General features: G+C 46.4%; 1 protein-coding gene across 1 annotated transcript; it reads right to left on the minus strand.

The window, feature by feature from the left end:
* Positions 1–129,403: 129,403 nt before the first annotated feature.
* Positions 129,404–133,724, minus strand: LOC123042103 (uncharacterized). The gene is made up of 7 exons (XM_044464625.1): positions 133,377–133,724; positions 133,194–133,255; positions 131,154–132,540; positions 130,949–131,068; positions 130,728–130,823; positions 130,583–130,642; positions 129,404–129,637 (listed from the first exon to the last, which is right to left on the minus strand). The coding sequence occupies exons 3-7, from the start codon at positions 131,799–131,801 to the stop codon at positions 129,563–129,565; spliced, it is 999 nt and encodes a 332-aa protein (XP_044320560.1). The 5' UTR covers positions 131,802–132,540; positions 133,194–133,255; positions 133,377–133,724; the 3' UTR covers positions 129,404–129,562.
* Between the last annotated feature and the right edge of the window lie 10,455 nt (positions 133,725–144,179).

The raw sequence follows: 144,179 nt of genomic DNA on the forward strand, positions 1-144,179 counted from the left end.
CGTCGAAGATCAAGTCTCCGCAGACATCTCCCGTGTAGTTCAAGTTTCCGAACCTGATTTGGTGGCCAGGGGCGAAGCTGTCGATCTGCTCCAACTGGCCAAGCGAATTGGCCTGCAGTGCGAAGCCGCCGAACACAAATATCTGTCCGGGGAGAAAAGTCTCACCCTGGACCGTGTCATTGACGATTGAAGACGCGATCAAGCCTCGAGGCGGCGACACAGAGGAACTCTCAATGGAAGCACCAATGTCGGTATCAAAACCGGCGGATCTCGGGTAGGGGGTCCCGATCTGTGCGTCTTAGGCTGATGGTAACAGGAAGCAAGGGACACAATGTTTACCCAGGTTCGGGCCCTCTCGATGGAGGTAAAACCCTACTTCCTGCTTGATTAATATTGAAGATATGTATAGTACAAGAGTAGATCTACCACGAGATCGTAGAGGCTAAACCATAAGAGCTAGCATATGATGGTATGATTGTAATTGTGGTCGGCCTTCTAAGGACCATGCTCTCCGGTTTATATAGACACCGGAGAGCTAGGGTTTACATGGAGTCGGTTACAAGGAAGGAAACATAATATCCGGATTGCCAAGCTTGTCTTCCACGCAAAGGAGAGTCCCATCCGGACACGAGCCGAAGTCTTGAGTCCTGTATCTTGACGCTTCTATAGTCCGGACGATGAATACAGTCCGGCTATCCGGATACCCCCTTATCCAGTACTCCCTCACCTAGCCTCATGCTTTTCACGAGCGGCCTACTCCTTGGCCGCTTTCTTCTTGGCCTCGGCTAGCGCCTTCTTGAGAGCCTCGACCTCGATCACCCTCCTAATACATACCATGACATTTTTTTAAATAAGTTATTTATCCATATTGAATACAAACAAGGTTATTCCGTACCTTGGTTATCCTCTAGTTGCTTCTTTACATGGCCGAGCTCTTTCTCGACCCGCTCCAGACTCTGCTTCAGTTCGGAGACCTCCGCAGTATGAGATGTTGCAGCCAATAACGACGCCTGCTTGTTCACATAGATATTTCATAGTTGGTCTCCTACGAAAATTATTTGATCCTCTGTCCGGCTTTTCTTTTCGAACACCGAACAATGTATCAAGGGCTTCTGTCTATATTGTGATATTCTTTTATGTTTAAACTTCATTGCTTACCTCAAAGCCTGTTAGAAGTCTTGTGCAGGCTTCGGTCAGCCCGCTTTTTGCAGGCTGAATCTGCTCAATCACCGCACCCATATGGGTACGATGCTCTTCAACAATGGAAGCGCTTTGCAGCGCCTCCAACAAAGTATCCGGTGCCTCTGGCTGGACAGTGGTCGCCGGCGGAACAGGCGCACCCCCTTCTTTTGAAGAAGGTTGCTTGCCTGATTCCAAAGCCATACTGGTCTCCGGAACGGCGTTTGGCTGGGGGCTGAATTCGGGATGGCCCCCGCCGTCAGTGTCCATGGGGGTCTGCTCCCCCATGTGTCTGGCTACCGAGGTTTGACCCTCCGGCGCCGCATCGACGGTCTCCTGAGCCTCTCCTTGGCCTGGGTTCCTTTGGGACGACACCTCGGTGTTGTCCATGCCCTTGGGAGAGGAGGCCGTTGGGAGAGTCCCGTTGTCCATCACGTCCGGGTCCAGCGAGTCCTCCGATGAGGATCACTCCATGCTAGACCTGGCCGGACTGCAAAATGCGTGACTGGACATGTTAATACTATGCAATAGTGAGGCTGGATACATGAATGTGTCCGGATTTCTTGGTACTCACGATTTGGCCAGGGGATTGACCCTGGGTTCCCACTTCGGACTGATGTCAGTGGCCGCGGTCGATTCGTCTTGAAGGGAAGCTTTCCCCTTCTTAGACGTTTCGGCCTCCAAACGTGTGGAGGCCGTCCTCTTCTTTCTCCCCCTCGCAGGGCAGAATGACTTTCCTCTTCTTCTTCCTCCTCTTCCTCGTATTCTTCGGTGGAGGAGTGGGCCTCGGCGTCTTCAGACACCACGTCCGAAGTGCCCTTGGGATGAAGACCGCCCCTGGTCTCCTTGGCCTCCTTCTTGGCCTTCTTCTTCGGCGCCTTATAAGGCGCCGGGACCAACATCTTCTTCAGAAGCGGGTGAGGGAGTCCTGGATTAGGGGGTATCCAGAGAGCCGGACTATATACATCGTCCGGACTATTGAAGCGTGAAGATACAAGACACAAGACTCCGGCCCGTGTCCGGATGGGACTCTCCTTTGTGTGGAAGACAAGCTTGGCGATCTAGATATTATATTTCCTTCCTTGTAACCGACTCCATGTAAACCCTAGCCCTCTCCGGTGTCTATATAAACCGGAGAGGATGGTCCTTAGAAGGCCGATCACAATTACAATCATACCATCATAGGCTAGCTCTTAGGGTTTAGCCTCTACGATCTCGTGGTAGATCTACTCTTGTACTACACATATCTTCAATATTAATCAAGTAGGATGTAGGGTTTGCCTCCATCGAGAGGGCCCGAACCTGGGTAAACATTGTGTCCCTTGCTTCCTGTTACCATCAGCCTAAGACGCATAGATCGGGACCCCCTACCCGAGATTCACCGATTTTGACACCAACATTGGTGCTTTCATTGAGAGTTCCTCTGTGTCGTCGCTGCAAGGCTCGATGGCTCGTCTCGTTGTCAAGGACGACATCATCTCTGGAGGAGCACTGGCTGTAGGCTAGATTCTCCGACTTGGTGGCTTCATTATGGCCGCCTCATTGGCTGTCGCGCCAATGATGGCCTCTTGGGTCATCACGCATAACCTTCGCATCAATTCGGAGCTTGCCGAATAGATGGATCCAATAGAGCTCACCTCTCTTAATGAGCTCTTGGATCACATCGCCGCTTTTGGAGTCGCTACGGACTATGATCGGATTGGGCTTAAACCCGACCAGAGGGACATTAGATCCCCGCTGGCCACCCATGAGATAGCGGTAGTGGAGGAACCACACACGGGCCGCCCCTCATTTTTGAGTACGAATTATGCCCAGATCACCGAACTCAATAAGCCGAACACCTATTCAAAGGAAGACATGACCCGAGTCCCGGACTTAAGATCGGGCATCGGGCCGAAGAGATCGGGTGATACTCCGGACCCCGAACTGTCGGGCTCGGAACCTTCCGTGCCCCCGGGTATCAGATCGGATCAAAATCCGGATTCAACCAATGACACTCGCTCGGACTTAAACCGTCTCTCCCGCATTAGGAAAGAGCCCCAAGAGACGGTACACCATTACTGGGCCAGATTCCTCCTTGCGCTTAACAGGGTCGAGGACTGCCACAAGGAGGACGTAGTCTCACTTTTCTGCAAAAACTGCACGAACAAAGGACTCCTTAATGCTATAACTCGCCGTGACATAGTACACCTTGCGGACTTAGCAACAATAGTGCAGAAGTACTGTGCGATGGAAAGCGCCTGGAAGACCCAAACAGAATTTTGGGATAGTACGGCCCTCACCAGAACCGTTGTCCGAACTAAACGGCCGAACTCTCGTAAGTTGACCAATTCAATTCCCAAGAAACCAAAACCCGCCCCAGGGTGTGGAACCGTATTGGAAGGATGGCTCAACGGGCCATGTAAGGTTCACAGTACGCCGGATGCAACACCAACCCATAGCCTTAGGGCGTGTTGGATACTCCGGCAGGTAGCTAAAAGTGGCGAGGATCTCCTCGAAAGCCATAAAGCAGAACAACATCCCGCCAAGGAACACAATACGGTACTAACAGTCTTTGAGACTTTCGCCCCGAACAATAGGCTCAAGTGAGCTCATCGAAGCTCTGCTGAAATCTGCCATGTGGCAAAAGTAAATCCGTGGAACGACACTGCTATAACTTTCAACGCCAGTGGCGAACCTAAATTCCAGGCCATCCGGGCACCAGCCGCTCTGGTCCTTAGCCCAATAGTGGACGGCTTTCGTCTCACTAAAGTACTCATGGACGGTGGAAGCGGATTAAACCTGATCTACGAAGAAACACTCAAGTAGATGGAAATTGGTAAAAGCCGTATTGAACAAAGCGGCACAACCTTCAGGGGAATTATCCCCTGTCGGGAGGCACGGTGTGCGGGAAAAATAACACTCGATGTGGTATTCGGCACCCCAGAGAATTATAGGTCCGAAGAAATCACATTCCAAGTGGCTCCTTTCAGCAGCGGATACCACACCCTTCTAGGGCGGGACGCGTTTGCAAGCTTTCAAGCTATACCCGTTTACGGGTACATGAAGCTTAAAATGCCCAGACCCAATGGAATCATCACTCTAGCTAGTGATCCGGATGTCGCACTCCGTGCCGAAAACAAAACCGCGACACTAGCCTTGGAAGCACTGTCCGAAGCCCTAGCAGCTGAAGAATTAACAACGCTGCGCGCCACCATGGACAAGGACGACGTGATACTCGACAAACGATCCAAGTCCACCTCATTTAAACCCGCAGATGAGATAGTCAAATTCCAAGTCCACCCAACAGACCCCACGAAGACAATTTCCATCGGGACACAGTTGACCCCCGCTATGGACGCCACACTGCGAGACTTCTTATGCGAGAATTGGGACATTTTTGCTTGGCACCCATCGGACATGCCGGGCATCCCGCGCGAATTGGCCGAACACAGCCTTAACATACTAAAGGGATAAAAACCTGTCAAACAGACCCTAAAGCGATTTTCAGAGCCCAAACGGCAAGCCATGGGGGAGGAGCTAGCCAAGCTACTGCAGGCCGGATTCATCAGAGATATCAAACATCTAGATTGGCTGGCGAACTTGGTAATGGTACCAAAGAAGGACAAATCCTGGTGCCTGTGCGTCGACTTCAAAGACCTTAACAAGGCTTGCCCCAAGGATCCCTTTCCCCTCCCTCGCATCGATCAAATCATCGATGCCAGAGCAGGACACGACTCGCTGTGTTTCCTCGACGCATACTCTGGATACCATCAAATAAAGATGGCAGAGTCCGACCAAGCTGCAACAGCTTCCATAACACCATATGGCCCTTTCTGCTTCAACACTATGCCTTTCGGGTTTAAGAATGCCGGCGCAACCTACCAACGCATGATTCAAACATGCCTGGAAAAGCAAATCGGCAAAATAGTGGAGGCGTCCATGGACGACATAGTCATAAAAACAAGACACGTCGAAACCCTAATAGAAGACTTGAGGCTTACGTTCGACAACCTACGAACATACGACATCAAGCTGAATCCGGAGAAATGCGTTTTCGGCGTCCCCTCTGGAAAACTATTGGGCTTCATCGTTTCCAATAGAGGAATTGAAGCTAATCCAGCAAAAATCCGAGCTTTGTCGCAGTTGGCTATACCAACAGACCTCAAACACATGCAGAAACTAGCTGGATGCGTGGCTGCTTTGAGCCGCTTTATCTCCAGGTTAGGATAAAAGGCATTCTCTCTTTACCGGCTTCTTCGGCACACCGAGCACTTTGTGTGGACAGATGCAGCCGCGGCCGGACTCGATGAAATAAAGACCTTATTGGCCAGTAATCCAGTCCTAACAGCGCCAAATATCGGCGAACCTATGCTGCTGTACATAGCTGCAACACATCAAGTTGTAAGCGCAGTACTCGTTGTCGAATGAGAGGTTGACGGATACAAATTCCCGCTACAGAAGCCGGTTTATTACGTATCCATGGTCCTCACCCCATGCAAATCCCGATACCCACACTATCAAGAAATAGCATACGCGGTCTTCATGTCATCCCGAAAGCTACGACACTACTTTCAAGAGTGTTCGATTACGGTGGCCTCTGAAGTACCACTAAACGATATAATAAATAACCGTGATGCCACGGGCTGGATTGCTAAATGGGCCATCGAGCTCCTTCCGTTCGACATAACATACAAGCCTCGGCGGGCTATCAAGTCGCAAGTACTAGTTGACTTCGTCGCCGAATGGACGGAAGCCGAACTCCCTAAAGAGTTCGGCGCGTACTCTAACTAGATCATGCACTTCGACGGCTCTAAAATGCTGGCCGGATTGGGAGCAGGTGTAGTCCTTACGTCTCCCACCAGAGACATGGTCCAATACGTCCTCCAAATATTATACACAGACTCCAACAATGCAGCCGAATATGAGGCTCTATTGCACGATCTTCGGATGGCAATCTCTATGGGCATTCAACGCCTAGAGGTGCGCGGGGATTCAAACCTCGCAATATCACAAATAAACGGAGACTTTGATGCCAAGGATCCGAAAATGGCGGCCTACCATAATGCCATCCTTAAAATGTTAGCTCGGTTCGAGGGGCTCGAATTTCACCATGTGGCTCGAGAAAACAATCAAGCGGACGCACAGGACCTTGTCCAACATTGCGCCGGTTGCCAGCTCTTTGCCAATCAGAGTCATATGCCCCCTACCGCTCTCCAAACAATCCCCATAACTTGGCCTTTCGCGGTCTGGGGGCTGGATATGGTTGGACCCCTTAAAGGGGGAAGCCACAAGAAAAAATATTTATTGGTCATGGTAGACAAGTTCACCAAATGGATAGAAGCCAAACCAGTGAAAACGGCCGAATCCGGACCAGTAATAGACTTTATATCCGGGGTACACCGATATGGTGTCCCCCACAGCATCATCACCGATAATGGCTCAAATTTCACGGCTGATGAGGTGAAAGCTTGGTGCGGCAAAATGGGCATTAAGCTCGACTATGCTTCTCTCTACCATCCTCAAACAAATGGCCAGGTTGAACGGGCAAACAGTCTCATCATGAGCGGCATTAAACCCAGACTAGTGCAATCCTTGACAGAGTCGGATACTCATTGGGTCGAGGAGCTCGACTCCGTGCTCTGGGGGCTGCGGACCACGCCGAATCGCACCATCGGATACACACCATTCTTTATGGTGTATGGTGTGGAAGCAGTACTACCTTGCGACATAATACATGATTTGCCACGCGTACACATGTACGAAGAGAAGGAAGCCGAGTTAGATCAGCAGGATAACTTGGATGCCCTGGAGGAGGAGCGCGATGTCGCTAAGGCCCGTTCCACATTCTATCAGCAACAGGCTCGACGATACCAAATCAGAGAAGTGCGGGCCAAAACTTATAATATTGGCGAGCTCGTCCTACGCTTACCGGAGAAGAAGGACAAGCTCAAACCCAAGTGGGAAGGTCCCTTCGTCATTGACAAAGTTCTCATCGGAGGAGCGTACTGCCTATGTAATGTGTCCGATAACAGACTCAAACCGAACCCATGGAACGCGGCCAGACTCCGGAGATTCTACTCCTAGCGCCGAACTCAGTGTTCGTCTCCTTACCTCCCCCCTTTTTTTAATTATGCTCCCCCCTTTTTTCCTTTCTTAATCTTTTTCTCTTCACACAAAGTATTTAATACAGTGCGGACTCCCGGATTATTCCTGCCGCACTATGTGTGTAAGCAATACCTGGGGGCTTCCTATACGGAAGCTAAACATAAATTACTCTAAAAGGCTTTTTGCCCACCACACATGTATTTTCCATGTGTGCCTTTTCTTCACCATTATATGCATCAATATGACTTAAGACGTGGCCAAGCTGGGTTGCCTGGCTCCTGTGTTTATGCCCTACGTTCTCGTTAATTCGGCTAGGGCATAAGGGGAGCACCTCGGCGATTGTTACTGCCGGTTCAGCCGGATGTGTACCTCAGACTGGGTGAAGCCGAAAGCTAGTTTCCTTAAGAGAATATTCGGTCGGTGAACAAAAGATGTCTTCGTTTATTACAACATAAATCCCCAGAAGTTTTGTATCCTGCGCCATGGTTCGCAGTTCGGACATGTGCCTTGTCGCATGCTTACCCAGGGAAAGGAACCCTTAACAGAACTATTCTCCCTGGAAGATGTTTCTTACTATCCATGTAATATAACATAACTAGTTGGGTACTTGTCTGTTCAAGCACTTATGACCCCTACGCCTGGTTTCCACGCATACTCCGGTTTTGTATAACCGAGCGGGTATTCGGACACACCCCAGACTATAGGATCCGGGGGCTGAAGCGAAAAGGTCCGCAATGACAAATGATTTTTAATCTGGCTAGGGGCTACTTATGTCCATTGAATTACACAGTCACTTGGAGTGACTATATTCATCCTCTATACCATCCAACAGGCTATCTAGCTTACAATCCTGTTGAGAATACTTCCCGGCTAACGCCACCTGGTCATATACCAGACTAATGGGAATTTCTTGCCCATCTGGCCCCGTCGGTCCGACTTCGGCCATATGGTTCGGGTCCAACTTGGTGTAGCACGTTTTCACCATAGCCCATGCTTCCCTTGCACCCTGCCGGCAGGCTGACATCTTCCACAGTCGGAAGCGCCGCCGTGCTCCTTGAAGCATGTCCACAAGCTCTCCCATGCCATTCGGCAGGAGGCTTGACGGCCACAAGGCCTGCGCTACGCCCTGCATCGCCTGCCGAGCTCGCTCATGCAGCTATGAGAGGTCTTGTAGTAAATCGCCTGCAGATGCGGGCATCTCCTCCTCAGGGCGACCCATTGGCATTCCTACAAGAAAAACTCTATTAATACACTTCCCCACCGAACTATGCTACAGTTCATCTAGGCACTTACCATAAATGCCACGGCGAAGCCTTTTGTTCTCCTTCACGGAGTCCGCCAGCTGTGCACGGACGTCTTTCAATTCCACGTCCAGCCGAACATTGGCATCTTGGAGAGCATTCTTCTCCTGCTTAACTTGCGCAAGAATGCGCTCGCCGGCCTTTAGTTGCCTCTGGAGATGCGACTCGTCATCTCTCCCGCCCTCCGGATTTACTCCGGGGTTATCTACATAATTTTCTGTTAAATTTGTCATACCACCCAGTTGCTAACTGGTGCATTTTCGTACAATCGAGATAAATGTTACCATATGAGGCCTTCTGGGATTCCTCTAGCTTGGCAACTGTGGCCCTTAGTTGGGTCTTGCACTCCTCTAGCTCCCGAGACAATTGCTCATTATTATCTACAAGAACTTGCGCATAAATTGATACTTAAAACTGTTGTTCCAACCGTTTCAAGTCTCAGGGGCTACTGCTATACATGCTCATCAAACTTTCTTACCCGTATATCTTTGGTATACTGGACTGTTGCCCGGGCGAGCCCGCTTTGAGCAGCTCGGATGTACGCGTCTCCCAAATTGAAAGCATTAAATGCCTCTTCGGAAAAGATGTTGTTGCGAAGCACGGCCCGTCGATGCCGGTGATTCATGGAGCTCTCTACTTCGGAATTTGTGGCAGAGAGCATATCTGCGTCCTCTGTCGGAGGACTATGCGGCGGCGGCCCTATGTATGCCTCCTCTCTCGAAGTTGGTTCTGGAGCCCGACTGGTGGAGGCATGGTTGGCATGATCCCCCGATATAGTCCGGATGCTCCTCTTCCTACCAGAATGTAAAGGGCGTTGTTATACTTCAAATAACAATAATTACATGATGTTGGGGAACGTTGCAGAAAACAAATATTTTCCTACGGTTTCACCAAGATCAATCTATGAGTTCATCTACCAACGAGAGAGAGGAGTGCATCTACATACCCTTGTAGATCGAGCGGAAGCGTTCAAGAGAACGGGGTTGAGGGAGTCGTACTCGTCGTGATCCAAATCACCGGAGATCCTAGCGCCGAACGGACGACACCTCCGTGTTCAACACACGTACGGTCAACATGACGTCTCCTCCTTCTTGATCCAGCAAGGGGGAAGGATAGGTTGATGAAGATCCAGTAGCATGATGGCATGGTGGTGGATGCAGCAGGGATCCCGGCAGGGCTTTGCCAAGCGTCTGCGGGAGGGAGAGGTGTAGCAAGGGGAAAGGGAGGCGCCAAGGGCAAGGGTGCGGCTGCCCTCCCTCCCCCTCTATATATAGGGTCCCCAGGGGGGCGCCGGCCCTAGGGGATGTGATCTCCTAGGGGGGGCGGCGGCCAAGGGGGGTGCCTTGCCCCCAAGGCAAGTGGAGGCGCTCTCCCCTAGGGTTCCCAACCCTAGGCACAGGGGGCCCAAGGGGGGGTACACCAGCCCACCAGGTGCTGGTTCCCCTCCCACTTCATCCCATGGGGCCCTCCAGGATGGGTGGCCCCACCCGGTGGACCCCCGGGACCCTTCCGGTGGTCCCGGTACAATATCGATGACCCCCGAAACATTCCCGATGGCCGAAACTCGACTTCCCATATATAATTCTTTACCTTCGGACCATTTCAGAACTCCTCGTGATGTCCGGGATCTCATCCGGGACTCCGAACAACTTTCGGTTTGCTGCATACTAATATCTCTACAACCCTAGCGTCACCGAACCTTAAGTGTGTAGACCCTACGGGTTCGGGAGACACGTAGACATGACCGAGACGGCTCTTCGGTCAATAACCAACAACGGGATCTGGATACCCATGTTGGCTCCCACATGCTCCTCGATGATCTCATCGGATGAACCACGATGTCAAGGATTCAAGCAACCCGTATACAATTCCCTTTGTCAATCGGTATGTTACTTGCCCGAGATTCGATCGTCGGTATGCCAATACCTCGTTCAATCTCGTTACCGGCAAGTCACTTTACTCGTACCGTAATGCATGATCCCGTGACCAGACACTTGGTCACTTTGAGCTCATTATGATGATGCTTTACCGAGTGGGCCCAGAGATACCTCTTCGTCATATGGAGTGACAAATCCCAGTCTCGATCCATGTCAACCCAACAGACACTTTCGGAGATACCCGTAGTATACCTTTATAGTCACCCAGTTACGTTGTGACGTTTGGTACACCCAAAGCACTCCTACGGTATCCGGGAGTTACACGATCTCATGGTCTAAGGAAAAGATACTTGACATTGGAGAAGCTCTAGCAAACGAACTACACGGTCTTGTGCTATGCTTAGGATTGGGTCTTGTCCATCACATCATTCACCTAATGATGTGATCCCGTTATCAATGACATCCAATGTCCATAGTCAGGAAACCATGACTATCTGTTGATCAACGGGCTAGTCAACTAGAGGCTCACTAGGGACATATTGTGGTCTATGTATTCACACATGTATTACGATTTCCGGATTACACAAATATAGCATGAATAAAAGACAATTATCATGAACAAGGAAATATAATAATAATCCTTTTATTATTGTCTCTAGGGCATATTTCCAACAGTCTCCCACTTGCACTAGAGTCAATAATCTAGTTACATTGTGATGAATCGAACACCCATAGAGTTCTGGTGTTGATCATGTTTTGCTCGTGGAAGAGGTTTAGTCAACGGATCTGCGACATTCAGATCCGTATGTACTTTGCAAATATCTATGTCTCCATCTTGAACATTTTCATGGATGGAGTTGAAACGACGCTTGATGTGCCCGGTCTTCTTGTGAAACCTGGGCTCCTTGGCAAGGGCAATAGCTCCAGTGTTGTCACAGAAGAGAGTGATCGGCCCCAACGCATTGGGTATGACTCCTAGGTCGGTGATGAACTCCTTCATCCATATTGCTTCATGTGCTGCCTCTGAGGCTTCCATGTACTCCGCTTCACATGTAGATCCCGCCACGACGTTCTGCTTGCAACTGCACCAGCTTACTGCTCCACGATTCAACATATACACGTATCCGGTTTGTGACTTAGAGTCATCCAGATGTGTGTCGAAGCTAGCGTCGACGTAACCCTTTACGACGAGCTCTTCGTCACCTCCATAGACGAGAAACATGTCCTTTGTCCTTTTGAGGTACTTCAGGATATTCTTGACCGCTGTCCAGTGTTCCTTGCCGGGATTACTTTGGTACCTTCCTACCAAACTTACGGCAAGGTTTACATCAGGTCTGTAACACAACATGGCATACATAGTAGATCCTATGGCTGAGGCATAGGGCATGACACTCATCTCTTCTTTATCTTCTACTGTGGTCGGGCATTGAGCCGAGCTCAATCTCACACCTTGCAATACAGGCAAGAACCCTTTCTTGGACTGATCCATATTGAACTTCTTCAATATCTTATCAAGGTATGTGCTTTGTGAAAGACCTATGAGGCGTCTCGATCTATCCCTATAGATCTTGATGCCTAATATGTAAGCAGCTTCTCCAAGGTCCTTCACTGAAAACACTTATTCAAGTAGGCCTTAATGCTGTCCAAAAGTTCTATATCATTTCCCATCAGAAGTATGTCATCTACATATAATATGAGAAATGCTACAGAGCTCCCACTCACTTTCTTGTAAACGCAGGCTTCTCCATAAGTCTGCATAAACCCAAACGCTTTGATCATCTCATCAAAGCGAATGTTCCAACTCCGAGATGCTTGCACCAGCCCATAAATGAATCACTGGAGCTTGCATACCTTGTTAGCATTCTTAGGGTCGACAAAACCTTCCGGCTGCATCATATACAGTTCTTCCTTAAGATAGCCGTTAAGGAATGCCGTTTTGACGTCTATCTGCCATATCTCATAATCATAGTATGCGGCAATTGCTAACATGGTTCGGACGGACTTCAGCTTCACTACGGGAGAGAAAGTCTCATCGTAGTCAACCCCTTGAACTTGCCGATAACCCTTAGCGACAAGTCGAGCTTTATAGATGGTAACATTACCATCCGCGTCCGTCTTCTTCTTAAAGATCCATTTGTTTTCTATTGCTCGCCGATCATCGGGCAAGTCTGTCAAAGTCCATACTTTGTTTTCATACATGGATTCTCTCTCGGATTGCATGGCTTCAAGCCATTTGTTGGAATCTGGGCCCGCCATCGCTTCTTCATAGTTCGAAGGTTCACCGTTGTCTAACAACATGATTTCCAGGACAGGGTTGCCATACCACTCTGGTATGGAACATGTCCTTGTGGACCTAAAAAGTTCAGTAGCAACTTGATCCAAAGTACCTTGATCATCATCATTAATTTCCTCTCCAGTCGGTGTAGGCACCACAGGAACATTTTCCTGAGCTGCACTACTTTCCGGTTCAATAGGTAGTACTTCATCGAGTTCTACTTTCCTCCCACTTACTCCTTTCGAGAGAAACTCTTTTTACAGAAAGGATCCGTTCTTGGCAACAAAGATCTTGCCTTCGAATCTAAGGTAGAAGGTATACCAAATGGTTTCCTTAGGGTATCCTATGAAGACGCATTTTTCTGACTTGGATTCGAGCTTTTCAGGTTGAAGTTTCTTGACATAAGCATCGCATCCCCAAACTTTTAGAAATGACAACTTAGGTTTCTTCCCAAACCATAATTCATACGGTGTCGTCTCAACGGATTTAGACGGAGCCCTATTTAAAGTGAATGTAGCTGTCTCTAGAGTGTATCCCCAAAATGATAGCGGTAAATCGGTAAGAGACATCATAGATCGCACCATATCCAATAGAGTGCGATTACGACGTTCGGACACACTGTTACGCTGATGTGTTCCAGGCGGCATGAGTTGTGAAATTATTCCACATTTTCTTAAGTGCGTACCAAATTCGTGACTTAAATATTCTCCTCCACGATCTGATCGCAAGAACTTTATCTTTCGGTCACGTTGATTCTCTACCTCATTCTGAAATTCCTTGAACTTTTCAAATGTCTCAGACTTGTGTTTCATCAAGTAGACATACCCATATCTACTTAAGTCATCAGTGAGAGTGAGAACATAACGATATCCTCCGCGAGCCTCAATGCTCATTGGACCGCACACATCAGTATGTATGATTTCCAATAAGTTGGTTGCTCGCTCCATTGTTTTGGAGAACGGAGTCTTGGTTATTTTGCCCATGAGGCATGGCTCGCATGTGTCAAATGATTCATAATCGAGAGACTCTAAAAGTCCATCAGCATGGAGCTTCTTCATGCGCTTGACACCAATGTGACCAAGCCGGCAGTGCCACAAGTATGTGGGACTAACGTTATCAACCTTACATCTTTTGGTATTCACATTATGAATATGTGTAACATTATATTCGAGATTCACTAAGAATAAACCATTGACCAGTGGGGCATGACCATAAAACATATCTCTCATATAAATAGAACAACCATTATTCTCGGATTTAAATGAGTAGCCATCTCGCATTAAACGAGATCCAGATACAATGTTCATGCTCAAAGCTAGCACTAAATAACAATTTTTGAGGTTTAAAACTAATCCTGTGTGTAAATGTAGAGGTAGCGTGCCGACGGCGATCACATCAACCTTGGAACCATTCCCAACGCGCATCATCACCTCGTCCTTCGCCAGTCTCTGCTTATTCCGCAGCTCCTGCTTTGAGTTACAAATATGAGCAATGGCACCGGTATCAAATACCCAGGAGCTACTACGAGCACTGGTAAGGTACACATCAATTACATGTATATCATATATACCTTTAGTGTTGCCGGCCTTCTTGTCCACTAAGTATTTGGGGCAGTTCCGCTTCCAGTGACCCTTCCCTTTGCAATAAAAGCATTCAGTCTCAGGCTTGGGTCCATTCTTTGACTTTTTCCCAGCAACTGGCTTACCGGGCGTGGCAACATCCTTGCCGTCCTTCTTGAAGTTCTTCTTACCCTTGCCTTTCTTGAACTTAGTGGTTTTATTGACCATCAACACTTGATGTTCCTTTTTGATTTCTACCTCTGCTGACTTCAGCATTGAAAATAGTTTAGGAATAGTTTTCACCATCCCCTGCATATTGTAGTTCATCACAAAGCTCTTGTAGCTCGGTGGGAGTGACTGAAGGATTCTGTCAATGACCGCCTCGTCTGTGAGGTTAATGTCCAGCTGGGACAGGCGGTTGTGCAACCCAGACATTTTGAGTATGTGCTCACTGACATAACTATTTTCCTCCATCTTACAACTATAGAACTTGTCAAAGACTTCATATCTCTCGACCCGGGCATGAGCTTGGAAAACCAATTTCAGCTCCTCGAACATCTCATATGCTCTGTGTTGCTCAAAATGCTTTTGGAGCCCCGGTTCTAAGCTGTAAAGCATGCCGCACTGAACGAGGGAGTAATCATCAGCACGTGACTGCCAAGCGTTCATAACGTATTGGTTCTCTGGGATGGGTGCTTCACCTAGCGGTCCTTCCAAGACATTTGCTTTCTTGGCAGCTATGAGGATGATCCTCATGTTCCGGACCCAGTCCGTATAGTTGCTGCCATCATCTTTCAGCTTGGTTTTCTCTAGGAACGCGTTGAAGTTCATGTTGACATGAGCGTTGGCCATTTGATCTACAAGACATTTTTTTTGCAAAGATTTTAGACTAAGTTCATGATAATTAAGCTCATCTAATCAAATTATTTAATGAACTCCCACTCAGATTAGACATCCCTCTAGTCATCTAAGTGTTACATGATCCAAGTCGACTAGGCCGTGTCCGATCATCACGTGAGACGGACTAGTAATCATCGATGAACATCTCCATGTTGATCGTATCTTCCATACGACTCATGTTCGACCTTTAGGTCTCTGTGTTCCGAAGCCATGTCTGTACATGCTAGGCTCGTCAAGTTAACCTAAGTGTTTTGCATGTGTAAATCTGTCTTACACCCGTTGTATGTGAACGTTAGAATCTATGACTCCCGATCATCACGTGGTGCTTCGAAACAACGAACTGTCGCAACGGCGCACAGTTAGGGGGAACACTTTCTTGAAATTATTATGAGGGATCATCTTATTTAATACCGTCGCTCTAAGTAAACAAGATGCAAAAACATGATAAACATCACATGCAATCAAATAGTAGTGACATGATATGGCCAATATCATATAGCTCCTTTGATCTCCATCTTCGGGGCTCCATGATCATCTTCGTCACCGGCATGACACCATGATCTCCATCATCATGGTCTCCATCATCATGTCTCCATGAAGTTGCTCGCCAACTATTACTTCTACTACTATAGCTAACGATTTAGCAATAAAGTAAATTAATTACATGGCGTTAAATCATTGACACGCATGTCATACAATAATTAAGACAACTCCTATGGCTCTTGCGGGTTGTCATACTCATCGACATGCAAGTCGTGATTCCTATTACAAGAACATGATATCATACATCACAATATATCATTCATCATTCATCACAACTTTTGGCCATATCACATCACAAAGCAATTGCTGCAAAAACAAGTTAGACGTCCTCTAATTGTTGTTGCATCTTTTACGTGGCTGCAATAGGGTTCTAGCAAGAACATTTTCTTACCTACGAAAAAGCCACAATGTGATTTATCAACTTCTATTTACCCTTCATAAGAACCCTTTTCATCGAATCCGCTCCAACTAAAGTGGGAGAGACAGACACCCGCTAGCCACCTTATGCAACTAGTGCATGTCAGTCGGTGGAACCTGTCTCACATAAGCATACGTGTAAGGTCGGTCCGGGCCGCTTCATCCCACAATACCACTGAAGCAAAATAAGACTAGTAGTGGCAAGAAAGTTGACAACATCTACGCCCACAACAGATTTGTGTTCTACTCGTGCAAAGAGAACTATGCATAGACCTAGCTCTGATCCACTGTTGGGGAACGTTGTAGAAAACAAAAAATTTCCAACAGTTTCACCAAGATCAATCTATGAGTTCATCTAGAAACGAGAGAGAGGAGTGCATCTACTTACCCTTGTAGATCGAGCGGAAGCGTTCAAGAGAACGGGGTTGAGGGAGTCGTACTCGTCATGATCCAAATCACCGGAGATCCTAGCGCCGAACGGACAACACCTCCGCGTTCAACACATGTACGGTCAGCGTGACATCTCCTCCTTCTTGATCCAACAAGGGGGAAGGAGAGGTTGATGAAGATCCAGCAGCACGATGGCGTGGTGGTGGATGCAAGAGGGATCCCGGCAGGGCTTCGCCAAGCGTCTGCGGGAGGGAGAGGTGTAGCAAGGGGAAAGGGAGGCGCCAAGTGCAAGGGTGCGGATGCCCTCCCTCCCCCCTCTATATATAGGGTCCCCAGGGGGCGCCGGCCCTAGGAGATGGGATCTCCTAGGGGGGGCGCCGGCCAAGGGGGGTGCCTTGCCCCCCAAGGCAAGTGGAGGCGCCCCCTCCCCTAGGGTTCCCAACCCTAGGCGCATGGGGGGCCCAACGGGGGAGCACCAGCCCACCATGGGCTGGTTCCCCTCCCACTTCAGCCCATGAGGCCCTCCGGGATGGGTGGCCCCACCCGGTGGTCCCGGTACAATACCGGTGACCCCCAAAACTTTCCCGATGGCCGAAACTCGACTTCCCATATAAAATTATTTACCTCCGGACCATTGTGGAACTCCTCGTGACGTCCGGGATCTCATCCGGGACTCCGAACAACTTTCAGTTTGCTGCATACTAATATCTCTACAACCCTAGTGTCACCGAACCTTAAGTGTGTAGACCCTACGGGTTCGGGAGACACGTAGACATGACCGAGACGGCTCTCCGGTCAATAACCAACAGCGGGATCTGGATACCCATGTTGGCTCCCAAATGCTCCTCGATGATCTCATCGGATGAACCACGATGTCAAGGATTCAAGCAACCCCGTATACAATCCCCTTTGTCAATCGGCATGTTACTTGCCCGAGATTCGATCGTTGGTATCCCAATACCTCGTTCAACCTCGTTACCGGCAAGTCACTTTACTCATACCGTAATGCATGATCTCTTTACCAGACACTTGGTCACTTTGAGCTCATTATGATGATGCATTACCGAGTGGGCCCAGAGATACCTCTCCGTCATACGGAGTGACAAACCCCAGTCTCGATCCGTGTCAACCCAACAGACACTTTCAGAGATACCCGTAGTATACCTTTATAGTCACCCAGTTACGTTGTGACGTTTGGTACACCCAAAGCACTCCTACGGTATCCGGGAGTTACACGATCTCATGGTCTAAGGAAAAAAATACTTGACATTGGAAAAGCTCTAGCAAACGAACTACACGATGTTGTGCTATGCTTAGGATTGGGTCTTGTCCATCACATCATTCACCTAATGATGTGATCCCGTTATCAATGACATCCAATGTCCATAGTCAGGAAACCATGACTATCTGTTGATCAACGGGCTAGTCAACTAGAGGCTCACTAGGGACATATTGTGGTCTATGTATTCGCACATGTATTACGATTTGCGGATAACACAATTATAGCATGAATAAAAGACAATTATCATGAACAAGGAAATATAATAATATTCCTTTTATTATTGCCTCTAGGGCATATTTCCAACACATGACAGGTTGTTTCCTTACCTCTGTAGAGGCGTGTTGGCCCTAACCGCCTTCCTCTTGAGCCTACCCAATCCGGACGCCTGTGGCTGACGGGTCCCTAGGGGCCCGGCCCTGTGCTCCGAACGTTGCTTCTGCAAAAACACGACGCATCAGGGATAAGGCGTGACATCAGGAAAAAGTCCTCTTTGGAGGATGGAGTCTTCGGCTTGGCTTACACGCGACGAAGGTAGCAGTCCAGGATAATCAATAGTAATAGCCACTGAGGGGCCGTCATGGCTCACCCGATAAAATATCCCATCGACAAGCTCCACGGCCGCATTAGGGTCTTCTTTGAGTCCTGGATCCAGGGCCCTTTCAGGGTCCTCTAGCTACGGGGAAGGGCTGGAGATTCCTTCTACGGCCCTCCTCAGTTCCTGCTCGGAAATATCGAGGCAGGTAACCTTAGCAAAGAATGCCACGATAAGTGAAGTGAGGAAATAAATGATGACTTACCCAGTTTGGGGGATTGTACATGGAGAATCCTTCTTGCGGTTTGATATGAAGGAAGTCTTCCTCTTCTCCTTTGTATAGATCGGACAATATCCTTGGCAGGGAAGTGGCGGAGTCCAGACCCTTACGGCCACAGCGGGTGGCATCGTCTGTCCCGTTGTAATGCCACATGGGATTGCCCCAATATTGAAGCGGCTGCACTCCCCGCATTATGCATATTGCCATGACCTCGACTATCGCCAGTCTGGATTTGGCCAATAACTTTATCCTGCTCATCAGGAAATGTACTTCCCTGGTATCCTCTTCTTGGGGGCCTCAGGGGCGCCAGCTTGGGCGTGCCCTCGGCGGGGCGTTACTGAACTTGGGGAGTCTTGTCCGGACTGGATCCGAAAGAGGGACATCGTCAATATAAAACCACTCTGAAGCCCAGTTCTCTGGTGCCTTCTTGGGAGTGCCGGATAGGTATCCGGTCTCGGTGATACGCCATACTTCAGCCCCGCCCACTTGACATAGGGACTCTCCTTGGTTGCGGGGGACAAGACAGAATAGCTTCTTCCACAAACCAAAATGAGCCTCGCAGCCTAGAAATAGCTCACAAAGAGCGACGTATCCTGCTATAAGTAGTACGGAGGCTGGGGTAAAGTTGTGCAACTGGAGGCCGTAGAACTCCAGGAGCCCACGAAGGAATGGATGAATAGGGAACCTGACGCCCCTTAACAGATGCGGAATGAGGCATATTCGCTCCTCTGGAGATGGATTAGGGGATCTCTCCGCTTGTTCTCCGCCGTTCTAGGTGGCTATTCCGGCTCGGACGGGGACCGCGAACGCTGGTGGGAGAAGCCCTTGGGTTTGTAACTTTACCAAACAGCTATGAGGAACTGAACACTCTCCCCAGTCCCCCGGCTTGGGGAAAGGGGAGCGAGTAGAAGAGTTGTGATGACTGGCCATGTTGGAATGGTTTTTTCGGGGCGCTCTGTTGGATGCTTGCTCTAGGAGGGAGAGTGAGGTTTGGATCTGGGAATCCCCGTGTCTTCAAATAGAGGGTTAGCCCAAAGGATCGAGGGTGGAAAATGCAAAAATGCCTCGACTCCTCGCATTCGCTCGACACGTGGAAATGGTCATTATTGAAGCACTGAAGCCGAGGAGTACAACATTGATGAGATGCCAGACACTGTTCATCGTGATGGGTACATCGGAGTATTCGGAGAGGGAACCCGCCTTGCAATGCCGAAAACAAGACTGCGTGCCCGACTCATCGTCATTGAAGCCTGGTTCAGGGGCTACTGAGGGAGTCGTGGATTAGGGGTATCCAGAGAGTCGGACTATATACATCGTCCGGACTATTGAAGCGTGAAGATACAAGACACAAGACTCCGGCTCGTGTGCGGATGGGACTCTCCTTTGCGTGGAAGACAAGCTTGGTGATCTGGATATTATATTTCCTTCCTTGTAACCGACTCCATGTAAACCCTAGCCCTCTCCAGTGTCTATATAAACCAGAGAGGATGGTCCTTAGAAGGCCGATCACAATTACAATCATACCATCATAGGCTAGCTCTTAGGGTTTAGCCTCTACGATCTCGTGGTAGATCTACTCTTGTACTATACATATCTTCAATATTAATCAAGCAGGAAGTAGGGTTTTACCTCCATCGAGAGGGCCCGAACCTGGGTTAACATTGTGTCCCTAGCTTCCTGTTACCATCAGCCTAAGACGCATAGATCGGGACCCCCTACCCGAGATCCGCGAGTTTTGACACCGACAGCGGGCCTGCTTGTTCTTCGGGCAGCGGAGCCGGACAGTAAATCCTCTCCGCCTTCTTCGTCCAGCCCTGGGAGAATCAGTAGGGAAATATTAGGTGTTTCCCTCAAGTATGCGAGTAAAGGATACACCTTGAAAATATATAAAGACTTACTGAACTTGTGGGACGGGACAATTTGTACCCGCGATCCTCGGCCGAGTCCGGCCACGACTTGTCGGGCTTGAAGAGCACCTTCCAGATGTCTTCATGCATTGTGCCGAAGAACTCCAGCAAGGTCTGGTGCTTGGCCGGATTGAACTCCCAAAGGTTGCCAGTCCGGCGTTGGCATGGGAGGATCCGGCGAACTAACATCACCTGGACCACATCGACAAGTTTGATATTCTTGTCTCCCATGCTCTTGATGCGCGCCTGTAGCGCCGTCAGCTCATCTGACGAAGACCAGTCTAGGCCCTTTTCGGGCCAGGACGTGAGCCGCAATGGGGCTCCGGATCAAAATTCGGGAGTTGCGGCCCATTTGGTGCCGCGTGGCTCGATGACGTAGAACCACTATTGTTGCCACCCTTTGACGGACTCGTTGAATGTACCTGATGGCCATTTGACGTTGGGCATCTTTCTCAGCATGGCGCCTCCGCACTCGGCGTGCTCGCCGCATACCACCTTCGGCTTCACGTTGAAGATCTTTAGCCACAGTCCGAAGTGTGGAGGGATGCAGAGGAAGGCCTCGCACACGACAATAAATGTCGAGATGTTGAGGAAGGAATTGGGAGATAGATCATGAAAATATATCTTGTAGTAGTACATGAGTCCGCGAACGAATGGGTGGAGGGGAAATCTGTGACGCCCGGAGAATTAAGCTACAGTAATCCCACGCTAAGGTTGGCACGTCACCTCGGTTACTTTTGATAAACTCTCGATAGTTCAAAACCGAAACAAATTAAAAATTTAATTAAAGGCAAACATCAAAGTTTTCAAACATTAAAAATTAAAATGTTCAGGGTGAGCCAAATAATGCATAGGTAAGTATGGTGCAGAAACCACACTTTTAGAAAGGGTTTAAATACTCTTGAGATATTTTAAACAGTAGCAAAACAATTAGTTGAATGCCTTTTACAAATAAAATAAAATATTAAACTATTTTAATTAGTTGCCCAAACTTATGTGGCAGTAGCCTATTTATTAACATTAAATTAAGGACTACTTCTATAGTTTATAAAACTAAATGAATGAGGAAGTAAAGTAAAACAGAAGACAAAAAAGCAAAATTAAACAAAAGTAAAATCAGGACAAAAGGAGAAACCCCCCTCCCTCGCTGGGCCACGGCCCAACTAGCCATCGGGCCAACGAGGCCGGCCCACCTACCCACTCCCTTAACCCCCCCTGGGCGACCAAACCCTAGCCTAACCGCACACTCCCCTCACTCCCCACGTCTCCCTCTCCCCCCGATCCAGATCGGATCGGGGCTGGCCCTGTGACCGTCGCCTGGAGCCGCCGCTCCGGCCCCCGCCCTCGTCCTTGCGCTCCGTCCCCTCTCCCTCGAATGCGCCCCTCGCCTCGCCGACCGCGACCGCGCCCGAGGACTGCCGCCACGACCCCGCCGCCGCCGCCTGGAGGACCACCACGCCGGACGCCGTTACCACCATCACCACCGACGCCACCGCCCAGAGCTCACCGTCCGTCTGCTTCCTCGACAGCCCATTGTCCCCATCCTCCTCCTCGAGATCGAGCCCACTGCCCTTGACCCCACGAATCGCGGTGAGCCCTAACCTCTCCTCCTCTCTTCGCACGCGTCGTCTGCGAGCTGGCCGCCGTCGACTGCGTCCACGTCCAGCCACGCCGTTCCCTGCGCGCACCTCTGCTCCCGCAGGCCCCGTACTCGCCAGCGCCCTACTACTGCTGTAGCCACTTCGGATGCTGCTTCTGCAGCTGCCCGCCCCCGCTCGCCCCGCGGCCACCTCCGCTGCCTACCTTGGCTGGCGCCTTGGCCTCCAGCGCCCAGCCGCGTCGGGCCTTGGCCTCTGCCTCCGGTCGGGTGCCCGTAGCGCCCGTTCGGGCCACCCTGCACCCAGCGCCCGTTAAGGCCCCCTAGGGCCTATGACAAGGGGGGCCCACCCCAGAACGATTTAAAAAAAAGAGAGAGAATGAAAAGAATAAAAAAATGTTAGAATAAATAAATAAATAAATAATTATATAATTAATTAATTAAGTTAATTAATCATGGTTAACTCATCTAATTAAAATAAATTAGCCTAATCACTTAGTTAGTCTATTTAACCGGTTTAGTTAACCTGAGTCTATGACCAGTGGGACCCACATGTCAGATTGACCAGTCAACACCTTGTTGACTGCTGACGTCATGCTGACATCATGATGACATCAGCAGATACTATTCTGGGTAATGTTAGAATTAATTAATGAAATAAATTCTGAAAATGATTTAAGACTTTAGAAAAACATAGAAAATAAACCGTAGCTCAGATGAAAATGTTTTCTACATGAAAGTTGCTCAGGACGACGAGATGAATCTGAATATGCAGTCCGTTCGTTCACCACACATCCCTAGCATATAGAACACGCAACTTTCCCTCTCCGGTTCATCTGTTCGAAAATGCGAAGCAACGAGAATACTTTCCCGGATGTTTCCCCCTTTCGCCGGTATCACCTCCTACCGCGTTAGGGCACACCTAACACTGCTCATTGTCATGTCATTTGTCGTCATGCTTATGTTTGCATTGTATTTACTGTTTCTTCCCCTTCTTCTCTTTGGTAGACTACGATACCGACGCTGCTGCTGCCCAGTTCAACTACGGAGTTGACGACCCCTCCTTCTTGACAAAGCAACCAGGCAAGCCCCCCCTGATCACCAGATATCGCCTATTCTTCTCTATACTGCTTGCATTAGAGTAGTGTAGCATGTTACTGTTCGGTTACTCCTATTCTCTTGCATAGCCTGTCATTGTTGCTACAGTCATTGATACCTTACCCGCAATTCTAAATGCCTAGTATAGGATGCTAGTTTATCATCGTTGGCCCTACATTTTTGTCAGTCTGCCTTGCTATACTATCGGGCCGTGATCACTTGGGAGGTGATCACGGGTATATGCTATACATATATACATACTATACAGACAGTGACAAAAGTCGGGTTGGCTCGTTGAGTACCCGCAAGTGATTCCGATGTGGGGGCTGGAAGGACAGGTGGCTCCATCCCGGTAGAGGTGGGCCTGGGTTCTCGACAGCCCCCGACTGTTACTTTGTGGCGGAGCGACAGGGCGGGTTGAGACCACCTAGGAGAGAGGTGGGCCTGGCCCTGGTCGGCGTCCACGGTTGCTTCATAATAACACGCTTAACGAGATCTTGGTATTTGATCTGAGTCTGGCCACTAGCCTATATGCACTAACCAACTCTGCGGGAAAGATATGGCACTCGACGTCATGGTATCAGCCAAAGCCTTCGTGACGTCAGCGACTGAGCGGCGCGCGCCGGATTGGAACGTAAGCCTGCTCTTGTATTAAGGGGGCTAGTTCTGCTTCCGGCCGCCCACGCAACGTGCAGGTGTGCAATGGGCGATGGGCCCAGACCCCTGCGCGCATAGGATTTTGAAAGTGCTAGTTATCGACTAGAGGGGGGGTGAATAGGCGATTTTTATCAAAGCCTTCAAAACGTGGAAGTTTCGAAGACAAACAATAGAAATGACCTAATTGATATGCAGCGGAAGATAAACTACAACAAGCAAACCATAGTCAAGTATGCAATGGGGTTAACGTACAAAGACTAATAGCAGCTAGGTAGAAAGGATCAGGATGGAAGATAGTATGAAGCCAATAAACAATAGTAGTCAAGCAATGAAGTCAAACAGATAAGGCAGATAAGCAATGACTTCACGAAGACAAACTCAAAGTAAAGGAGGGAAGAGATAGAACCAGTCATTTGTTGAAGACACATGATTTGTTGGGCCAATTCCAGTTGCTGTGACAACTGTACGTCTGGTTAGGGAGGCTGAGATTCAACTCAGAAGATCGCGTCTTCACCTTATTCCCCTTGAGCTAAGGACACACAGTCCTCGCCCAATCATTCTGGTAAGTCTTCAAGGTAGACTTCCGAACCTTCACATACTTCGTTCACCGGCAATCCACAATGACTCTTGGATGCTCAAAACGAGATGCCTAACCGGCTGGAGGATACACAGTCCTCAAGTGTAATAAGTCTTAAAGTCACACAGACAGAAAGACTTCAGTGATGCCTAACACTCTTTGGCTCTGGGTGTTTGGGCTTTGTCCTCGCAAGGATTTCTCTCTCAAAGGCTTCGAGGTGGGTTGCTCTCAAAACGACAAAAGCCGTAAACTAACTCTGAGCAGCCGCCAATTTGTGGTGTAGGGGGTGGGCTATTTATAGCCACAAGGCAACCCGACCTGATATGTCCGAAATGACCCTTGGTCACTAAGGAACTAACACGTGTTCCAACGGTCAGATTTCAAACACACACGACAACTTTACTTGGGCTACAAGCAAAGCTGACTCATCCAGCTCTGGATAAGATTTGCTCTCATTGTCTTCGCTCGAAGACATAGGATTTGGGTTGAGCATCACTTCAGTCACTCTGACTTAGTTCACTTGGACCCCACTTAACAGTACGGTGGTTCCTATGACTCAACAAAGAAGAAAAGGAAACAACAAAACAACTCAGTCTTCGCACTCCATAGTCTTCACTCAATGTCTTCTCATGTCATAGACTTCAGTGTGAATATCTTCACACACCACCATTGTCTTCAATGTCTTCATACATTTTTAGGGGTCATCTCCGTTAGGTAAACCGAATCAATGAGGGACACTACCTGCGTTATCCTGCAATTCTCACAAACGCATTAGTCCCTCAACCAACTTTGTCGTCAATACTCCAAAACCAACTAGGGGTGGCACTAGATGCACTTACAATCTCCCTCTTTTTGGTGATTGATGACAAACTGGTTGAAGTTTTCAACGGGAAAGAAGTATGTGAAATTGTAAAGGATAGTGTATTGTCTTCATAAGTGGCAAGGGCTCCCCCTGAAGATGTGCATATAAATAATTTGCTTTTGGAATGCAAATGCACATGGCAGATTGTACTTGTGGAGATCCTCTTCAACTTATGAAGATAATTCATCATGCACGAAATGATATAACTAGGAGAATGACATGCATAATGAAAAATGGACGCCTGCAGAATGATCTAAGTGCGGAAGTTATCATCGCACGTGGAAACGCAAATAAGTAGAAGACGACCATCAAGTTTAAGTGTTATAACTCAAAGAACGAAGTGTATCAAAAGCAAGAGTTGTAAGCACTAGGCAAAAATATAAAGCAACCGCCCTTATGAACCCGCTTGAAGACTATCAACTCATATGCTTCTCCCCCTTTTGTCAGTAATGGCCAAAAAGGTTTGAAGACATAGAGCATCTACTCGTCTTCTTGAGGAGTAGGTGTAGCAGCAGGGTTGTCGATGATGGTTGGCGGTGCAGACGAACTTGGTGCAGTGTCGATGCGTGCAGAAGTAGGGGGCGGTGAAGTTGCATCGTCTTCATCATCGATCACATTGACATTTACAGTTGCCGCGAAGGAAGAATAGTCAGAGTCTTCAAGAGATGGAATTCTTCGTAGGACAGCATTTCATGGAGGAGTGGAGTCAAACTTGAATCTTTCAGTGAAGCCATCGTCTTGAAGATCTGCTTCAGCACTGAGCAGGGTCAAACTCTTCCATGACCGCCGACAAGTTTCATGAGTGACAAATGCATTCTTGGTGGCAAGACTGCGAATGCGATTTACATCCACCAAGAGGCTTTGCATCTGACGCTTGAGCCAAAAATGATGCTTATCCTGTTTCTAATGCAGAGCCACAAGAAGTTCTCGGTCATTGAGGACCCGAGAGCGCTTCCGAGGCCATTGAGAAATGGTGCTCTCAGTAGCTTCAGTTGGCGCACGATGAGGCAGACGAGTATTTCCAGCCATAGAATAGACACGCGTGACAGCTTGGACTCCTTCCATAGGCTGAGTGAAGCTTTGATGTTCAGCATTTTGAAGACAAAGAGGCTTCTTGGCAGGTTCAGGGTATATGGCTTCAACTGACATATCAACCTCTGGTAGGAAGATCACATGATTGCGAGCAGATGGTTGATAGTTGACAGTAGAGTGTTGCTTGATGAGGCGCATGACCCATGGAGCATAGAATTTCAGGCCAAAAAGGTCAGATCCAGATGCAGCCAGTTGCCTGATGAAGAAATCTTGCGCATTGAAGCTGATGCCATTGAGGATGTAAAAGACCAATGTCTTCATGGCTCCTTCAAGTTTTGCAGCTGAAGAATGTCCTTTGATCGGCCATAGAGTCCGCCTGATGATATGATATATGGTGCGCGGCAGATACTCAATGTCATCAACAAATAACTCCTTTGGATATTCAGCATCATGTGGAAAAGGCTTCATCATGCTCAACATCTGGCTCATATTGGGTTCAGGCTTATGGAAGATGCTCTCCAGTGCATTGCGGTGGTTTTGACAACCAGGTTCATATAGCTCTCCGGGAGTGGATATGCCTATAAGCTCAATGATGTCAAGAGCTTTGGCTTCATGATGAACATTTCCTGTCATCCACTCAAGAACCCATGTCTTCGTATCTCTGTTATAACCGTGAATGTGGAGCGTAGCATAGAATTGAAGCAATAGCTCTTCATTCCAATGTTCTTTGTCTGTGACAAAGCTGAGCAGACCAGCATCACGAAAGCAGTCAAGTGCTTCTTCTAAGCATGGCAGTCTAGTAATGGCTTCAGTGTCGAGATGCATATGAGGGAAAATGCGCCCTTGATCATACAAAACACAGGAGTAATAGCTTCGCTGCTGATGACTCCAGAACCGATCTGATGATATTCTTGGCTTTGTATAGGGGTTCTTTGAGCTGTCAAAGAATGTGTTGTGGCTTTTGAAGCCATTTGCATTGATGGACCCGACAGATGTGGCAGTACCCGGAAACCTTGGTAGTCTTGGCTTTGGCTTCTGGACCTGAGGCCTATGCTCAATGTGATAGTCAAATTGAGGACCAGAGACAATAGGCGGAGGGACCAGAACGGGCCATCTTACTGTGATTAGCTCGCCATGGTTGTATGCTTGCTCGATTGTATAAGGCCTTGGTGGTGGAAGAGGAGCAGTGGCAGCTACAGTGGCTTCGGGCTGCACAACAGAAGCTTCAGGAGCATTTTCAGCATTGACTTCTAGTACTGTGCTTGGGACAGGCTCCACATTAGCTTCAGCCATGACTATGTCATTGGCTTCATTGGTGTTGGTGGTGGCAGCCTCAAGGTTTTCAACCTCCACTTGCTGAGCTGGAGGGTCAGGCACAGACAAGTTCACCTCATGAACTGTTTCTTCAGGAATGGGGGGAGTAGGGACACGATCGTCTTGATGTTCGTCATCGGCTGATGCAGCCGGATTGTCTTCAGCAACTAGTGCTTCAGACACGGAGACATTCACAGCAGGAGTGGCTTCTGAAAACACTTGACGTGCAACAGGTCGATGGTGCACTTCTCCTTCTGGAATGCTCGGAAGAGGGACTTGAGGCCTTGGTCCTTTGCGAAGCCTTTGTAGTACAGGCGACGCCTTTGGAGATGGAGTGGGAAGGTCCTCATCCTCTTCAACTTGCACAGATGGTGTGGCTTGTTGTTGTTGTTGGGGAGTACAGGGGGAGTCTTGTTGTTGCGGGCGATCAGCACATGAAGCATCCTGAGCAATTGGCGTCAGAGGACGACCAATGCTGATGATTTCGCTGTTCGTATGAACAGGCGATGATACCACATTGTATTCAATTTGAGGAAGAACTTCATCATCTTCAACATTGTCATGTTGTCAGGACCCCGACTCGATGTCACATCGATCTAGCCGGTAACACCTCATATCACCTTGCGGCCTCACGCACGGTATCCCCACGGTTGTCGCCTTACCTTTGCCCGGGACCGTTTGCGCATTTTGGCTCACGTATATGATAGTGTCGCTAGAATCCATATGATAAAGAGCCCGGGCTGACATGACTAGTTGTAAACCCAAAGTGGCACAGACTTACAGGGACAGGCATCCATGACCCAGCTTCGAACGTGTCGGTCATCAGCAAGTGGGTCCGGGCTGTAGCACTGGGCTAGCAGGACTCCGGTAAACCGGGCTGTAGCGGGCTAACAGGACTCCGGTACTCAAAGCGTGACATTTCCCCGAAGGGACAGACACAGGAACGAAGAAGGACACATGCCGGCCAGCCTAAGTGTTCCAGAGCAGTAGCAAGCTACCATGGCTCAGCGGTAACACTAGGAGACATTTCCCGGTAAGAGAGGCTACTAAAGATAAACAACTAGATAGTCAGATCCCACACATACCAAGCATTTCAATCATACACACAATATGCTCGATATGTGCAAATACAACGAAGCATCACAACATGACTCTACGACACAAGTACTTTATTTAAGGCTCAGGGAGCCATACATAACATACACAAAGGTACGGGTCTCACGACCCAACATACAAGTCATACAGTCATACAAACCAGCAGCGGAAGTAACTTGTCTGAGTACAGACAACTAGTAAAATAAAAGAGGCTTGGAAAGCCTAGCTATACTACATGGTCCTTCACAAGCTCAGGGTCACCACCTGGGTCTTTAGCCTACTCGTTGATGTCAACGTCTACATAGAACCCATCAGAAGGGGTTGCAGCGTCTTCTGTAAAAATGTAGATTATAGCAACATGAGTACAAAGGTACTCAGCAAGACTTACATCAGATCCTACATACATGCATATTATCAAGAAGGGTTGGTGGAGTTATTGCAGCAAGCCAGCTTTGACTCTTGGCTAGGCTATCCTACGATACTCCAACTTGAAATGGTTTTGCGCACACGAGTCCACTACTCACCACTTCAATACACTACCGAGGATCCACCTCCGTCTTCCTACGGAAGAGCCATCCTCGGCACTCACACTTATCTTGAGGCTTTTAGTAGTTTCCATTTACTTGTCTATGAACTGTATAGGCAACCAAGTAGTCCTTTACCGCGGACGCGGCTATTCGAATAGATCATGTTAACCCTGCAGGGGTGTACTTCTTCATACACGCTCTCACCACTTACCGTCGTTTACACGACATGTACTCGGCAACCTTCAAGCGGAAGCCCAACGTGGGTGTCGGCCACGACCTACCTAATCACCTAAGCCTCCAGTCCAGGTTTATCGCCTATTCAGGTTCCATCCGCAGGGAGTCCGGCCGAGGTTTCCCATACGGCCCCGAACGATGTGAACAGGGTTCCCGAGATACCTAACGGGTATTCGGTACACCCGGCCACGTACCTACCGCATCACAGCCCACCCCTACGGTCAGCGCTGTCCACGGCCTCCAGTAGGCTACAAACACCAGAAACTACTTGCAACTCCTGGACGGAGAACTAGGGTGAATAAGAAGCCGAGAGGGTCCATTGGTTTCGGGCCCAATGCATGGTAGTAGCTGATTCTTAAATCACACATACAGATCTCAGTGCTTAAGGTCGGCTTCAATGAAACAACCCACCATGTACTCCTACATGGCCTCTCATCGATACCTTTACCAAATCGTGTTCACCACACCACTCTCATTACCGACATAATCATTTCACTCTAGCCATCACCCAGATGAACCAGACCTGACACGACTCTAAGCATAGCAGGCATAGCAAGGTAGGAACAACACATACATATGGCTCAATCAACTCCTACACATGCTAGTGGGTTTCATCTAGTTACTGTGGCAATGACAGGTCATGCAGAGGAAATGGGTTCAACTACCGTAGCACACAGCAGTTTGAAACGCGTTGTCTTAATGCAGTAAAAGAGAGCAGGAGCGAGAACATGGGATTGTATCGATATGATCAAATGGTTGGTTGCTTGCCTGATGGTTCGATGCACTGATACGGTTCTTCGTTAGGGTAATCACGGTACTCCTCGGAGGCAGAACCTGTCGCAAAGGACACCGATACACAACCATCACCAAACAATGTGCAACAATATGATGCATGCATGAAACATGGCAATATGAGTGTGTTGGGCTAATGCAACTAAAACCAGAAGGGTTTGAACAAATTTGAATCAAAGATTCAAATTTCAAACTCAAACATGGCCTTTTAAAGTGCTTTTCCTTGTTCTGCTTAAAACATCAATTTAACTTGTTTGATCATGCATGAAAATAGTACAGATGGATAGATTGGATTTTTCTGATCATTTTTCATATATAATTTGTCCAATTTGGAGTTACAGAATAAAAGTTATGAATTTTTGAAGTTTAAATTATATTCTGGAATTTCCTGATTTAAATTAAATCCAGAAAATCAATTACTGCGTCAGCCTGACGTCAGTGTGACGTCAGCAGGTCAACGGAACAGGTCTGGGTCAAACCTGACAGTGGGTCCCGCATGTCAGGGTGATTATTTTAATTAAAATTTAATTAAAACTAATCCTGTTTAATTAACAGGGCTGGGCCCCACCTGTCATTGACTCAGGGGAGTCAACCAGGGCCCACCCGTGGTCAAAGTCAAAGCCAGCGACGCCGGCGTTTAGCCGCCGGCGAGCCCGACGCGGCGGCGGGAGTGGTTTTGGCCATTTCGGCCACCAAATGGGCCGCGGAGACCACCGGAGTGGAGCTGAGGACAAACCGCAGCTCTTGGCGGAGTCCGTTGGGGTCGGGGTGGCCGGAGTTGGCGCCGGCGACGACTTTGGCGGCCACCGGGGTTCGGTCGAAGATGAACTTGGCGCTAGAGGGGTCGGTGAGGCTCGTGGAGTGGCTAGCTAGGTGCTGCGGGACTCGGTGAGTAAGATGGACACCATCTTGTGGCCGGAGTGTGGCCGGAAGCACGTCGGCGACGAGATCCGCGGCGGTGCGGGCGTGTGATCCTCGTGCGGTGGCTACACGGCTCAGGAATGAGAGAGAGAGGGTCGGAGGAGTAGCTAGGCTCACAGCGCTCCCGTAGAGGCCACCGGCGAGGTCGGGGACGAGCTGAGGCGGCGACGGCGTTGAAGGGGATCTCCGGCGACGGTGAGCTCGGGCGAGGTCGGTGCGGTGGCTTCGGGGCACGCGAGCACTCGGGGCTCGGCTAGCTCGATGAAGTAGAGGACGGCGGAGCTTCTGGACAGGGTGGCGCGGCGTGGAGACGACGGGGAGCACGGCTACGGCGGCGGTGCGGCGACGGTGGCGTCGGCCATGGCGTGGGAGCGCGAGGGAGAGGAACTGGGGGCGAATGGAGGTGTCCAGGAGGGTCGGGGCGCGACGTGGAGCTCGTCCAGGCCATCAGGGCGGCGAGAGGGGGAGGCAGGGCGGCGTGCAGCTGCGTGGCGAGCTGCGGTGCCGCCGCCGAGCACCTTGGCTGCCTGCCTGGCAAGCCAAGCAGCTCGCTGGAGCGGTGGCCGGGCTGGGCCGGCCAGGTGGGCTGGCTGGTGGGCCTGTGGTGGCGCCAGGTAAGTTTTCCCTTTTTCTTTCTGTTTCTGTTCTTTTTTAATACTTCTGCAACTTTGTTGAATTAAATAAAATACTTAGGCAACTCCTAAAATCACCAAATTACTCCTGGTCCATAGTTGGATTATTTCCAACATGAAACATTTTAGTTTGGAGATATTTGAGCATTTAAATATTTTATATAATTTTAAATGCCCAAATTCAAATATTTATGATTTAATTCAAAAACCCTAAGATGGCCTAGGAAAATGTGCACCACTTTTGGCAGAGGTTCTGAACCAAGACAAAAATGATGGGCATTTTAGAAGGGCATTTCAGGTTCATTGAAAAGTTTTTTAGTAAACCCTAGTTGGTTTCAGAGGGGACTGGGGGTTCTGTCATCCCCATTTCAAGTTTCTGATGAAAAGTAGACATGATGCAACACTCTAATGCATGGCTAACTAGGATGTGACAACTCACCCCCACTCAAAAGAATCTCGTCCCGAGATTTGGGTTCCTCCGGGAAGAAGGCGGGATACTCGAGTCGAAGACGATCCTCCCTTTCCCAAGTTGCTTCATCCTCAGAATGGTGCGACCATTGAACTTTGAGAAACTTGATATTATGACGTCGGGTGGTACGTTCGGCCTGATCGAGGATACGAATGGGGTACTCTCGATATGTAAGATTATCTTGGAGATCAAGCGTTTCGTGGTCCACTTCACGGATAGGATCCGAGAAGCAACGCCTGAGTTGAGAAACGTGGAAGACATCGTGGACTCTGGAGAGGTGCGGAGGTAGTTCCAACTGGTAGGCAACTTCTCCTCGTTTGGCGAGAATGCGAAAAGGTCCAATGTAACGAGGAGCCAATTTGCCTTTGATACCGAAACGATGGGTTCCCTTCAGAGGGGTGACCCGAAGATAAGCCTTCTCGTCAACCTCGAAAGTCATAGCCTTATGTTTTCGGTCATATTGACTCTTTTGACGAGATTGGGCTGTTTTCAACTTTTCACGAACGATGCGAACTTGTTCTTCTGCTTCCTGAATCATATCCGGGCCAAAGAATTGTCTTTCCCCGGTCTCTGACCAGTTAAGGGGTGTTCGACACCGTCGTCCATAGAGAACTTCAAAAGGGGCTTTACCCAAGCTAGATTGATAGCTGTTGTTGTAAGCGAATTCGGCAAATGGAAGGCACTTCTCCCAGTCCATTCCGAACAAGATAACAGAGGCTCGAAGCATGTCTTCTAGAATTTGGTTGACGCGTTCCACTTGACCACTCGACTGAGGGTGGAAGGCGGTGCTAAAGGAGAGACGGGTTCCCATAGCATTTTGGAAACTTTCCCAAAATCGAGAGGTGAAAAGACTTCCTCGATCCGAGTTAATTTCCAAAGGAACACCATGGAGGGACACTATTCGGGAGATGTATAAGTCTGCCAGCTGACTAGCGGTTATACTCTCACGAACAGGTAAGAAATGGGCTACTTTGGAAAGATGATCGACCACGACGAAAATAGCATTATTCCCTCTCTTGGTCCTGGGAAAACCGGTAATGAAATCCATACCAATTTTATCCCATTTCCATTCAGGAATAGCTAAGGGTTGAAGGGTGCCAGCAGGCCGTTGATGCTCTGCTTTTACACGACGACAGACGTCGCAATTAGCAATATACTGAGCAATTTCTCTCTTCATCCTAGTCCACCAGAACCTCTGGCGTAGGTCCTGATACATCTTAGTACTACCGGGATGAATGGTGAGAGGAGATTCATGAGCCTCCTTAAGGATCAATCGCCTCAGGTTTCGCACTTTGGGAACCACTAGTCGATTCCCGAAGTATACGACCCCTTGATCATTAATGGAGAAGCAATTCGCAATTCCTTTCTGAATGTTTCTCTTGATGCGGGAGATTCCCGGATCTACCTTCTGTGCTTTGATAATCTGATCCGTAAGGGTAGGTTTTGCCACCAAGGTGGAAAGAAAACCTTGAGGTACAATGTGAAGGTTAAGCTTCCGAAATTCCTCATGGAGAAGCGGTTGACTTTGTTGTAACATCAGGTTGTTACAATAAGATTTACGACTTAGCGCATCAGCCATGACGTTGGCTTTCCCTGGGGTGTAGGTTATTCCTAGGTCGAAGTCTGTGATCAATTCAACCCAACGTCTTTGCCTGAGATTCAGATCCGGTTGGGTGAAAATGTACTTCAGACTTTGGTGATCAGTGAATATTTCGCAACGATTACCGAGGAGGTAATGTCGCCAGGTTTTAAGTGCATAGACTACGGCTGCAAGCTCTAGATCATGAGTAGGATAATTCTCCTCATGTGGGTGCAATTGCCGTGAAGCGTAGGCAATTACGTGTCGATCTTGCATGAGAATGCAACCTAGTCCTTGTCGCGAGGCGTCGCAGTAGATAACAAAGTCATTGGAGAAGTCTGGCGGTACCAGTACGGGAGCAGAGGTCAGGCGTCTTTTCAGTTCCTGAAAGCTGTGCTCACATTGTGGAGTCCACTCGAACTTCTTATCTTTCTTGAGGAGTTCGGTTAGAGGTTTGGCAACCTTGGAGAAGTTCTCGACAAAGCGACGACAATAGCTCGCTAAGCCCAGAAAACTCCGAACTTGCTTGACCGATTCAGGTGGAGTCCAATTAAGGACGGCTTGAACTCGCTCAGGGTTAACAGCAATACCTTTACCAGATATTACATGACCCAGATAGGTCACTTCTGACAACCAGAATTCACATTTAGAAAATTTGGCATAAAGGCGATGCTCTCGAAGTTTCTTCAACACTAGCCTTAGATGTTCGGCATGTTCTTCCTCGTTCTTGGAGTAGATGAGTATATCATCGAGGTAAACCACGACGAATTTATCCAAATACTCCATGAAGATTGAGTTCATTAACCGAGAAAAGGTGGCTGGAGCGTTGGTTAAACCGAAGGACATGACGGTGTACTCGTATTGGCCATAACGAGTAACAAAGGCCGTTTTAGGAATGTCCCCGTTTCTGATTTTGATTTGATGGTAGCCCAACCTCAAATCCATCTTGGAGAAGACTGAGGATCCAGCGAGCTGATCATACAGGTCGTTGATCCTGGGAAGCGGATATTTGTTCTTGATTGTGACCAAATTGACAGGTCGGTAATCTACAACCATCCGGTCCGTACCATCCTTCTTCTTGACGAATAGGACGGGGCAAGCCCACGGAGATGAACTAGGTCGGATGAAACCCTTTTTCAAGGACTCATCGAGTTGTTTCTTAAGCTCGGCTAGTTCTAGGGGTGCCATCTTATAAGGTCTTCTAGCAATCGGAACGGTTCCTGGAATGAGGTCTATTACGAACTCAACATCCCTGTCAGGTGGAACACCTGGCAATTCCTCTGGGAAGACATCCGGGAAGTCACGGACTACCGGAACGTCCTCAAGGTCTGGCAAAGGGCTGGCGTTAAGAGAATATAATTGTCGCTTGGCTATTCGGGTCAAGACATTGACTATCTTCCCCGAAGGATGGGTGAGTTGAACAGTCCTAGAGAAGCAATCAATTTTGGCTTGATGAGCTGACATCCAGTCCATACCCAGAATGATATTAATATCTGAAGATTTAAGGGCTATCAAAGACGCGAGGAAAACAAGTCTGTCGACTTGGATTTCATTTCCATAACTTACCCTAGAGGTCTGCCATCTAGAACCAGGAGTAGAAATTTCCATAGTGGATGGCATGTCACAGAATGCAACGTTATGCAAACGAGCATAATTTTCAGATATAAAAGAATGAGAGGCTCCTGTATCGAAAAGAACAGATGCCGGGTGGCAATTAACAAGAAGCGTACCGAGAACGACGTTGGGATCCTCTTGAGCTTCTTTGGCAGAGATACAGTTGACATGGCCACGTGAAGCGGTGACCGGCTTGGCGTGGAATATTTTTCCTGTCGGCTTGCCACGGCCAACAGCTTTAGCAGACTGGTTGGGGTTGGTCTGGGGACACTCACGCATATAGTGACCAGATTCCCCACACTTGAAACAAGTCACGGAACTGGTACGTGGAGGAGCATTGTTGGTTGGACCCCCATAGGGCTTGGCCGGTGCAGACTGTTGAACGGGGCGAGGCGCCTGGAAGGATGGCCTCGGTGTGAACCTGGGTGGCAGGGCGGTGTTGGGTACCCACACGCGGCGCTTCTGAGGACCAGCACCGGATGAGGAACCCATATCACGGCCATGCTTGCGTGTTGCGTCATAGTCAGTCTGACCAGTTTCAGCACTGATGGCTTTGTTGACAAGTTTCTGAAAAGATGTGCACTCATGCAGACGGAGGTCACGGCGAAGCTCAGGACTAAGTCCCTTACGGAACCTTGCTTGCTTCTTGGCATCAGTAGACACTTCCTCAGTTGCATATCGTGCGAGATTACCAAACTCCCTGCTGTAAGCATCCACAGAAAGTCGGCCTTGGGTGAAACTGCAAAATTCTTCACGTTTACGGTCCATGAGACCCTCCGGAATGTGATGTTCACGGAAAGCCTCGCTGAATTCAGCCCAAGTAGTGACATGGCCCGCTGGGCGCATAGCTCCATAATTCTCCCACCATAGACTGGCGGGGCCTTCAAGATGATATGCAGCAAAGGTGACCTTGTCAGCCTCCGCTACCAGCGCGGAACGCAGTTTGTGAGAGATACTGCGAAGCCAGTCATCAGCGTCGAGAGGCTCGACGGAGTGGTGGAACGTGGGTGGATGCAATTTGATAAAATCACTGAGTGACACCACGTTAGTCCTCTGATGGTGTGCTGTATTCTGTTCAATACGCTCCAACAAACGGTTGGTCTCCCGCTTGTTTCTCTCAGCTTCCATCATAACCTCGGCTAGTGAAGGAGGATGAGGCAGATTTTCATTCCTGCCTTCACTGCCTTCGGCCTGCTCTTGAGAAGCAGGGTTAGCGCGCGTGTTGACCATCCTAGGTAAACAAGACAATGATTTAGTCAGAATGATAAAATTCCGACATAGGATACAGAATGTAAGGAATAACTCGAAATGCAAGATGATCATCCGTATGACATGGTAAAACAGAAACTGCTTCTTTTATTCCATCGTCATACACACCATACAGGGTTTAGTACAAGACCAAACAAAGTACTATTACGGTGAGAAAAGGATTACATCTCATCGGAGGCATTCCAAGCTCCTATACATTATTTTTCTACACCTCCGGAAAGAGTACAAACTAGGTCATATCCCACGAGTCACGCGGGACGATAGACGACACAGCTAGTGCGAACTAGTGATACTACCACTAACTCAGACCGATCCGTAGTAGTCCTCGTAGAAGTCACCTCCATAGCCTGGAAGCTCAACATGATCATCCGGAAACAGACGATCTCGCGGAGCTTGTGGACCATAGGGGCTAGGATGAGGCCTTGGACCAACAGACGGTGGCCTGCGGGGACCGCGAGGTGGGGTGATGCCTCCTACATCACGCCAAACCATCACGTCTGGCAGAGCAGATCTCACAGGATAGAGATCGCGCATATCTGAATATCCAGCTTGCACCGCCGGTGCGAACCGAGTCAAAGTGGCCCAGTGGTCAGCACGGGTATTGAAGAGCTCTAACCTTAAGGCCCGATTTTCACGGTCCTTATCCTCGAGCATCTCAGCAGTGGTGCGAGTCCGTGAATCCTCCTGAGTGGGGTCAGCATAGATAGCCTGGAGATACCCTTGTGCTCCCGGAAGTGATCCTGGCATATACCGGAAATCAGAGTCCCGAAATAAACCAGATCTGACTCGCATAATGGTCATCATAGAGTAGGCGGCGTCCTGCACAGCCATCTCAATAGTAACCCCGAGTCCATAGGAGCAGTGAAGAGGCTCGGTGGATCCAGGATAAGATGGAAATATCCTGACAGTGCAGAGATACTGGCTTTGATTAAAGTCTCGGAATTGCTCTTCGACCGTGTACTCAGGATACCAGCGGTATCCAGCCTCAGTCATTACCCTGACCAACTTGGCAGTATGGCCGGGTACATCTAGGCATCGAGTCAGGCGAACCACTTGATTGAGGTCGCGAGTGGCCATCTGAAAGCACAATCATAATGCAAAGGCATTAGAATTTCTAGCAAAATTTCGGCAGCATAACAGCTGTAAATGCTCAAGAAGGATTTGAGACATTTGACAAAGGATTTCGTACACACTCAACATCATCATATCAAAGTTCTGAATCCATTCTAACAACATAATGTGGTAGTAGAACTGAACTAGGCTTGTATCCATCAAACTTATAAGGTACTACTGATTAGTAACACGTGATCCTGATAGAGAGAACAGATCCTAATTCCTTAACCCCCGGTGGAAGAATGGACTGACTCAGATCAGAATGTCATAAGATAAAGGAGTAAAAAGAGCCTTACGTTCCAACCCACAAACAATTCCCCTACATATAACTAAAGAATTTCTAGACTCAACATCGACCAGTTTGGCTTGGAGAACCTACAGGCAGTCCGGCTCTGATGCCAACGCTGTCAGGACCCCGACTCGATGTCACATCGATCTAGCCGGTAACACCTCATATCACTTTGCGGCCTCACGCACGGTATCCCCACGGGTGTCGCCTTACCTTTGCCCGGGACCGTTTGCGCCTTTTGGCTCACGTATATGATAGTGTCGCTAGCATCCATATGATAAAGAGCCCGGGCTGACATGACTAGTCGTAAACCCAAAGTGGCACAGACTTACAGGGACAGGCATCCATGACCCAGCTTCGAACGTGTCGGTCATCAGCAAGTGGGTCCGGGCTGTAGCACTGGGCTAGCAGGACTCCGGTAAACCGGGCTGTAGCGGGCTAACAGGACTCCGGTACTCAAAGCGTGACATTTCCCCGAAGGGACAGACACAGGAACGAAGAAGGACACATGCCGGCCAGCCTAAGTGTTCCAGAGCAGTAGCAAGCTACCATGGCTCAGCGGTAACACTAGGAGACATTTCCCGGTAAGAGAGGCTACTAAAGATAAACAACTAGATAGTCAGATCCCACACATACCAAGCATTTCAATCATACACACAATATGCTCGATATGTGCAAATACAACGAAGCATCACAACATGACTCTACGACACAAGTACTTTATTTAAGGCTCAGGGAGCCATACATAACATACACAAAGGTACGGGTCTCACGACCCAACATACAAGTCATACAGTCATACAAACCAGCAGCGGAAGTAACTTGTCTGAGTACAGACAACTAGTAAAATAAAAGAGGCTTGGAAAGCCTAGCTATACTACATGGTCCTTCACAAGCTCAGGGTCACCACCTGGGTCTTTAGCCTACTCGTTGATGTCAACGTCTACATAGAACCCATCAGAAGGGGTTGCAGCGTCTTCTGTAAAAATGTAGATTATAGCAACATGAGTACAAAGGTACTCAGCAAGACTTACATCAGATCCTACATACATGCATATTATCAAGAAGGGTTGGTGGAGTTATTGCAGCAAGCCAGCTTTGACTCTTGGCTAGACTATCCTACGATACTCCAACTTGAAATGGTTTTGCGCACACGAGTCCACTACTCACCACTTCAATACACTACCGAGGATCCACCTCCGTCTTCCTACGGAAGAGCCATCCTCGGCACTCACACTTATCTTGAGGCTTTTAGTAGTTTCCATTTACTTGTCTATGAACTGTATAGGCAACCAAGTAGTCCTTTACCGCGGACGCGGCTATTCGAATAGATCATGTTAACCCTGCAGGGGTGTACTTCTTCATACACGCTCTCACCACTTACCGTCGTTTACACGACATGTACTCGGCAACCTTCAAGCGGAAGCCCAACGTGGGTGTCGGCCACGACCTACCTAATCACCTAAGCCTCCAGTCCAGGTTTATCGCCTATTCAGGTTCCATCCGCAGGGAGTCCGGCCGAGGTTTCCCATACGGCCCCGAACGATGTGAACAGGGTTCCCGAGATACCTAACGGGTATTCGGTACACCCGGCCACGTACCTACCGCATCACAGCCCACCCCTACGGTCAGCGCTGTCCACGGCCTCCAGTAGGCTACAAACACCAGAAACTACTTGCAACTCCTGGACGGAGAACTAGGGTGAATAAGAAGCCGAGAGGGTCCATTGGTTTCGGGCCCAATGCATGGTAGTAGCTGATTCTTAAATCACACATACAGATCTCAGTGCTTAAGGTCGGCTTCAATGAAACAACCCACCATGTACTCCTACATGGCCTCTCATCGATACCTTTACCAAATCGTGTTCACCACACCACTCTCATTACCGACATAATCATTTCACTCTAGCCATCACCCAGATGAACCAGACCTGACACGACTCTAAGCATAGCAGGCATAGCAAGGTAGGAACAACACATACATATGGCTCAATCAACTCCTACACATGCTAGTGGGTTTCATCTAGTTACTGTGGCAATGACAGGTCATGCAGAGGAAATGGGTTCAACTACCGTAGCACACAGCAGTTTGAAACGCGTTGTCTTAATGCAGTAAAAGAGAGCAGGAGCGAGAACATGGGATTGTATCGATATGATCAAATGGTTGGTTGCTTGCCTGATGGTTCGATGCACTGATACGGTTCTTCGTTAGGGTAATCACGGTACTCCTCGGAGGCAGAACCTGTCGCAAAGGACACCGATACACAACCATCACCAAACAATGTGCAACAATATGATGCATGCATGAAACATGGCAATATGAGTGTGTTGGGCTAATGCAACTAAAACCAGAAGGGTTTGAACAAATTTGAATCAAAGATTCAAATTTCAAACTCAAACATGGCCTTTTAAAGTGCTTTTCCTTGTTCTGCTTAAAACATCAATTTAACTTGTTTGATCATGCATGAAAATAGTACAGATGGATAGATTGGATTTTTCTGATCATTTTTCATATATAATTTGTCCAATTTGGAGTTACAGAATAAAAGTTATGAATTTTTGAAGTTTAAATTATATTCTGGAATTTCCTGATTTAAATTAAATCCAGAAAATCAATTACTGCGTCAGCCTGACGTCAGTGTGACGTCAGCAGGTCAACGGAACAGGTCTGGGTCAAACCTGACAGTGGGTCCCGCATGTCAGGGTGATTATTTTAATTAAAATTTAATTAAAACTAATCCTGTTTAATTAACAGGGCTGGGCCCCACCTGTCATTGACTCAGGGGAGTCAACCAGGGCCCACCCGTGGTCAAAGTCAAAGCCAGCGACGCCGGCGTTTAGCCGCCGGCGAGCCCGACGCGGCGGCGGGAGTGGTTTTGGCCATTTCGGCCACCAAATGGGCCGCGGAGACCACCGGAGTGGAGCTGAGGACAAACCGCAGCTCTTGGCGGAGTCCGTTGGGGTCGGGGTGGCCGGAGTTGGCGCCGGCGACGACTTTGGCGGCCACCGGGGTTCGGTCGAAGATGAACTTGGCGCTAGAGGGGTCGGTGAGGCTCGTGGAGTGGCTAGCTAGGTGCTGCGGGACTCGGTGAGTAAGATGGACACCATCTTGTGGCCGGAGTGTGGCCGGAAGCACGTCGGCGACGAGATCCGCGGCGGTGCGGGCGTGTGATCCTCGTGCGGTGGCTACACGGCTCAGGAATGAGAGAGAGAGGGTCGGAGGAGTAGCTAGGCTCACAGCGCTCCCGTAGAGGCCACCGGCGAGGTCGGGGACGAGCTGAGGCGGCGACGGCGTTGAAGGGGATCTCCGGCGACGGTGAGCTCGGGCGAGGTCGGTGCGGTGGTCTCGGGCCGCACGAGCACACGGGGCTCGGCTAGCTCGATGAAGTAGAGGACGGCGGAGCTTCTGGACAGGGTGGCGCGGCGTGGAGACGACGGGGAGCACGGCTACGGCGGCGGTGCGGCGACGGTGGCGTCGGCCATGGCGTGGGAGCGCGAGGGAGAGGAACTGGGGGCGAATGGAGGTGTCCAGGAGGGTCGGGGCGCGACGTGGAGCTCGTCCAGGCCATCAGGGCGGCGAGAGGGGGAGGCAGGGCGGCGTGCAGCTGCGTGGCGAGCTGCGGTGCCGCCGCCGAGCACCTTGGCTGCCTGCCTGGCAAGCCAAGCAGCTCGCTGGAGCGGTGGCCGGGCTGGGCCGGCCAGGTGGGCTGGCTGGTGGGCCTGTGGTGGCGCCAGGTAAGTTTTCCCTTTTTCTTTCTGTTTCTGTTCTTTTTTAATACTTCTGCAACTTTGTTGAATTAAATAAAATACTTAGGCAACTCCTAAAATCACCAAATTACTCCTGGTCCATAGTTGGATTATTTCCAACATGAAACATTTTAGTTTGGAGATATTTGAGCATTTAAATATTTTATATAATTTTAAATGCCCAAATTCAAATATTTATGATTTAATTCAAAAACCCTAAGATGGCCTAGGAAAATGTGCACCACTTTTGGCAGAGGTTCTGAACCAAGACAAAAATGATGGGCATTTTAGAAGGGCATTTCAGGTTCATTGAAAAGTTTTTTAGTAAACCCTAGTTGGTTTCAGAGGGGACTGGGGGTTCTGTCATCCCCATTTCAAGTTTCTGATGAAAAGTAGACATGATGCAACACTCTAATGCATGGCTAACTAGGATGTGACACATGTTGAACAATGTCTTCAGCAGTGATGGGATCAACTGCTGGAATCTCTTCAGCTTCAGGAGCCTCTGTGGAAGCAGGCTCATGAACAGTCATTCGTAGTTCTTGGGTAGCGGATGCAGGACGAACCACTGAGATGGGTTCAACAACAAGGGGCTCTGAGGGAGTAGCCCGATTCTTCTTGGTCTTGTGCTTCTTCTTGGAGGGAGCAGCATCAGAGGCTTTTGAGGTTTTCCTTTTTCTGGCTTCAGCCTCTGCAACCCTCGTATTCTTCTGTTCTGAAGTGGTTGACGTGACCTTTGGCTTCGAGGTTCATCTTGCCTTGAAGGTGCAGATTGGACAGTCGATTTCTTCTTCTTTGCAGCCATCCTGGGGTCGATGCCAGGACGACCAAGAGCCTTGCACTTCTCAGCCTCATTGTAGGCAAGCACACACTTGTCAGCCAGATTCTTCATGCGCTCTCTGGAGCCTTAAGCTTCTTCACGCTTCTTGTGAAATGCTTCTTTGATCTCGTGAAGCATGATCTTGAAGTTCTTGACATCTTGCACACTGAGATTGGCCACATGCTTCTTGAACTGAGCCTTTTCATAGTCAATCTTGTGCTTCAGTTCGACGATGCGCTGAGAAATAGCTAGCTCAGAAGCAATGGCGCCATTGAAGGCGATGCTGAGGCCAATTGGAAGTTGCAGATCATCAAAGCTGAGATTTGGTGTGTCAAACCATTCATCAATGAAGTTATGTATGATTGCCATGTTAAAGAGAGGCAAGTTGTTGAAGATCTCTGCTTCTTCCTTGCTCTTGATCAGTTTCTCAAGAGCATCATCTGCAAGATCGTCATCGCTGGACAGATCAATGTGCTCATCACGCAGAATGGCAGCAGGAGTCAAAGCCTGATCAGTACTCTTGACGATTTTCTTTTTCTTCTCCGTCTTCTTGGAGATGCGTGAAAGATCTTCAGACTGCACACTGTCTTCAGGAGGTGCAGTGGCCAGTGGTTTCACACGAGAAGCTTTTGGAGGTGCAGCTGATGATGAAGCCTTAATCTTCTTTGGCTTCTGCAGCCTTGGAGGAGGAGCTGGGGCTTCATCAGAATCGGCATCATTGTCAGAATGATCGACTTTGGCACCTTGTACCAAGACGTATGAGATGAGGCCATCAAGGTTTGCAAAGGGGCCAATTCTATTTTCTTTAGCTTCACGTGTGCCATCATCACGGGGAGCAGAGGGACCAGGATTGAAGTCTAATCCCCATGACTTCTTGTTTTCCTTTGCCGGAGCCTTAGCATACTGGAAGTTGCGCTTGAAGAGATTGTCGTCACGACACCAGAGCAATGATGATGGGTCAGCATCTTCAGGCTGTGGTCCACGTACCATGCAAGGATAGAATTCTTGCGCAATGGCTTCAGCTTTGTTCTTGGGGGGAAGGCCTCGATAGAGAATATCACCCCAAGGACTCTTGATAGCATTCTTCTTAGCGTACTCCTGGGTCACGAACTTGTACTTGAACCATTGTTCAGCCCAATAGCGTTGAATCCATTGAATTTGAGTCTTGCGCTAATTATAATCCTCTTCAGGATCTGTTTTGTAGATTTCTGCAAGATCATCAGTCAGATCCTTTGATGTTCCCCCACGATGGTGTCTGCCACCCTTCCTTACTGATTTCTCTGCAGCCATGAACTTCAAACTGAATGGTTTCAATAGGTTCAAAGGCTTCAAAGACTTTTTCTTGCTGGTCAGACAGGAACTGGCTTCGGGAGATTCAATGTGTTGCTGTAAGAATTCTGCAAACGAATGTAGACTATGAGAAACTAGGGATTCTCCCACGGACATGTACCTGTAATAGCATTAGATATGCGAGGGAAGGGGAAGAGGTCATATGCATTCTCAGAAGATTTTGAAGATAAATCAGTTTGAAGACATTGACCTCATGTTGCGAAGACATTCACTTATATGTTGAGAGTCGATTCCAGATTTGTACGAATCCGTGAATAAGTACAAGTGAGGAATCTAACTAGATATGAAGCTTAAGTGAATATACTAGGCAGTATGAGATGCAGACAGAATAGATCTAACTTTGTATAGACAGAAACCAATTTTGGTAAATTGGATGAATCATTGAGGATCAAAAATCTGGTAAAAATAGAGTTATATTTACCACACGATGAACTGCTAGATGGGATGAAAGGAGAGCGAGCAGTTCAATCCACCGTGCCCTAACTTGGCGACGGAGGACACCTATGGCGGCGGCGGAGAGGACGATGCCCGCGGCCGGCGTGAGGACGGCGTCGGAGAAGTCGCGACAGCTAAGAGCTTCGTCGCCAGCGTCGTCGAGAGCTAGCGGTGGCGCTAGGGTTTTGACGAGGTGGAGAGGTGGAAGAAGGTTTTCTTGACCGCAGGGGGCACGTATTTATAAGAAGGTGTGCGGCACAGCGCAATTACGCAGGTGCCCCTGTCTGTTCACATCCGTGGGACACGTGGCAAGCATGCAACATACTCAGAGTTGTCCCACGTTCCCACGCCCGCCAAGTTTGTCGGATGGTTGTTCCGGCTTCTCGGGATTTCAGTCAATAAGGATGAATCATTTAACCGACTTAATGTTTGTCTCTGTGTCTTCTACTGACAAGGATGCAGAGAAGACATTTGACAGTTTCAATAGAATGCATATGATTTGGACAGATAGAGTTTAAGATAGTAAGCATAGAGAGATTAGGGTCCGATCACATTCACTTAGTTCAAAAGATTCAACAATGAAGACATAGCTATAAGTGAATGCTGTAGAGGACAGAATACTAGTATATATATATATATATATATATATATATATATATATATATATGAGAAAGCAATCAACTCAACATAGTGAAGTAAATCATGAAGATAAGTTGAAAGTTGAAGACAAATCAATATGCGAAGATATTCAACAATAACGCCATGAGTGAAACACTTCAAACCAAGAAATTTGGTGGTGGCGTTACCCATCGTATAGGAAGTATTAGACCCAGACACGACGCACAATTATCGTGGCGCTCCGAAGTCAATTTCCACGTTAATCTATTCACACTCAGAATGTAAGTCTTCATTGATTGAAGATATACTTAACTTCGTGTGTTGCATATTTAAGTCATCAACATGCATAAGTGTTAGGATGTGTGCCTGATCACAGGACATTTGAGGATTCCAAGATATTTAGCTCACACCGTAACTTGCAAAACCTTTTCTCATCCAAGGGCTTTGTGAAGATATCTGCCAGTTGCTCTTCAGTGTTGACGTGAATGATGTCAATATCTTTCTTCATAACATGATCTCGGAGAAAATGATGATGAATTTCAATGTGCTTTGTCTTCGAGTGCTGAACTGGATTGTTGGCAATCTTGATGGCGCTTTCGTTGTCGCAGAAGAGAGGTACTCGTTTCAGATTGACGCCATAGTCCTTGAGAGTTTTCTTCATCCACAGAAGCTGAGCACAACAAGATCCAGCAGCAATGTATTCAGATTCAGCAGTTGAGAGTGATACACAGTTTTGCTTCTTTGAAGACCAATAGACAAGTGATCGTCCCAGAAAGTGACATGTTCCAGATGTAGACTTGCGATCCACCTTGTCACCAGCATAATCAGCATCCGAGAATCCAACCAGATCAAATCTTGAGCCCTTTGGATACCATAATTCGAGTGTTGGGGTGTAAGCCAAATATCTAAGAATTCGCTTCACAGCTAAGTGATGCGATTCCTTTGGTGCCGCTTGGAATCGAGCACACATGAAAACACTAAGCATAATATCTGGCCTAGATGCACATAGGTAAAGTAAAGAACCAATCATGGAGCGGTATACCTGTTGATCGAACTCTTTACCATTGTCGTCGGGACCAAGATGATGTTTGGCTGGCATTGGCGTCGTGTAACCTTTGCAAACTTGCATGCCGAACTTCTTCAGACAGTCTTTGAGATATTTTTCTTGAGATATGAAGATGCCATTTCTTTGCTGACGAATTTGAAGACCAAGGAAGAACTTCAGCTCACCCATCATGGACATCTGATATTGCTCTTGCATCATGTATCCAAACTCATCACTATACTTCTGATTGGTGCAGCCGAAGATTATGTCATCCACATATATTTGGCATACAAACAGTTCACCATCATATGTCTTCGTGAAGAGTGTGGGATCGAGGGATCCTGGTTTGAATCCTTTGCTCTTTAGGAAGTCTTTGATTGTATCATCCCAAGCGTGAGGAGCTTGTTTGAGGCCATACAGTGCTTTGTTTAGTTTGTACACCATATCAAGATGTTTTGGATTTTCAAAGCCAGGTGGTTGAGCAACATACACTTCTTCTTCAATCTTGCCATTGAGGAAAGCACTTTTCACATCCATTTGATATAGCAATATGTTGTGGTGATTAGCATAGGCTAGCAGTATGCGAATAGCTTCAAGCCTAGCCACAGGAGCAAATGTTTCATCGAAGTCAATTCCTTCAACTTGAGTATATCCTTGAGCCACAAGACGTGCTTTGTTTCTGACGACTTGACCATGCTCATCTTGCTTGTTCCGATATATCCATTTAGTGCCAATAATGTTATGCTTGCGAGGGTCAGGGCGCTTGACAAGTTCCCAAACATTATTCAGCTTGAACTGTTGAAGTTCTTCTTGCATGGCTTGAATCCATTCCGGTTCCATAAAGGCTTCAACAACTTTCTTGGGTTCAGTTATTGATACAAATGAAAAGTGTGCCCACAGAAATTTGCTAACTGTGTTGCTCTTGAGCGAGTAAGTGGACCAAGTGCGTTGATGCTATCAATTATCTTCTCAATTTGTACTTCATTTGCAACACGAGGATGAACTGGACGAAGACCTTGCTCATGCTGATCATTGTCATCATTGGAAGGATTGTCTTCGGTCTGAGCATTGTCTTCAGGTTGGTTTGGTGCAGAAATGATAAGTTCCTCTTCAGGCTGTGCTTCAGAGGGCATGATTTCACCAGTTCCCATCAGCTTGATAGATTCACTGGAAGGAGCTTCATCTAATGTGCTTGGCAGGAACTATCGTTGTGAACCATTGGTTTCATCAAATCGCATGTCCACAGTTTCAACGATTTTGTAGTGAAAGAGGTTGAAGACTCTGTATGAGTGTGAATCCTTTCCATAACCGAGCATGAAGCCTTCGTGTGCTTTAGGCTCAAATTTTGACTTGTGATGGGGATCCTTGATCCAGCATCTAGCACCAAAAACTCTGAAGTAGCTGACATTTGGCTTCTTGCCAGTAAGGAGCTCATAGGATGTTTTGCCCAGAAGCTTGTGGATGTAGACACGGTTGATGATGTGACATGTTGTATCAATAGCTTCAGGCCAGAACTTTCTTGGTGTCTTGTACTCATCGAGCATTGTTTGAGCCATCTCAATGAGGGTTCTGTTCTTGCGCTCAACAATGCCATTTTACTGAGGTGTGTATGGAGCAGAAAACTCATGAGTGATTCCCATTGTATCAAGATAAAGATCAAGCCAAGTGTTCTTGAATTCAGTGCCATTATCACTTCTGATATGCTTGATCTTGACGCCATAATTGTTCATTGCTCGGTTGGCGAATCGTCTGAAGACATCTTGTACTTCAGTTTTGTAGAGAATTATGTGCACCCATGTATATCTTGAGTAGTCATCAACAATGATGAAGCCATAGAGACAAGCCGTTGTTGTGAGGGTAGAGTAGTGAGTAGGGCCAAATAAGTCCATGTTCAACAGCTCGAAGGGTTGAGATGTCGTCATGATTGTCTTCGAGGGGTGCTTGGCCCTAGTCATCTTCCCAGCTTCGCAAGCACCACACAAATGATCTTTCTTGAACTTGACACTTTCGATGCCTATGACATTCTTCTTCTTGATGAGAGTGTGTAAGTTCCTCATGCCAGCATGTCCTAGCCTCCGATGCCAGAGCCAGCACTCTGAAGCTTTTGCAAGAAGACATACGGCAAGCTGTGGACCTGCCGAGAAATCTACCATGTATAGATCACCTTTCCTATACCCTTCAAAGACTAGAGACTTGTCAGATTCCATTAGTACAAGGCAACGATATTTTCTGAATATCACAATCATGTTTAAGTCACAAAGCATTGAGACAGACATTAAGTTGAATCCTAAGTTGAATCCAAGGGATTCAACAAGCATCACTTTATCCATGTGTTGATCCTTTGAGATTGCAACTCTACCTAGACCCAATACCTTGCCTTTACCAGTGTCAGCAAATGTGATTTGACTCTTGTCGGATGGATGTAAGGTTGAGTCCATGAGAAGACTTCGATCACCAGTCATATGATTAGTGCATCCGCTGTCCATAATCCATTCTGAAGCACGCAGTGTCATACCCTACAGTGCAGTTAGGAGGATAGGCTTCACAAGGTATGTTGTGAAGCATAAGCATTTGACACACACTTGGATTATCACAGCTTAGATGAAAGTTAGCACACAGTATGACAGGTAAGCGATTCATAGTAAGTCATTTTATCATGCGTCCCTTTGTGTTTTGGGTCCCCAGCAATAATATCGGACGCCTTTGATTGCTGGCTGGAGACCATATTCTGCAAAAGAGAGTTAGTTCTTCTTCACCACCCACATCTTTAGGGGTGGCTTAGAAGCAATGAGTCTAAGTGCAGCATCTGAAAAATTCGGCTTTGGAGCCCTAGCAAATAGCCTTGCAGGAGATGAATGATACTCATATGAATAAGCAGAAAAGTTCTTAGTCCTATGAACATAGCGGTTCGAAGACATGCGCTCATATTCATAAGTTTGAGTATGATTTCCCTGCAAAACATTGGCGTTAGGGTGACTCAGATGAGTCCTGCTTCCGTATGAATCCGTTGGACCATGTGACGCCTTTGGTCTGGGGTTTGTCTTCTTCCCTGGTGGTGACATGACAACATTCACAGGAAGATTCTCAAGACAACTTTTGGGAACCCAGGTCTTCTTCATTGGCGGTCCATTCCTATAGTTAGTACCAATATACTTGGCAAACACTTCACCATTCTGATTTTTGAACAGTTTATAGTTTGCATCAAAGGAATCATCAATGATAACAGGATTAGCACAGGTAAATCCATATAAAGTGGATGGATCCACTGAAGGTTCCTTTGCAGCAACCCATGTGGTTTTGGGATACTGCTCAGGCTTCCAGTAGGAACCATCAGCATTCATTTTCCTTTCGAACCCAACACCCTCTTTCCTAGGGTTTCGGTTCAGAATCTGCTTTTTGAGGACATCACAAAGTGTCTGATGCCCTTTCAGACTTTTGTACATCTCTGTTTCAAGCAATGTCTTCAACCTAGCATTTTCATCAGCAATAGTAGTGGTATCCTCAATAGAGGTGTTAGTTTCCACATCAGTAGTTGAAGACAAAGCAACAGTAGCAGCATTGGAACATTCAGCAACAGAGGTAGCGTTATCATGCTCAATGCATTTTAAACATGGTGGTTCAAATCCATCCTGAGCGGAACTGATCTATTGAGGGCGAAATGACTCATTCTCTTTTTGAAGATCTTCATGAGTCGCTTTCAATTTCTCAAGCTTTTGCTTCCTTTGAAGATAATCATAGGAGAGCTTTTCATAAGTGGTTGAGAGCGTCTCATGAAGACTTTCAAGTTCTTGATACTTAGCATGAAGATTTTTTATGTCTTCAACTAAGGACTGTGAACGTGTCATTTCCGCGTCCAACAAGTCATCGCGTTTGTCTAACAGTTTTTGAGTATGTTCCATAGCCCTTTGTTGTTCAGTAGCAATTTTAGCAAGTGTTTTGTAGCTGGGTCTAGATTCACAATCAGAGTCATCTTCACTTGATGTTTGAAAGTAAGCATCGCGTGATTTTACCTTGGCACCGCGTGCCATGAAGTAGTAGGTGGGAGCAGGATCGTCCTTGTCATCATCAGCGTTGGTGTGGGAGTCATTGTCTTCAGTGTTGAAGATGGACTTGGCAACGTAGGCTGTGGCTAGAGCCAGACTTGCAACGCGAGAGTCGGACTCAGCTTCAGATTCCACCTCCGCCTCCTCAGAAGCAGACTCCTCCTCTGAATCCATTTCCTTGCCAACAAAAGCACGAGCCTTGCCAGATGAGCTCTTCTTATGAGATGAAGACTTTGATCAGGACTTGGAAGAAGACTTTGAAGATTTCTTCTTCTTCTTGTCATCAGAGTCATATTCCTTGCTCTTATTCTTCTTCTTCTCGTTGTCCCACTGAGGACACTCAGAGATGTAGTGCCCTGGCTTCTTACACTTGTGACAGGTTCTCTTCTTGTTGTCTTGAGTGGAAGCTTCATCATTTCTTGAACTGGATCGTGAAGACTTTCTGAAGCCCTTATTCTTGGTGAATTTCTGGAACTTCTTCACAAGCATAGCAAGTTCCCTTCCAATGTCTTCATGATCATCAGAACCGCAGTCAGATTCTTCTTCTTCAGATGAGGAAACAACTTTTGCCTTCAAAGCACGAGTTCGGCCATAGTTGGGGCCATAGATATCTCTTTTCTCAGAAAGCTGGAACTCATGTGTGTTGAGCCTCTCAAGTATATCAGACGGATCGAGAGTCTTGAAGTCAGGACGTTCTTGTATCATGAGGGCAAGGGTGTCAAAGGAGCTGTCAAGAGATCTCAGCAGCGTCTTGACGATTTCATGCTTAGTGATCTCAGTGGCGCCGAGAGCCTGAAGCTCATTTGTGATGTCGGTGAGGCGATCAAACGTGAGCTAGACATTTTCATTGTCGTTTCTCTTGAAGCGGTTGAAGAGATTGCGAAGAACACTGATCCTCTGGTCTCTCTGTGTAGAGACGCCTTTGTTGACCTTGGATAGCCAGTCCCATACTAGCTTTGACGTTTCCGGAGCGCTCACACGGCCATACTGTCCTTTAGTTAGATGACGACAGATGATGTTCTTTGCAGTCGAGTCCAGTTGAATGAACTTCTTGACATCAGCAGGGGTGACACCTTCACCAGTTTTTGGAACGCCGTTCTTGACGACATACCAGAGGTCGACATCAATGGCTTCAAGATGCATGCGCATCTTATTCTTCCAGTAGGGATATTCAGTTCCATCGAACACGGGGCAAGCAGCGGAGACTTTGATTATCCCTGCAGTCGACATAGCTAAACTCCAGGTGGTTAAACCGAATCACACAGAATAAGGGAGTACCTTGCTCTGATACCAATTGAAAGTGCTAGTTATCGACTAGAGGGGGGGGGGGTGAATAGGCGATTTTTATCAAAGTCTTCAAAACGTGGAAGTTTCGAAGACAAACAATAGAAATGACCTAGTTGATATGCAGCGGAAGATAAACTACAACAAGCAAGCCATAGTCAAGTATGCAATGGGGTTAACGTACGAAGACTAATAGCAGCTAGGTAGAAAGGATCAGGATGGAAGATAGTATGAAGCCAATCAACAATAGTAGTCAAGCAATGAAGTCAAACAGATAAGCAGATAAGCAATGACTTCACGAAGACAAACTCAAAGTAAAGGAGGGAAGAGATAGAACCAGTCACTTGTTGAAGACACATGATTTGTTGGACCAGTTCCAGTTGCTGTGACAACTGTACGTCTGGTTAGGGAGGCTGAGATTCAACTCAGAAGACCGCATCTTCACCTTATTCCCCTTGAGCTAAGGACACACAGTCCTCGCTCAATCACTCTGGTACGTCTTCAAGGTAGACTTCTGAACCTTCACAGACTTCGTTCACTGGCAATCCACAATGACTCTTGGATGCTCAGAACGCGACGCCTAACCGGCTGGAGGATACACAGTCCTCAAGTGTAATAAGTCTTCAAGTCACACAGACAGAAAGACTTCAGTGATGCCTAACACTCTTTGGCTCTGGGTGTTTGGGCTTTGTCCTCGCAAGGATTTCTCTCTCAAAGGCATCGAGGTGGGTTGCTCTCAAAACGACAAAAGCCGTAAACTAACTCTGAGCAGCCGCCAATTTCTGGTGTAGGGGGTGGGCTATTTATAGCCACAAGGCAACCCGACCTGATATGTCCGAAATGACCCTGGGTCACTAAGGAATTGACACGTGTTCCAACGGTCAGATTTCAAACACACACGGCAACTTTACTTGGGCTACAAGCAAAGCTGACTCATCCAGCTCTGGATAAGATCTGCTCTAATTGTCTTCGCTCGAAGACATAGGATTTGGGTTGAGCATCACTTCAGTCACTCTGACTTAGTTCACTTGGACCCCACTTAATAGTACGGTGGTTCCTATGACTCAACAAAGAAGAAAAGGAAATAAAGAAACAACTCAGTCTTCGCGCTCCATAGTCTTCACTCAATGTCTTCTCTTGTCATAGACTTCAGTGTGAATATCTTCACACACCACCATTGTCTTCAATGTCTTCATACATTTTTAGGGGTCATCTCCGGTAGGTAAACCGAATCAATGAGGGACACTACCTGCGTTATCCTACAATTCTCACAAACGCATTAGTCCCTCAACCAACTTTGTCGTCAATACTCCAAAACCAACTAGGTGTGGCACTAGATGCACTTACAGATTTAGACCGGTGTGCTGACCTCTCTGTTGTGCCTAGGTGGGGCTGCGACGTGTTGATCTTCCGAGGCCGGGCATGACCCAGGAAACTGTGTCCGGCCAAATAGGATCAAGCCTGCTGGGTTATGTGGTGCACCCCTGTAGGGAAGTTTATCTATTCGAATAGTCGTGTCCCTCGGTAAAAGGACGTCCCGGAGTTGTACCTTGACCTTATGACAACTAGAACCGGATACTTAATAAAACACACCCAGACAAGTTCCACAGACAACCCGGTGATCGCTTTTCCACAGGGCGATGAGGGGAGGATCGCCGGGTAGGATTATGCTATGGGATGCTACTTGGAGGACTTCAATCTACTCTCTTCTACATGCTGCAAGACGGATGCTGCCAGAAGCGTAGTCTTCGATAGGACTAGTATCCCCCTTTTATTCTGGCATTCTGCAGTTCAGTCCACCAATATTGCCTCCTTACACATATACCCATGCATATGTAGTGTAGATCCTTGCTTGCGAGTACTTTGGATGAGTACTCACGGTTGCTTTTCTCCCTCTTTTCCCCCTTTCCTTTCTACCTGGTTGTCGCAACCAGATGCTGGAGCCCAGGAGCTTGACGCCACCGCGACGATGACTCCTACTACACTGGAGGTGCCTACTACTATGTGCAGGCCGCTGACGACGACCAGGAGTAGTTTAGGAGGATCCCAGGAAGGAGGCCTGCGCCTCTTTCGATCTGTATCCCGTTTGTGCTAGCCCTCTTATGGCAACTTGTTTAACTTGTGTCTGTTCTCAGTTTTTGTTGCTTCCGCTAACTCGTCTATGATCGAGCACTTGTATTCGAGCCCTCGTAGCCCCTGGCTTGTATTATGATGCGTGTATGACTTATTTTATTTTTAGAGTTGTGTTGTGATATCTTCCCGTGAGTCCCTGATCTTGATCGTACATGTTTGCGTGTATGATTAGTGTACGATTCAATCGAGGGCATCACAAGTTGGTATCAGAGCCGACTGCCTGTAGGAATCCCCCTTTCCAACTCCTTGGCCGAAGTTGAGTCTAGGCGATGAAAACTGTTTTACTAACATGGCTGTGCGGTCCATGGGCCCACTTCTCCATTGGGTGACATTAGGATCTTTTATTCCTCGTCTATACTCTGGGACTCTTAGCTCTCTTCTATTCGGGTTAAATGATTTTGCTAAAAACAAAACTAACTTTAGGTTCCTGAAAATACTTTCTCCTAGAGAGCCCCTCATTTCAGATGATCGTCTACTGCGCTAGAAGATTCCGAAGTTACTCTACGATGTTCTCTCGAGTCTTTGTGCCATCGCATTTGCGATTCCCTTCCACGGTTAACCCCTATGAAAACTGCATACACTTGCCATTCAAACAATCATTCCCTGTTGATCTTGTTATTACAAGATACCCCTGAAATTCTCTCTATTATTTTGAGAATACTTTGTGCCTACTTCCCTGCAGTTCTTTACCACCTGCATACCACTACAGATAATTTCTCTCACTTATCGAGTATCCGTTCTTTCCCAGTTGATTCATGTATTTCACAACTGTCTTTGAAATACCATTCGATCTTCCGAAAATCCTAAGCAACCTATTGCTCTTGAAATTCTTGTTGCCTTGCATTATGGTTAATCCCATAAGTCTCATAATCTTATTGGCATCCCTTGTCATTATCATTTTGAGTCTGTTGATTCAATATGTTGTGAATGCTTGCAATCCTTAGTCAGATCCTAGAATTCATCCTTCTGACTCAGACATCATTTGGATACGAGCTGGTTCTTGACCAATCAATGCCTTGATCGGTTGTGCTTCTAAGTCTATTGAACTTATTCGTTTTCGATCAGAACATTTGCTTTTGATCCCTTGATTTGGAAATCATAAATTCCTTTGCAATTGAGCTTTGAATTAGTCAGTTGTTTCTATACCCCAATGCCTTTGCATTGTTTCTTCTTTTGATTGTGTGCCGATGCTCACATGAGCTCGGTTGTGGACCATCAGATCCTTTGTTGAATTATCAATCCGACAGTGTCCTTTGTATACAAAAACCTCAAGAAGTTCTTTCCCTGATACATAATGTCATTGGTAAGTTCTATTATCTGATATGGCCAACGACGCTCTGCTTTAGAGCTTGAGTTATTTACTTCTGAACCTTGTAGTATATGTTCCTAAGATACCCGATGGGTTGGACCAATGCCTTCCCTGATCTATGCAAACCCAAGAGTTTTCACGAGTCATACTCTTCCGGTGTTCTACCAGATAAAATTCCAACACTACAGTTATATCAAAGCGAGAGGTGAATGAAATGATATGCATTAAAGAAGTGGGAGTCGACATTGAACTTTGTGTTCATGCCCATGAAAATGATGTAGACCGTCTCGGAAGCTTCTTGCAAAATGATTATCCAGCTGTATGATTCTTTCGGTATTCTTGAAATTGATTCCTTATAGTTATGGTTCCGACCATGCTGTCCTGATCTGATATATCTGATGGGAGTCCATTCCAGTGCCTCGTCTTTTTTGGCAATGTTGAAGTATCTATTGTCATAGGCCAATGAACCGGTTCTACTTCTATCATGTTCTACCTTCGAGTATTACCCCTGGTATCTCGGAGATGTCTTGCCATTGCACCACATCTTACTAACCTTGTTGAAGTAATGTCTTTCCTTGTCGAAATCACTCTATGGGTTCTGGGTTGTTGTCAACCGAGGACACCGACTAGTGAAATTATTCCGCACTACAAATCAAATACCCCTAGTATTTTTACTAGGAAATTCTGAACTCAATCTAGTCATTCCTAGAATATCGGCTGCATCCTATTCTTACTACATTTGACTGTGCTACCTCGTCCTTCTCTGGTGCATGAATTCTTCAGTGTGTGAGCATGATTTACGTCGAGCTTTCAACATCATGTTGCTTGTCTTGAAAGGCAACTTTGGTTCCGAGCTTGCATCTTATATATTGATCCTATAACTTGCCACTTCGTCATTCCCTTGCTTGTTGCCGTTGTTGTTTGATTTCATCCTCTTGAAACCTCCCGGCAACTGTGTCGGATCACCTTCAAAACTTTGACTTCTTTCGAGATGCCAACTGTGTTCATGATGAGAAATACCGTCCTTGCCCTCGATGATTTTTATTATCATGGACAACACCCTTGACTTCCTTTCATCGCGAACTTGTCCACATTATGAATACAACTTGCTCTCCAGCTAGTGTTGTGTTCTTCCTTGAAGTATTAATGTCTTTTCTATTGAGAATGTTGTGGGGATTGCTCCACCTCATAGGAATTCTCGGTATGATGATACTTCTCACCATCACCATTCTTCCTTGGTCCCCGTATTTTTTAACCGGGATACCAATATGCTAACGATGCTACTTGAGTTCTGTACTTCTAGTAACCTTATTGCTTTGAAGTTAATGGTCAACATTTCATTCTTATACCATTGGTTATCGAATCACCATTCTAACATTGTTTGTGCTACCTAACTTCGTATTTCGGGTGCACTGTCAGCCAATGTTTAATCGTGTATGTTGTACTCGAGCAAAGAACATTATATCATTTGAATTGACAAGTGTCATCCTCTTGTTCACATTATTGTGGAAATCCATCCGTTTGGAATTCTCGATGAATTGTCGTTGAGCCCATCAGCCACCTCCTCATCCTCTCCTTGGTTTAATGATAAACTATTGTTTCAGGAACCCGCTCACATAGTTCATTTCCCGAGAATCTTGCAATGTCATTTCATCGATTTGTGTTGCACCTTTTCTTCTCGGACATCCTGAGTCTGAGGTATCATGACACCAATCGGATCTGAATCTTGGTCAGATATGATGGTTGGGACAACTTTCCAGGAGTTATGATGTTCGTCCTTTGATGACCCGGTAATATGATGTCATGCCTAGCACCCCTGCCTGGAGTACCCATCATTATAATTTCTTTTGCAAGGATAACCATTCTTCCTGGAGGAAATTATAGGACTTATTTTATAAGTTGCTCCTGATGGATCATTTGTGTATCCAAAGTCCGGCCCTTGATTGAAACACCATATCATTGCTACCTCAAAGCATGACTATGATACCCAACTCATCAACAACAACATTGGAGGCGTGATGCTAAATGTTTCTTGGTTAGTTATCCAAACAATGTTGTATAGGTAACGTGTTGATTAATCCTTGCCTCTTATCTGAATGCTTGGGTACTTGCTCTCCTACCCTGATGCCATGTTCTGCTTGTACATGGGAAGGATATACCCCTAATAATTGTGTGTAAACACAATTTTCCTTTCCATTGTTCTATTTAATCTGATAAACGCGTTTTCCTTTCCATTCTTTTGTTTAACCCTTCCTGAATCTGACTTAACTGAGCAGAGATAATTCCCTGCTTAGGTAGGCACCTTATTGTACCACTCTGTCTATAAGACCCTGTTACTATTGTTGATGACATTTCGGTAACCATCGATGGGTGATAACTTTGCCAATTGGTTTGCCTCGTTTAACAAGTAGGAAAATTGCTCTCTTCGTTCCCTGTCGTTGGTACCGACATTGTTGCCAGCAAAGCTGACAAGCTATTCACTGACTTGCCTCCCTGTCGCGGCTGTCCAAGATGTCACCGCCCTTCCTACTTTCAACCCACATGGTGGGCCCATAACCCATAGGTCCACTGGATCGAAACCTGACTCTTCTTTACAACCCAGATTCTAATGTATCTTTTGCACCTGGCTTCGTGTGTGATTCATGAGCTAAATGCTATACCATTATTCATCCTGGAATCAAACACCATGTTATTCTCGTTGTTCAAACCCCCAGTCCAGCTTATGTCTAGTCATCGAATGATTGCCTACCCGTTTGGAACTTTGGTACCATCGTGTATTGCACTCAAGGAATTCACTGAAATACAACTCATGGGGTACCTTGTGTATTTCCCATTGAGTTCACCGTCATATGCCTAGCTTTGTGGAGATGTGTCCTTCTGGAGTTTTTTTCCCCTTGGTCGCGTTCGTAGGACGATGGAGATCCTGGAGAAAGGATGACGACTTGATCATGGTGATTTGAAGTAGAGAAATGAAGACATCAACGAAAGGGATCAACCTCTTCCAAAGAGCAACCAAAGACGAGAAGATCCGTTAGGATTTCGTAAAATCAGGACAAAAGAAAGAGAAACCCCCCTCCCTCGTTGGGCCTTGGCCCAGCTAGCCATCGGGCAACCAGGCCAGCCCACCTACCCCACTCCCTTAACCCCCCTGGGCGACCAAACCCTAGCCTAACCGCACACTCCCCCACTCCCCACATCTCCCTCTCCCCCCCCGATCCAGATCGGATCGGGGCTGGCCCTGTGGCCGTCGCCTGGAGCTGCCGCGCTGGCCCCCGGCCTCGTCCTCGCGCTCTGTCCCCTCTCCCTCGATGGCGCCCCTCGCCTCGCCGACCGTGACCGCGCCCGAGGACTGCCGCCATGACCCCGCCGCTGCCGCCTGGAGGACCACCACGCCGGACGCCATTACCACCATCACCACCGACGCCACCGCCCAGAGCTCGCCGTCCGTCTGCCTCCTCGACAGCCCGTCATCCCCGTCCTCCTCCTCGAGCTCGAGCCCGCTGCCCTTGACCCCACGAATCGCGGTGAGGCCCGACCTCTCCTCCTCTCTTCGCATGCGTCGTTTGCGAGCTCGCCGCCGTTGATTGAGTCCACGTCCAGCCATGCCGTTCCCCGCGCGCACCTCTTCTCCCGGAGGCCCCGTACTCGCCAGCGCCATGGCCGCGTGTGCCCGTGCCGTGGCTGCCTACTACTGCTGCAGCCACTGCTTTTGCTGCTTCTGTAGCTGCCCGCCCCCGCTCACACCGCGGCCACCTCCGCTGCCTCCCTTGGCCGGCGCCTTGGCCGCCGGCGCCCAGCCGCGTCGGGCCTTGGCCTCTGCCTCTGGTCGGGTGCCCGTAGCGCCCGTTCGGGCCACCCTGCACCCAGCGCCCGTCAAGGCCCCCTGGGGCCTATGACAAGGGGGGCCCACCCCAGAACGATTTAAAAAAAGAGAGAGAGAATAAAAAGAATAAAAAATGTTAGAATAAATAAATAAATAAATAATTAGATAATTAATTATTTAATCCTGGTTAACTCATCTAATTAAAATAAATTAGCCTAATCACTTAGTTAGTCTATTTAACCGGTTTATTTAACCCGAGTCTATGACCAGTTGAACCCACACGTCAGATTGACCAGTCAACGCCCTGTTGACTGCTGACGTCATGCTGACGTCATGATGACATCAACATATACTATTCTGGATAATGTTAGAATTAATTAATTAAATGAATTCTAAAAATGATTTAAGACTTCAGAAAAACATAGAAAATAAACCGTAGCTTAGATGAAAATGTTTTCTACACGAAAGTTGCTCAGGACGACGAGAGAATCTGAATACGCAGTCTGTTCGTTCACCACACATCCCTAGCATATCGAACACGCAACTTTCCCTCTCCGGTTCATCTGTCCGAAAATGTGAATCACCGAGAATACTTTCCCGGATGTTTCCCCCTTTCGTCGATATCACCTCCTACCGCGTTAGGACACATCTAACACCGCTCATTGTCATGTCATGCATCGTCATGCTTATGTTTGCATTGTATTTACTGTTTCTTCCCCCTCTTCTCTCTGGTAGACTACGAGACCGACGCTGCTGCTGCCTAGTTCAACTACGGAGTTGACGACCCCTCCTTCTTGCCAAAGCAACCAGGCAAGCCCCCCCCCCCCTTGATCACCAGATATCACCTATTCTTCTCTATACTGCTTGCATTAGAGTAGTGTAGCATGTTACTGTTCGGTTACTCCTATTTTGTTACATAGCATTTCATTGTTGCTACAGTCATTGATACCTTACCCGCAATCCTAAATGCCTAGTATAGGATGCTAGTTTATCATCATTGGCCCTACATTTTTGTTAGTCTGCCTTGCTATACTATCGGGCCGTGATCACTTGGGAGGTGATCATGGGTATATGCTATACATATATACATACTATACAGATGGTGACTAAAGTCGGGTTGGCTCCTTGAGTACCCGCAAGTGATTCCGATGTGGGGGCTGGAAGGACAGGTGGCTCCATCCCGGTAGAGGTGGGCCTGGGTTCCCGATGGCCCCCGACTGTTACTTTGTGGCGGAGCGACAGGGCGGGTTGACACCACCTAGGAGAGAGGTGGGCCTGGCCCTGGTCGGCGTCCGCGGTTGCTTCATAATAACACACTTAACGAGATCTTGGTATTTGATCTGAGTCTGGCCACTGGCCTATATGCACTAACCAACTACGCGAGAAAGATATGGGCACTCGACGTCGTGGTATCAGCCGAAGCCTTCGTGATGTCAGCGACTGAGCGGCGCGCTCCGGATTGGAACGTAAGCCTGATCTTGTATTAAGGGGGCTAGTTCTGCTTCCGGCCGCCCACACAACATGCAGGTGTGCAATGGGCGATGGGCCCAAACCCCTGCGTGCATAGGATTTAGACTGGCGTGCTGACCTCTCTGTTGTGCCTAGGTGGGGCTGCGACGTGTTGATCTTCCGAGGCCGGGCATGACCCAGGAAAGTGTGTCCGGCCAAATGGGATCGAGTGTGTTGGGTTATGTGGTGCACCCCTACAGGGAAATTTATCTATTCGAATAGCCATATCCCTCGGTAAAAGGACGACCTGGAGTTGTACCTTGACCTTATGACAACTAGAACCGGATACTTAATAAAACACACCCAGACAAGTTCCACAGACAACCCGGTGATCGCTTTTCCACAGGGCGACGAGGGAGGATCGCCGGGTAGGATTATGCTATGCGATGCTACTTGGAGGACTTTAATCTACTCTCTTCTACATGCTGCAAGACGGATGCTGCCAAAAGCGTAGTCTTTGATAGGACTAGCTATCCCCCTTTTATTCTGGCATTCTGCAGTTCAGTCCACCAATATTGCCTCCTTACACATATACCCATGCATATGTATTGTAGATCCTTGCTTGCGAGTACTTTGGATGAGTACTCACGGTTGCTTTTCTCCCTCTTTTCCCCCTTTCCTTTCTACCTGGTTGTCGCAACCAGATGCTGGAGCCCAGGAGCTTGACGCCACCTCGACGACGAGTCCTACTACACCGGAGGTGCCTACTACTACGTGCAGGCCGCTGACGACGACCAGGAGTAGTTTAGGAGGATCCCAGGTAGGAGGCCTGCGCCTCTTTCAATCTGTATCCCGTTTGTGCTAGCCATCTTATGGCAACTTGTTTAACTTGTGTTTGTTCTCAGTTTTTGTTGCTTCCGCTAACTCGCCTATGATCGAGAACTTGTATTTGAGCCCTCGTGGCCCCTGGCTTGTATTATGATGCTTGTATGACTTATTTTATTTTTAGAGTTGTGTTGTGATATCTTCCCATGAGTCCCTGATCTTGATCGTACATGTTTGCGTGTATGATTAGTGTATGATTAAATCGGGGGCGTCACAAAATCCCAACCCACGGACAAAGTGAGGGAGGAATACGACCCTCTCATGGGGTTCTGGAGTGGGGACGATCTATCCCTCGGCTGGGAGACGATGTGCGATCTCCTTGGCCAGATACTCGGCCTCCCGGAGTTTCTGGATATCCTTCTCCTTGACGGAGGAGCCATCCACTTGCCCTGTGCTCCGGATCCAGACATGGCTAGAGTGCTTTTTGAGGCGGAAGAGATGAGAGCTTGGGCGCTGGACCTCGAGGGTGGGGAAGCAGAGAGAAGGCGTGGGTGAAAGAGTTGGATCCTTATCCCTTTATAAAGGCAGTAAAAGTCACGCGCCTCCCCACTCGCCTTAAAATTCACTTACTTCCCAAACGCCATGTAGGTGACACGGTTGGGTTACCCATATCCGTATTGATGAGAATCCCGTGATAAGGGGACATGATCTCTGCTTTGACAATACATGCCGATGAAACCGCACCTCGAAATACGGAGGGGCAGGCTAAAAACGGTTCAAAAAATGACTGGGCCGTGGTGTGATGTCACGCCATGAAAAAGTTGTTAGCAGATTGGACTCGTGGAATATTTTACTCTCTAAGGTGGTATATGGAATTTTTTTAGAGCCAGACACAATTCTTGTGTTCAAGATCTACTTTGAAGTATTCGGAGAAGGAACCCGCCTTGCAATGCCGAAGACAATCTGCGCGCTGCACTCATCGTCATTGAAGCCTAGTTCAGGGGCTATTGAGGGAGTCCTAGATTAAGGGGTCCTCGAACAACCAGACTATATACATGGGTCGGACTGTTGGGCTATGAAGAGACAAGATAGAAGACTTCGTCCCATGTCTGGATGGGACTCTCCTTTGCGTGGAAGGAAAGCTTGGCGATTCAGTTATGTAGATTCGTTTCTCTGTAACCGACCCTGTGTAACCCTAGCCCCCTCCGGTGTCTATATAAACCGGAGGGTTTAGTCCGTAGGACGAGAACAACAATCATAATCATAGGCTAGCTCCTAGGGTTTAGCCAATACGATCTCGTGGTAGATTAACTCTTGTAATACTCATATTCATCAAGATCAATCAAGCAGGAAGTAGGGTATTACCTCCATAGAGAGGGCCCAAACCTGGGTAAACATCGTGTCCCCCGCCTCCTATTACCATTAGCCTTAGACGCACAGTTCGGGACCCCCTACCCGAGATCTGCCGGTTTTGATACTGACATCGGGGCTTGCCATTGCTATCTCTGGCTTCAGAAGTGCCAGGTTTACTTGAGTTGTTGTTTCTATAGGCTAGCCAGCTGTCTTCGCCCGCACAGAAGCGGGTCATAAGGGTCGTAAGGGCTGCCATGGAGTTCGGCTTTTCTTGGCCGAGGTGTGGGGCAAGCCATTCGTCACGGATGTTATGTTTAAAGGCTGTTAGGGCTTCGGCATACGAACAGTCAACGATCTGGTTCTTTTTCGTTAAGAACCTAGTCCAGAATTTCTTGCCCGACTCTCTGGGCTATTGGATTATGTGACTTAAGTTGTCGGCATCTGGAGGTCGGACGTAGGTGCCTTGGAAGTTGTTAAGGAAAGCATCTTCCAAGTCTTCCCAACTGCTGATGGAGTTTTCGGGCAGACTGTTCAACCAGTGTCGAGCTGGTCCCTTGAGTTTTAGCGGGAGATATTTGATAGCATGGAGATCATCACCGTGGGCCATATGAATATGGAGAAGAAAAATCCTCAATCCATACAGCGGGGTCTGTTGTCCCATCATATGATTCAATGTTTACGGGTTTAAACCTCTTGATAACCCACAAGTATAAGGGATCAATTGTAGCCTCTTTCGATAAGTAATAGTGTCGAACCCAACGAGGAGCTAAAGGTAGAACAAATATTCCCTCAAGTTCTATCAACCACCGATACAACTCTACGCACGCTTGACGTTCGCTTTACCTAGAACAAGTATGAAACTGGAAGGACTTTGTAGGTGTTGTTGGATAGAATTGCAAGAATATAAAGATCACGTAAATAAAAAGTAGGGGCTGTTTAGATAAAGAAGAAATAAAGTAAATATAGCGAGTGTCGAAAGGTAGTGGTAGGAGTTGTGAAATTGTCCCTAAGGAATTGACTACTTTACTAGACCGATAGCAAGTTTTATGTGGGAGAGGCATAAGCTAACATACTTTCTCTTCTTGGATCATATGGACTTATGATTGGAACTCTAGCAAGCATCCGCAACTACTAAAGATCATTAAGGTAAAACCCAACCATATCATTAAAGCATCAAGTCCCCTTTATCCCATACGCCACAACCCCCTTACTCAGGTTTATGCTTCTGTCACTCAAGCAACCCACTATAAGCGAATCATGAACGTATTGCAACACCCTAAAGCGGGAATCCCTCACGCTTGCATGACACGGAGGGCATAATAGGACAACAACATAACCATAAGCAAATTAAACCAATCATAGCAATTCACCAATCACCGATAGGACAAGAAAAATCTATTCAGACATCATAGGATGACAACACATCATTGGATAATAATATGAAGCATAAAGCACCATGTTCAAGTAGAGAGTACAATAGGTTGCGGGAGAGTGGACCATTGAATATAGGGGTGGGAAGGTGATGGAGATGTTGGTGAAGACGACGGAGGTGTTGGTGTAGATCACGGTGATGATGATGGCCCCTGGCGGTGTTCCGGTGCCACCGGAAGCGAGGAGGAGAGAGCCCCACCCTTCTTCTTCTTACTTGACCTTCTCCCTAGATGAGAAGGGTTTACCCTCTGGTCCATGGCCTCCATGGTGTGGGAGGGGCGAGAGCCCCTCCGAGATTGGATATGTCTCTCTGTCTCTCTCTGTTTCTGCGTTCCAGATTCCGCCCTTTCACCGTTTTTTATATTACCGGAGATCCCTAACTCCGATTGGGTTGTCCTTTGGACATGATTTCTATCCGGATATTGGCTTTCTTGCAGCGAAAGAAGGGCACCAACCGCCTTCTGGGGTGGCCACGAGGGTTAGGGGCGCACCCCCCTTCATCGTGGGCCACTCGAGCATCGTCTCGCGTTGATTCTTCTTCCCAAAAATCATAAATATTCCAAAAAAATCTCTGTCCGTTTTTATTCCGTTTGGACTTTGTTTGATATGGGTTTTCTGTGAGACATAAAACATGCAACAAATAGGAACTGGCACTGGGCACTGGATCAATATGTTAGTCCCAAAAATAGTATAAAAAGTTGCCAAAAGTATATGAAAGTTGTAGAATATTGGCATGGAACAATCAAAAATTATAGATATGACGGAGACGTATCAGCATCCCCAAGCTTAATTCTTGCTCGTCCTCGAGTAGGTAAATGATAGAAAAAGATAATTTTTTATGTGGAATGCTACCTAGCATAATCTTGATCATGTATGTAATCATGGCATGAATATTAAGACATGAGTGATTCAAAGCAATAGTCTATCATTTGACATAAAAACAATAATACTTCGGGCATCCCAACAAATAGTCAGGCCTTTCAAAATATTAATGCTTACAGAACGTTATCCCTACAAAATCATATAGTCTTTTATGCTCCCTTTTCTTAACACAAGGTACCCCTAATGCCTATCCCCGTGTCAGCCAAGCAAATGGTTCATACTTTTAACGCGCTTCAACTTTTTCAACCCTCACGCAATACATGAGTGCAAGCCAGGGATATAGCACTATAGATGGAATAGAGTATAATGGTGGAGGTTGTGTGGAGAAGACAAAAATGGGAGAATGTCTCACTTCGACGTGGCTAATCAATGGGCTATGGAGATGCCCATCAATTGATGTCAATGCGAGGAGTAAGGATTGCCATGCAACAGATGCACTAGAGCTATAAGTGTATGAAAGCTCAAACTAAAACTAAGTGGGTGTGCATCCAACTTGCTTGCTCATGAAGACGTCGGGCATTTGAGGAAGCCCATCATCAGAATATGCAAGCCAAGTTCTATAATGAAAATTCCCACTAGTATATGAAAGTGATAACTCAAGAGACTCTCTATATGAAGACCATGGTGCTACTTTGAAGCACAAGTATGGTAAAAGGATAGTAGCATTGTCCCTTTTTTGGGGGGCTTCCTTTTTTTATTTGTCCTTCTCTTTTATTGGCCTTTCTCTTTTTTTCATGGGACAATGCTCTATTAATGATGATCATCACACTTTTATTTAATTACAACCCAATATTACAACTCGATACTAGAACAAAAATATGACTCTATATGAATGCTTCCGGCGGTGTACCGGGATGTGCAATGATCTAGCATAGCAATGACATGAAAAAACGGACAAGCCATGAAAACATCATGCTAGCTATCTTACGATCATGCAAAGCAATATGACAATGAATGCTCAAGTCATGTATATGATGATGATGGAAGTTGCATGGCAATATATCTCGGAATGGCTATGGAAATGCCATGATAGGTAGGTATAGTGTCTGTTTTGAGGAAGATATAAGGAGGCTTATGTGTGAATTGTGATAGAGCGTATCATATCATGGGGTTTGGATGCACCGGAGAAGTTTGCACCAACTCTCGAGGTGAGAAAGGGCAATGCACGGTACCGAAGAGGCTAGTAATGATGGAAGGGTGAGAGTGCGTATAATCCATGGACTCACATTAGTCATAAAGAACTCATATACTTATTGCGAAAGTTTATTAGCCCTAAAGCAAAGTATTACTACGCATGCTCCTAGGGGGGAGGTTGGTAGGAGTTAACTGATACGTCTCCAACGTATCTATAATTTTTGATTGCTCCATGCTAATTTATTTACTATTTTAGGCAATATTGGGCTTTAATATACACTTTTATATTATTTTTGGGACTAACCTATTAACCGGAGGCCCAGCCCAGATTTGCTCTTTTATGCCTATTTCAGTGTTTCGAGGAAAAGGAATATCAGACGGAGTCAAAACGGAACGAAATCAACTGGAGAAGTTATTTTTGGAAGGAAAGCCACCCGATGGACTTGGAGTGCACGTCAAGAGATACGGGAGGTGCCCACGAGGGGGGGTGCCCCCCCCCCCCCCCGCTGGGCGCGCCCCACTGCCTCGTGGGACCCCCGTAGCTCCACCGACGTACTTCCTGCACCCATATATACCTACGTACCCAAAAACTTCCAGAACAGAACCTAGATCGGGAGTTCCGCCGCCGCAAGCCTCCAGAGCCACGAAAAACCAATCGGGACCCTGTTCCGGCACCCTGTCGGAGGGGGATCCCATCACCGAAGGCCATCTTCATCATCCCGGCGCTATCCATGACGAGGAGGGAGTAGTTCACCCTCGGGGCTGAGGGTATGTACCAGTAGCTATGTGTTTGATCTCTCTCTCTCTCGTGTTCTCTCTCGTGTTCCTCTATGGCACGATCTTGATGTATCCCGAGCTTTGCTATTGTAGTTGGATCTTATGATGTTTCTCCCCCTCTACTCTCTTGTGATGAATTGAGTTTCCCCTTTGAAGTTATTTTATCGGATTGAGTCTTTTATGAGAACACTTGATGTATGTATTGCCGTGATTATCTGTGGTGACAATGGGATATCATGTGCCACTTGATGTATGTTTTGGTGACCAACTTGCGGGTTCCACCCATGAACCTATGCATAGGGGTTGGCACACGTTCTTGACTCTCCGGTAGTAGCTTTGGGGCACTCTTTGAAGTACTTTTATGTTGGTTGGATGAATCTGAGATTGTGTGACGCATATCGTATAATCATGCCCACGGATACTTGAGGTGACAATGGAGTATCTAGGTGACATTAGGGTTTTGGCTGATTTGTGTCTTAAGGTGTTATTCTAGTACGAACTCTTTTATAGATCGATCCGAAAGAATAACTTTGAGGTGGTTTTGTACCCTACCGTATTCTCTACGTTTGTTCTCCGCTATTAGTGGCTTTGGAGTGACTCTTTGTTGCATGTTGAGGGCTTGTTATATGATCTATCTATGTTATTATTGCTGAGAGAACTTGCACTAGTGAAAGTATGAACCCTAGGCCTTGTTTCCTATCATTGCAATACCGTTTACGCTCACTTTTACCGCTCGCTACCTTGCTGTTTTTATTATTTCAGATTACAAAAACCTATATCTACTATCTATTTTGCACTTGTATCTTCATCTCTTCGCCGAACTAGTGCACCTATACAATTTACCATTGTATTGGGTGTGTTGGGGACACAAGAGACTCTTTGTTATTTGGTTGCAGGGTTGTTTGAGAGAGACCATCTTCATCCTACGCCTCCTACGGATTGATAAACCTTAGGTCATCCACTTGAGGGAAATTTACTATTGTCCTACAAAATGTGCACTTGCAGGCCCAACAACGTCTACAAGAAGAAGGTTGTGTAGTAGACATCATTAACCATCGCGCGCCCCCGACCTTCACGCAAGGATAAACAATCAAAATACAATGCGCGCCAATTTGGTTACATAGTTAGGAGACCATACGTGCATGCTTAGGGAATCACAAACCTTAACACCAATATCCTTACTAAACACAACCATATACTAGAACCTCCCACATATTATCATCTCTATATCACAAAACTATTGCAAGGAATCAAACCTATCATATTCAGTGATCCACAAGTTTTATGTAGGATTTTAGGACTAACCATGTGAATGACCAATTCCTGTCATCTCTCTAAATAGATATAAGTGAAGCAAGAGAGTTTAATTCTTTCTACAAAAGATATGCCCACGCTCTAACAAATATAAGTGAAGCAAAAGAACATTCTACAAATGGCGGTTTTCTTTGTGAAGAGAAACAGGCAATCCAAACTTCAAAAGATATAAGTGAAGCACATGAAGCATTCTATAAAGCCATACTCAAAAGATTAAGTGAAGTGCAATGAGCATTCTATAAATCAACCAAGGACTATCTCATACCAGCATGGTGCATAAAATAAAAGTGAAAACTAGATGCAAAAGACGCTCCAAGATTTGCACATATCGCATGAACGAAACAAATCCGAAAACACACCGATACTTGTTGAAGAAAGAGGGGATGCCTTCTGGGGCATCCCCAAGCTTAGACGCTAGAGTATCCTTGAATATTTACTTGGGGTGCCTTGGCCATCCCCAAGCTTGAGCTCTTGCCTCTCCTCCTTGTCCTCATATCGAGACCTTCTCGATCATCGAACACTTCATCCACACAAAACTTCAAAAGAAAACTCGGTAAGATCCATTAGTATAATAAAGCAAATAACTACTCTAAGTACTGTTACAAACCAATTCATATTTTGTTTTTGCATTATAGCTATTGTAATATAACTTTTCCATGGCTTAATCCACTGATAGAAATTGATAGTTTCATCAAAACAACCAAACTATGCATCAAAAACAGAATCTGTCAAAAACAGAACAGTCTGTAGTAATCTGAACATTCACCATACTTCTGGTACCCCAACAATTCTACCAAAATTAGTAAAAATGAAAAATTTGTATAGAAAGATAGTGCAAAACGAATCAGAACCGTTTCATGTTACAATAAAAAATGTAAAATCGCGCACTACAGCCAAAGTTTCTGTCCTGCACAGCACAAACCAACAAGCATTGTAAACATCCTAAAGGCAAACCTTGGCACATTATTTCTATAATACAATGGAATTGTACAAGGGGATAATTATTTTTGATGAAAAGTTTCTGTAATTAAGATTCACAAAGTTTCTGTGAGCATGAACAAAGTTCAAGGAGCTCTCCCACTTCAACAATGCTTGTCTTTCTCACTTCACTTTCCTTTTTGAAAAGTTCTGGGTTCCCTCTTAATTTTTTTGTTATTAAACTTTATGAAAGCACTCAACAGAAATAAATGACTCTCTAAAAATTCTAGGTTGTCTCGCTGGCAGCGCTTTCTTTAAAGCCATTAAGCTAGGCATATAGTGCTCCAGTAATGGATCCACCTGGATCCCAAGGTATATCAAAGCCAATTTTAATTAACAATGATTTGTAATTTAGTAGTGAGCAAAAAGTAACATATATCAAGCAATAACAAAGTCTAACTCTCTTCCTATGCATCAGCATGTCATAAAATAACAATTCATGCTCACAAAGTAAAGGCCAATGCATATTATAAACAGTTTCTTGCAATTTTATCGTGTTGGAAACATAGAGAGGCGGAGATGTAGTTTCTCTCTCATAATAACTGCAAGTTGGAGCAGCAAACACATGCATATTATATCTATCAAAATCATCATGTGCAACAGTAAAATGCAACCCATCAATATAATCCTTAATAAGGGCAAACTTCTCCGATATAGTGTAGTAGGGAGAATTCAAAAGGATAATAGGACTATCATGGGTGGGTGCAATATCAACAATTTCATGTTTAACATAAGGAACTATAGCAGGTTCATCTCCATAAGCATAATTTATAATGGCATCTTGGCCACAAGTATAGCAAGCATCATCAAAAAGGGGTATTTCAAGAGAATCAACGAGATCATAACAATCATCATAGCAATCATTCTTCGGTAAGCACGAAGGGAAATTAAACAATGTATGAGTTGAAGAGTTACTCTCATTAGAAGGTGGGCACAGGTAGCTAATCCGCTCTTCCTCCTTTTTCTTTGCTCTCCTCATCATCTTTTTCGTCTAATGAGCTCACAGTTTCATCAATTTCTTCTTCCATAGACTCCTGCAAAATACTAGTCTCTTCTTGGACATCGGAGACTTTCTCAATGAACGCATCAATATCGGCATTGTATTCATAATTCTCATAGCAATATTTAAGTATAGCAAAATTTTCAGATCTGTAAACACCATCATCAAGATTTTCACACGTTTTAAACAAAGATTAAATTTCATAAGCGCCCATAAAAGCAACGAATTCTTCTATTTGTTCCACAGCATAGTAATCATATATACCATTAGCATAAGAAGCCAAGGTTTTATTATCATTAAATTTGCAAGAAAAGGAAAGGTGTGGAGCCTTCATCCTTGAGCAACAAGCATAATCATATCTCAAGCATAATTGACGAGCATACCAATGCAACATATGAATTTGATCCCATAATAGTTTCCCTTTTTGTGTCAATCAATAATCCCTAAAGTATTCATGTTGATCCAACGTGTCTCCGATAACATAGTTGAATGGGGTTTTCTCAAGATTATCAAAGTAGTACATACTATCTTTCACATAATGAGCATCGAGGGTTTTAGGAGGTTGCCCATATCCATGAGTTGCAAGTACATCTAATATTTTTGGTATTTAGTGTTCCATATCCATAAATAAAGATAGAGAACAACTTAGAAAAGCAAATAAAAATTACTTACTGATAAAGCAAACAAGCACACACGAGAATATTCATTCCACGCTATGACTCCCCGGCAACGGCGCCAGAAAAAGGTCTTGATAACCCACAAGTATAGGGGATCAATTGTAGCCTCTTTCGATAAGTAAGAGTGTCGAACCCAACGAGGAGCTAAAGGTAGAACAAATATTCCCTCAAGTTCCATCAACCACCGATACAACTCTACGCACGCTTGACGTTCGCTTTACCTAGAACAAGTATGAAACTAGAAGGACTTTGTAGGTGTTGTTGGATAGAATTGCAAGAATATAAAGAGCACGTAAATAAAAAGTAGGGGCTTTTTAGATAAAGAAGCAATAAAGTAAATATAGTGAGTGTGGAAAAGTGGTGGTAGGAGTTGTGAAATTGTCCCTAAGCAATTGACTACTTTACTAGACCGATAGCAAGTTTTATGTGGGAGAGGCATAAGCTAACATACTTTCTGTTCTTGGATCATATGAACTTATGATTGGAACTCTAGCAAGCATCCGCAACTACTAAAGATCATTAAGGTAAAACCCAAACATAGCATTAAAGCATTAAGTCCCCTTTATCCCATACGCCACAACCCCCTTACTCGGGTTTATGCTTCTGTCACTCAAGCAACACACTATAAGCGAATCATGAATGTATTGCAACACCCTACAGGGGGAATCCCTCACGCTTGCGCAACATGGAGGGCACAATAGGACAGCAACATAACCACAAACAAATTAAACCAATCATAGCAATTCACCAATCACCTATAGGACAACGAAAATCTACTCAGACATCATAGGATGTCAACACATCATTGGATAATAATATGAAGCATAAAGCACCATGTTCAAGTAGAGAGTACAGCGGGTTGCGGGAGAGTGGACCGTTGAATATAGAGGGAGGAAGGTGATGGAGATGTTGGTGAAGATGACGGAGGTGTTGGTGTAGATCACGGTGATGATGATGGCCCCCGGCGGCATTCCGGCGCCACCGGAAGCGAGGGGGAGAGAGCCCCCTTCTTCTTATTCTTCCTTGACCTTCTCCCTAGATGGGAGAAGGGTTTCCCTCTGGTCCATGGCCTCCATAGTGTGGGAGGAGCGAGAGCCCCTCCGAGATTGGATCTGTCTCTCTGTCTCTCTCTGTTTCTGCGTTCCAGATTCTACCCTTTCACCCTTTTTTATATTCCCGGAGATCCGTAACTCCGATTGGGTTGTCCTTTGGACACGATTTCTGTCTGGATATTGGCTTTCTTTCAGCGAAATAAAGGAACCAACCGCCTTACGGGGTGGCCACGAGGGTCAGGGGCGCGCCCCCTACCTCATGGGCCACTCGAGCATCGTCTCGTGTTGATTCTTCTTCCCAAAAATCATAAATGTAACAAAAAAATCTCCGTCTATTTTTATTCCGGTTGGACTTCGTTTGATATGGGGTTTCTGCGAAACATAAAACATGCAACTAACATGAACTGGCACTGGGCACTGGATCAATATGTTAGTCCCAAAAATAAATATATGAAAGTTGTAGAATATTGGCATGGAACAATCGAAAATTATAGATACGACGGAGACGTATCAAAATCCTTCTAGGAATTCATGTCCCATTACTTCATCAGTGAAGCAGATTGGGTGTGCGGCGCCTCTATTTCGGGCCATGTCGCGACGCAGCTCGGATGGAGCTGGTATGCGGTATTTGTCCCAGACAGGTTTGTATTTGTCACGCCTGGCCGGATGGCTATCATCGCGCATCGCGGCACCCCCTCTCGATCCATAGATCGATCTGGTCTGACCTGCGCTTGTTTCCAGGTCATGCCATAGGTCATATGTGTATTCCCGAGCTGTAGTGTCTTTGTTTTTACGGCGAGGTAGTGCGGGCTGGTGTTCGGCTTGAGTTGCCGCCTTGTCCCGGCCACGTGGTGGTCGGTCAGCCGCATTGTGCGCTGGTAGGATGGGTTCCAGCGCCTCATCATCGAATTGGGGTAGCAATTTGCGGTTCGGGTAACTTTTGGTTGGGAGCTCGAGGTCGTATTCCTCGGCTGCCAGGACGTCAGTCCATCTATCGTTGAGAAGATCTTGATCAGCTTGATGTTGTTGCTGCTTCTTTTTCAGGCTATTTGCAGTGTCTATTAGCCGGTGCTTAAAGCGCTCCTGCTCGACAGGTTCCTCAGGCACGATAAATTCTTCGTCACCGAGGCTCACCTCGTCCTCGGAGAGCAGCAGGTAATTACTGTCCTCCGAGTCTTCATTCATGTCTTGTTCATCAGGGCTAACTCGCCCGTCTTCCCGTTCATCTTGTTCAAAAGTTGGATCAACGGGGTCTTCATTGTCTTCGGCATCGTCCGGAGTATGATTCTCTCCTGTGCTGGTATCGCTGTTTTTTCCATGGCGTGGTTTAGAGCAACGCCGCTGGTGTCGGTGCTTTGGCGGCTTCTCAGGAGGTTTATCCTCGACTGGATCCTTTTTGTCGCCATTGTTTTCCTTGGGTGTATCCACCATATATACGCCGTACGAGGAGGTGGCCGTCCAACACCTACGCGGTGGCTCTTGCGTCTGCTCCTCTCCTGCATCGTCGTCCATACCGTCGATGTCTTTGGAGTCGAAGTCGAGCATGTCGGTTAAGTCCTCGACAGTGCCTATAAAGTGGGTGGTGGGTGCGGAGCGTAATTCTCCGACATCAGCTTCCAATCCAAACCGGATATAGTTCGCCTGAGAATCCCCAGATGAGGCAAGGGCCTTTAATGAGTTTCGCACATTGCCTAAAGGTGAGTGCCGGAAGATATCAGCGGAGCAAAACTCAACGATCAGCGCCTGATCGACGGGCACTGATGCACGCAGTTTGGAACCTGTGGCCGGAGACGAGTCCGAGGTTCCGGTGACACAGGCCTCGTTCGAGGCCAGATCTGTGTTCAGCTCCAACGCCGCTGAGTCTGCGGCTACCATGGCAGGGTTGAGCTTCCCGTCCTCGGATGGTGCAGTATGCTTCGGATCTAGGGCCAGAGTAGTTACATGCGCTATCTCCTGAGCACGGTCTGATGACAGATTTAAGTCATGTTCATCGTGGCGACCGGGAGCGGCTGTCATGGGACCGAATCCGTCGAAGATCAAGTCTCCGCGGATGTCGGTGATGTAATTCAAGCTTCCAAACATGACCTGATGGCCAGGGGCGTAGCTGTCGATCTGCTCTAGATGGCCAAGCGAGTTGGCCCGCAGTGCCAAGCCGCCGAATACAAAGATCTGTCCGGGAAGGAAAACCTCACCCTGGACTGCATTGTTGTAGATGATTGATGGAGCCATCAAAACCTTCTGGTGATGACACAGCAGAACTCTCAATGAAAGCACCGATGTCGGTGTCAAAACCGGCGGATCTTGGGTAGGGGGTCCCGAACTGTGCGTCTAAGGTCGATGGGAATAGGAGACGGGGGACACGATGTTTACCCAGGTTCGGGCCCTCTCTATGGAGGTAATACCCTACTTCCTGCTTGATTCATCTAGATGACTATGAGTATTACAAGAGTTGATCTACCACGAGATCGTAATGGCTAAACCCTAGAAGTCTAGCCAATGGAAATTATGATTGTGTATATCTGCCTCTACGGACTAAGCCCTCTGGTTTATATAGGCACCGGAGGGGACTAGGGTTTTACAAAGTCGGTTACAGAGAAAGGAATCTTCATATCCGGTCGCCAAGCTTGCCTTCTATCATCAAAACCGGTGGATCTCGGTTAGGGGGTCCCGAACTGTGCGTCTAATGCTAATGGTAACAGGAGCCGGGGAACACGATGTTTACCCAGGTTTAGGCCCTCTCTATGGAGGTAATACCCTACTTCCTGCTTGATTGATCTTGATGATATGAGTATTACAAGAGTTGATCTACCACGAGATCGAGGAGGCTAACCCTAGAAGCTAGCCTATGATTATGATTGTTGTCCTTGTCCTACAGACTAAACCCTCCGGTTTATATAGACACCGGAGTGGGCTAGGGTTACACAGAGTCGGTTATAGAGAAGGGAATCTACATATCCGAATCACCAAGCTTGCCTTCCACGCAAAGGAGAGTCCCATCCGGACACGGGACGAAGTCTTCTATCTTGTATCTTCATAGTCCAACAGTCCGGCCAAAGCACATAGTCCGGCTGTCCGAGGACCCCTTAATCTAGGACTCCCTCAGTAGCCCCTGAACCAGGCTTCAATGACGATTGAGTCCGGAGCGCAGATTGTCTTCGGCATTGCAAGGAGGGTTCCTTCTCTGAATATTCCAAAGTGGATCTTGAACACAAGAATCGTGTCCGGCTCTGCGAAAACAAATTCCACATACCACCGTAGAGAGTATAATATTTCATGGATCTAACCTGTTGACAGTTTATTCACAGCATGACATCACACCACGGCCTGGTTTTTATTCGAATCGTTTTATTAGCCTGCCACAACATGATTTACGAGGCGGCTTCATTGGCACGTCTTGTCGAAGCAGAGATCGTGTCCCCTTATCACAGGATACTCATTAATACGGGTGTAGGTAACCCAACCGAGCTATTAGCACAGCGCTTGGGGAATAAGCGAGGTTTAGGGCATGTGGGGAGGCGCATGATCTTCCTTTATAAAGGGATAAGGATTCCCCTCTCTCACCCACGCCTTCTGCTTCCTCCGCTCATCCATTCTCGAGCTCCAATGCCCAAGCCTTTGCCTTCTCTGCAAAACACTCCAGACATGTCCGGTGTGGGAGGCTAGTGGATGGCCTCCTCCATCAAGAAGGAAGACATCAAGAAACTCGGGGGGGGGGGGACGGATATTTGTCCAAGGACATCGCGCATCGGCTTCCGGCCAAGGGGCGGGTCGTCCCTACCCCGAAGCCCCAGGAAAGGGTGGTATTCCTCTCTCATTTCGTCCGCGGGCTGGGATTCCCCCTACACCCGTTCGTCCGCGGACTAACGTTCTATTACGGGCTAGATTTCCATGATTTGTCCCCCAACTCCATCCTCAACATCTCGGCATTTATTGTCATGTGTGAGGCCTTTCTCCGCATCCCACCTCACTTCGGCCTATGGCTGAAGACCTTCAATGTGAAGCCAAAAGTAGTGGAGTGCGAAGGTGCCATGGTGGGTAAGATGCCCAAGGTCACCTGGCTCGAAGGCTCTTTTGTGGAGACCGTAAAGGGGTGGCAATCGGGGTGGTTCTACATCAGCGAGCCGCGCGGCGCTAACTGGGCAGCGACCCCCGAATTTCGATCTGGCGTTCCCATGCGGCTCACCTCCTGGAAGGAGAAGGGCCTATCCTGGGGCTCAGTGGAAGAACTGACGGGACTCCAGACATGTGTCTGAAACATGGTGAGCAAGAAAATCAAGCTCGTCAATGTGATCCAGGTCATGCTATTCCGCCGGATCCTTCCGTGCCAGAGACGGGTTTACAATTTGTGGGAGTTCGACCCGGCCGAACACCAGATGATGAAAGAGCTCTTTGACTTGACGCATGAAGACATCTGGAAGGTGTTGTTCAAGGCCGGCGATACACCACCACCCACGACCGAAGATCGCGGGCTCAGCGAAAAATGCCAAGCAAATCCGATGAGTTATCATATTCACGAGACATGCCCTTTTACTAACATGCCTGCAGGAGGAACCTAAGCCTCCATGCCAATCTTTCGGGATTGGGTAGCGGTGGCGGAGAGGGTCGACTATCCGGCCCCGCAACCTGAAGATACAGAACCACCTCTCCTGATGAGGATGTTATTTCCGGCACCCTACGAGGTGCTAGAGAAGAAGGCCAAGAAGGCGGCTACGGGGACCAGAGATGGTCTCCGATGCAAGGGTGCCTCGTACACGACGTCCGAGGACACCGAGACGAGCTCCTCCACCAAAGACGAGGAGGAGGAGGAGGAGGAAATCCGTCCCCCACCTACTGGGGGGAGGAAGAGGAAGGTCTCCACGCACGGGGAGGCCGGCACATCCAAGAAGGGAAAGACTACCCTTCTGGACTACTCCGCCGCGGCTACCAACAACAGCGAGGAGTGGGACCCCAGGGTCAAGCCCCTGGCCAAATTGTAAGTGTCTGGACATACTAGTATGCAAGATCTATTTGTTTTATCGCATCTTACCGTATCAGTCATGTTCCCGCAGTCCGGCCCAGTCCAACATCGAGATATCCTCCTCTTCGGAAGGATCGTTGGACCCAGCGGCGATGAACAGTGAGTCTCTTCCGACAGCTTCCTACCCCAAGTGTGCGGACAACACGGAGGTGTTGTCCTGAAGGATGCCGGGCCAAGGGGAGACCGTTCTGGAGACGCCGGAGGGCGAGACCCTGGTGACCGAACATTTGGGGGGCAAAGTCCCCACGGACTCTGAGTTTGGGGGCCGCAGCTAGTTTGGCCCCAAGCCGAATTCAGCTTCGGAAACCCAAAAGGTTCCGGACTCGGGAAAGAGGGCAGTCCCCAGCAAGGGGAGTGAACCATCTATACCGATGACCTTCGTCCATCCAGAGGCACCGAGCAGGTTGCTGGAAGCACTTCACGACACTGCCATTGATGAAGAACATCATACTCTGATGAGTATGGTGATTAAGAAGGTTCAGTCCGCCAAAAGCGAACTGACAGAGTCTTGCACTAGCCTTCTTACAGGCTTTGAGGTAAGAAATAAAATTGTGGGAAAATATCACAGTATAGACAGTAGCCCCTGATGCTGTGTTAGGTGTTTGGAAAGGAAAGCTGAACAGAGGATCAAATAATAATCGCAGGAGTCTAACAAAAGATGTCTTATGTGAATAAGCAGGCGTCGCTGCTAGCCGCTGCCGCTCGTATTGTGGAGGTCTCTTGACTAAAGCAGAGCCTGGAGCGGATCGAGGAAGAACTCGGCCTTGTGAAGAGGCAGCTGGAGGAGAGCCAAGGTATATAGTACTCTGCCTGTATACTTATTAGTGATAATTGGTTCGCGCTGACAAAAGTGTTATGAACTGTTGTAGGGGCCACGACCGAGGTGGCGACCCTGAAGAAGGCGTTAGCCGAGGCCGAAGACAAAGCGGCCAAGGAACGCGCCGCATGCGAGAAGCATGAGGCCCGGGTCGGCGAGGTGCAGCAAGAGCTCCAGGATGCCGTCAAGAAGTACGAATCCTTGGAGCGTGACTCGAAGACTAAAGAGTCCGAGCTTGCCAAGGCCCTCCAGAGCGCACAAGATGCCAGAGCCGAAGCCCAGAGAGCCCTCCAGGAAGTCCAGGAAGCCCAAAGGATTACGGCGTGTAAGGCATTTTTATGCAAAGCAAGCATGTGAAGGAAACATTCTTTTTACTTACCCCAATTCGGAGTTCTCTAGGAGCATTTGCGGATTTGCCGTGCAGCATAGCAGACGCCGCGGAGTTCTACCGAGCCGAAGAAGAGAGCTCGACGGAGAAGTTGTTCTGGTCCCAGTACCTTGGGCTAGAGCATCCACGACCCTTCAGCGATCAGCTGAAGCAGTTAGTCGAACTGCACAAGGCGGCCGAACTGGCCATGAAGGACCTTATAGTCCCGCTGTGGCCAGCCGAGCCCCTGCCTAACAGTTACTTCGGACTCGTTAAGCGGCTTGTAAGTGCCTGCCCGTGACTTGGCGTCATAAAGCGGTCGGTGTGCATTGAGGGTGCGCGGATGGCGTTTGCCCATGCGAAGATGCATTGGGCAAAGATGAATGCCAAGGCGCTGATGACCGAGGGACCGCCAGAGGGCAAGGAGCACCGTTGTCCCGAGATGTATTATGACAGAATCCTGGAGGGAGCCCGCCTTGTGGCGGAACAATGCGCGAAGGATATAATCTTTGAATGAATACATTCATTTTTTCATATCCTGTAATATAAAACAAATTTGCTACGCAATATGTATTGCATGTTTATTTAAAATTATCTCTCCTGTGCGGCCGTTTATGAAATTTTGAAAGTTGGCCAGTCATCGGCTTCTGCCCCCACATAGCTAGTACAGGGGTGTCCGGGATGAATCTAAACACTCTTTATCCAAGTATTTTGGTCCTTTAAGGAGGTGTTTAGCGCGACGAACAAGGCAATCGGACTATATGGCTTTATCACTCTCACTTAGCCATAGGAGCTCTATAAATTTAATTTCGGTGAAGCCCCTAGTATTTGGAAGGCCGAACTTGGGGCGCTATACACGCCTAAATCGGGCAATGACCGATTCCTCGCTTGAAGCTGAAAAAATCTTTAAGGATTTTGAGACCTCTCGAACAGCGACCAGCTCTCGCTACATCATGACAGTAAGTTTTTGGCTTTCTCTACTGAGGTGCTCGTCCGGAAGAACCGGGACACAACCGCAGTAGTTCTCCCTGTGCCGCCTTAGCCGGTATAGCGGAATGTAAGGTGGCAAAACATGGGAGCCGGGCAAACCCAACATTTGACCAAAGACATGATTCGGAGCCAATGCATATAATGCTATAAGTTCGGGGTGCCGAGCTATCCTATAAAGTGTTCGGACTTTCTTGCCGTGTTATGGGTGCATTGAAGCCCCTGGCGATTTAAAGTGTACCAGAATTTACGACTGCAGTAAGTACAAAGACAAGGAAAAAGATGAAATAAAAAGCAAAACACATCAAGTTAATTTCCTTTGTAGTTTGAATAATACGTCAAGGCATATTTGTACAAGTGGTGCGATAAGCAAGTAGGGCTATTTAACATGCCTTTACCAAGAGCGGGTTGCAGGTGGGTATGTAAAACAGGTATAACGATCATTAGCAGAGACCACTTGGGGGTTCCCTTGTATGTCCAAGCTTCTTAATTCCTTAGTATATCCATCCCGCTATGGGTCCGATGATCAGGTTACCAGAAGAGCCTCACAAAGAGAAAAACCTGAAAGAGAGAAGAAAGGTGAAGGTGTGCGGATCCTGGGGTGGTTGAGCCGCATTGTGGACCGCCGTCTAGCTGTGCCTCCGTCTGTGCCCATGGTATCTTAAGTGCGTAGTTATGGACGCATGGCACAAATTGTGCCACTTGACTGGGACTAGAACGGAGGCCGAATTGCTAGGTGAGCTCTGGGCAAGCCGGATGGTTCTGTTGTAGAGCAGTTCGGACTCGTTTAAGATTGTCCGGGGGCCTTATTGCCGAATTGAGGTTCTGACTAGAAAGGCCGCTCTGTGCTTCTGCTGCCAATGCCGCTGTGTGCTCCTCATTGCGGAGGGAGCGCTCCGTATTTCCGTTGACTGTTATGACACTGCGGGGTCCGGGCATCTTGAACTTGAGATAGGAATAGTGTGGCACCACATTGATTCAAGCGAATGCGGTTCTTCCAAGCAGTGCGTGGTAACCACTGCAAAAGGGGACGATGCCGAAGATTAACTCCTTGCTTCAGAAGTTATCCGGGGATCCGAAGACCACTTCCAGTGTGATTGAGCCTGTGCAACGGGCCTATACACCGAGTATGACACCTTTGAAGGTGGTTTTGGTAGGTTTGATCCTTGAGGGATTGATACCCATTTTACGCATTGTATCCCGATAAAGCAGGTTCAGGCTGCTGCCACCATCCATGAGGACCCTTGTGAGGTGGAATCCATCGATTATGGGGTCAAGGACCAGTGCGGCTGAACCGCCATGACGAATACTGGTCGGATGGTCTCTGCGATCGAAGGTGATCGGACAGGAAGACCATGGATTGAATTTTGGGGCGACTGGCTCCATCGTGTAGACGTCCCTTAGTGCGCGCTTCCGTTCCCGCTTGGGGATATGGGTGGCGTATATCATATTCACCGTTTTAACTTGGGGAGGAAATTTCTTTTGTCCCCCTGTGTTCGGTGGCCGGGGCTCCTGGTTGTCATCGTTGTGCAGCCCCTTTGTATTTTTGGCATTTAACTTGCCGGCCTGTTTGAACACCCAACACTTTCTGTTGGTGTGGTTGGCTGGTTTATTGGCGGTGCCACGGATTTGACATGGACGATCGAGGATGCGGTCCAAACTGGACGGACCTAATTGTTTCTTTTAAATGGCTTCTTCCGTTGGCCGGACTTGGAGCCACTGAATCCGGAATTGGCGGCCGTGTCTTCGGCGTTATTGCCATTATTTCGACGCTTGAATCTGCTGCGTCGGTGTTTGCCATTGCTGTCTCTCGCATTTGAGGCGCCAGGCTTTCCTGACGTGCTGCCGCTATGGGCCAACCAGCTATCCTCGCCCGCACAAAAGCGGGTCATGAGTGTTGTGAGGGCTGAGGGAGTCCTGGATAAGGGGGTATCCGGACTGCCGGATTATATACTTTGGCCGGACTGTTGGACTATGAAGATACAAGATAGAAGACTTCGTCCCGTGTCCGGATGGGACTCTCCTTGGTGTGGAAGGAAATCTTGGCGATTCGGATGTAGGTCTCCTTCTCTGTAAACCGACTTTGTGTAACCCTAGCCCCCTCCAGTGTCTATATAAACCGGAGGGTTTAGTCCGTAGGACACATCAACAATCATACCATAGGCTAGCTTCTAGGGTTTAGCCTCTCTGATCTCGTGGTAGATCAACTCTTGTAATACTCATATCATCAAGATCAATCAAGCAGGAAGTAGGGTATTACCTCCATCGAGAGGGCCCGAACCTGGGTAAACATCGTGTCCTCAGTCTCCTGTTACCATTAGCCTTAGACGCATAGTTCGGGACCCCCTACCCAAGATCCGCCAGTTTTGACACCGACATTGGTGCTTTCATTGAGAGTTCCTCTATGTCGTCGCTGCAAGGCTAGATGGCTTCTCCAACCTTTAAACACAGTGCCCTGGGTGAGACTTTTCTCCCCGGACAGATCTTCGTGTTCGGCGGCATCGCACTGCGGGCCAATTCGCTTGGCTATCTGGAGCAGATCGATAGCTACGCCCCCGACCATCAGGTCAGGTTTGGAAACCTAAACTACACCGCCGACATCCGCAGAGACTTGATCTTCGACGGATTCGGGCCTGTGTCAGGAGCGCCGAACAATCACAACGTGCACGACCTAGATCGGCAGTCGGACAGTATTCGGAACATCGCACCTGCTATCGCTCCGGACTTTGCTCTAGAGCGGGTCGTGCCTTCCAAGGACGGGTGGATGGACCCTGCCCCGGAGGCCGCACACCCCTCGGCGTTGGAGCCGAACACAGACTCCTCTCCTAAAGGGATCTGTGTCTCCGGACCCTCGGACTCATCTCCGGCAGTGTGTTCTGGACCGAGCGCACTTGTGCACATCGAATCTGACTGGGATCCAGTCATGGAGTTCGTCGCTGCGGATATCTTTCAGCACTCGCCCTTCGGAGACATGCTGGATTCATTAAAGTCTATCTAACTGTCAGAAGACTTCTAGCCGAACTATGTCCGGCTCGTGTGGGATACGGAGGACGAAGAAAATCGCGACCCACCCACCACTCACTTTATAGCCACTGTCGATGACCTAACAGACATGCTTGACATCAACCCCAATACCATCGACGGTATTGACGTTGATGTAGGGGAAGATCCGGAACCACCGCCCACGCGGCGCTGGACTGCCACTTCATCATACGACGTCTACATGGTGGACACCCCCAAAGAAGACAATGTTGACAAAAGTGACACAACAGAGGATAAACCCCCCCGGGCAAAAGCAAAAACGACGGTGTAGGCGCCGCCTTAGGTCCAGTCACAGTAAAAATAGCGATAACAACCCAAAACAGGATGACACTCCGGTTGATTTCGAAGGCAACAACGACCATAGGGAGCCAGCAATGGAGAAGGATAAACGAGGTCATGCCGAACACAGCCCGGAGCAGACGCTGTTCACAATTCAGAGGGCCGAACTCATCATGCTACCTTCAAAGAAGATAACAGTCCGGTTGACGATGCGTTCATCATCCCGGAAGAACAGTCAAAACAAGACAAACTCCGCATAAAACTCCTGGCCACAACATGGATTCTGAAGAAGCAGAAGCAAAGGCTTAAGGCCGCACAGGATACGCTCAACCGACGATGGAATAAGGTGCTGGACACCGAAGGAAAACATGGCGATAATTGCCACACAAAGAGCTACCCAAAGCGCAAACTGCTACCCGAATTCGACAATGAAGCCGCATCACCCGTTCGGCCCAAAAACAATACGGCTACTCAGCCGGACCAACCAACTCATGGCCGCGATAGAGCAGCCACTGATACCGCACAAGATTTACGAGAGCTCCAGGACAAAAAGGCCAGTGCGGCCAGGTCCATCTACGCGTCCAGAGGACAGGCTCCAACGCGGGATTATGGTCACCACAATGATCATGCTGATCGAATACCAGTCCGGAATCAACACCGAGAGCAACAACAGCCGGCAGCAGGCCACGACACGGCCAGATACAAAGGGGTTGTGCACCCCCTGTGTTTCACGGATGAGGTGCTGGATCATGAATTTCCACAGGGATTCAAACCCGTGAATATAGAGTCATACGATGGAACGACGGACCCCGGGGTCTGGATTGAAGATTTTATCCTTCACATACACATGGCTCGTGGGGACGACCTCCACGCCATCAAATACCTCCCCCTCAAGTTAAAAGGACCAGCCCGTCATTAGCTGAAAAGCCTCCCCGAAAACTCAATTGGAAGTTGGGAGGAACTTGAGGATGCTTTCAGGGCCAACTTTCAAGGGACCTATGTCCGGCCTCCAGACGCTGACGATCTAAGTCACATAATACAACAGACCGGAGAGTCAGCCCGCAAGCTTTGGAATAGATTCCTCTCTAAGAAGAATCAAATTGTCGACTGTCCGGACGCCGAAGCCTTAGCGGCCTTCAAACACAGTATCTGAGACGAGTGGCTTGCCAGACACCTCGGCCAAGAACAACCAAGAATGATGGCAGCCTTAACAAGCCTCATGACCCGATTTTGTGCGGGCGAGGACAGCTGATTGGCCCGTAAAGGCACCAGTGACCCAGACACAACCGAAATCCGAGACGGCAACGGGAAGCCACGGCACACTAAGAACAAACATCGGAATAACGATAGTCCGGACAGCACAACGATCAACTCCGGATTTAGGGGCTCTCGACCTAGTCAAGGAAGAAAGCCATTTAACGGCAGTAAAGAGGAACCATCCGGCCTGAACAAAGTCCTGGACAGATTGTGCCAAATCCATGGCATTTCCAACAAACCTGCAAATCATACCCACAGAGAATGTTGGGTTTTCAAGCAGGCTGGCAAGTTAAACACCAAACATAAGTGAAGGGAAACACCAAGTGAAGATGAGGATGAACCTCGCCAGCCGAACACTAGGGGCCAGAAGCAATTCCCACCGGAAGTGAAAGCGGTAAACATGGTACACGCAACTCACGCAGAGTTTGTAGCCCCCCAATTTAATCCCTGGGCAACATGCCCGATCACTTTTGATCACAGGGACTACCTGGCCAGTATCCGGCATGGAGAATCGGCTGCCTTGGTGCTCGACCCAATAATTGATGGATACCATCTTACTCGCGTCCTAATGGACGGCGGCAGTAGTCTTAATTTGATATATCAAGACACCATCCGCATGATGGGGATAGACCCATCCAGAATAAATCAAAACAATGCCACCTTCAATGGAGTAATTCCAAGCGTCATGGCCCATTGCTGGGGCTCCCTCGTGTTAGAAGTAACATTCGGTTCTCCCGACAATTTCAGACGCGAGAGTTTACTCTTCAACATCGCTCCCATCAGCAGCGACTATAATGCATTGCTTGGAAGACCGGCTTCGCTTGCTTTAATGCAATACCAAACTACGCGTGCCTTAAACTCAAAATGCCCGGTCCATGCGGCATCATCACGGTTAGCAGAAACACAGAACAGTATGCGGCAGTTCCCGCTATCGGACTCTAGGCGGCCTCTCCCACCGGAACGCATGACCGGTCGTCAAGACCACAGACACGGTTAGACGAGTCCAATACACCATTCTTCACAATGGCTCGGATAAACATGATCCAGGGGCTGCACATGTGTCCCCACAAATAATACGAGGGGCTGAAAACATGTAACACAATCCCACAGTTCGGCTTGCCTCGTTAACAGGCCGGATCTCGAACATTTCTCGAGCATAACTAACTTTTTGCACGTTTTCTTTTTCTTTCATTCTCACAGACACTACCAGTGCGACACCCTTCCAGGATACGGCACAACGGAGACACAGGTGTAGACGAGCAGCAGGGCCCTGCCCACAGGTTTCTCTTTAGATTAAGCCCCTGCGTAAACCTTCTTTACTGTCTCTTGTTGCTCAACGTCCCTTGGGTATTTCATACACCTGTAAGGGACACTGGCGTTTTAGGATTTTTGCCACGACAGATAAGTGCGCGTAACTGGAACCACAGGGTCAAGGGCATTTTTCAACCCAATATATGTTATAAAGTCCGAATACCTTCGGGAGTGTTCGACGTCATGAGTTTGGCCTTATATGCATCAGCTCCGAATCATGTCTTTGGTCAAATGTTGGTTTAGCCCGGCTCCTGGTTTTGTTGCCTTACATTCTATTTTATCGGCTAAGGTGGCCAAAGGAGAACTACTGTGATTGTGCCCTGGTTATTTCGGATGAGCACCTCAGTAGAGAAAGCCGAAAACTGACTGTCATGATATAGCGAGAGACTGATCAACCACTCGAGGACTCATCGGAATCTATAGGATTCCCACGCATTAACGAAGGACCAGTCTACCGATCGAGTATGCGCACCGTATCCGGATGCACGCGGAAGTACCAGGGGCTATATAGTAGCCCCACCTTTCAACTCCTATGGCTAAGCGAAAGTGTTACAGCTATATAGTCCGGATGCCTGGTTCGACGTGCGATCACCTCCTTAATGGACCAAGACGTTGGATCAAGTGTGTTCATGCATATTTTCTCGAACAACCCCGCATTATGTGCGTGGGTGCTGAAGCCAACGACTGCTAACTTTCACGATTATATGCATATATAAATAGCCGCACAGGAGACACTATAATACTTTCAGGCAAAAGTATATATATATATAAAGAAGCAGCCTCTATAATGAAACACATAGTTGTTTACAATTTCGTCACTCAAACATGACATTCTTGGAGCACTGGGCCTCTATTCTACGAGCACCGTCTATGACCTGCTCAAAATAGTGCTCGGCTGGGTCTTGGCTTCCTGCCGGACCCCGGGTTGTAATACAGGTGGCCTCCATATCCGCCCAATATGTTTTCACATGGGCAAAAGCCATCCGCGCACCCTCTATGCACGCCGTTCTCTTCATGGCATCAATCTGCGCTCTGGCGCCAAATAATCGTTGCACCAAACCAAAGTAATTATCCAGCTTCGGCTCCTTCGGCCACAGATGGTCTATTATAGACCTCATTGCAAGGCCGGACAGCCTATGGAGCTCGTCTATAGCGGCCATTTTCTCACTCAAGGGCAAGGCGCACGCTGGAGCATTAAATTGCGACCAGAACAGCCTCTCCATTTTGTTATCCTCATGATCCTTGAATAACTTGGTCGCATCAGCCGCACTCTTCGCCAAGTCCGCATACTCATCTGCGGCGCTCCATAGCTTATCCAACGGAGCATACTTTGGATATAAAAACTTCGTCCGCAACACATAAGGACTTCCGGCCGCGATTTCTCTGGCTTGTCGAAGTTCCTCCCGTGCGTCTCTAATCTGAGAGCGCATCTCTTTAGCCGAATCCATCGCCTTCTTCAGGTCGGCCGCCTTTGTTTGATTCTCCTTTTCGAGAAGCTCATACCGGCCGGCGGCGTCCCTCAGCTCCATAGCCATCTCGGCTATCTTCTCCTCGCTTCAGAGACGAGCGGCCTGTTCGGCCTTTAATTCTTCGGCTGCCTTTAGAGCAGCCGCATTGCTAATCCGAGCTTGTTCCTTGGCTAGAGCAAGCTCCGCCCTCAGGGCCTCAACGGCAGCAGCTCCGCCTGCAACTACATAACATCACATCAATATTTCAACCTTCTTGCAAAAATAGATGTGGATATAGGAAAGCATACTCTACGACTCCTCGAATCGCTTGTTCACAAGTGTGACGTCAGCCTCCACAATGTCAATCTGCCGCCTCAATTCATCGCGTTCAGCGGCTTAGTCTATTGTTGAACCCTTAGCAACCTGCACATCAATGCAAGCGCGATCATTAACTCGGAGTTTGATCCTCCGGTTGCCGCCATGGGCTGGCATCCACAGTCTCAGGGGCTACTATCTACACAGAGCGCATGTATCGCGTGCGGCTCAACTAAAAATTGCGGCTTACCTCAAAGCCTTTGAGCAGGCTCCTAAAAGCTTCATTTAAACCACTTGTGGCGGAGGAAATTTTCTCCGACACCGTACCCATTAGGGTACGATGATCCTCCAAGAGACCAGTTGACTCCAGGAGGCCCGTCAGCGTGTTCGGTTGGACACCGGACTCTCCCGGACCCTTTCCATTGTCCGCCACAGCAGCCGAACACGCTAGGCTCAGGGCGGCCGAAGTGTTAGCTTCTGGCCCCATTGGATCCGGACTCCTAGTGATGATACCTCAGGGTCGCCCTCCTCACGGGGCAGCGAGGCAGGTCGGGTTTCACTCTCCATCATCTCCAGAAGAAGATCCCCCGAAGACGAACCCTGTTGAGATGAACTGCTGGCCGGGCTACAAAAACCAAAGTCCCGGTTATTACTCTCAGAGGAAAAAGCAATAAGATCTTTGCTTAATTAAACTAACAGCTCGGTGGAGGGCTGGCCCGTTGGCGGGCACTGTGCGGTGAGGATGCCCTTCGGGGCACGGCCCTTTGGCGAAGTTCTTTTCCCTTGTTTAGCCCCCCACCATCTCCAAATCTTCGGAGGCGAGGAAACCTCAGAATCGCCTCCTCGATTCTCCTCCTCCGTGGAGGCGCTGATTCCCGCGGTTCGGATGCGCAATGTGTGAGGCCCACTCTTGGCCTCCCCGCTCTCCCCTTCAGCTCTCTCTGGTGGCACCCTGATACATCTCCAACATATCTATAATTTTTGATTGTTCCATGCTATTATATTACCTGTTTTCGATGCTTATGGGCTTTATTCTACATATTTATATCATTTTTGGGACTAACCTACTAACCGGAGGCCCGGCCCATATTGCTGGTTTTTTTGCCTATTTCAGTATTTCGAACAAAAGGAATATCAAACGGAGTCCAAACGGAATGAAACCTTCGAGAGCGTTATTTTTGGAACAAATCTGATCCGGAGAGCTTGGGGTGCAAGTCAAGAAAGCTCTGAGGACCCCACGAGATAGGAGGGCGCGCCCCCTGTCTCGTGGGCCCCTCGGGCGTCCACCGACGTACTTCTTCCTCCTATATATACCTATGGACCCCGAAAACATCCGGGGGCACCACGAAACACAATTTCCACCACAGTAAGCTTCTGTATCCACGAGATCCCATCTTGGAGCCTTCGCCGGCACTCTGCCGGAGGGGGAATCGACCATGGAGGGCCTCTACATCAACATCCTTGCCCCTCCTATGAGTTGTGAGTAGTTTACCTCAGACCTACGGGTCCATAGTTATTAGCTAGATGGCTTCTTCTCTCTTTTTGGATCTCAATACAATGATCTCCCCCTCTCTTGTGGAGATCTATTCGATCTAATCTCTTTTTGCGGTGTGTTTGTCAAGATCCGATGAATTGTGAGGTTATGTTCAGATTTATCTATGGTTATTAATTGAATCTTCTCTAAATTCTTTTATGTATGATTGAGTTATCTTTGCAAGTCTCTTCGAATTATCGGTTTGGTTTGGCCTACTAGATTGATCTTTCTTGCCATGGGAGAAGTGCTTAGCTTTGGGTTCAATCTTGCGGTGTTCTTACCCAGTGACAGAAAGGGTTGCAAGACACGTATTGTATTGTTGCCATCGAGGATAACAAGATGGGGTTTATATCATATTGCATGAGTTTATCCCTCTACATCATATCATCTTGCTTAATGCGTTACTCCATTCTTATGAACTTAATACTCTAGATGCATGCTGGATAGCGGTCGATGTGTGGAGTAATAGTAGTAGATGCAGGCAGGAGTCGGTCTACTTGTTTTGGATGTGATGCCTATATACATGATCATGCCTAGATAACGTCATAATTATTCGCTTTTCTATCAATTGCTTGATAGTAATTTGTTTACCCACCGTAATACTTATGGCCTCGAGAGAAGCCTCTAGTGAAACCTATGTCCCCCGGGTCTATCTCTTATCATATTTGCTTTCAATCTACTTTTATTTGCATCTTTACTTTTCTTGCATCTATATCATAAAATACCAAAAATATATTTATCTTATCATACTATCTCTATTAGATCTCACTTTCGCAAGTGGCTGTGAAGGGTTTGATAACCCCTTTATGGCGTTGGTTGCGAGTTCTCAGTTTGTTTGTGTAGGTGCGTGGGAATTTTGAGGAGCCTCCTATTGGATTGATACCTTGGTTCTCAAAAAATGAGGGAAATACTTACGCTACACTTGCTGCATCACCCTCTCCTCTTCGGGGAAAACCAACGCTAGCTCAAGACATAGCAAGAGGGATTTCTGGCGCCGTTGCCGGGGAGGTCTTCGCTCAAGTCAAGACATACCAAGTACCCATCACAAACCCATCTCCCTCGCATTTACATTATTTTCCATTTGCCTCTCGTTTTCCTCTCCCCCACTTCACCCTTGCCGTTTTATCCACCCTCTCTTTCCCAATCCCCTCCCCTCTTTTCTTTCGCCTTTTTCTCGTTTGCCTTTTTGCTTGCTCATGTGTTAGTTTGTTCACCTTGTCACTATTACTAGTCTCTTATCTTCTCCGTTATCTCCCGAGAATGAAGTTTTACATTTTAAGAAAAGGGAGGGAGAAAATCTAAAAGACGCTTGGTATAGAATTTAGAATGCTCAAAATAGAACTACCAGGAAGCAATCTACTTCGGTTCTTCTTCGTAATTTTTATGTAGGTGCTAATCCTTGGTTTAGATATATCCTTGATACCATTACCGGAGGGAATTTCTTGGGTATCCATACTTTTGATTCTTACAATGCTTTAATAGATTTATTTGGCTCACCACCTCCTTTGATTAATGGAACTATGTTAACTTTGGAGCATGTTATGCAAAGACTTGAAATTATTGAGAATAAAGTTGCTAGCATTGAATCAATTGAAAATCTTGATAAAAAGATCCACAATCAAATTACCTAATATGGATCTAAGGTAGGAACAACTCTGAAAAATATTAAAGAAAAAGAACCCATAGTTAACGAAAGAATAAATCTAGATTCCACAAGAATCGACAAACTTGAGGGTATCATTACCAACTTGGGAACCGCTTTTTCTTCCATTCAAAACACTCCAAGTTCGTCTACTAAAAAACCTAAGCTTACTTATGTTCCTAAGAGTAAGGATGAATCATCTAGTAAGGAAACTGCGGATCTTAAATCTATAAGTGTTCATCCCAATCTTTTTGCCATCATTAAGGAACCTTTTGCTATGAATGAATTTTTCGATCTTGTGCCTAAGAGTTTGATAATTACTAGAAATTAAGAAATTTCTAAGAAAGATAGATGCCTCATTGAATAATTGCCCACCAAAGATGGCACTCGTTAGATCTATCCTTACTTTTATGCCGAGCTAGGGGCGTTAAACGATAGCGCTAGTTGGGAGGCAACCCAATTTTCTTTATGTTCTTTGTTTTTGTTCCTTTTTAGTGTTAAATTTTGTTTCTACTTTCTGTTTAGATGTGTTTTTATCTTTTGTTTAGTGTTTGTGCCAAGTAGAACCTATAGGATAAACTATGATGATGGTTGATTTCATTCTGCTGAAAAACAGAAACTTTGCGCTCACGAGAAAAAATTCCATAAATCACAGAAAAGATATTTTGCGTTGATTCTTTTTGCTGCTGATCAATACACAAATTTTCCAGTACTTCCTATTTTGGTAGGATTTGTAGAGTTCCAAAAGTTTGCGTTAGTTACATATTTCTACAGACTGTTCTGTTTTTGACAGATTCTGTTTTTCATGTGTTGTTTGCTTATTTCAATGCATCTATGGCTAACAAATTAGTTTATAAACCATAAGGAAGTTGGAATACAGTAGGTTTAACACCAAAATAAATAAAGAATGAGTTCATTGCAGTACCTTATGTTGTGGTTTTGTTTTCTTTCACTAACGGAGCTTATAAGATTTCCTATTGAGTTTTGTGTTGTGAAGTTTTCAAGTTTTGGGTAAAGCTTTTATAGACTATGGAATAAAGAGTGGCAAGAGCCTAAGCTTGGGGATGCTTATGGCACCCCAAGATATTCAAGAATAGCCAAAATCCTAAGCTTGGGGATGCCCCAGGAAGGCATCCCCTCTTTCGTCTTCGTTCATTGGTAACTTTACTTGGAGCTATATTTTTATTCGCTACATGATATGTCTTTTGCTTGGAGCGTCGTGTATTATATTGGTCTTTGCTTGTTAGTTTACCACAATCATACTTGCTGTAACACACCTTTTTGGAGAAGCCTATTTGATTAGAATTTGCTAGAATACTCTATGTGCTTCACTTATATCTTTTGAGCTTGATAGTTTTTGCTCTAGTGCTTCACTTATATCTTTTAGAGCATAGTGGTGGATTAATTTTATAGAAATTGCTAGTCTCTCATGCTTCACTTATATTATTTTGAGAGTCTCTTAGAACATCATGGTATTTGCTATGGTTTTAATTTGGTCCTAGAATGATGAGCATCCAAGTTGGGTATAATAAAAAACTATCATAGAAAGTGAATTGGATGCTATGATCAATTTGATGCTTGATAATTGTTTTGAGATATGGAGGTAGTAATATTAAGTCATGCTAGTTGGGTGATAAAGGATTTAAAGAATGCTTGAGTTGAAGTTTGTGATTCCCGTAGCATGCACGTATGGTGAACCGCTTTGTGATGAAGTTGGAGCACAATTTTATTTATTGATTTTCTTCCTTATGAGTGGCAGTCGGGGCCGAGCGATGGTCTTTTCCTACCAATCTATCCCCCTAGGAGCATGTGTGTAGTACTTTGGTTTTTGATGACTTCTAAATTTTTACAACAAGTATATGAGTTCTTTTGATTAATGTTGAGTCCATGGATTATACGCACTCCTTTCACCCCTCCATTATTGCTAGCCTCTCTTGTATCGTGCAACTTTCGCCGGTACCATACACCCACCATACTCCTTCCTCAAAACAGCCACCATACCTACCTATTGTGGCATTTCCATAGCCATTCCGAGATATATTGCCATGCAACTTTCCACCGTTCCGTTCATATGACACACATTACTTTTTTCATATTGCTTTTTGCATGAACATGTAGTTGATATTGTATTTGTGGCAAAGCCACCGTTCATAATCCTTTCATACATGTCACTCTTGATTCATTGCATATCCCGGTATATCGCCGGAGGCATTCATATAGAGTCATATTTTTTCTAAGTATTGAGTTGTAATTGTTGAGTTGTAAAAAACTAAAAGTGTGATGATCATCATTATTAGAGCATTGTCCCAGTGAGGAAAGGATGATGGAGACTATGATTCCCCCATAAGTCGGGATGAGAGTCCGGATGAAATATATATATATATATATATATATATATATATATATATATATATATATATATATATATATATATATATATATATATATATATATATATATATAAGAGGCCATAAAAAAAGGCCCAAATAAAAAATGAGAGAAAAAGAGAGAAGGGACAATGCTACTATCCTTTTACCACACTTGTGCTTCAAAGTAGCACCATGATCTTCATGATAGAGAGTCTCATATGTTGTCACTTCCATTTACTAGTGGGAATTTTTCATTATAGAACTTGGCTTGTAAATCCCAATGATGGGCTTCCTCAAAATGCCCTAGGTCTTCGTGAGCAAGCAAGTTGGATGCAACCCACTAGTTCTCTTTTGTTGAGCTTTCATATATTTATAGCTCTAGTGCATCCGTTGCATGGCAATCCCTACTCACTCACATTGATATCTATTAATGGGCATCTCCATAGCCCGTTGATACGCCTAGTTGATGTGAGACTATCTTCTCCTTTTTTTTCTCCACAACCACCGTTCTATTCCACATATAGTGCTATGTCCATGGCTCACGCTCATGTATTGCGTGAAACTTGAAAAAGTTTGAGATTATTAAAGTATGAAACAATTGCTTGGCTCGTCATCGGGGTTGTGCATGATTAAATACTTTGTGTGATGAAGATAGAGCTTAGCCAGACTATATGATTTTGTAGGGATAACTTTCTTTTGGCCATGCTATTTTGAGAAGACATGATTCTTGCTTAGTATGCTTGAAGTATTACTATTTCTTATATCAATATGAAATTTTATTTTGTATTACTTAGATCTGAACATTCATGCCACAATGAAAGAAAATTACATTATGAATTATGCTAGGTAGCATTCCACATCAAAAATTCTCTTTTTATCATTTACCTACTCGAGGACGAGCAGAAATTAAGCTTGGGGATGCTTGATACGTCTCCAACGTATCTATAATTTTTGATTGTTCCATGCTGTTATATTACCTGTTTTGGATGCTTATGGGCTTTATTCTACATATTTATATCATTTTTGGGACTAACCTACTAACCGGAGGCCTAGCCCATATTGCTGTTTTTTTGCCTATTTCAGTATTTCAAAGAAAAGGAATATCAAACAGAGTCCAAACAGAATGAAACCTTCGGGAGCGTTATTTTTGGAACAAATCTGATCCAGAGAGCTTGGGCTGCAAGTCAAGAAAGCTCCGAGGGCCCCACGAGATAGGAGGGCGCGCCCCCTGTCTCGTGGGCCCCTCGGGCGTCCACCGACGTACTTCTTCCTCCTATATATACCCACGGACCCCGAAAACATCCGGGGGCACCACGAAACACAATTTCCACCACTGTAACCTTCTGTATCCGCGAGATCCCATCTTGGAGCCTTCGCCGGCACTCTGCCAGAGGGGGAATCCACCATGGAGGGCCTCTACATCAACATCCTTGCCCCTCCTATGAGTTGTGAGTAGTTTACCTCAGACCTACGGGTCCATAGTTATTAGCTAGATGGCTTCTTCTCTCTTTTTGGATCTCAATACAATGATCTCCCCCTCCCTTGTGGAGATCTATTCGATGTAATCTCTTTTTGCGGTGTGTTTGTCAAGATCCGATGAATTGTGAGTTTATGTTCAGATTTATCTATGGTTATTAATTGAATCTTCTCTGAATTCTTTTATGTATGATTGAGTTATCTTTGCAAGTCTCTTCAAATTATCGGTTTGGTTTGGCCTACTAGATTGATCTTTCTTGCCATGGGAGAAGTGATTAGCTTTGGGTTCAATGTTGCGGTGTTCTTACCCGGTGACAGAAAGGGTTGCAAGACACATATTGTATTGTTGCCATCAAGGATAACAAGATGGGGTTTATATCATATTGCATGAGTTTATCCCTCTACATCATATCATCTTGCTTAATGCGTTACTCCGTTCTTATGAACTTAATACTCTAGATGCATGCTGGATAGCGGTCGATGTGTGGAGTAATAGTAGTAGATGCAGGCAGGAGTCGATCTACTTGTTTTGGATGTGATGCCTGTATACATGATCATGCCTAGATAATGTCATAATTATTCGCTTTTCTATCAATTGCTTGACAGTAATTTGTTTACCCACCGTAATACTTATGCTCTCGAGAGAAGCCTCTAGTGAAACCTATGGCCCCATGGTCTATCTCTTATCATATTTGCTTTCAATCTACTTTTATTTACATCTTTACTTTTCTTGCATTTATATCATAAAATACCAAAAATATATTTATCTTATCATACTATCTCTATTAGATCTCACTTTCGCAAGTGGCCGTGAAGGGATTGACAACCCCTTTATTGTGTTGGTTGCGAGTTCTCAGTTTGTTTGTCTAGGTGCGTGGGACTTTTGAGGAGCCTACTACTGGATTGATACCTTGGTTCTCAAAAACTGTGGGAAATACTTACGCTACACTTGCTGCATCACCCTCTCCTCTTCGAGGAAAACCAACACTAGCTCAAGACGTAGCACACCCGACTTAGTGTCCGTTCAAGAATCCTGGCCATTGCCGGGCCAGGCGAACCTTCGGGAAGAGGGGCCGGACACCTAGTCCTCTTCTCCTTACTAAGTCAATCCTGGTTGCGGATAGTGTTCAGATCAATGCCATGACAAATATAAGCAAGGTGTTCGGTTATAGGGTTACTTACTTGGGTATCGAGGTGATTGCAGCTCAGGCCCACATCCTCGGTGGTATGCGGACACTTTATTCGTGGTCCGAAGAACAACTTATACATCCCTTCAGGCGTCATGCCAAAGAAGTGCTAAATGGTCCGCGGACCTTCTGGATTGAATTCCCACATCCGAAGAGGCCGGTGTTTGCACGGCAGGATCCGCAGGACTAGCATTACTTGGATTATTTTGACGAGACTAATGTCCCTCTCAAGGAGCTCCCGAATGCGGCTTTGTAGCATTGGTACATCGTTCGCAGGCCCCCAGTTTTGTCCCACTTTTTCCCACAATGCCAGTTGAGGTGGAGGGCCCGAGCGGAAGGCAGGCGCGACCGCCCACTTTGAGCCTCGGGGAGCTGTGACATAGAACCACCTCCGTTGCCATAAATCAGATACCTCCGGGAAGGAGCCTTCGGGCCACGGGGCATCAGCGTTCCTGCTTATGATGGCACCTCCGCACTCTGTGTGTCGCTCCTCGATTATCTTCGGCTTCACATTGAAGTTCTTGAGCCATAAACCGAAGTGGGGGGGCAATGTGAAGGAAGGCTTCACACACAACGATAAATGACGAGATGTGGAGGATGGAATCCGGAGCTAGATCGTGGAAATCTAGCCCGTAGTAGTGCATGAGCCCCCTCACGAAGGGATCAAGAGTAAGACTAAGCCCCGGAGGAAGTGGGAGACAAATACGACGCTCTCGTTTGTCTCGGGAGTGGGGATAACCTGTTCGGGAGCAGGAAGCTTGTGCTTGACATCGGCGGTCAAATACCCAACCTCCCTAAGCTTCGCAATATCCTCCTCTGTGACAAAGAAGCCATCCATCGGCCTTGATGGCCAGATCCGGACATGATCGAAGATCCGGGGTGCTTAAGCTTGGACTTTAGGTGTTGGGACTCAGGGTGCGAGATGTGCGAGCGTGGAGACAGAGGGATAGACCTCGGCTCCTTTATAAAGGGGGGAGAATATCAAGCGTCCCCGAACGCAGTCATTCAGGACTTGCCTAAAAACACGGGATCATGCCAACAGGCACGGTTGGATTACCCATACCCGCATTGATGAGAATCCCGCAATAAGGGGAACACGATCTCTGCTCTGACAGGACGTGCGAAGGAAACCGCCTCATGGTGTGTGCGATAGCAAGTTGTAGGAACGGTTCGAATAAAAACCGGACCGTGGCGTGATGTCGCTCTTCGAAGAATCGTCAGCATATTGGATTGTGGATTATTATTATTCTCTCTATGGTGATATAAGGAATGTTATCTTGCTGAGCCGGACAAGGTCCTTGTGTTTGGAATTTATCTTGGAGTATTCGGAGATGGAACCCACCTCGTAATGCCGAAGACAATATACGTGCCAGACTCATCATCATTGAAGCCTGGTTCAGGGGCTACTGAGGGAGTCCTGGATAAGGGGGTATCCAGACTGCCGGATTATATACTTTGTCCGGACTGTTGGACTATGAAGATACAAGATAGAAGACTTCGTCCCGTGTCCGGATGGGACTCTCCTTGGCGTGGAAGGCAAGCTTGGCGATTCGGATGTAGGTCTCCTTCTCTATAAACTGACTCTGTGTAACCCTAGCCCCCTCCGGTGTCTATATAAACCAGAGGGTTTAGTCCGTAGGACACATCAACAATCATACCGTAGGCTTGCTTCTAGGGTTTAGCCTCTCTGATCTCGTGGTAGATCAACTCTTGTAATACTCATATCATCAAGATCAATCAAGCAGGAAGTAGGGTATTACCTCCATTGAGAGGGCCCGAACCTGGGTAAACATTGTGTCCCCAGTCTCCTGTTACCATTAGCCTTAGACGCATAGTTCAGGACCCCCTACCCGAGATCCGTCGGTTCTGACACCGACAAGGGCTGCCATGGATTTTGGCTTCTCTTGGCCAAGGTGTCGGGCTAGCCACTCATCGCGGATGTTATGCTTAAAGGCCGCTAGGGATTTGGCATCCGGACAGTCGACAATCTGGTTCTTTTTAGTTAAGAACCGAGTCCAGAATTTCCTGGCTGACTCTCCGGGCTGTTGGGTGATATGAGTTAAGTCATCAGCGTCCGGTGGTCGCACATAAGTGCCCTGAAATTTGTCGAGAAATGCATCTTCCAGGTTCTCCCAACTGCCAATGGAGTTTTCTGGCAGACTGTTTAACCAGTGTCGAGCTGGTCCCTTGAGTTTTAGTGGGAGATACTTGATGGCGTGAAGATCATCACCGTGAGCCATGTGAATATGGAGAAGAAAGTCTTCAATCCAGACCGCGGGATTGGTTGTTCCATAATATGATTCAATGTTCACGGGTTTAAACCCTTCTGGGAATTCATGTTCCATTACTTCATCCGTGAAGCATAGGGGGTGTGCGGCGCCTCTATGTCGAGCCACCTCACGACGCAGTTCAGATGTAGCTGGTCTGCTGTATTCGGCCCTGGTGGTTTTGTATGTATTGTATTCGGCCCGACGGTCGTCGTCGCGTGTTGAGGCGCCCCCCTAGCAGATCTTGATCAGCTTGAAGCTACTGCTGCTTCTTCTTCAGGCTTTTCGCAGTGGCTATACGCCGTCGCTTGAAGCGTTCCTGCTCGGCGGGATCCTTAGGCATGGTAATTTTGTTGTAGCCGACGCTCACCTCATCCTCGGAGGGGTCGTGTAGTTGTCCTCCTCCGAGTTTTCATTCGTGGCCTGTTCATCAGGGCTGGCTTGCCCGTCCTCTCATCCGGCCTGTTCGAATCCTGGCTTGGCGGGGTCGTCTTCATTGTCTTCGGCATCGTCTGGATTGTTATTGTCTCATGTGCCGGAATTTTTGTTTTTACCATGGCGTGGTTTAGAGCGGCGCTGCTGACATCGGCGCTTCGGCTGCTTCTCGGGAGGTTTATCCTCACTTGTATCCTTTTTGTCCTCGCCATTATCTTCTTTGGGGGTATCCACCAAGTAAATGTCATATGACGAGGTGGTTGTCCATCGCCCTGTGGGCGGTGGTTCCTCTTCTTCTCCCGCATCGTCATCCATACCGTCGATGTCTTCGGAGTCGAAGTCGAGCATGTCGGTCAAGTCGTCGATAGTGGCTATCAAGTGGGTGGTGGGTGGGCAGCGAAGTTCTTTGTCGTCCGTTTCCCACTCAAGCCAGACATAGTTCGGCCAAGAATCTCCTGACAAGGAGAGAGATCTTAATGAATTTAACACGTCGCCCAAGGGCGAGTGCTGAAAGATGTACGCGGAGGTAAACTCCAAGATCGGCGCCCAATCCATTTTGACGGGCGCCCAATCCGACGACACATGCCTTGATAGAGGTTGAATCTATGTTCGGCTCCAACACCGTAGAGTATGCGACCTCCATGGTGGGGGTCCATCCCCCCATCCACGGACGGCGTGATCTGTTCTAGCTGGATCTAGGGCTAGGGTAGTCACAGGCGCGGTCTTCTGAGCGTAGTCTCATGACTGATTTGAGTCGTGTTCATCGCATCTGCAGGGAGCGGCTGTCGTGGGTTCGAATCCATCGAAGATCAAGTCTCCGCGGATGTCGACGATGTAATTCAATCTTACAAACCTGACCTGATGGTCAGGGGCGTAGCTATCGATCTTCTCTAGATGGCCAAGCGAGTTGGCCCGCAGTGCGAAGCCGCTAAATACGAAGATCTGTCTGGGGAGAAAAGTCTCACCCTAGACTGCATTGTTAGAGATGATGGAGGGAGCCATCAAGCCCTATGACGACGACACAGTTGAACTCTCAATGAAAGCACCAATGTCAGTGTCAAACTGGCGGATCTCGGGTAGGGGGTCCCGAACTGTGCGTCTAAGGCTAATGGTAACAGGAGGCGGGGGACACGATGTTTACCCAGGTTTGGGCCCTCTCTATGGAGGTAATACCCTACTTTCTGCTTGATTGATCATGATTATATGAGTATTACAAGAGTTGATCTACCACGAGATCGAGGAGGCTAACCCTAGAAGCTAGCCTATGATTATGATTGTTGTCCTTGTCCTACGGACTAAACCCTCCGGTTTATATAGACACCGAAGGAGGCTAGGGTTACACAGAGTCGGTTACAGAGAAGGGAATCTACATATCCCTATCGCTAAGCTTGCCTTCCATGCAAAGGAGAGTCCCATCCATAAACGGGACGAAGTCTTCTATCTTGTATCTTCATAGTCCAACTGTCCGGCCAAAGCACATACTCCGGCTGTCCGAGGACCCCTTAATCCAGGACTCTCTCACCTTCCACACCAAGGAGAGTCCCATCCTGACACGGGAGAGAGTCTTCTGTCTTGTATCTTCATAGTCCATCAGTCCGGCCCACATCAATAGTCCGGCTGTCCAAGGACCCCTTAATCCGAGACTCCCTCACCCGCGCCCTCTCCCTGGCAAAGTGGTTGTCATGCATACATGCCGACCAGTGCTGCTCCAAAGCGCAACCACTGCACTCATGCTGGCCCAGAGCAACACAGACCTCTCACTAAAGCCGGTATTGAAGCAGCACGCCGGCCGAGAGCACCACCTGGTCTCCACGCCCGTTCCACTACCGGAGATGCTTGGCCGGATGGGACTGGACGGTTGTGTACCACATTCAAACCAAATCTCAACCATCCACCAGCCAGCATTAAACAGGTGTGCCAGCCAAGGAATCCACTCTGGCGGTTGCATTGACACGGCCCGTCGCTTGGTGTTCCCTGCACTCACTATTTAGTTGTTGCATCCTTGCCCAACATGACCCGCTCCACACTACATCCGCCGTGACCGCCAACTCTAGAGCGATGTAGGAGAACCTCTAGACAAAGCAGAGGTAGGAGATGGCCAGACTTGCGGCCTGCTGGCAAGCCCGTTGCGCGCAACGGGCTTAAATTTGTGGGTCAAAATGTACATGTCCACTCTATTTTATTATGTTTACATGTCTACTCTATTTCATTATGGGTCAAAATTTGATCATATATTTAACCAATGCAATGTAATTTTTATGTAAGAAAACTATATCATTGAAAATTCTCCCAATTACAAATCCAATAATATATTTGTCTGTCACATAACATAAATTTTGTTAATAAAAATCCGAACCAAAATATATTGATCAATAATATACCCAGATGGAGGTACTATGTTTAAACATATATGCCTCTCTTGGTACATCAGAGCGCAATTCACCCCTGCATGGGTAAAAACATATGGAGGGAGTGAATTGCGCTCTGATGTACCAAGAGAGGCATATGGAACATATGCCTTGGTTTCCCCATAATAGATATCTGGCCTCTTTATACCTGAAAATTTCACTTCTAGTTGCCATTCCACAACACTCCCTCATCTAAACCCCAAGCCTAGCCCTAATAATCCCAAATCCATGCACCCATCAGCTCACCTCCTGTAGCCGCCTCCAAAATCTCAACCTGGTACCTTCCACCGTCACCTCACAACACTTAAACCTATATCTTAGCTGGCAATTGCCCCGGACCTTGCCTCCCAGCCTGCTCACATCCCTCCGGTCACTGCCACTGCCTAAAGTGCATGCCCATTTCGCAGCTTCCTCCGTCCGCGCCTCCTGTCATCGACCGTCTGCACCTCCCGTCGTAACCGTCCGCTTCGGGGCAGCTCCTCCCTAGTTCCTCGACCAAGCATTTGAGGCTCCAATAAGCATCTGCACCTCCGTCCATCACCCAAGATCCTCCATTTCTTGCCAACCTTCACTCGTCCGTATGTCAGCATGTCGTCTGTCTGCCATATATGCGCCCTTCCCCCATCTTCTCCCAAATTCCCAGATGTTGTTGCTGACCGCTCGCGAGGATGAGTTCCCCACGGGTACAAAAAACACGACGAGGACAGGAATGGGCAATAAACGCTCCATGTGCATGGTTTCGTGACGTGGACGGCCTTGCGTTTCTCTCGCATGGGATGAGGATGGGCAAGCAATGAAGGAAATGTGCCCTAGAGGCAATAATAAAGTTGTTATTTTATATTTCCTTATATCATGATAAATGTTTATTATTCATGCTAGAATTGTATTAACCGGAAACTTGATATGTGTGTGGATACATAGACAAAACACGTGTCCCTAGTAAACCTCTACTAGACTAGCTCGTTAATCAAAGATGGTTAAGTTTCCTAACCATAGACATGTGTTGTCATTTGCTGAACGGGATCACATTATTAGGAGAATGATGTGATGGACACGACCCATCCATTAGCTTAGCATAATGATCGTTCAGTTTTATTGCTATTGCTTTCTTCATGTCAAATACATATTCCTCTGACTATGAGATTATACAACTCCCGGATACCGGAGGAATGCCTTGTGTGCTATCAAACGTCATAGCGTAACTGGGTGATTATAAAGATGCTCTACAGGTATCTTTGAAGGTGTTTGTTGGGTTGGCATAGATCGAGATTAGGATTTGTCACTCCGAGTATCAGAGAGGTATCTCTGGGCCCTCTCAGTAATGCACATCATAAGAGCCTTGCAAGAAATGTGATTAATGAGTTAGTTGCGTGATGATGCATTACAGAACAAGTAAATAGACTTTCCGGTACCAATACTGAACTAGGTATGAAGATACCGACGATCGAATCTCGGGCAAGTAACATACTGATGACAAAGGGAATAACGTATGTTGTCATAACGGTTCGACCGATAAAGATCTTCATAGAATATGTGGGAGCCAATATGAGCATCCAGGTTCCGCCATTGGTTATTGACCGGAGAGGTGTCTCGGTCATGTGTACATAGTTCTCGAACCCATAGGGTCCGCACGCTTAACGTTCGATGACGATTTTATATTGTATGAGTTATGTGGTTTGGTGACTGAATGTTGTTCGGAGTCCCGAATGAGATCATGGACATGACGAGGAGTCTCGAAATGGTCAAGAGGTAAATATTGATATATAGGAGGATGGTATTCGGACACCAGAAGTGTTTCGGAATGCACCTGGTACTTATCGGGTCACCGGAAGGGGTTCCAGGCACCCCCGGCAAAAGATATGGGCATTATGGGCCAAGAGGGGAAACACACCAGCCACAAAGGGGCTGGTGCGCCCCCCATATGGGCTGACCAAATTGGAGAAGGAAAGGGGAAGAAGGAAAGGAAAAAGGGAATAGGATCCCCCCTTCCCCCTCTTCCTTTCCTACTCCGAATAGGAATAGGAAAGGGGGAGGCCGAATTGGGAGGACCCCAAGTAGGATTCCTCCTACTTGGGGAACCCCCTTGGCTGCCTCTCCTCCCCTCCAACCTATATATATGTGGGGAGGGCTCCGCTAGAACACACACCAACAATTGTTAGCAGTGTGCAGTGCCCCGTCCACAGTTTATGCCTCCGGTCATATCTTCGTAGTGCTTAGGCGAAGCTCTGCACGGGTCACTTCACCATCACTGTCACCACGCCGTCGTGTTGACGGAACTCTCCCTCGACACTTTGCTGGATCAAGAGTTTGAGGAACGTCATCGAGCTGAACGTGTGCAGAACTCGGAGGTGCCGTACGTTCGGTGCTTGATTGGTTGGACGAGAAGAAGTTCGACCACATCAACCGCGTTGTCAAACGCTTCCGCTTTTCGTTTATGTGGGTATGTAGACACACTCTCCCCCTCTCATTGCTATGCATCTCCTAGATAGATCTTGCGTGAACGTAGGAAATTTTTGAAATTCCATGCTTCGTTTCCCAACAAGCAATACCTAACAAGTTTCGCCCCTGTTGCCATCTTGGCCTCTCTATCGACGGGCGCCATGGCAAATTTAAGACTTGAACCTGGGTCGACAATTTTCACCACAAAGAATCTGACCAACTAAGTTTATTCTTGTCCCATGTGAGTAGTGATATAATGAGGGTGGAGATGAATATTTATTGCTAGCTAGACTAACCCGAATGATGTTATGGTTTTCAATGAAATTAGAAAACGAGAGAGAATCGACAGAGATGTAAAATGAATCCAGTGGTATCTTTGTTGATGATTGTCACATATTACATACAAGTTGGGGAGACACCTTTAGAAGGCTTCGGTTTGCAGGGACGCGATTGGGAAGTAACTGGCATGCGGTTGCTAAAGGAGCAACTACACGCAGGGAAACAGAGTAACACCCCCCTAATCACCGCTTCACTGCATGAGTGACCATCATCTTGCTAAGCTCCACCAAAAATCCCGTGGGAAAAATGTGAGAAGACATGTGTTTGATATGTTGCTAAAAGTCCTGCAAACCCCGTGGGAAAAATAAGGAGAAAATGATGCAACATATAATAGTAACCTCCTCGCATTTGGGTTGAAACCAAAACTATTAGCAATTCCATTGGTCATGACTAAAATGATGCTACATTCTAACAATACTCGGATTTTATGTGTACTATATGTGAGACAGGGAAGTTAATTTTAAGGCGCACCTTAAAGTCTACGTTGAACGACTTAGGCTCCTTGAATGCAACAAGTCAAAGTAAGTGGTTCTTCCCAACCATTGACTAGACTATTTAGGTATTCCATTGTTCGTAAAGACACATCTATATGATGGTCCTAAGCGTGCTTTATCCACACAAAACCATTGGCTCGTTATCCAGACAACGATTTCAATCAAATCGAATGGACAACGTTGCAAAATTCTCCTTACGTGCCTTCATTATGGCCCTAGAATTGAAGTGTAGCACTTTGTCCTGATGTCTAGACTCAAAATAGTTTGGTAGAATCCTTTATCCAAAGAATTAAGCTCATTGCATGATCTTTACTTTAGAACTACAACATATAAACTCCACGCTGGGGTCATGCAATTTTATATGCTCATGACCAAACTTCATAACATTATTCCCCTCTATCTTTGATACGTGAAATCTATCAAGTATTTCCCATCTGCGGTAATTTAGTTACATACCGATATCACCACCCCATCATACAACATTGGCACCTCAACATATGTTTGGGATCTATGTGACAAATACTTATATTTTCGTCAATACCTCAAACCCCTCACATGGGGAGTTATTTATGGCTAGTATGTTGATTCAATGAGGAACATTTCCAGGTATAGGGGAGATTACAAGTACCATAGAGAATGCTAGAAAATTAGTGGCATGTTCAACCTATTTCTGCCTCAAATCTACTCCCTCCGTCCCATAATATAAAAACATTTTTGACACTACACTAGTGTCAAAAACGTTCTTATATTTTGGGACAGAGGGAGTACGTACTCAAAGATCTGAACCATGAGTTCAGAAGATTTGCAACACATTGCAAATAACCAACCAAATTCATTTATCGACTATAACGGTGTCACACAATCCTACAATCCTGCAAAAATATGCATGAAAGAGTGAAGTACCAAAAAAAAACACCCAACTCCCCGTTCAAAGTAACAGAGGAAGAAGTATGACAACGGTACATCAGGATTCAGCTTCTCGCAAGTAAGGATATCAAGACCTATTAGCTCAGGAGGTTAGTGCGTCATGTTGATAACGTGTTGAAATTAGAAAACGAGAGAGAATCAGCAAAGATGTAAAATGAATCCTGTGTCTATTTACTGATGATTGTCACAGATTTATATACAAATTGGGGCGACATCTCTAGGGGGCGTCGGTTTGCAGGGACGCGATTGGGAACTAACTGCCGTGCGGTACCACTCGTGTGGAAACGGGGATTCCTCTAACTAATCACATGGATTAATTATTCTTAACAGTTTTCACGACAGGCGAGGCCGTGACTTTTGCTTTTGACGTCAAGCAAGTAATATTGTGACTTTGAATACTCGACGCTCATATATCCAAAGTCATAAAAGTCATTCACACGACTGGTGCAACATAAAAGGTCACATCTGGTGGCCCAGGTCAGTTTTGCGCTTTGCACGAGGGGCACCTTTCCCGCACTGTTTGTCGCACCGTACAATGAAGTTGGTGATCCATGTCGTATCGTCCATGATAAGACTAGTTTATGATTAACTTGTCATAGACCCAAAAACTTTCAAAGTTCAAAACCTAGCATGTAGCGCGCGTTCGGTACCATTCAGCAGTATACGTGCATTATGAAGTCATCTGTAGCAGCTACATATATATATGGAAGTATGGAACACGTAGTAAACATGGATACCAGGATCACCATGGACATGGACATGGACAGGAAAACAAAGTGAGCAGCTAGCTTCAGTTACACGCGGTCAAAGGAGGCCTGCGGATAAAGCACGGACGTAGCATCTCGGTGTTCTATATAGGAGTACCACTGCCTGAGTTCGATGCATGCATCATGCATGTACTATATGTCAGAACAAACATATACACTACTACTCCGTATGTAGGTTCATGTCGGTATTTTCTTTGGCGGGGAATATCCGTGTAAAATACTGTATACGTGTGTGTATTTGCATGTGCAGATGTGGTGGTTGCGTAACATGTCCGTTCAAAAAGTGTCAGCTGGGCCTGGGTAGTAGTAGTACTATTAATTAAACGCGACGGCGTGCCCTGCCGTTGGGGAGGGGCGACAAGTCGCCGGTCGACGCTTGACCTTGGGGGCGCAGGCGTTCCCACGCCACGCGGACACGGCGACAAAAGGCCAGGCAGGCCGCTGTACGGCCGATCGATGGACGGATGGCGACGGGACTGGCCGCCCGCGCGTCGCCGTCGCGTGCGTGCGTGCGTAACGTTGCTGCGTGCGTTCGGTGGTGGTGGACTCGCGCGTCATCCATGGATCCAATCGGGACGCATGTGCGCACCGCGCCGCAGAAATGGCGAAACCGCCGCTCCAGACGAGCGCGCCGCTGGCTCTGGGACCTCCTGCCGCGCCGCAGCCCGCCGCCGGTCACGTGCTGGGAGTGTCAGAGTGAATCCGTCGGACTGCCGGTTGCCTAATTCTAGCCCTAGCTAGGTCATGACTGAAGGGATTTCGATCGACCCTACTCCCACGTTAACGCGTGCCGAGTGGCCGCTCAGCTCAGGTAAGGCGTAAATCTTAAATGTGTTTTTCTTCTAGATTGAGATTTTGGGAGCATGGAAGGATGTAAAAGCAGTGGCACATCTGGAGCTAATGTTACCCGGATTGATGCATCACTTAAATATAGCGTAAATTTTTCAAACAACAATGTATGAGGCGTGCTACGTGTTCGTCGGCTGATCTTTGTAAAAGATCGGCCGGGCCGCAAGCCATCCGATTCCGTGACACGAGCCATCCGGTTTCCATCTTTAATTTCCTGCAACGGTGCTTTTGTCGTAGAACCTCATCTTCTTCGATTTTCCGTAACAGGGCCCATGTTGCAAAAACCTCTTCTTCAATTTCCACAACAAGACACTTGTTCCTCGCAAAAAAAAACCAAGACACTTGTTGCAAATCCTCCGTTGCAACATGACAAAGCATTTCCATCCTCTTCTCTGCGTTCCTGCAACAAGACTCTTGTTATAAAAATTACAACACCAACATCTCCAGCAGCATCGCGCATTAACATAGTCGTCGTTCGCCCCTGCCCAACAACGTTGTTGTTGCAGAAGCTTGTCTCGGAGGTGATGTTGCGAACAATGACGCAGAGGAGCACGGGTTGGGTGTGGATGTATGACATGGTGTTGTGACTAATGCCAGCGTCAGAGGTGGCGACGGGACAACGGCGAGGTTGATGGCACACGATGTCGGCGTGGTGGATCTCGCCAGGTCCGTCGATCTGGTCGGTAGGGAGGCGCTTGACTATGGAGATCCTCCATGAATGCGCTGGCGACGGCAACCTGCAGACGGAGGCGCTCTGTCGGGGCTCAGCTGTCACGACTGCATCCTCCATGGCAGTAGGATGCCGCCGGCAACACCCTACACACCCCAACCTACAAGGATGGGAAAAGGGGTATCCAAAGGATGTTGCCACTGACAGAGATCCTGTGTGGCCATTTTTGTCACCGCAGAGGATCAATGTGGTCGGTCTGCAACAGGGGCTAGGTTGCGTAAACGCTTCTAAAACATGGGTCGAGCTGAAAGAACATGAAGTAGGTGAGGTTGGCTCCTGACCATCTAATCCAGAATAGATCCGACTCCCACGGAGGCGGTCGACGCGCATAAAGAGATCAGTTGGGTGAACACAAGTGTTTCCATAATGTATTGAATAAAAATGTGTTTCATAGTTTGTAACGTGGATTATTAGGTATAATAGAAGTTGATTTATAAAAACTAAACATAACACTTAATTTTTTTAATTAATAAGAAAACAAATTACCGATTTACTTGAAAAGGATCTCTTGCATTTTGAAATTCCAAAACACATCATCAATCATCAGGGTTCAATGTCCTACTCCCTCCGTTTCTAAATATAAGCCCTTTTAGATATTTCAATATAAGCTGCATACGGATGTATATAAACATATTTTAAAGCGTAGATTTACTTATTTTGCTTCGTATGTAGTGCATATTAGAATATCTAAAAAGGTTTATATTTAGGAACGGAGGGATTACAAGATAAAAAATAAAATTAAACTTTCAAATAGGACATAATAAAATGCCTAAATCAAAGTACTTAAATGGCTAAAAATGAAAATTACCTTAAGTGCATTCTCTTCCTCCAAGAGCCATGATGTACTCAACCGGAAGAATTCGAATCAACTGACGACTGTATCTTGACGGAAGACAGACAGAGACAAAATTATGGCGTGATCGCGTCCATGTTAGGCGTAGGCCTGGCCGCGTGGATATCGGCCGGTGGCCTGCATCGCCGCCGCTGCCCCCGAATACACGTGCACCAGCCGGCCGCCCAGCCGCCAGGAATGGATCGATCATCAATCACCTGCTGATTGCCGCTGCGCACGTCCGTGGACCTCGCGACAGGAGACAGGAGATGGATTGCTAGGCAAATCTGGATCGCTACCCTTTTTCCAGGAAAAGATGGATCGCTACCTTTTTTCAAGGCTAGAACCAAGCTTTATATTCACCAAAAACCACAACATGCGGGATACAAGTTATAGCATCTACAGTCGGGTGCTCTATATCCGTCTTATATGTTCGGGTAGGCCGTCCGGTCACTGACCAGTTATAAAATACCAATCCAACCGAAGCTCTCAAACGGGCCTCAAACGCTCGGCTGACCGGCACTCCTAATATCCGTTTCAAATGTAGGACGGATATGAGACGGCCCGGACACGCCCGGGCGCGCCCGCCACATCAGCCCGACCCACCTCTAGCCACCCGGACCCCACAAAAAACCCCATCCGGCAGAAACCCTAGCTAGCTCACTCCGCTCCGCTCCCCCCCCCCCTTCCCGGCACTCCCATTTCCCCAATCTACCAAATCCCTAGCGCCGGCGAGCATGTCTAGCACCGGCAGCCATTCCGGCGGCAACTCCGGAGACGAGGAGGAGCTGACGCTCCGTATCGTGCTCGAGCGCTCGCGGGTCGATACGGGCGACAGCTCCGGGTCCGATGCGACACCCCCGTCTCCCGTCGCGCCAGCGCCCATGCTGGTGCCGTCCCTTCCCGCCCCGCCCGCCGATCTGCCAGATCCGCTCCTCCTGTCCGACGGCCTCCTCCACCTCCGGCCGCTGCTCCGCGCCGTGCAGTGCTGGGTTCTAGTGCCTGCTCAGCCGACGCCGCGGATGCAGACTCCGGAGTCAGAGGCACGAGCTGCCCACCGCGAGAGGAAGGACTAGGGAGATGGCAGGTGGGTCCAAAGGGTCTGCACAGTCCGCCCGCCACCGCCTGGTGCCCGACGAGAAGGACCATCTCTTCGAGTGGGCGTGCCGCCGGTCACTGACTGAGGCGGAGACGAAGGCGCGATGGCTCCGGAGGCTCAACGCCAAGCAACTCCGGCTCAGCATTGAGCAATCCGAGCGGGAGGCGACCGAGGCAGCGAGGAAGGCGGTGAGGGTGGCCAAGCTCAAGCGGCAGCAAGACCGTGTCGTCCGGTGCTTGCAAGGCTTCATCGTCATCTCAGATTCCTCCTCCTCCGACGGGTCCGACGTGGACCCACCTCCTGCCGCAGACTCCTACAGCTGCGCCGGCGACCAGAAGGGCAAAGGGCTGGATTTCAAGCTCTTAGTTGTAGTTTGAACTTGTCCGCCGTATTATGTGTATTTATATGAACTTTGACTATCTTTCGATGATTCGACTGTGATCTTTTGATGAATCGATCGTGCATTTGTATGTCCGCTCATGATCTACGTAGTTTTTATGAACGTTGCATGATTTAGTATGAAAAAAGGGGACGAAATATGAGATACATGGGTGTGGAGACGTGGATATAGGGAGTGCCCGGTCAGTGCCCGGAGACGCGCCAGGACGCGTCCGCGTGCGTTTGAGGGGCCAGCACATTGAAACAAACTAGAGTATGAGTTAGTCTCGGTAATGATGGCTCCGTTGCTACCTTTGGATCTGTTGTTTATATCCGCCACAACCTGTTTTGCATCAGAGGCAATGATCAGCTGGTGCACCTGAAGATCCTCGGCCAACTCGAGGACTTCTCTACACTCGATTGCTTCCAAGATTACCGGATCATCCACACCTCCTATAACCAAAGAAGAACTGCCGAGGTAGTTACCATGCGAGTCCCGACATGCCGCGGCCGCGGTTCCTCCTCTCTCCACTCGAACACCAGCATCGACGTGTATTTTCGCGTAACCATGCGGTGGAGCCTTTAGCCGATGTGCAACCACCGACCCGAGCCTTTCCCAGCGCCCTTTCACTAATCATCTCGGAGTGAATTGTCTGGGGATTCTGAAAACTCCCTTTGTGGATAGATTTGTGTCTCGCCGACCACAGAGCCCAAAGGGTAACTGATAGCAGGACAAAAAGATTATGTGGCAGCTCTTCCATGAGTGTAAACAGCCAACACTTCGCACTAGGCTCCGTTGTTGCTGGTATTTTATATGCCAACTCTTCATCCGCTAATGCCCATGTGCAGTCAAGCAAAGAGTGTCTTCACGAGTCCGATGCCCCGCACAGCCCACATGAAGTGGTACTTGACATGTGTCGATGATCTCTCACATCTTCGGCCGGCAAAAATTGTCTAGACAAATGCCAAAGGAACATTCTTACCATAGCTGGAACCTGTGTTTTCCATAAGTACTTCCATGAGCCTCCATCACTGTTTGTACTAGACGAACCTGCATTGCCATTCAACCAAGCCTCCCGCCTAGTTTTTGTGGCCACCAACATTTTATAAGCCGACTTAACAGTTAAGCAACCATTCCTCTCAAAGTTCTAGCAAAAGAAATCTGCCAAATTGCGCGTACAAAGAGGTATCCTCATGATTACCTTTGCATCCATAGGCATAAAAGTCCATTCATTCACCTGTTTATTCCATGTTGCAGAAGTGACGTCGATAAGATCAGACACTAGTTCCGATGGGTTGGGTACTAGACAAAATAAGGCCGCAACTTTAATCTCTTCGAGCCAGAGAGCCTGGTGCTGGGAAAACCTATCTGCCGCTCGTTGAGTCAAAATGTCGACGCAACCCACAGGCAAAGCGCCGCATCGCTAGCATTGGGCCGACCCATTATACAAAATCTACGTAGCCGGTTTTGGGAACCTTCTAGAAGGTTCCTTGAATCGTTTTTATCTTTTTGACCGGTTTTCATGTTTCTTCTTGCTTTTTAGGTTTTTGTTTTTCGTTTTTTTATTTTTCTATTTCTCCTTCTTCTTTCTTAATTTTGTTTTTTGTTTTCCGTTTTCTTAATGTTTTTTTCCTTTTACTTTTATTTTATTTTTCAAGTTTATTTTTTAAAAGATCATGTTTCAAAAATTGTTCAAAATCTTCAAAAAAATGTTCCTGTTCTAAAGAAAATCAAAATTTGAAAAAATCTTTGTGTTTTAAAAAATTGTTCATAAATTCAAAAAATGTCCCTGTTTTAAAAAAAGATCGAATTTGTAAAATGTTCGTATTTTATAAAATTGTTCATAAATTCAAAAATGTTCCTGTTTAAAAAAATTGTTCGCATTTTCCAAAAATTCCAAAAATTGTTCGCATATTTCAAAAATTATTCTGGAATTTTAAAAAATGTTTGAGTGTTTTCTTTTCAAATTTTTGACAACGTTCCAAAAATGTTCCTGTTTTTAAAAATTGTTCACAAATTCTAAAAATTGTTCACGTTTTCATTTTTTTCAAGAGTTTGGAAAAATGTTCACAAGTTTCTTTAAAATCATGTTTTCAAATTTTGTTCAGGAATTTTCAATTATGTTCGCGTTTCCCAATTTTTTTTTGGAATTTGGAGAAATGTTCCCGTTTCAAAAAATTGTTCATGATTTTAAAAAATTTCCTGTTTTTCAAAAATGTTATAATTTTCCAAAATATTTTTCAAAATTTTGGAAAGTGTTTGTGTCTCACGGAACATTCCGTTTTTCGGGAAAAAAATGCTTTCAAAATTCCTAAACTAATCCGGATATGCGCAGCGTATTTGGTTCTTTAAGTTTGATGCTCCGTTTACAGCAATTGATCCCATGTTCAAATCCCCCGGTGCGCAATTTTTCTTTTTGAGCTATAGTTCGTGTCGCTATCTTCATGGGCCAGCCCAGTCGAAGACATGCCTGTGTGAATCCTCTCAGCAACTTGAAACAGAGAGCGTCACATAGGAGGTCTCCCTGGTGCTGGCTGGTTCATTCCATAAAACTGGGCCCTAAGGCACTGCTGCTGGCCCACCCCATTGCACCGGACCTTATAGCTGACAGTTACTATAAAAATTTTCTAGACACTGATGCCGAAATCACTAATTGAGGAGTACTCGTTGCAAAGATCACTCCAATTCCCCTGGTTGCGACAAGTGGCGCACATGCAGCGCGCCACTTGTCGCAACCTGGGAGTTTTCCCTTTTGTCGTAGATCCTTTTATTCAAAACATTTTATATTTAAATTGTGCGTCCAAATCTCGAATCGCTTTCACTGTTGGATTCCTTGCGTCGAGATCTTCAAAACTAGATCCCATGTTGATAGGTTTTGACGGACTTTTTTCACAAAAAAATCCGAACGAAAAAACCGAATCGGGAGCATGAGTTTTTTCCCTTTCCGAAAGAGGCACGCCTATGCCTCTCACGAAATCACAACCGTTGTTCTCGCAAAAGCAAAAGTACGACTCTCGCGGAAAAAAAGGGAAAACATGTTTTTTTCCGTTTCCGAGGAGGCACGGCCTTGACTCTCGTGAAAGCACAACCGTGAAGGAAATATGCCCTAGAGGCAATAATAAAATTATTATTTATTTCCTTATATCATGATAAATGTTTATTATTCATGCTAGAATTGTATTAACCGGAAACATGATACATGTGTGAGTACATAGACAAACATATAGTCACTAGTATGCCTCTACTTGACTAGCTCATTAATCAAAGATGGTTATGTTTCCTAACCATAGACATGTGTTGTCATTTGATTAATGGGATCACATCATTAGGAGAATGATGTGATTGACATGACCCATTCCGTTAGCCTAGCACTTGATCGTTTAGTATATTGCTATTGCTTTCTTCATGACTTATACATGTTCCTGTAACTATGAGATTATGCAACTCCCGTTTACCGGAGGAACACTTTGGGTGCTACCAAACGTCACAACGTTACTGGGTGATTATAAAGGAGTACTACAGGTGTCTCCAAAGGTACATGTTGGGTTGGCGTATTTCGAGATTAGGTTTTGTCACTCCGATTGTCGGAGAGGTATCTCTGGGCCCTCTCGGTAATGCACATCACTATAAGCCTTGCAAGCAATGTAGCTAATGAGTTAGTTACGGAATGATGCATTACGTAACGAGTAAAGAGACTTGCCAATAACGAGATTGAACTAGGTATTGGATACCGACGATCAAATCTCGGGCAAGTAACATACCGATGACAAAGGGAACAAAGTATGTTGTTATGCGGTTTGACCGATAAAGATCTTCGTAGAATATGTAGGAGCCAATATGGGCATCCAGGTTCCGCTGTTGGTTATTGACCAAGAATATTTCTAGGTCATGTCTACATAGTTCTCGAACCCGTAGGGTCCGCACGCTTAAGGTTTTGATGACAGTTATATTATGAGTTTATGAGTTTTGATGTACCGAAGGAGTTCGGAGTCCCGGATGAGATCGGGGACATGACGAGGAGTCTCGAAATGGTCGAGACGTAAAGATCGATATATTGGATGACTATATTCGGAGTTCGGAAAGGTTCCGAGTGATTCGGATATTTTCGGGGGTACCGGGGAGTTACGGGAATACGAGGAAGAAGCAATGGGCCTCATGGGCCAAGTGGTGGAAGAGAGGAGGCAGGGTGCGCGGCCCCCCTAGCGCAAACCGAATTGGACTCGGGGGCCGGCCCCCCTTTCCTCCTTTTTCTCCCTCTCCTTCCTTCTCCTTCTCCTTCCCTTCCTTCCCCTCTCCTACTTGGACTAGGAAAGAGGGGGAATCCTACTTGGAGTAGGATTCTCCCCCTTGGGCGCACCTCCTCCTACTTGGCCGGCCCTCCTCCCCTTGCTCCTTTATATACGGGGGCAGGGGGGCACCCCATGAAACACAAGTTGATCTACGGATCGTTCCTTAGCCGTGTGCGGTGCCCCCCTCCACCATATTCCACCTCGGTCATATCATCGCGAAGTTTAGGCGAAGCCCTGCACCGGTAGAACATCATCATCGTCACCACGCCGTCGTGCTGACGGAACTCATCCCCGAAGCTTTGCTGGATCGGAGCCCGGGGATCGTCATCGAGCTGAACGTGTGCTGAACTCGGAGGTGCCGTACGTTCGGTGCTTGGATCGGTCGGATCGTGAAGACGTACGACTACATCAACCGCGTTGTGCTAACGCTTCCGCTTATGGTCTACGAGGGTACGTGGACAACACTCTCCCCTCTCGTTGCTATGCCATCACCATGATCTTGCGTGTGCGTAGGAATTTTTTTGAAATTACTACGTTCCCCAACAGTGGCATCCGAGCCTAGGTTTTATGCGTTGATGTTATATGCACGAGTAGAACACAAGTGAGTTGTGGGCGATACAAGTCATACTGCTTACCAGCATGTCATACTTTGGTTCGGCGGTATTGTGAGATGAAGCGGCCCGGACCGACATTACGCGTACGCTTACGCGAGACTGGTTTCACCGTTACGAGCACTCGTGCTTAAAGGTGCTGGCGGGTGTCTGTCTCTCTCACTTTAGCTGAATCGAGTGTGGCTACGCCCGGTCCTTGCGAAGGTTAAAACACACCAACTTGACGAACTATCGTTGTGGTTTTTATGCGTAGGTAAGAACGGTTCTTGCTAAGCCCGTAGCAGCCACGTAAAATTTGCAACAACAAAGTAGAGGACGTCTAACTTGTTTTTGCAGGGCATGTTGTGATGTGATATGGTCAAGACGTGATGCTATATTTTATTGTATGAGATGATCATGTTTTGTAACCGAAGTTATCGGCAACTGGCAGGAGCCATATGGTTGTCGCTTTATTGTATGAAATGCAAACGCCCTGTAATTGCTTTACTTTATCTCTAAGCGGTAGCGATAGTCGTAGAAGCAATAGATGGCGTAACGACAACGATGCTACGATGGAGATCAAGGTGTCGCGCCGGTGACGATGGTGATCACGACGGTGCTTCGAAGATGGAGATCACAAGCACAAGATGATGATGGCCATATCATATCACTTATATTGATTGCATGTGATGTTTATCCTTTATGCATCTTATCTTGCTTTGATTGACGGTAGCATTTTAAGATGATCTCTCACTAATAATCAAGAAGTGTTCTCCCTGAGTATGCACCGTTGCGAAAGTTCTTCGTGCTGAGACACCACGTGATGATCGGGTGTGATAGGCTCTACGTTCAAATACAACGGGTGCAAAACAGTTGCACACGCGGAATACTCAGGTTAAACTTGACGAGCCTAGCATATACAGATATGGCCTCGGAACACGGAGACCGAAAGGTCGAGCGTGAATCATATAGTAGATATGATCAACATAGTGATGTTCACCATTGAAACTACTCCATCTCACGTGATGATCGGACATGGTTTAGTTGATTTGGATCACGTGATCACTTAGATGACTAGAGAGATGTCTGTCTAAGTGGGAGTTCTTAAGTAATATGATTAATTGAACTTAAATTTATCATGAACTTAGTCCTGGTAGTATTTTGCAAATTATGTTGTAGATCAATAGCTTGCGTTGTTGCTTTCATATGTTTATTTTATATGTTCCTAGAGAAAATTGTGTTGAAAGATGTTAGTAGCAATGATGTGGATTGGATCCGTGATCTGAGGTTTATCCTCATTGCTGCACAGAAGAATTATGTCCTTAATGCACCGCTAGGTGACAGACCTATTGCAGGAGCAGATGCAGACGTTATGAATGTTTGGCTAGCTCAATATGATGACTACTTGATAGTTTAGTGCACCATGCTTAACGGCTTAGAATCGGGACTTCAAAGACGTTTTGAACGTCATGGACCATATGAGATGTTCCAGGAGTTGAAGTTAATATTTCAAGCAAATACCCGAGTTGAGAGATATGAAGTCTCCAACAAGTTCTATAGCTAAAAGATGGAGGAGAATCGCTCAACTAGTGAGCATGTGCTCAGATTGTCTGGGTACTACAATCGCTTGAATCAAGTGGGAGTTAATCTTCCAGATAAGATAGTGATTGACAGAATTCTCTAGTCACCATCACCAAGTTAGTAGAACTTCGTGATGAACTATAGTATGCAAGGGATGACGAAAACGATTCCCGAGCTCTTCGTGATGCTGAAATCGACGAAGGTAGAAATCAAGAAAGAGCATCAAGTGTTGATGATTGACAAGACCACTAGTTTCAAGAAAAGGGCAAAGGGAAAGAAAGGGAACTTCAAGTAGAATGGCAAGCAAGTTGTCACTCCCGCGAAGAAGCCCAAAGCTGGACCAAAGCCTGAAACTGAGTGATTATACTGCAAAGGAAATGGTCACTAGAAGCGGAAATGCCCTGAATATTTGGTGGATAAGAAGGATGGCAAAGTGAACAAGGGTATATTTGATATACAGGTTATTGATGTGTACCTTACTAGTGTTTATAGTAGCCCCTGAGTATTTGATACTTGTTCGGTTGCTAAGATTAGTAACTCGAAACAGGAGTTACAGAATAAACAGAAACTAGTTGAGGGTGAAGTGATGATGTGTGTTGGAAGTGGTTCCAAGATTGATATGATCATCATCGCACACTCCCTATACTTTCGGGATTAGTGTTAAACCTAAATAAATGTTATTTGGCGTTTGCGTTGAGCATGAATATGATTTGATCATGTTTATTGCAATACGGTTATTCATTTAAAGTCAGAGAATAATTGTTGTTCTGTTTACATGAATAAAACCTTCGATGGTCATACACCCAATGAAAATAGTTTGTTGGATCTCGATCGTAGTGATACACATATTCATAATATTGATGCCAAAAGATGCAAAGTTAATAATGATAGTGCAACTTATTTGTGGCACTGCCGTTTGGGTCATATCGGTGTAAAGCGCATGAAGAAACTCCATAAAGATGGATTTTTGGAATCACTTGGTTATGAATCATTTGATGCTTGCGAACCGTGCCTTTTGGGCAAGATGACTAAAACTCCGTTCTCCGGAACAATGGAACGAGCTACTGACTTATTGGAAATAATACATACCGATGTATGCGGTCCAATGAGTGTTGATGCTCGTGGCAGGTATCGTTATTTTCTGACCTTCACAAGATGATTTGAGCAGATATGAGTATATCTACTTGATGAAACATAAGTCTGAAACATTTGAAAAGTTCAAAGAATTTCAGAGTGAAGTGGAAAATCATCGTAACAAGAAAATAAAGTTTCTACGATCTGATCGTGGAGAAGAATATTTGAGTTACGAGTTTGGTCTTCAATTAAAACAATGTGGAATAGTTTCACAAACTCATGCCACGTGGAACACCACAGCTTAATGGTGTGTCCGAACGTCATAACCGTACTTTATTGGATATAGTGCGACCTATGATGTATCTTACCAATTAACACTATCGTTTTGGGGTTATCCATTAGAGACAGTTGCATTCACTTTAAAAAGGGCACCATCAAAATCCATTGAGACGACGCCTTATGAACTGTGGTTTGGCGAGAAACCAAAGTTGTCATTTCTTAAAGTTTGGGGCTGCGATGCTTATGTGAAAAGTTTTCACCTGATAAGCTCGAACCTAAATCGGAGAAGTGCGTCTTCATAGAATACCCAAAGGTAACTATTGGGTACACCTTCTATCACAGATCCGAAAGCAAGATTCGTTGCTAAGATGGATCCTTTCTAGAGAAGGAGTTTCTCTCGAAAGAAGTGAGTGGGAGGAAAGTAGAACTTGATAAGGTAATTGTACCTTCTCCCAAATTGGAAAGTAGTTCATCACAGAAATCAGTTCCAGTGATGCCTACACCGATTAGTGAGGAAGTTAATGATGATGATCATGAAGCTTCAAATCAAGTTACTACCGAACCTCGTAGGTCTTCCAGAGTAAGATCCGCACCAGAGTGGTACGGTAATCATGTTCTGAAAGTCATGTTACTAGACCATGATGAACCTACGAACTATGAGGAAGCGATGATGAGCCCAGATTCCATGAAATGGTTTGAGGCCATAAAATCTGAGATATGATCCATGTATGAGAACAAAGTATGGACTTTGATTGACTTGCTCGATGATCAGCAAGCCATATTAAATAAATGGATCTTCAAGAGGAAGACGGACACTGATAGTAGTGTTACTATCTACTAAGCTCGACTTGTTGCAAAATGTTTTCAACAAGTTCAAGGTGTTGAATACGATGAGATTTTCTCACTCGTATCGAAGCTTAAGTCTGTCTGAATCATGTTAGCAATTGCCACATTTTATGAAATCTGGCAAATCGATGTCAAAACTGCATTCCTTAATGGATTTATTAAAGAAGAGTTGTATATGATGCAACCAGAAAGTTTTTGTTAATCCTAAAGATGCTAACAAAGTGTGCAAGCTCTAGCAATCCATCAATGGGCTGGTGCAAGCATCTCGGAGTTGGAATATATGCTTTGATGAGTTGATCAAAGCATATGGTTTTATACGGACTTTTTGGAAAGACCTGTATTTACAAGAAAGTGAGTGGGAGCACTACAGCATTTCTGATAAGTATATGTGAATGACATATTATTAATTGGAAATGATGTAGAATTTCTGGAAAGCATAAAGGAGTGTTTCAAAGAAGTTTTTTTTCAAAGAAAGACCTCGGTGAAGCTGCTTACACATTGAGCATCAAGATCTATATAGATAGATCAAGACGTTTGATAAGTTTTTCAATAAGCACATACCTTGATAATTTTTTTGAAGTAGTTCAAAATGGAATAGTCAAAGAAAGAGTTCTTGCCTGTGTTGCAAGGTGTGAAGTTGAGTAAGACTCAAAACCCGACTATGGCAGAAAATAGAAAGAGAATGAAAAGTCATTCCCTGTGCCTCAGTCATAGGTTCTATAAAGTATGCTATGCTGTGAACCAGACCTATTGTATACCTTGCTCTGTGTTTGGCAAAGGAATACAATTTTGATCTAATAGTAGATCACTGGACAGCGGTCAAGAATATCCTTAGTGAGGACTAAGGAAATACTTCTCGATTATGGAGGTGATAAAAGAGCCCGTCATAAAAGTTACATCGGTGCAAGCTTTTATACCGATCCAGATGACTCTAAGTCTCAATCTGGATACATATTGAAAGTGGGAGTAATTAGCTAGAGTAGCTCCATGCAGAGCATTGTAGACATAGAATATTTGCAAAATACATACGGCTCTGAATGTGACAGACCCGTTGACTAAACTTCTCTCACGAGCAAAACATGATCATACCTTAGTACTCTTTGGGTGTTAATCACATAGCGATGTGAACTAGATTATTGACTCTAGTAAACCCTTTGGGTGTTGATCACATGACGATGTGAACTATGGGTATTAATCACATACAGATGTGAATATTGGTGTTAAATTACATGGTGATGTGAACAAGATTATTGACTCTAGTGCAAGTGGGAGACTGAAGGAAATATGCCCTAGAGGCAATAATAAAGTTATTATTTATTTCCTTATATCATGATAAATGTTTATTATTCATGCTAGAATTGTATTAACCAGAAACATGATACATGTGTGAGTACATAGACAAACATATAGTCACTAGTATGCCTCTACTTGACTAGCTCATTAATCAAAGATGGTTATGTTTCCTAACCATAGACATGTGTTGTCATTTGATTAATGGGATCACATCATTAGGAGAATGATGTGATTGACATGACCCACTTGATCGTTTAGTATATTGCTATTGCTTTCTTCATGACTTATACATGTTCCTGTAACTATGAGATTATGCAACTCCCGTTTACCGGAGGAACACTTTGGGTGCTACCAAACGTCACAACGTAACTGGGTGATTATAAAGGAGTACTACAGTTGTCTCCAAAGGTACATGTTGGGTTGGCGTATTTCGAGATTAGGTTTTGTCACTCCGATTGTCGAAGAGGTATCTCTGGGCCCTCTCGGTAATGCACATCACTATAAGCCTTGCAAGCAATGTAGCTAATGAGTTAGTTACGAATGATGCATTACGTAACGAGTAAAGAGACTTGCCAATAACGAGATTGAACTAGGTATTGGATACCGACGATCAAATCTCGGGCAAGTAACATACCGATGACAAAGGGAACAAAGTATGTTGTTATGCGGTTTGACCGATAAAGATCTTCGTAGAATATGTAGGAGCCAATATGGGCATCCAGGTTCCGCTGTTGGTTATTGACCAAGAATAGTTCTAGGTCATGTCTACATAGTTCTCGAACCCGTAGGGTCCGCACGCTTAAGGTTTTGATGACAGTTATATTATGAGTTTATGAGTTTTGATGTACCGAAGGAGTACGGAGTCCCGGATAAGATCGGGGACATGACGAGGAGTCTCAAAATGGTCGATACGTAAAGATCGATATATTGGACGACTATATTCGGAGTTCGGAAAAGTTTCGAGTGATTCGGGTATTTTCGGGGGTACCGGGGAGTTACGGGAATACGAGGAAGAAGCAATGGGCCTCATGGGCCAAGTGGTGGAAGAGAGGAGGCAGGGCGCGCGGCCCCCCTAGCCCAAACCGAATTGTACTAGGGGGCCGGCCCCCCTTTCCTCCTTTTCTCCTCCCTCTCCTTCCTTCTCCTTCTCCTTCCCTTCCTTCCCCTCTCCTACTTGGACTAGGAAAGAGGGGGAATCCTACTTGGAGTAGGATTCTCCCCCTTGGGCGCGCCTCCTCCTACTTGGCCGGCCCTCCTCCCCTTGCTCCTTTATATACGGGGGCAGAGGGACACCCCATGAAACACAAGTTGATCTACGGATCGTTCCTTAGCTGTGTGCGGTGCCCCCCTCCACCATATTCCACCTCGGTCATATCGTCGCGGAGTTTAGGCGAAGCCCTGCGCCGGTAGAATATCATCATCGTCACCACGCCGTCGTGCTGACGGAACTCATCCCCGAAGCTTTGCTGGATCGGAGCCCGGGGATCGTCATCGAGCTGAACGTGTGCTGAACTCGGAGGTACCGTACGTTCGGTGCTTGGATCGGTCGGATCGTGAAGACATACGACTACGTCAACCGCGTTGTGCTAACGCTTCCGCTTACGGTCTACGAGGGTACGTGGACAACACTCTCCCCTCTCGTTGCTATGCCATCACCATGATCTTGCGTGTGCGTAGGAATTTTTTTGAAATTACTACGTTCCCCAACAAACCGTGCCTCTTGTGAAAGAAAAACCGTGACCCTCGCGAAAGAAAAAAAAAACAGAAAACACATTTTTTCCCTTTCCGAGAGGCATGACCGTGACTCTCGCGAAAGCACAACCGAGCCTCTCGCGGAAGCAAAACCGTGACTATCGCGAAAGAAAAAAAAAGGAAAAACTTATTTTTTTTTCGTTTCCGAGAGGCACGACTGTGACTCGCGCGAAAGCACACCCGTGCCTCTCGCGGAAGCAAAACCGTGACTCTCGCGAAAGAAAAAAAACAGATAACGCGTTTTTCCCGTTTTCGAGAGGCACGGCCGTGACTCTCACGAAAGCAAAACCGTGCCTCTCGCGGAAGCAAAACCGTGCCTCTCGCGAAAGGGGAAAAAAAGAAATGCGTTTTTTCACGCAATTTTTTTTTCAATTTTTTTCATTAAAAAGCTAAGAAAGACCGGTGGAAAATCAAAACGTAAAAAAAACGAAAAAAAACAGTTTAAAAAGCCGAAAACGCGTGTGGAAAAATAAAAAAAAATCCGGAGGGAGCGCCCAGAGCGCGACACGTGGTGAATCGTTGATAGCGCGCCAAGTGGCGCTGATCATTGCGAGGCTCCCGAAGGAGTGCTCGTTAACTAGTTGCTCTCCACTGATGCCTATGCCACAGAGTTGGCTTATTGGGCTGCGCCCCCTGTGTAAAAGGTGTAGAAATGCTCGTCCTGCATGCTTCAAGATTAGGTGCTTGGGATCCAAAGTAATACCTTTCTTAGCTCAAACTCAAATGTTTCTGGTATGAATAATAAAATCAATAAATAGAAAAAAAATCTGCATTGTTTGGGGCAAACTTTAAGGACTGCTTGGACTGCTTGCAAAGTTTTATCCTTAAACCGCATTTGTGAAAGTTGTGTCAAAAAAAAAATCTGAACTCCAAAATGTGTTTGAAAGTACCATTTTTTAGCATCATTTTTATTTTCGCACGTCTTCCACGAATGCAATTCAAGACGAAACTTTGCAAGCACCCGAAAAAATCCTTAATGTTTGTCACAAAAAATAGATTTTAAAATTTACTATTTATTCAGGAGCATATGAGCTCCACATCCGCTTGGAAAAGGCTACTTAGTTTATAGACAACTTCGATTGATTTCTTCCTAGGTATCACATGTGTGTCAGAGGTATTTGTAGATGGACCAGCTATACACAACCTCAGAGGCAATGGTATGATAGGTGCGGACAAGTACTGGCCTAGGCAAGACTTTTGGAGGGCAAGTAAATGAACAAGGACTTTTTCCCAGCGCGAGTAAATGGAAGAGTTGTTGCACGTTATCAAATGGTCTGTATTTTACCCTGATCATTGTCTTGTAAAAAAAATTTAACCACCATTTCTCATACAAAAACACTATTTTTGTAAAGGCAGCCTGCACAAATGAACACAAAGTTCTTTTTATTCCTCAGCCCTCTTTTGTTCGTATTTGTGCTTAAGATTTCACGAAGCTTATACAAAAATTACACAATTGCTCTTTTACCATCGGCGAAAATAACTACATATTTCTATTGTACACAGTACACATGACACACTTGAGCAGTCCAACTACCGCGTTAACTGCTCACCGCTTGCACCAGGAAGCCCGGAATACCCTCAAATTCAGGCTTAAGTAGAACTTTTTGGTCCTGAAAGTAAAAAAAAAACTGTTTTTACCCGTGGATAATTGATCGACTGGGTCCAAGCGTGCGATATATTTACTCGTGGTCGTGGTCCACTAGCCAGAATAATAAACTAGCCACCCACACACACACTGTAAAATTAGTCGCGGGTAGCTGCATGCTCGAGTAACCGGTCGCGTATCAGCCGGGACGTGCACCTCCTCGCCGCGCCCAGGAAACTGGGCTGATGGCCGGAGCCGCGCGCACCGTGAGTGGCCGTGGTCGTTGCCGACGGAGCCGCAGACGCGGGTAGGTTGCCAAGGTTGGGTCGGCGCCAGTCGTCGCGTCTCGACGGCCGCACGTCCGCGTCGCCGCACCGCTGTGTAGCCATCCAGCTCGGACGCAAATGTGCTGGGCGTGGCCGCCGAACGGAGCGCAGAGCAAGGGCTCCGTCAACACGCGCGCGCGTGGTGGCTGTGTAGACTAGACTATTGGTCCACGCCATAGTTGGGCCGTGGTGTGGGGAGCTGCACATTGTCCTGGATTACGCATGCGATGCGCTGCCAATCTCATTGCGGTGGTTGGAGAGAGGAGGATGCAACAAAACAAGTTCTAATACCCCCCGTCCATTTTACCTCTTCCATGCGGCGCAGACGCACTTCACAAATCAGTTGGAATATTTGTTAATACCGAGCTAGAAAATAAATGATGGATACCACTGGTCCTAGGGTTCTTTGTAGTATACATTTCCCACATCGCAGGAACACTATGAATTCAACACGAAGGGTAGCATATCATCTGTTAGACTTAGAGATATATCTCTTGTAATCTCAAACTAACTCTATCTCTTCCTCTCCCGTAGCTCTTTCAAACTCCTATGTAACTACCGAATCCCAAAGTGATCGACACAACCTTGTAAGCCACGGCAGGGGCGTTTTCCCGCCTCGATCAATATATACACACGCGGCTCCCTTACGAGGGAGTAGGAACGCTTCCTATCTGACATGGTATACAGAGCCAACCTCTTCCCATAGATCTAGCCAGAAGCTTCTTCCTCAATCATCATCGCCATGTCGTCCACCTCAACCACCGTCGCCCTCAACCTTGGGGCTCCACCAACCGAGAAGCTCACCAAGACCAACTACATCCTGTGGAAGGCACAGGTCATGCCGGGCCTGCGAGGAGCGCAGGTCACCGGCCTCCTAGATGGAACAGACGCCGCGCCACCGAAGACGGTACAGCAGCAGCAGGCGGACAAAACTGTTGCCATGGCTCCAAATCCTCTGTATGCGCAGTGGATATCAAGAGGTCAGCAAGTTCTTAGTCATCTCCTGAACTCTCTGTCAATGGAGATCCCCGCCCAAGTTGTGAGTAAAGAAACTACCTTTGATCTCTGGACTGCTATCACCACAATATTTGCCTCGCAGTCTCAATCCCGCATCACAAATTTGCGGATCGCCATCACCAATACGAAGAAGGGATCCATGTCCAGCTCAACCTACATCGCCCGGATGAAGAACCTGGGAGATGAACTGGCCGCAACAGGAAGGCCAGTTTCGGATCATGAGATGGTGGACTACGTCCTCGCGGGCCTCGACAGAGACTACGATCCTGTCGTGGCTGCCATCGGAGCAGTGAAGTCGTCGATCTCTATTGATGAATTGTTCGCCCAGATCACAGCCTTCAACCAGCGCATGGAGATGCTTGGCGATGGCCCTGACGCCGGTTTCAAAACCTCTGCAAATATGGTGTACAGAGGGCGCGGGCGCGGCTATGGCAGAGGACGTGGACGCAACAACAACAGGGGTCGCGGCCGAGGAAGGCGCTCTTCCCCAACTCCATCTGGCGGAAACAACGGCAGCGGCAGCCGTGGTCGTCCACAAAAGCAGCGTCAGCAACAAACCCGGGACTACCCGGAATGCCAAATATGTTACAAGCACCATCCAGGAGGTGCTCGTGATTGCTGGCACAGGTATGATGAAGATGAACAGGAGGAGAAGGGGGCCAACATGGTCACCGACTCCTATGGTGTAGACACAAATTGGTATGCGGATACCGGGGCTACAAACCACATCACGGCGGAGCTCGACAAACTGACGATTCGAGACAAGTACCGTGGAGGTGACCAAGTGCACACCGCAAGTGGTTCTGGTATGGACATTACTCATGTTGGTAGTTCAATTGTTAAAACCCCCACCAAAAATTTTCATCTAAACAGAATTCTACATGTGCCTGAAACATCAAAAAGCTTGCTTTCTGTTCATAGATTTACCCTTGATAATCGTGTTCTCATTGAGTTCTACCCTTATTTTTTCTTGGTTAAGGACTTGGACACGAGGAGGGTACTTCTTAGGGGCAAGTGCGTGGGAGGTCTCTATCCAATCATATCTTCGTCAACGTCATTGAATAAACAAGCCTTTGTTGCTATCAAGCCTTCTTCAGCAAAGTGGCACAGTAGATTAGGCCATCCTTCATCAGTTATTGTTTAAGCTTGTTCTTAGTAAAAATAAACTTCCCCATTGTCTTGAGTCCAGCATTGAGTCTGTTTGTGATCCTTGTCAGCAAGCTAAAAGTCATCAGCTACCATATCCTATTTCTTGCAGTATTTCCTCTGCATCCTTACAACTTGTATTTTCAGATGTTTGGGGTCCACTCCTACTTCTGTTGGTAGACACTCATATTATGTAAGCTTCATTGATGACTATAGCAAATTTACTTGGATCTATCTCCTTAAGAAACAATCTGAAGTGTTTCAAGTTTTCAAGAACTTTCAAAATCTTGTTGAACGAAAACTAAACACAAAGATCATTGCTATGCAGACTGACTGGGGAGGTGAGTACAAAAAGCTCAACCTATTTTTTCAGGAACTTGGCATCTCACACCATGTTTTGTGCCCCCATGCACACCAACAGAATGATTCCGCTGAAAGGAAACACCATCATGTCGTTGAAGTAGGGCTAGCTCTACTAGCAAATGCATCGATGCCATTAAAGTTCTGGGATGAAGCTTTCTTGACTGCTACATATCTCATAAACTTACTCCCTAGCAAGGTCATCAAATATGAGATCCCACTCACACGTCTCTTTGGCATTACTCCTGATTATAAATCACTACGTGTATTCGGTTGTGCTTGCTGGCCCAACCTCCGTCCATATAATACATGCAAACTTGCATTTCGTTCAAAGAAGTGTGTCTTCCTTGGGTATAGTCCCATTCATAAAGGAGTCAAATGCCTAGATGTTTCTAGTGGTAGGGTATATCTCTCTTGAGATGTTGTTTTTGATGAATCCGTATACCCCTTTGAGTCTCTTCATCCGAAAGCCGGAGCACTCCTTAGGAAAGAAATTCTTCTCCTTCCACCCAATCTCCAAAACTTGGATCAAGGGGGCGACAATTGCACTAATCCAACTAATGATCCTACCAGTACTGGTGTTGCATCTTGTCCTGTGCAGGGCTTTGCAGAAGACGCAACAGAAATCGGTGTAGAAAATGATCCAAATTTTGATGAAAATGAGCCTATATTTCATGAGATAGAAGAAGACGAAGCTGACGCTAAGCACGAGGAGGATCCGGAGTCACCTGGAACTCCTGTGCGTCAGCTCTCCTCGGATCGGGTGCATGGATCAGCTCAGGATCGCGTGCTGGAGAGATTCTTTCCGCACCATTTAGGCATCGCCACGTCGCCACGTACCGGGTTCGCCTCGCGCCCCACGCACGGGCCAGCGAAAGCGACAGCAACAGAAACCGCGTCGCCCGGCTCGGGATCTCCGCTCCGCATGCACCAGTAGTTCGACGCGGGATCTTCTGTGGCTGCCGAGTCGGACACCGCCACATTTTCGGCCACACAGCGCGCCGCTGAGGCTGATCCAGGATCTGCTGTGGAAAGTGCCTCCAGGATGCTGCCGGGATCTTCTGCAGTAGATTTGCCTTCACCATCTCCTATGCAGAAACACACACGTCGCATGGCTCAGCCACAACCTGCTTCACGTGTCACAACTCGACTATAAAAAGGTATAAGCAAACCGAAAAACAGAACTGATAGCACTATACGATATGGCATGTTGTGTGTTACAAGGGAACCGACAAGACTAGAGGATGCACTTGAGGATCCAAAGTGGAAAAATACAATGGATGAAGAGTATTCGACACTCATGAGAAACAAAACTTGGCACCTTGTGCCTGAGAAAAGAGCTAAAAATGTCATTGATTGTAAATGGGTTTACAGAATAAAAAAAGGCAGATGGTTCAGTCGACAGGTATAAAGCATGTCTAGTTGCAAAAGGTTTTAAACAACGTTATGGTCTAGATTATGAAGATACTTTCAGTCCCGTTGTTAAAGCCGCAACTATTAGACTTGTATTAGCCATTGCAGTTTCCAGAGGATGGAGCTTGAGACAGCTAGATGTTCAGAATGCGTTCTTGCATGGTGTTCTGGAAGAGGAGGTTTATATAAGGCAACCACCTGGGTATGAAAACAAGAAAGTACCTCATCCTGTGTGCAAGCTTGACAAGGCGCTTTATGGTTTGAAACAAGCACCAAGGGCATGGTATTCAAGACTAAGATCTCAGTTAAGGCGTCTTGGTTTTGTTGCATCTAAGGCTGACACTTCACTATTCATCTACAACAGGGCAAACATAACTATATTTGTACTAGTATATGTTGATGATATCATAGTTGCAAGCTCGTCACAAAGTGCTACTAATGCTCTTCTGCATGATTTAAGTTCAGAGTTTGCTTTGAAGGATCTTGGTGATCTACACTTATTCTTAGGCACTGAGGTAAAGAAGATTCAGGATTGCATAGTATTGAACCAAGAAAAATATGCCAATGAACTTCTAGTTCACATGGGGATGAAAGATTGCAAGCCTTCACCCACACCATTATCCTCTTCAGAAAAACTTTTAGCTTTTGAAGGTCAACCACTCAAAGAAGAAGAGATCATGAAATACAGGAGTGCAGTAGGATCTCTACAGTACTTGACACTGACAAGGCCTGATATTTCCTTTGCTGTTAACAAGGTTTGTCAGTATCTTCATGCACCTACCACTGTACACTGGACAGCTGTTAAGATAATTGTACGGTACATAAGATATACTGTGATCTTAGGCCTTCAAGTTAAACGTTCTAACTCCACTCTTGTTAGTGCCTTCTCTGATGCTGACTGTGCAGGATGCAGCGATGACAGGAGGTCAACTGGAGGATTTGCAGTTAATCTCATTTCTTGGAGTGCTAGAAAATAGGCCACAGTATCTAGGTCAAGTACTGAAGCTGAATACAAGTCACTAGCTAACGCTACTGCTGAGATTATTTGGGTTGAATCACTGTTAAATGAGTTGGGAATTAAGCAGCATCGTGTGTCATGTTTATGGTGTGACAACTTGGGAGCCACATATCTTTCTGCAAATCCAGTGTTCCATGGCAGAACCAAGCATATAGAAATTGACTTTCACTTTGTAAGGGAAAGGGTTCCAGAGAAGAAGTTGGACATACGATTCATCCCTTCCAGAGATCAAGTTGTAGATGGATTCACTAAAGCTTTGCCAGTCAAGCCTTTCGAGGAATTCAAGAGGAATCTTAATATAGGATAGTTGAGATTAAGGGAGGGTGTTAGACTTAGAGATATATCTCTTGTAATCTCAAACTAACTCTATCTCTTCCTCTCCCGTAGCTCTTTCAAACTCCTATGTAACTACCGAATCCCAAAGTGATCGGCACAACCTTGTAAGCCACGACAGGGGCGTTTTCCTGCCTCGATCAATATATACACACACGGCTCCCTTACGAGGGAGTAGGAATGCTTCCTATCTAACATCATCTTCCCACCTCATTCATAAGAGACAAAAATATTAGCCCTAATAGAGCATGCGAGCAACATGCAGATTCCGTGAGCAGAAGAGGAGGTTATAACAGGAGTGGTCACCACACTAACTCCATCATAAGCGTGATGCTCTTGCTTGCGTTGGCTCACCATGGCCGCGGTTTATCTTCGGTCGCAAGGAAGGAAGGAAGAAAATATGGTGGAAGATATGCATTGGACCGGAAAGCCCATTTGGCCCAATGGTGGAAGATATGCATTGTCTCACCATGGGCTATTCTTTCAAATTAAGATTGGAGTTTCCGTTTTAGCATATTCGGATTTTTTTGGTGGGAAACTGTCGATCTATCCATCTTCAATCAAGGCAGTACAATGAATACCAGAAATAATAAAAATTACATCCAGATTCATAGACCACCTTACAACGACTACAAGCACTGAAGTGAGTCGAAGGCGCGCCGCCGTCATCGCCCCTCCCTTGCTGGAGCCGGGCACAACTTGTTGTAGTAGACAGTCGGGAAGTCGTCGTGCTAAGGTCCCATAGGACCAGCGCCCCAGAACAGTAACCGCCGCCGATGAAGAGAAGTTTAGATCAGAAGGATCCAACCCGAAGACAGATGTACAAAGACGAACAAAGACCGGATCCAAGCGGATCCACCAAAGACAACTACCGACCAAATCCCGCGAGATCCGCCGGAGACACACCTCCACACGCCCTCCGATGATGCTAGACACACCATTGGGACAAGGGCTAGGCGGGGAGAATCTTATTCCATCTTCAAGAAGCCGCCGCCGTCTATTCTTTTTGAATAGAACACAAACCCTAACAAAACTTGAAGAAGCACCTAAAAACAGAGCCCTCCCGCCAGCAAAGGCCGGGATCCACCGCACACCCATGACCCTAAGGCCACAAGAGACGTGGGAGATCGACGCCGCCGCCGACGGGAGGTAGAAACCCTAGCCCCTTTTCTTGGAGGGGAGACAAAGGGAGGAGAGACGTACGTATGTATATTTGGATTACTCCTCTAAAAGAAGAGGAATTGTTGTTTGTTTCGCAAGGGAGATTTATATGGTTTGGAAAACATTGTTGTTTGATATAAAACAAATGTGGCAAACTGTTCTATTACAGAGTGTAGATGGAGATTATCAAATCACCTGTTATGAAAAATGAGCTAAACATTCCTAAAGAATTAATATAAAGATTTGGTTGAACAACAACATGAGCGAGCTAATAAGAATGTCACGCTAAAACTCTCAAGTCTTGGTATTGTTACCACCATTGTGATTTCGTGTAGAAATTCGCCTTGTTCGTGCATTTGTCCGAGCCTACATACTACAATAGTTAGTCCAAACTTCATACGCTTTTAACCAGGTTGATTCTACTTTTTCTCTATCCATGCACTAAGGAATGTTTACTTTTTTGAAGAAAATGTTTACTTCCAACCATGGATAAAATACACAAGGGTTTACAACTTTTGCAGAATTTCTATCGATGTTCATAGTGGCTAGAGTTAGTTCGGATCAAAGGTCGGCACAACTTCATCACCATGCAAATTTTTAATGTCTTTAATCAACCAATATGTTAATCAGTTCACACACACTAAACATGTGTGATAAATAACATAAATTTTAAAGAAAGAAACATAACACAGAAGGTAATGCGGAAATGTTTGTTTTACATGTGAAAGAGATAAATTAGGGTAAAGTAGCAAGAGTTTCAAGCTGAACAACTATCTCATCAAGCTAAAAAGACTGTCATGATATGCTCTCAAGACTCAACTGTATCCTTGTCGTCACTGTGATTCTGGGATGAAATAGCATCATTTGAACTCGAAGGACCCACCTAAAACATGAGTAAAGATCAATACACAAGGCACTGATATTTCCATAACAAGACACCACTAGTCAGGGAAAACCTTTTCCCATTAGGAATAAAAGTAATGAATAAATCCAAACAATTGCCTTTTTCTGAGAAAAAGAAGGCACACAACTAGGATTATTTTGTCGTTAATTTTGAATTGAACATGTCAAACTAAGAAAAGAAGAGCAAATGTAAATTTTCGGATGAATGGTATCAATGACGTTTACAATCAATTTATGTTTCCTTCTTTTAATATTCTTTGTTATGTAACACTATTTATGTTGCTTTATCTCATGTTTATATGTGTATAATATTGAGAAAATTGCATGAAAGCAACCCAACCTACTTGTAGTTCCATGCTCAACTAGTGCAGCTATACTGAACTAGTCATCTTTCACAAAGCAAACCGACAATGTACAAGCAAGAAGTGCAGAAAGAACATGTTATTGTTTAATGATGAAATGCTAAACTAAGTAGCAAGACCTATATTAGTGTAAGTTCTTAATTCACCCTATGAAAGTGTGAAGCTATAAATTAATATAAGAATCATGACATGTACTGTTTTGCAACAATGCTATATTTAAAGTATTTACAATATTAAGTAGCTATTTCTCGTACGATGTCAAATAACTTGACTATTAACAACCTCAATAACAACACAAAAAACTCAATATCTAGGCAACTTGCACATGTAGCATAAAGAACATAAGTACGCACATGGGTGCATTTTTTGGTGAAACATAGTTTTACTTCAACAGAAGTAATTTATCTGTATAAATGAATTAGAAATAATTATTTTGTGTACATTTCAAGATAGTATTATTTGCTTAAATGCCTAATATAGTAGATTAGGAAAGTGGTAACAAGCACAAGGAAGCTAAAGTGGAAATGAATAATAATAAAAGTTTGACCAAATGTAAAAATTACCTTATATTGTGTAGCAATCTCCGTCATACGAGCGATCCACCCAATTTCCTTATTCATAGCCTATAGAAAAGTTAACTTTACTAATTTTCCATATAGGAACAATCATAACTAATCCGTCCAATAAAAGTAAACACACTATATATACCTTGCAAATATCTCCATACTTCCTCATACGAGCAAGTAACTTTTCTCTGTCCCGCTTTTCCCCCACCAAATTAAGTCGTTGGGAGGATCTTGGATACTGAAGTGCCAAGAGATATGTTAACTAACTAGTTAAACTCTTTTCTTTGCTCTTAAGATGGTTATGTATTGTTCAAACTAAAATGTGAAAAATGTATGTTAACTTCTGTTTACGTAAAGAATTACCTTATTTGGAAAGACTGGAACGATTTGATCAATTTGCAGGCCTATTTGTTGTCGAATCACGTCATTTGATATACCTTGCAGACGATGTTTGAGTTGTATGCCAGATCGTTGTGAAAAGACCTATCAAATGGCAACTCAACAATTTTGTTAGATTTCCCAACATAATAAATTTTTATTAAGGTAAATTTCAATTAAGACAACATACAGTTATGTCATGCTCTTTTTGATGAATGTGGCTCCACATCTCTTCTAGCTGAGAGAGCTCGTCCTCGCAAGGCTTCCACTTCTTAAATTTCCAAACTTCCCTCTTTTTTGGCTTACGCACAATGCCGCCTTTTTTGTACACATCTAAGCGTACAAGTGACTCCACATATATGTAGGATTGCATATTGTCTGGCTTGCGAGGGCTAAAATCTAAAACTAGGCTAAAGCCTGAAAACCTCATCATGTTTAATATCATAGGCTCGATATTCCCTTCATTCCCATGCAAATCATGAGAAAATAGCCTACTATCATTTCTTTGCATCAATAACTTATCCCCATAAGATAAATTTGGACCCGCGATGTAACCTGCTGTAAGAATATTGTACTTCTGGCTCCAACTTTGCTCGACCTTGTTGTCTAGTGTCCAGATCTGCAGCTTACCATAAATAACTTTGTGCCAGGTTTGAGCAGTTGCTATACATATTTTCCCCTCTATCTCTCTGATCCAGTACCTACGGGGACCACCATAAACACTATTTTCAAGTACTGATGTTGGCAGTTCTATCCGTGCAAAAGCTTCTTCACCGAGATCAAAGCACATAACAACATGCTTCCAGTTAGTTGCCATATCATTAGTTAACCAGTACATTGTTCCACCAACATTGATTAGTCCAGAGTTTTTGACGCAACTCAAGCTTAAGGCTTCTGGGGTTCTGATGTCTTTCCATTTCTCATCACCAAGCCTGTAAACTTGAATGATGGTGAATTTGTCTCCATTCTTGGGGTGGCCCTCAACATAGTCACCCAAGTGTGTAATTTTGTATTCTCTTGTCAATGGGTGAAACCCAAAACTATAGAACAAGAATTGGTCGCCACTGAAATTCTTTATAGGTTTCTCAAGATGCAAACATTCGCCAGTTGCAAGGTTAGCTATCTTGATTGTCGATGTCTTGGTCTATAAGCAAATAATCCCATTACATGAACCACAGAGTAAATCATCAGGGTCAATGGTTGGCACTGCATATGTTGATTGTGACCAAGCTTTATCAATTAGAATAGCATCACTCGGGTAATGTTTTCCTGCAACATAATCTTGTTGGAAGAATATGAGGGAATAATGGGATGCATGCTTCAGGTGTGATGTGACAAAATTGGGATCCCGGATCAAGTTTTTCCAGCACGTACAAACACCAATACACACCAATAAAGTGCTCACCGGAAGCCGAAAAAATATCCGCTCGATGAGCTCTCTCGGGAGACGGTTTATGGAATATTCCTCATTTCTTTCCTTCTTTGAACCAGCTTCCTCAGAATCCATAATAAGCATACTATAGCCCAATGAGACAATCTAACCGTAGAAATATTGCACAAGCATCTGTTGAGACAGTCTAACCACAGAAATATTGCACAAGCACACATTTTAGTAAAATGATGACGTGCACCCCTATATATTAGAACTAAAATAACTTGTGGTAAAAAAATAAGAATCGGTTCTGAAATTTTTGCGAAAGATCATGACACTCCTACATCCAAGATCATGCTATTAGTTAATGAAATTATAAACAACCTAGCATGACCTATATTAGTGTAAATTCTTAATTCACCATATTCAAGGGTGAAGCTATAAGTTAATATAGGAATCAAGACATTTAGTGTTTTACAACAATGCTCAGTTCAGAATATTTATGTATAACCTTGATGACGTTTTTATTTCTCCTCCAATGTTAAATAACTGGACTGATAACTACCTAAGTAATTGACAACACAACAAAATCAATACCTAGGCAACATACACTTGTATGCAAATAACATAAGTATACACATGACCACAAATTGAAATATTGGGTGAAACATAGTTTTGTCGTAGTGGAAGTCAGTTACCCATACAAATGAATAGAACATAATTAATTTGATTAAGTTTCAAAAAACATAATTAATTTGATTACATTTCAAAATAATTATTTAATCAATTGGATGAGATACTAGATTAGGCAAGTGTTAACAAGAACAAGCAAGCTAAAGTGGAAATGAATAAAATTACCAGATCTTGTAGAGCAATCATCGTCATACTAAAGATCATCCCAATTGCTCCATATATATAGCCTGTAGGCAGGTTAAGTTTACTAATTAGACATCTAGAAACAACTCTAAATTATCTAGTTAGCAAATATAAACACAATATACCTCGCAAAATATCTGCATCTTTCTTTGTATGAGAAGTTACCTTTTCTCTATCCCTCTTCCGCGCCACCAAATTAAGTCGCCAGAGATTATCTTGGATGCTAGAGTGTCAAGACTTATGTCGCCAAGGTGCGGGTGGTTGCTTCGGCTATCTCTACCCAAGATGTGTAAGTCAGAAAAGGCACTCCGACAACAAGCCACAATTCGGTACTCAGAGAAGCGGCGTGAAGCAAGACTGTAGATCTTCGCTAATGGATGGCACGAATAGGCGATCTAGGAAGCATGTGGAGCAGAGGTAGGGGTGAGAATGTGGTTCTCGTGGGCTCACGAGGGGGGGAGCTGTGGACGCGCGATGCAGCTCTAGATTTGTGGGCGAGGAGGCGGCGGCGGCTAGGACAAAAGAGGGGCAGGAGTGATCGATATATATATATATATATATGACTATGCTAGGGTTTTTTGTGGGCCTTCGGGCCAATCGGCTGGGGCAGCTAGCAATTTTGGGTCTATTTGGGTCGTAGCCCAAGCTCACACTACCAAAGATTTGGAATCTACTAGAGTACTAGCGTCTATTTGGATGGGCGCCAATTATTTGGTCTGCCCAGGCCCATGTGCTTTTCCAATTCATTTCATGCCCACAGTTTAGGTGAGAGGCTTGTGACCGAATCCTAAGAGAAGTTTTATTTGAGAGCCTTTATAATTTAGTGATTCTTTCTTCTTATACTTAAATGTTTAATATACTACCATCATAATATTTTCTGTTATTCAATATGCGTTGGTGCTAAAAACATGGTCGGTTTCAGAGCTACCAATTCTTCCACACACACACATGGATTAGGAGAATTGTAGTCATGGGTTATAGATTACAGAAGCGATGCATGTTTATTTCAGTAGTATTCATATATGGGTATTGTGCTTATGTTTAAAGATTCAGACTTCGACTTTAAGCATCAGGTAGATGATCTGACTCATTCTTACTAAAAGGTACAAAAATTATACCGTGTTGTGCGCAGATCTTCTCTCAATGTTTAACAATTATATTCTTATAAATAGCATTCTATTATGGAAATACTTGTTAATTGTTATCCGCTCATATGTAGATCTTTGAGAGGTTAGTTTACACCATCATGCACCATGTGCTATATTTAATAACGAATTTTATACTACTTTTAAGGTGACCATGCTAAAAGAATAATAGCTTATTATAGCATTTCTAAATTATGCTAATGTTGTTACCCCTTTGACAAGCTAAATATACCCAGACAAAAAAACTCGGTGTAGATGTGTTATGGCCATGAAAGACAATAACTATTAACTAACCTATCTTTATCCTCCATATCATCTAGCTTCTATTTGGTCAATCCCTTATCTCTACAACCTCTAAGCTCAATGGGTACTTGTGGCTGCTTCTTTTTTTATGGTGGTGTTCGCGCCTACCGATGAGTGATAACCTCTCACCCATTGAACTGCCCGAAATTGAAAAGCAACATTTGTACATGTAAACGTCACATACACCATCCAAGAGTCACACATATACAAGGCTAAATAGACCATCATCAATGGTAAAAAAGAGTCCGATAAGGTAAAAACACCACAACAAGGCATGTGTCTGTGTCTGGTTTATCTGTACGTGTGATGTGTAAGGTTACTATTTTTATTCAAGATAGTTACAAGATCAAATTATATAAAAGTCCTTATTCCACTTTACAAATGGCATGTGCATATATGGTGAGAAGATAAAAACCTACACACAACGGGTGCTTGCCATACAGTGCCAAAAAGTCTTTCACCCGCTTTATAGATAAAGCATAACCATCGCACGATACAAAGTCCGGAGTTCAAAATAGGAAAGGTTGAAAAGAAAAAAAACTACAAGAAAATAAAAAGGGGTACATGCTGGGGGACAGCAGCCCAAAAAAACAATAAATCTGCATCATTAACTTGTAGGTCTATGTATCCAAGGATAGGAGAAGAATTCATGAGAGCGGCATTTTGGCACAGGGGAGCACGCGCTCCTGGTTTTAAAATGTGTTTTAAACATATTTTGAAATGTTAAAAAATTTCAAAGAAAAATTTGGCGCGTACATTTCAATATTGTACACGCTCATAAAGTCGTTTCGTGCAAAACCAACAATTTATGTGTCACGTGTGAAAAAAAGACAAAATCCAGTGTAAAAACAATACTTTTCACAAGACATCCTTTTGTCTTTTTGCACAAGCCACAAAAAAGTCGGTTTTCTCCGAAACTTGACGTGCACACATATAGTGTAAACATGTATGCACCAATTTTTTGTTTGGAAATTTTTTCACACTTTGAATTTTTTTTGCGTCCAGGAGCGCGTGCTCCTGGGAGCACCAACAGATTTCCGAAGAATTCATGTCTATCTATCTAGATCTCTATGCAGATTAAGGGCGTGTACACTTGTGATATCTTTGAAGTGCCACGTAAGATAAATGTTGATGTGGAGGAAAGAGAAACTATAATAAAAGACTTGTCTTCTCTTGATTAAGAGATAGTCTCTCAACAAGAATGTATCTCATCACCTATTTAAGGATATCTATTTATTGTCTTCTCTTAATTATATGGCGGGCTTAAAATAAGACTACTTATCAACCACTGTATATGCCTTAACTAAGATAAGGTGCTTGTTGTTCCTAACTTACATGTCACTGTTTGTTTTCCAACTGCTTAGGTGGGGCTAATTATATCAATGCTACACGCACGGACTGGCTTTTACGTGATCAACAGACTGGGATACATGGCTGGTTTTGATTGGATGAAATTAAAGTGAGGGGCCCACCCCCACTGAAAATCAGGGGGGAGGGGGGAAGATTTGTTAGGAAACAACCCGTAAAACCCTGCAAAATGCCCGTGTGTATAGAATTATCGGGATAATTATGGTAATCTGATAAAACATAATACCCCATGTCGGTGCCAAAACCGGCTGATCTTGGGTAGGGGGTCCCAAACTATGCATCTGAGGATCGAAGGTAACATGAGACAGGGGGCACGATGTTTACCCAGGTTTGGGCCCTCTTAATGGAGGTAATACCCTACTTCCTGCTTGATTGACTTTGATGAGTATAGGGGTTACAAGAGTTGATCTACCTCGAGATCGTAATGGCTAAACCCTGGATGTCTAGCCTATATGATTTATGATAGCTTCTACGGACTAAACCCTCCGGTTTATATATACACCGGAGGGGCCTAGGGTTGTACAGTGTCGGTTTAGAGAGAAAGGAAACTACACATCCGGACGCCAAGCTTGCCATCCACGCAAAGGAGAGTCCCATCCGGACACGGGGGAAGGCCGTCTATCTTGTATCTTCACGTCACATCAGTCCGGCCCATGTCACATAGCCCAGATGCCCGGGGACCCCATAATCCAGGACTCCCTCAGTAGCCCCTGAACCAGGCTTCAATGACGACGTGTCTAGTGCGCAGATTGTCTTCGGCATTGCAAGGCGGGTTCCTCCTCCGAATAATTCAAAGTAGTTGAACAAGAGAACTATGTCCGGCTCTGTATAACAGTTACAACCCTCAACCACAAAGGCACAATACTTAACCAAAATAAGGTATGTCCACTGACGGTTTTTTCAGTGAAACGTTACGTCTGGCCTCTTTATTATTTTGAACCGTTTTCTGGCCTCCCGCTTCGCGTTTCGAGACGCAGCCTCCATTGACACGTCTTGTCAAAGCAGAGAATGTGTCCCCTTATTGTGGGATTCCCATCAATACGGGTTTGGGTAATCCAACCGTGCCATTGGCACGACCCTTTAGGAACATGCGAGTTTTAAGACTTGAAGGGGGCACTTGATATTCACGGCCTATATAAATGGATAAAGATCCATCTTTTTACCCCACGCCTTCATCTTCCTCAGCCTTCCCATCCTCGAGCTCCAGCGCCCAAGTTCCAATCTTTCGCACCACCACCAACTTCTCCGGCCATGGTCGGATCCGGTTCTCAAAGCAAGTGGATGGCCTCCTTCGTGACGGAGGAGGACGTCAAGGAGCTCTGGGAGGCAAGGTACTAGACTGCGGAGATCACGCACAGGCTCCCTGCCCCGAAGCAGATCATCCCCACTCCAGAGCCCGACGAAAGGGTGATATTCATCCCCCACTTACTTCGCGGATTAGGGTTTCCCCTTCACCTCTTTGTTCGCGGTCTGATGTTCTATTACAGGCTAGATTTTCACGATCTAGCCCCAAACTCCTTCCTTCACATCTCGGCGTTCATCGTCGTGTGTGAGGCATTCCTTCGCATCCCCCCACACTTCGGCCTGTGGCTCAAGGCCTTCAGCGTGAAGACGAAGGTGGTCGACGGGCAGTACACGGATTGCGGCGGCGCCATGGTGAGAAAGCTCCCCGACGTTACCTGGCCCAAGGGGGCCTTTGTGGAGACCGTCAAGATATGGTAGCAGGAGTGGTTCTACATCACCGAACCCCACGACACCAAGTGGGCGGCCGCTCCTGCATTCAGATCCGGACCCCCGCTGCGGCTCGCGTCGTGGACCAAAAAGGATCTGGACTGGGGTTCGTCCGACGAGGTGTTGATGTTGCAAAAGCGCATCAAAAGTATCATAGAAAAGGGCACCAGCCTTACTGACGCGATCCAGGTGATGCTTGTCCGCTGAACGCCTGAACCCTTTGTTGGTGTCAAAATCGGCGGATCTCGGGTAGGGGGTCCCAATCTGTGCGTCAAGGCTGATGGTAACAGGAAGCAAGGGACACAGATGTTTACCCAGGTTCGGGCCCTCTCGATGGAGGTAAAACCCTACTTCCTGCTTGATTAACATTGATGATATGGGTAGTACAAGAGTAGATCTACCACGAGATCGTAGAGGCTAAACCCTAAGAGCTAGCCTATGATGGTATGATTGTAATTGTGATCGGCCTTCTAAGGACCAACCTCTCCGGTGTATATAGACACCAGAGAGGGCTAGGGTTTACATGGAGTCGGTTACAAGGAAGGAAATATAATATCCAGATCGCCAAGCTTGCCTTCCACGCAAAGGAGAGTCCCATCCGGACACGGCGAAGTCTTGAGTCTTGTATCTTCACGCTTCAATAGTCCGGACGTTGTACACAGTGCGGCTGTCCGGATACCCCCTAATCCAGGACTCCCTTAGTAGCCCCTGAACCAGGCTTCAATGACGATGAGTCCGACGCGCAGTATTGTCTTCAGCATTGCAAGGCGGGTTCCTTCTCCGAATACTCCATAGTATTTATCGAACACTTGAATCGTGTCCAGATCCACAAAATGATCTTTACACACCGCTGTAGAGAGAATGTTATATCACAAATGCAATCTGCTGACAACTTTTTCTGATGACGTGACACGTTATTACGGTCGGATCATTGTTCGAACCGTTTTCCCACAACCAGCTACAACATATATTATGAGGTGGTTTCTGTGACACGTCTTGTCAAAGCAGAGATCGTGTCCCCTTATTACGGGATTCTTATCAATACGGGTATGGGTAATCCCACCACGCCATCAATCGTGGAGCTTGGGAAGCAAGCGATTTCCAACGGGCAAGTGGAGAGGCGTACCGCTTTCGGCGCCTCTATAAAGGGATAAGATTTCCCCATTTTCGCCCACGCCTTCTTCCTTCTTTGCCCACTCTTGCCCCCTTGAGCTCTAGCGCCCAAGCCCAAGTATTCTCCGCACAGCTAAACATGTCCGGAGCAGGAGGCAAGTGGGTGGCTTCCACCGTCAAGGAGAAGCACATCACAAATCTTTGGGCGGCCGGATACTTGGCCGCGGACGTAGCGCACCGGCTACCGGACGCCGGGCAGGTCATTCCGACCCCAGGACCCCATGAGAGGGTCGTATTCGTCGCCCGCTTTGTCTGTGGACTGGGATTTCCACTCCATCCCTTCGTCCGCGGGCTCATGTTCTACTACGGGCTAGATTTCCATGATCTAGCCCCGAATTTCGTCCTCAACATCTCGGCGTTCATCGTCGTATGTGAGGCCTTCCTCCGCATCCGGCCTCACTTCAGCCTATGGCTGCAAACCTTCTGCGTGAAGCCGAAGGTTGTAAGCGGCCAACAAGCAGAGTGTGGAGGGGCCATGGTGGGCAGAATGCCTAATGTCACATGGCTCAACGGCTCCTTCGCGGAGATCGTGAAAGGGTGCAATCATGGTGGTTCTACATCACCGAGCTGCGCGGCGCCAACTGGGCAGCGGCCCCCGAGTTCCTATCCGGAGCCCCCATGTGGCTCACCTCCTGGGAATGGAAGGGCCTATCCTAGGGCGATTCTACGGAGCTGACCGGACTCCAAACATGCATCAAAGGCATGAAGGACAAGAACAACAAGCTCGTCAACGTGATCCAGGTCATGCTCGTTCGCCGGATCCTGCCCTGCCAAAGGCCGAACACTAGATGCTCCGGAAGCTCTACGACATGACGCACAAAGGCGCATGGAAGGTGCTGTTCAAGGCCTCTGAAGTTCCTCCTCCCACATCCGAGGACCGCGGGCTTCACGCCATGCGGGCTCCTAGTTAGGTGAGCTCTCGGCCCACCACCGGACCCGGTTCTTCCCAATATATTCATGGGAGTGCCTTAAGTAGTTTTGCATATTTGCTTCAGGACTATGTGGAGACAGCGGAGCAGGTCTACTTCCGGCTCCGCTGCCAGAAGGCCCAGCGGATGCTCTCCTGATGGAGATGCTGGTCCCGGCACCGTACGAGGTGCCGGAGAAGAAGGCCGAGAAGAAGGCCCCGGGGACCCGAAAGGGTCTCCGTCGTAAGGTTGTGCCAGAAGCCTCGTCCGAAGACGACAAGGTGCACTCCTCCCACGAAGGGCAGGAAGAAGAAGAAGAAGAAGAAGATGCCCCATCCGGAAAGGATGAGGGGTCCGGGGAGGCGGACCAAGGGGCCGGAAAAGGCCCTTGGCGTAAGGCCATCATACCCCTGTCGTCCGATGACAACAAGACAGATTCCTCCCTCGGAGGCGGGAGGAACCGATAAAAACTCTACCTTCCCGCACCGGGGAGGAGAGAAAGAGAAAAGCCGCCCCGAAAGGGGAGGCTGAGGCGTCCAAGAAGGGAAAGGTATCCCTTTCGGACTATTCCGCCACGGCCGCTCACAGCGAGGAGGGGTGGCTGCCCAAGGGGAAGCCCCCAGTGCGATCGTAAGTTTCTGCATTCTATCATGATTTCACTTCATAGTTTTTGTATTTATAATGCCGAACATATATGCAGTCCGGCCAGGGCTCATCCCGAGGTATCTTCCTCCGGATTCCTGAGCGATTCAGCGATAAATTCGCTTCCGATGGCCACTACTCCTCAACCCGCGGATGACATGGAGGTGTTGTCCCGAAGGCTCCCAGAGCAGGGGGAGGTGATTCTGGAGACGCCCCAAGGCGGCATTCCAGATGTCGGACATGCGAGGTTCGAGATCCCCGCGGATCGTGCCGATGAGAGCCATGGCAAGTCGGGCTCTCAGCTAAACACAGTTCCGGAACCTTCGATGGTTCTGGACTCAGGCGGGCAGCCCCTCGTTAGGGAGGGCGAGCCGTCTGTGTCGAGGACTTCCGTTGCGCATGAGGCGCCGGATTGTCTTCTAGAAGTGCTTCGCGGTGCTTCCATGGATGAAGAGCACCGTACTCTTATGAGTGTGGTGATTCAGAAGGTTTCGTCCACCAAGAGCGGACTAACCGAAGCTTGCACCAGCCTCCTAACAGGCTTTGAGGTAAGTTAAAGTCTAAGAAATTACCACCCGATAGGTAGTAGCCCCTGATACTCTGTTTGGTGTTCGGAAAGAAAAACCAAACGAAGGGTCAATAATAATCCGCAGGAGTTGATACGTCTCCAACGTATCTATAATTTTTGATTGCTCCATGCTGCTTTATCTACTGTTTTGGACTATATTGGGCTTTATTTTCCACTTCTATATTATTTTTGGGACTAACCTATTAACCGGAGGCCCAACCCAGAATTGCTGTTTTTTTGCCTATTTCAGTGTTTCGAAGAAACCGAATATCAAACGGAGTCCAAACGGAATGAAACCTTCGGGAACGTGATTTTCTCACCGAACGTGATCCATGAGACTTGGACCCTACTCCAAGAAGTGACAGAGGCGGTCATGAGGGTGAAGGGCGCCCCCCCTGGGCGCCCCCTACCTCGTGGGCCCCCTGTTGCTCCACCGACATACTCCTTCCTCCTATATATACCTATGTATCCCCAAACGATCAGAACAGGAGCCAAAAACCTAATTCCACCGCCGCAACCTTCTGTATCCACGAGATCCCATCTTGGGGCCTGTTCCGGAGCTCCACCGGAGGGGGCATCCACCATGGAGGGCTTCTACATTAACACCATAGCCCCACCGATGAAGTGTGAGTAGTTTACTTCAGACCTTCGGGTCCATAGCTAGTAGCTAGATGGCTTCTTCTCTCTTTTTGGATCTCAATACAATGTTCCCCCCCTCTCTCGTGGAGATCTATTCGATGTAATCTTCTTTTTGCGGTGTGTTTGTTGAGACCGATGAATTGTGGGTTTATGATCCAACTTATCTATGGAAAATATTTGAATCTTCTCTCAATTCTTTTATGTATGATTGAGTTATCTTTGCAAGTCTCTTCGAATTATCCTTTTTGCTTTGGCCAACTAGATTGGTAGTTCTTGCAATGGGAGAAGTGCTTAGCTTTGGGTTCAATCTTGCGGTGTCCTTTCCCAGTGACAGAAGGGGCAGCAAGGCACGTATTGTATTGTTGCCATCGAGGATAACAAGATGGGTTTTTTATCATATTGCATGAATTTATCCCTCTACATCATGTCATCTTGCTTAAGGCGTTACTTTGTTTTTAACTTAATACTCTAGATGCATGCTGGATAGCGGTCGATGAGTGGAGTAATAGTAGTAGATGCAGAATCGTTTCGATCTACTTGTCTCAGACATGATGCCTATATACATGATCATTACCTAGATATACTCATAATTATGCTCAATTCTGTCAATTGCTCAACAGTAATTTGTTCACCCACCGTAGAATATCTATGCTCTTGAGAGAAGCCACTAGTGAAACCTATGGCCCCCGGGTCTATTCTCATCATATCAATCTCTATCGCTTTATTACTTTCTTTGTTTTTACTTTGCCTTTTACTTTTCACTTTGCATCTATCTATCAAAAATACCAAAATATTATTTATCATCTCTATCAGATCTCACTCTCATAAGTGACTGTGAAGGGATTGACAACCCCTAATCGTGTTGGTTGCGAGTAGCTATCATTTTGTGCAGGTACGAGGGACTTGTGCGTGGTCTCCTACTGGATTGATACCTTGGTTCTCAAAAACTGAGGGGAATACTTACGCTACTTTGCTGCATCATCCTCTCCTCTTCGGGGAAATCCAACGCAGTGCTCAAGAGGTAGCAAGAAGAATTTCTGGCGCCATTGCCGGGGAGGCTCACGCAAGCAAGTCAACCATACCAAGTACCCATCACAATCCCTATCTCTCGCATCATAATATTTGCCATTTGCCTCTCGTTTTCCTCTCCCCCACTTCACCCTTGCCGTTTTATTCGCCCTCTCTTTCCCAATCTCCTCCTCTCTTTCCCGTTTGCCTTTTCTCGTTGCCTTTCTGTTTGCTTGTGTGTTGGATTACTTGTTGCCATGGCGCAAGATAATACCAAATTGTGTGACTTCTCGAATAAAAATAATAATGATTTTCTTAGTACTCCGATTGCTCCTCTTAATAATGATGAGTCTTGTGAAATCAATACCGCTTTGCTGAATCTTGTTATGAAAGATCAATTCGTCGGCCTTCCTAGTGAAGATGCCGCTACTCATCTAAATAATTTTGTTAATTTGTGTGATATGCAAAGGAAGAAAGATACGGATAACAATATTGTCAAGTTGAAGTTGTTTCCGTTTTCGCTTAGAGATCGTGCTAAAGTTTGGTTTTTGTCTTTGCCTAAAAATAGTATTGATTCTTGGAACAAGTGCAAAGACGCTTTTATCTCTAAGTATTTTCCTCCCACTAAAATCATCACTCTTAGGGACGATATCATGAATTTTAAACAACTTGATCATGAGCATGTTACCCAATCTTGGGAAAGAATGAAATTGATGCTTCGCAATTGCCCTACTCATGGTTTGAATTTATGGATGATCATACAAAATTTTTATGCCGGATTGAATTTTGCTTCTAGAAATCTTTTAGATTCGGCCGCGGGAGGCATGTTTATGGAAATTATGTTAGGAGATGCCACAAAATTGCTTGATAATATTATGGCTAATTATTCTCAATGGCACACCAAAAGATCTTCTAGTAAAAAAGTGCATGCTATAGAAGAAATCAATGTTTTGAGTGAAAAGATGGATGAACTTATGAAGATGTTTGCTCCTAAAAATACTCCTCTTGATCCCAATGATATGCCTTTGTCTACTTTGCTTGAGAATAATAATGAATCTATGGATGTGAATTTTGTTGGTAGGAATAGTTTTGGAAACAACGCGTATAGAGGGAATTTTAATCCTAGGCCTTATCCTAGTAATCCTTCTAATAATTATGGAAATTCCTACAACAACTCTTATGGAAATTTTAATAAGATGCCCTCTGAATTTGAGAGTAGTGTTAAAGAGTTTATGAATTCACAAAAGAATTTTAATGCTTTGCTTGAAGAGAAATTGCTTAAAGTTGATGATTTGGCTAGGAACGTTGATAGAATTTCTCTTGAAATTGATTCTTTAAAGCTTAGATCTATTCCTCCTAAGCATGATATCAATGAGTCTCTCAAAGCCATGAGAATTTCCATTGATGAGTGCAAGGAAAGAACCGCTAGGATGCGTGCTTCCAAAGATGCCTTTATTAAAGCGTGTTCTTCCAATTCCTATGA

Source organism: Triticum aestivum, chromosome 2B, assembly GCF_018294505.1.
Source record: "Triticum aestivum cultivar Chinese Spring chromosome 2B, IWGSC CS RefSeq v2.1, whole genome shotgun sequence".
NCBI classification, from domain to species: Eukaryota; Viridiplantae; Streptophyta; class Magnoliopsida; order Poales; family Poaceae; genus Triticum; species Triticum aestivum.

What these genes read in the sequence shown, in the direction of transcription:
- LOC123042103 (XM_044464625.1), bottom strand. Translation starts at nt 131,801, where the DNA reads ATGTACTGGTTAACTAATGATATGGCAACTAACTGGAAGCATGTTGTT. An exon ending in AGTATGGAGATATTTGCAAG is followed by an intron (nt 130,643 to 130,727) that starts GTATATATAGTG and finishes ACTTTTCTATAG; the next exon opens with GCTATGAATAAGGAAATTGG. An exon ending in AGATTGCTACACAATATAAG is followed by an intron (nt 129,638 to 130,582) that starts GTAATTTTTACA and finishes CTCATGTTTTAG; the next exon opens with GTGGGTCCTTCGAGTTCAAA.